This window comes from Bubalus bubalis, chromosome 2 (assembly GCF_019923935.1).
Source record: "Bubalus bubalis isolate 160015118507 breed Murrah chromosome 2, NDDB_SH_1, whole genome shotgun sequence".
Lineage (NCBI taxonomy): Eukaryota > Metazoa > Chordata > Mammalia > Artiodactyla > Bovidae > Bubalus > Bubalus bubalis.
This window is the reverse complement of record NC_059158.1, coordinates 137,575,247-137,712,512: the sequence shown is the minus strand read 5'-3', so window position 1 is coordinate 137,712,512 and position 137,266 is coordinate 137,575,247. Positions and strand designations below refer to the sequence as shown.

At 37.6% G+C, this 137,266-nt stretch overlaps 1 protein-coding gene and 1 non-coding gene across 7 annotated transcripts; both read left to right on the top strand.

Moving 5' to 3' along the window:
- The first annotated feature begins 45,524 nt into the window (after positions 1-45,524).
- On the top strand, positions 45,525-126,034 carry PGAP1 (post-GPI attachment to proteins inositol deacylase 1). Of its 6 annotated transcripts, XM_006078141.3 has the most exons (27): positions 45,526-45,815; positions 51,492-51,645; positions 54,497-54,672; positions 65,719-65,890; positions 71,940-72,097; positions 75,817-75,869; positions 76,985-77,051; positions 78,668-78,773; positions 79,423-79,478; positions 81,179-81,262; positions 84,612-84,658; positions 85,046-85,097; positions 91,764-91,841; positions 95,173-95,248; positions 101,979-102,052; positions 102,155-102,206; positions 102,941-103,007; positions 103,321-103,429; positions 104,476-104,514; positions 106,645-106,738; positions 111,434-111,524; positions 112,311-112,508; positions 113,436-113,571; positions 115,032-115,082; positions 115,538-115,725; positions 117,217-117,321; positions 118,379-126,034. In XM_006078141.3, exons 1-27 carry the CDS (start codon positions 45,669-45,671, stop codon positions 118,515-118,517), a joined length of 2,769 nt encoding a protein of 922 aa, XP_006078203.2. In that variant the 5' UTR covers positions 45,526-45,668; the 3' UTR covers positions 118,518-126,034. The 6 variants fall into 6 exon arrangements, with proteins under 6 accessions (XP_044792739.1, XP_044792741.1, XP_006078203.2 ...); XM_025277920.2 differs by lacking the exons at positions 45,526-45,815; positions 51,492-51,645; positions 54,497-54,672 and adding exons at positions 63,509-64,490; positions 64,727-64,880; XM_044936804.1 differs by lacking the exons at positions 78,668-78,773; positions 79,423-79,478 and having other exon boundaries at positions 45,525-45,815.
- On the top strand, positions 58,819-58,890 carry TRNAC-GCA. Its single transcript has one exon. It is a non-coding gene; the product is annotated as a tRNA-Cys (tRNA).
- Positions 126,035-137,266: the final 11,232 nt, after the last annotated feature.

Sequence of the window (137,266 nt, the reverse complement as noted above, 5' to 3'; positions counted from 1 at the left end):
ACTCCATTTCCATATGCAATCTTTTGTATTCTTCCTTAGTTACTTTCCCTTCTGGGATAAGTCTTTTAAATTACTATTACCTTAGTATCAGTTCAGTTCAGTCGCTCAGTTGTGTCCGACTCTTTGCGACCCCATGAATCGCAGCACGCCAGGCCTCCCTGTCCATCACCAACTCCTGGAGTTCACTCAGACTCACGTCCATCGAGTCAGTGATGCCATCCAGCCGTCTCATCCTCTGTCGTCCCCTTCTCCTCCTGCCCCCAATCCCTCCTAGCATCAGAGTCTTTTCCAATGAGTCAACTCTTCGCATGAGGTGGCCAAAGTACTGGAGCTTCAGCTTTAGCATCATTCCTTCCAAAGAAATCCCAGGGCTGATCTCCTTCAGAATGGACTGGTTGGATCTCCTTGCAGTCCAAGGGACTCGAAAGAGTCTTCTCCAACACCACAGTTCAAAAGCATCAATTCTTCGGTGCTCAGCCTTCTTCACAGTCCGACTCTCACATCCATACATGACGACAGGAAAAACCATAGCCTTGACTAGACAGACCTTTGTTGGCAAAGTAATGTCTCTGCTTTTGAATATGTTATCTAGGTTGGTCATAACTTTCCTTCCAAGGAGTGTCTTTTAATTTCATGGCTGCAGTCACCATCTGCAGTGATTTTGGAGGCCCCCCCCAAAAATAAAGTCTGACACTGTTACCACTGTTTCTCCATGTATTTCCTATGACTACATAAAACTGTGAGAATTGTTTTTCAGGTTCTTAATTTTAGCTCTTTCAATATATTGAATTTCTTCTTCAATAAGTGTAATTGTATTGCAGGCTCAGCTTTCATTACCATTGTACAAAATTGAGTTCTATATTGTTTATTGCATGCAATTATTTATGTAGTTAGTTTTTAAAGATCTAGTTTGCATCAATTTAAATTCAGGCACTGATGTCATGTTTCTGTACGTGTTTTCCACATTTGAGTATTTCTCATCTCCCATTTTGAGAAAATTAATATAATTGCACTTTTTCTTTTCTTTCTTTCATTTTTTTAAACAGTGACCCAGGCTGTTAACCATTCAGAACCCAAGAACATGGGTCAATTGTATAACGGGGGCCCTGAAGGAACAGTTATGAATCGGAGTGTGCTTTATCCCAGCCACAGAATGCAAAGGGTTACACTCTGCAGAAGCTGCAGTAACTGTGGTGGGGGAGGGCAGTGAGTTTCCTTACCCTTCCTGCCTGGGAACATTCACCCTTTATCTGGGAGCAGGCAATGACAACCCACTCCAGTACTCTTGCCTGGAAGATCCCATGGACAGAGGAGCCTGGTAGGCTGCAGTCCATGGTGTCACGAAGAGTCAGACACGACTGAACGACTTCACTTTCACTTTTCACTTTCATGCACTGGAGAAGGAAATGGCAACCCACTCCAGTGTTCTTGCCTGGAGAGTCACAGGGACAGGGGAGCCTGGTGGGCTGCCGTCTATGGGGTCGCACAGAGTTGGACACGACTGAAGCAACTTAGCAGCAACAATGTACTAATACTTCCCCTTCCACTTTTAAAATAGAAGACAAGGGTGCTTGCCTCAAAAACTAGAACTGGGTAAGATTTCTAGTTCTAAAAGCTTCTAAAAGGTCTTGTAGATCTTCATAGAACCATTCAACTTCAGCTTCTTCAGTGTTACTGGTTGGGGCATAGACTTGGATTACTGTAATATTGAATGGTTTGCCTTGGAAACGAACAGAGATCATTCTGTCATTTTTGAGATTGCATCCAAGTACTGCATTTCGGACTCTTTTGTTGACCATGATGGCTACTTCATTTATTCTAAGGGATTCCTGCCCACAGTAGTAGATATAATGGTCATCTGAGTTAAATTCACCCATTCCAGTCCATTTCAGTTCGCTGATTCCTAGAATGTCGACATTCACTCTTGCCATCTCCTTGAGAAACCTGTATGCAGGTCAGGAAGGAACAGTTAGAACTGGACACAGAACAACAAACTGGTTCCAAATAGGAAAAGGAGTACGTCAAGGCTGTATATTGTCACTCTGCTTATTTAACTTCTATGCAGAGTACATCATGAGAAACGCTGGGATGGAAGAAGCACAAGCTGGAATCAAGATTGCCGGGAGAAATATCAATAACCTCAGATATGCAGATGACACCACCCTTGTGGCAGAAAGTGAAGAGGCACTAAAGAGCCTCTTGATGAAAGTGAAAGTGGAGAGTGAAAAAGTTGACTTACAGCTCAACATTCAGAAAACGAAGATCATGGCATCTGGTCCCATCACTTTATGGGAAATAGATGGGAAAACAGTGGAAACAGTGTCAGACTTTATTTTTGGGGGCTCCAAAATCACTGCAGATGGTGACTGCAGCCATGAAGTTAAAAGACGCTTACTCCTTGGAAGAAAAGTTATGTCCAATCCAGATAGCATATTCAAAAGCAGAGACATTACTTTGCCAAACAAAGATCTGTCTAGTCAAGGCTATGGTTTTTCCTGTCGTCATGTATGGATGTGAGAGTTGGACTGTGAAGAAAGCTGAGTGCCAAAGAATTGATGCTTTTGAACTGTGGTGTTGGAGAAGACTCTTGAGAGTCCCTTAGACTGCAAGGAGATCCAACCAGTCCATTCTGAAGGAGATCAGCCCTGGGATTTCTTTGGAAGGAATGATGCTAAAGCTGAAACTCCAGTACTTGGGCCACCTCATGCAAAGAGTTGACTCATTGGAAAAGACCCTGATGCTGGGAGGGACTGGGGGCAGGAGGAGAAGGGGACAACAGAGGATGAGATGGCTGGATGGCATCACTGACTCGATGGACGTGAGTCTGAGTGAACTCCAGGAGTTGGTGATGGACAGGGAGGCCTGGAGTGCTGCGATTCATGGGGTCGCAAAGAGTCGGACACAACTGAGCGACTGAAGTGAACTGAAGATTTCTTGAGTACTTTGGAATTCTTTTAGGGTGCACTTTATAAGAACACAAGTTATTTCTTTTATTGTTAAATTATGTTCCTGTCATCAATAATTCTCCAAGCCTAGCCTTTTTTATGAAAAGGCTCAATGCTATAAATCACTGAGTAATAAAAGAACTTTATCATGAGGGTGGAGTCAAAGGCATGCAAAAAAAAAAAAATCAGTCTCTGATTAAATTACCTTTGTTCCCCATTTCCTGTGGTGTACTGCTTGTTGGACAGAAAGGGAGAGGCAGCAGGGAAGATGGAAAGTAGGAGAAACAGATCAAAATGGGAGCCCCAAAACACACATTGAAAGAGAGGGAAGAAACCAAGTGTGTGGAGACAAAATACAAAAACGTGCCTGATGGAAATTTAAGTCCACTCATATGGGAAGGAAAAATAAATCCTGTCCTGAATGATAAGACAGGAAAGAAATCAGACAGTGGAAACTCAGGAGTGAGCATGAGAGAGAATGTGGTCATAATTTGAAATGAGTTCTGGGCTATACAAAATTCAAGTGCCACACTTTGCAGACCAACACTAGGGAAAAGGAGGCTTTCTTTTTCCCTTGTTTCATTATCCAGTTTATATCATCCATAAAGAATTAACATGGGAGCCCCATGTTAGCTAATTTATACTATGAAAATATTCTTAAATGATCTTAAATGAATAACTAATAGTCACATTTGTGGGTGTATAATAGTTCAGTTCAGGTCAGTCACTCAGTCATGTCTGACTCTTTGTGACCCCATGAACTGCAGCATGCCAGGCCTCCCTGTCCATCACCGACTCCCGTAGCCTACCCAAACACATGTCCGTTGAGTCGGTGATGCCATCCAACCATCTCATCCTCTGTCATCCCCTTCTCCTCTTACCCTCAATCTTTCCCAGCATCAGGGTCTTTTCAAAGGGGTCAGCTCTTCGCATCAGGTAGCCAAAGTATTGGAGTTTCAGCTCCAACATCAGTCCTTCCAATGAACACCCAGGACTGATCTCCTTTAGGACGGACTGGTTGGATCTCCTTGCAGTCCAAGGGACTCTCAAGAGTCTTCTCCAACACCACAGTTCAAAAGCATCAATTCTTCGGCGCTCAGCTTCCTTTATAATCCAACTTTCACATCCATACATGACCACTGGAAAAACCATAGCCTTGGCTAGAATGGACCTTTGTTGGCAAAGTAATGTCTCTGCTTTTTATATGCTGTCTAGGTTGGCCATAACTTTCCTTCCAAGGAGTAAGTGTCTTTTAATTTCATGGCTGCAATCACCATCTGCAGTGGTTTTGGAGCCCAGAAAAATAAAGTCAATCACTGTTTCCATCATTTCCCCATCTATTTGCCATGAAGTGATGGGACCGGATGCCATGATCTTCGTTTTCTGAATGTTGAGTTTTAAGCCAACTTTTTCACTCTCTCTTTTACTTTCATCAAGAGGTTCTTTAGTTCTTCTTCATTTTCTGCCATAAGGGTGGTATCATCTGCATATCTGAGGTTATTGATATTTCTCCCGGCAATCTTGATTCCAGCTTGTGCTTCATCCAGCCCAGTGTTTCTCATGATGTACTCTGCATAGAAGTTAAATAAGTAGGGTGACAATATACAGCCTTGACGTACTCCTTTTCCTATTTGGTACCAGTCTGTTGTTCCATGTCCAGTTCTACCTGTTGCTTCCTGACCTGCATACATGTTTCTCAAGAGGCAGGTCAGGTAGTCTGATATTCCCATCTCTTTCAGAATTTTCCACAGTTTGTTGTGATCCACATGATCCACACAGTCAAAGGCTTTGGCATAGTCCATAAAGCAGAAATGGTTTTCTGGAACTCCCTTGCTTTTTTGATGATCCAGCGGATGTTGGCAATTTGATCTCTGGTTCCTCTGCCTTTTCTAAAACCAGCTTGAACATCTGGAAGTTCACGGTTCACATATTGCTGAAGCCTGGCTTGGAGATTTTTGAGCATTACTTTACTAGCGTGTGAGATGAGTGCAATTGTGCAGTAGTTTGAGCATTCTTTGGCATTGCCTTTCTTTGGGATTGGGATGAAAACTGACCGTTTCCAGCCCTGTGGCCACTGCTGAGTTTTCCCAATTTGCTGGCAGATTGACTGCAGCACTTTCACAGCATCATCTTTTCGGATTTGAAATAGCTCAATTGGAATTAGATCACCTCCACTAGCTTTGTTTGTAGTGATGCTTCCTAAGGCCCACTTGACTTCACATTCCAGGGTGTCTGGCTCTAGGTGAGTGATCATATCATCATGATTATCTGGTTTTGTACAGGTCTTCTGTGTATTCTTGCCACTTCTTCTTAATGTCTTCTGCTTCTGTCAGGTCCATACCATTTCTGTCCTTTATTGAGCTCATCTTTGCATGAAATGTTCCCTTGGTATCTCTAATTTTCTTGAAGAGATCTCTGCTGCTGCTGCTGCTGCTAAGTCGCTTCAGTTGTGTCCGACTTTGTGCGACCCCATAGACGGCAGCCCACCAGGCTCCCCTGTCCCTGGGATTCTCCAGGCAAGAACACTGGAGTGGGTTACCATTTCCTTCTCCAATGCATGAAAGTGAAAAGTGGAAGTGAAGTCACGCAGTCGTGTACGACTCTTCGCGACCCCATGGACTGCAGCCTACCAGGCTCCTCTGTCCATGGGATTTTCCAAGCAAGAGTACTGGAGTGGGGTGCCATGGCCTTCTCCGAAGATATCTCTAGTCTTTCTCATTCTATTGTTTTCCTCTATTTCTTTGCATTGATCACTGAGGAAGGCTTTCTTATTTCTCCTTGCTCTTCTTTGTAACTCTGCATTCAGATGGTTATATCTTTCCTTTTCTCCTTTGCTTTTTGCTTCTTTTATAATGGTTATTACCCCCTTTTTAATTTTCTCCATATACCCCCCTTCAAAATAAGGATTCTATTTAAACCTCTCCATGTCTCTCTAACTTAAATGTATATAATTAACAGTTTGGGCATTCTTACCAGTTTTCTGATCCATCTCAGTTAAAGGCCCAAGTTCCTGCATTTTATCTCCTTCTAGTCAAACTCCCCTCTCCTCTTCTTACTCTTTTTCTCTATCAGCTTTTCTCAAAGTGTGGTCTGCAAATATTTGGCATCCCATGGACCCTTCCTTTCAAGGGTTCATAAGATTAACAAAAAAAAAAAAAACTTTTTCATAATAATTCTAACTCCCTTTCTCACTGATGGAGCTGACAGCAAGTTTCATAGTAGACCCGTTGGTGCCTTAGCACCACTGGAACTGTGTTGGTTGTTACTGTATTCTCCACTGTCACATACTTGCAGTAAAAGAAGAGTGATACAATAAAAATGATCAATTTCACTAGCCCTCAGTACTTAAAGAAATGAAAGTAGGCATAAAGCACTTGAACTGCATACTGAAGTACGATGGTTTGAGCACTTGTGTGACTGTTACAGCTACTAACTGAATTAGCTGCTTTTTCATGGAAAACCATTTTTACTCGACAGGTCAACTGATGAGATGAACCATGGGTATTCACACTTGGCTATTTAGCAATAATTTTGTTGAAAATGAGTGAAGTGAGCCCATTACTTCAAGGAATACAACTTGACAGCATGTTTAATGAATTAATTGTGTACTTTAAAAACTTTTCAGTATTAATTTTCTAATGTAGTTAAAGGTTTTTTAAAGTATGCAGTTAATTCATTTAAACATACTGTCAAGTTGTATTCCTTGAAGTAATGTGCTCACTTCATTCATTTTCAAGAAAATTATTGCTAAATAGCCGAGTCTAAATAACCATGGTTCATCTCATCAGTTGACCTTTCGAGTAAAAATGGTTTTCCATGAAAAAGCATCTTAACCCCCATAGGGCTTCCCTGAGGGTTCAGATGGTAAAGAATCAGCCTGCAGCACAGGAGGACCACCGCCCACCTCCCACCCTGGGTTCAATTCCTGGGTCAGGAAGATCCCTTGAAGAAGGGATAGGCTACCTACTCTAGTATTCTTGGGCTTCCCTAATGGCTCAGATGGTAAAGAATCCACCTGTAATGAGGGAGGTCTGAGTTCTGGGATTTCATCCCTGGGTGGGGAAGATCCCCTGGAGGAGGGCATGGCAACCCACTCCATGGAGAATCCCCATGGTCAGAGGAGCCTGGTGGGCTATAGTCTGTGGGGTCACAAAGAGTCAGACATGACTGAATGACTAAGCACAGCACATAACCCCCATAAACAAGACTCTTTGGAGTGCAAACTGGTTTTTAAGATCCTGAGACCAAAGGTGTGAAAACAACTGCTTTATATAAACGCTTCCTAAAGTGTGTTCTTTGGCAGTCTGGCCTTTGGTATGCTCAAATTTTGCAGTATCCAATATGGTATACAGTAGCCACAGGTGGTTGTTTAAATTCACATGCAATAAAATTTGAAATTTTGTCCATCAGTCATGCTAGCTACATTTGAAGTGCTCAACAGACAAATGTGGGTAGTAGATGATAAAATATTTTCATCATTGCAGAAAGGAATCTGCAGTCTGGGAAGCTTGCCAACACCCTCCTCCCCTTCTCTCACTCATTCTCCATGTTCAGTAGCATCTAAAGGTTCTGCAAAGTTTTGAAAGGAGGGGACACTGTTTTGTTTTGTTGAAACGTTTCTCCAGCTTATTTAAACACAGAACTTTTTCACATGACACTTATTCCGATTCTATGAAACTTACTTTGAAAAACGCTATTCTGTCTGTTCCCATATTTTCATTTTAATCACTCAACTGAGTGAGGTTTTGTTATCAGCAATTTTTTTTTTTTTACCTCTTTGTAAAGGAACTGGACCTGAGTAATATATTGCATTGTAGAAACCTATCATCTGGATCTAGTTCACACATGAAATTTCTCCATCAGTGTATATTCCAGTCCAGATTACTTTTCTGATTATTTCTGAATGTTTAATTTAATGTTGGCATTCACATTATTAATTTGGGTTCCTACTGAGAGTTTCAGAGACCATATTCTTGATCAACATTCTCTGTGACTTAAGATTATCCGCCACCAGTCAATAATATTTTTTAAGCTTTAGGATTTTTTTTAAAAAATAAACTTTAAATTTTAGAATAGTTTTAAACCTACAGAAAACTTGCAGGAGTTACAGAGAGTTCCTGTCAATCTCACATCCAGCTTTCCCTGTTGTTCACACCACCGTGTTACTCTTGTTCATAATCCTTATTTTTAAAGTTTCTAATGTAAAAACAATGGGTTTATTTATTGTTTTCCAAATTAAAATCATAGTACTGAATATGCTTTTTCAAACCACTAAATTCCAACACCCCACGATGAGAGTCAATATTCCATTTCCTTGAGCATTTTTCAAATAGTTGGCAGTCTTATCAGTTAAGTTCAAAAACCTCCCTATATACTTCTCTCAGGTAGGTGAGCTGCTGGGCTGGTGACATTGAAACCAAGGCTCTGAGCAGGCAGTGCTGGCTGGAAACTGTAGGCCAACAAGAAAATAGGGGAGCTGAGATCATTGCCCCCAGTCAGGGTGAGGGAGCCAGGTAAGTAAAAATGTGGAATGCACAGAAGCTCCGGCGTGAAAAGTCAGCTGTGGAGGACAGGTGAGCAGTGAAGGACAGAGGGAGAAAGCTGAAAAAACTAGAAGGAAGTAGACAGTATGAATGGCCTTGCAGATAAGTTCACAAGTTGGGAGGGAGAGGTTAAGGACACTGAACTGATATGGATGAATTATGTATTTTCTATAGGAAAATAATATATCTAAACAGTAAGCATATTTAATTTATATGCTGTCTAATTTTTTTTAATTCATAAAAGCATTAATGTTTATGTTTGTGAATGTATATGTGAGGACAATCTTGGAGGATAGGCACAAAACTGTAAATAGTGATTACTTCTGACAGTGGGCTGGGAGGGTTAGGGGTTAGAGGGAGGTGATCTATAGTTGATACGCTTCTAGACTGTTTGAGTTATTTACAGAATACATTCATGTATTGCTTACCTAAATAAAATTTAAAAATAGATGTAATATGTTTGTTTATAAAATCAGAGAATATTGAAAATCACATTGAAAAAATCAAGTTCTTTATAGTCTCACCACCCTGTGTGAACCACTTCATTTGATGAATTTCCTTCCCAGCCCTTTGCCCTCCCTTACTATTTCGATGCACAGATGTGGTAGGCTATAATATGATTCACAAACACTTGGTGACTTTCCCTGTCTTACTGATGTCTGATGAAGCCATATTCCTTCAGCCAGTGAAATATGAGCAGAAATCATGTGTGTCACTTCTGGGCAGAAGGTTTAAGTGTTTATTCATGCCATTGCAATCATGGAAGCTTGTCTCAGGATGGAGCCTCTATCATCTTCTTGGGTTCCAGAGTGTCTGTGAAGAATATAGCAGTCTTGGTGACTTGGAACAGACAGGCAGCATGAGGAAGAACTAAACTTTGTTTTATTAACTGATGTGAGCAATGGAGATTTTCAGGTTGTTGCTGAAGCATAAATTAGCTTATCCTAACTGACAAAACGGAGAAGGCAATGGCACCCGACTCCAGTAACTCTTGATTGGAAAATCCCATGGATGGAGGCGCCTGTTAGGCTGCAATCCATGGGGTCGCTAAGAGTCAGACACGACTGAGCGACTTCACTTTGACTTTTCACTTTCATGCATTGGAGAAGAAAATGGCAACCCACTCCAGTGTTCTTGCCTGGAGAATCCCAGGGACAGGGGAGCCTGGTGAGCTACCGTCTATGGGGTTGCACAGAGTCGGACACGACTGAAGTGACTTAGCAACTGACAAAAGAGATAGATATCTGTGTGTATATGTATGAAAATGTAACTGTATGGGTGTGTGTGTATGCATGTGCAGAGAAAAAAATATACACAAATACATAAAATTCATAGTTACTATGAAGATGTGTTCATACTCTGTGTGTGTGTGTGTGTGTATATATATATATATATATATATATATATATATATATGGCCCATGGCAGTGAAAGCATGGGATCCCAAACACTGGGCTGCCAGAATATTTCCATATTTTGTGTATTCCTTCTTAGACTTAATATTTATTATAAAATTTCCCTCCTATCATATAGTTTTTGAAATTAAATTTTAGTATAAGAAGATACAATATAGACAGGTACAATAATGACTGTATATTATTCCATTTCATGGACTTACCACCAGGTATTATTTAATATATCTCCCATGGGCAGACATGTAGGTTGTTTCCGAGTTGGTTTGTGGTAAGTTACCAATTGACATATTTGCCCACTGCTCTGACCTAGGATAAATTTCATTCTTAGGATAAATACCATGAAATGGGATTACTGTTAATCCCGGAGCTGACTCTCTCACCTTCTCGCCTTCCTATACTCACCCATGGCATTCATGTAAGGTCGACAAGGTGAATGCTGACTACCCAAAAGGACAGAGGCACTGAGCCTCTTGCCAGTTTTAATAGATAGGATAATAATCCCTTTATCTTTTATATTCCTCCTTGATTCACCAAAGGCAAGGCTGAGGGGATTTTTTTGGCTCAAGAATTTTCACTAAAAAACTAAAAAAAAGATAAAACTATATTTACAAAATGTAATTTTCTGGTGTGCCGGGAGCCAGCGAGAGACATTCCACTTGTGACAAAGGTCATGAGGAAGGAGGCTCGGCATACGCAAAGGCGGGATCGAGCCTTGGGAGTCCCCCCGGATATTCTCGAGCATCTACCCCAAAAACCAGAGTCTGCCTACTTTATTGCTTTGTGCTCTCACCTCTGACTTTACTAGGGGCTGTCCCCCACCACCATCTCGCTCTGTCTGTCAAAGAGTTAACTTACAGCTCCAATTAATAAAGTTCCTGGGCAATTAGGAGTGTTTAAATCCAAACCACTCAGATGGCTCTCTAACTCGCCTGACAAGTTTACCTGGACACCTACAGCTATGCATACGATTGTTTACAGTCTCCCAGCCTCGAGAGGCACGGGAAGCTTAAGATATTCAAATAGCTTAGAGCCTCTCAGAGAGTTAGAAACTGTCAGAATAAAACTAGTAAAAGATTTCATTGATGAGCCAATGTTTGTTGCCAAGTTTCCACATCCCCTGAATTGTATCCTTGAATATGTATTAATTAATAGTTGGTATGTAGAAAAGATAAGTAGTGGCCTTGGTGCTAGTAACTTTAGACCCTTAAGGTAATAAATTCTTTCCTTTGTTGTAAACCCATTACACATCCGCCCTATAGGAATGTAATTTTATCTTCGGAAGATGGCGCCAAACCTTAAAATAATTACTCTTAGAGAAAATAAGTCTTATGGTTGATAAGTCTTTGTCAAGAGTCATAAAATGTTAATAGGCCTTCTGGCCAGAAGATGATGTAAATCACCTAAACCATTTGTATAAGATAAATTTGCAGGAAAGAAACCCTGGTTTTTGGTAAGGATCAAAGACTGCTGACTTTGCATCCCCTATTATCCTCTATGTGTAACTTAGGGTATATAAGCCCCTGTTGAAAATAAAGCTATGGGCCTTGCTCACCAACGCTTGGTCTCCCCATGTCATTCTTCCCCTCAATTTTCAGCTGAGTGTCCATCTGGAGCGCAGATATCCTCTGCAACCATTTATTTGCCTGGGCTTCTAAGACCCACTTGAGAAGGTGTCTAAGGTGGGGCACCTTCCGCTATTCGAGAGGGTGCCTGCGGCCTCCGTTGTCAAAGCTAACCTGGTGTCACGGGTTATATTGATTTTCCGCATAAACCAAGCCACTCAGCTTCTTTTCTCCACTGAATTTTCCTACTGAACTATCCTCTTTCTATTACTCTTTATATCTCTAATTAACATTTGAATAGGTCGCCTAAGCCGTCTCTCCTTCGAATACCCTGGATCAGCCGGGGCTGGACCCCGGCACTGGTGATATGAATTTCCTACCAAAGATTGTCCTGCAGAGTACCAAGTCCGTGGCCTTTTTCTCACTTCCTGCCCAAGTGAGATGTGATAGTTTTGCAGGTCCTCCCAGAACCATATCCCTGGTCTTCTCTGCAGCTCTCACCCTGGGATGTGCAGTCACCCCACTCCATTACCTGGGGTACCCTGTACTAACACACAAGCAACACTCTGCTTGTTAGCAGCACTAACACATTTTCCCACTGTGTTGTAACTGTTGGTTTTCTTTTCTGTCTTTTCCTATAGACTACACTGTGAGCTTCTTAGAAGGCAGAGAATGTATTTAATCCATATAGCCACAATGATTAGCATGGTACCCAGAATTCAGACTTAGAGTAAATGTTGGGTGAATGAATGAATATAAGCAGGAACTAATGCATAACTTGTTCAAGCATGAGTGCATGAATGATAGTCATAGGAGACATAGGAAAAGTATTTTTTCCATCTCTGGAATCAGTAAGGGAGCATGTTTCTGCCTCAGGGAGGTTATATTTTAATCTAGATGAGCAGTTTATCTGTAAGGTGTAAATGCTTATAAGATAGGTGTTCATAACTTGGAGAATGCCTATATCTCTGAGGAATAGCCTGAAAACTAAAGAAGCATATTCCTTTTTTTCCTTTCTTAGGACTAAAACTCAGTTATGAAAAGTAAAGAGAAAATAAAAGCATGAGATAAGGCTCTCATGACCATGTCTTTTTGAAGAGACACATTCCCTAATTTCACAAGTCAGGGCCTAAGTACACAGTGTGGGGAGCAGGTTGAGAAACAGGTACTCTTAGACATTATTGCTGGGAGTGTAAATTGGTGCAAACATTTTAGAGGTAATTTTAGGATTATCATCAAAATTCTAAATACATATACCATCTGACCAAGCAATTCCATTTCCAGGGGTTTATTTCCCAGATTACTTGCATAAGTGCATAGATATGAATGTATAAGAATGTTAATTGAAGCACTGTTTGTAATAATCAAATACTGGAAATAATCCAAATGTCCATCAGTAGGGAATAAGTAAATAATAAATAATTGGATAAATAAATAATGTTGCATCAATACAGCAAAATATGATACAGGACTTTTTAAAAAGGATATAGCCCTTTATTTACTGACATGCAAAGATATCCAGTTTAAATTATTTAGTGATGAAAGCCAAATTTTAGAACAGTTTGCACAGTATGACTCCATATTCTGAAAAGAAGATGTGTATGCATAGGAGAAAGACAAGAAGGGTATTCTGCAAGTTTAACAGTGGCTATTTCTGGGAATTGGGGATTAGAGTAGGGGTGGAAGATGTCTTTATAATATTGTGTATTTACTCCTCTATCTAAAAAATTATTTACAGCAAACATGTATTACCTTTTAAATAAACATTTTAAAAGGAAAAGCAATAGTTAATTGCTACATTTTCAAATCCTAGATTGAGAATTTACCTACTCTTGGGTCTTAGAAAGGTTTTATTTACAAAAATATTTCCTTTTGAGATAATTTGAATGATGGAAGGAACAACATTGAGCAGAATTCCACTTGTTTCAAAATTTGAGCTACCTGATCTGCACTCCATTAATAAATAGTTTCTGATGTCATGTTTTATAGACATCATAGCCCTGTGTTGGATTATTTTGACAACAGTTTAGAAACTTTTGAATTAGACAATGTTTAACATATGCATGGTGACAGTGGATATTCATGTGATAGGCAAGATTTGGTGATGGTTGGATTCATTTTAGTTTATACTCAATCTTCTCAGCAAACCTCTCAGTTACAGTTTCTTATTGGTCTGGTATCTGGCTTTTGTTTGTTCTGGTTTTTTGCCCTTAGAAATTGCCACATATTCTCCCTGACAATATGATTTCTCAGTAATTTAGGATTGAATCCTTTTCCTGATCACATTTTCCATTTTGCTTTGGATTTTCCAAAGGTAATCACGTCAAGTTCTTTTCAGTTCCCATAAAAGTTAGTTGCCACTTTCAACCCAACATACCGAGCTCTGATGACTTAAAGGACCCTACCATTCATATTTACCTCCAAATAATTAAAGCAATTGACACCAAACTCTGGTCCTGTCAGCTTCAATTTGGGTAGGCTGAAGAATGAACAAAGTTAGGACTTCCCTAGCAATCTAGTAGTTAAGACTTCCTGCTTCCAATGCAGGGGACATGGATTTGATCCATGGTTGGACTAAGATCCCTCATCCTGCATGCTGCATGGCATGGCCAAAAGTAAAGGGGAAAAAAGAATGGATAAAGTTCACTGCTGCTGCTAAGTCACTTTAGTCGTGTCCGACTCTGTGCGACCCCATAGACGACAGCCCACCAGGCTCCTCCATCCCTGGGATTCTCCAGGCAAGAACACTGGAGTGGGTTGCCATTTCCTTCTCCAATGCATGAAAGTGAAAAGTGAAAGTGAAGTCACTCAGTCGTGTCCAACCCTCAGCGACCCCATGGACTGCAGCCTACCAGGCTCCTCTGTCCATGGGATTTTCCAGGCAGGAGTAATGGAGTGGGGTGCCATTGCCTTTTCAGTGTGCTTTTTTTGTCATGGCTCTGGGCAAAATCCTCAAGTGGTTGCAGTTTATATGCTAGATTGCTAGCCAAGATTTTGAAGTATGCTGCATATGTAATAGACCATTGCAGCTGGGTCCAGAGATTCCTAATACAAACGCAATCGTCAACACCCAGTAAGTGTTTGCTCTTGTTGACATGTCTGGGTACTTTAGTTTGGTGACTGAGGTTGGGGCAGGAAAGAGGGATGATAGGATTATATAGATGAAACTATGACAGTGAGTGCTTTGGACTGGTTTTGAGCCTCTAGAGCTACAGTTTTCTTCATGAAGAAGCACCCTGCTTTGGAACCCAGATGTCAAAGAGTGACACCAAATTTAGAAGATCCGCTTTGTCCACCTCCTCATGGTATCCAGCATCATTCTGGCACATAAGATTGGAGGCATTGGAAATACTGGGAGACAGCATTCTTGGCGCATTCTTGGCCAAGTGTTTCAAAGTGAACTTCCTCAGCAGAGGCAGTGATAAATTTTTCTTTCAGCTGCTTGCCAGCAATGATGTTTAACAAAGGAGAACTGGAGCAGACCAGGAACAATACTATGGATGCCCCAAGAGCAGGACAGAGATGCCTATACAATTCTGCTACTGTCCCCTCACATACAGTAGGAGCCCAATATATAGTAATTGAATGAATGCAGTGATGAAAACTTAAAGATGGATTTTTGTATATGGAGAAGGCACTTGTTTGGGGACTCTCAGAAATCATGAGAATCATTTGGCGGGGGATGGGAGAAACAGCTCCTGTTTAAAGAGGATGGAATTTGGATCCATTATAATTTATGCATAGCTATAGTGTGACCACATTTTAATCTATAGGCTAGTAAAGACATATGAAAATTGGGCTAGGAATATTTTCTAAACCACAATTGCTAGAACAATTTGTATTAAATAGATGATATTCAGGCTTTTTTCCCCCAAGAATAACATCATTTATAAAATTGAGCAGTGTCTGTGTGGTAGTGGTCTTTGATTAGATTTTTCTATAGGCAGTAGTATCTGTAACTTCAGACTGAATTTATTCTGCTTTCAAGAATATGCCTAAGGGACAAAAGTTGCATGGAAAGAATACAGCTTGCTGAACGGAACAATATAGCTTGTCCTGTCTCTTGATTAGTCAAAACTGACGCCAATTGTGGGACTACTTAGGACTATGAGTGCTCAGATATAAAGACTGAATAGTCACCAGAGTCTGTTAAACTTGTTAAACAGGCTCCCTTCTAATAGTTCTCAGATCTGATTTATCACAGAACTTTGTGTTTGTATTTTAAAATTTGTATCTAGACCAAGTCCTTAGATAAGGAGAAGAAAGGAAGGGAAGGTGTATTCTGTTTAGCTTTTAAGGCTAGGCAATCAATTTGGCAGTTGGGCTTATATAACCTTTAACTTCTCCTAATTAGAAATTTTCAAAGTACCTGACTCTCCCCAGGATGCCAATTTGCTAGAGAATCTGCTTGTAGACTCCTTGTGAGAAGTCAATTTGAAGCCTTAACCAAAAAAAATGACAAATGCTATAGCTCCATGAGAAAAGTTATCCTCCATTGTTTGTCTCATTTATTGTGAGGCTGGGATTCTAACCTGACTTAATTTTACACTCATTCACCTTAACTAATGTATAGCCTATATTATCACAGCCATTCTCCTACAAATAAGTGATATTTTTATAAATCTTCAGAGGAAAGTCAGTCATAGAGGCGATGTCATTTCTTCTCATTATTGTCAGAGGTGACTCTTTTTTAACATTAATTTTCAGACAAAGGTTTATGAAAGTTAAACTTTGTTATTGTTTTAGCATCTGATAATGACCATGATACTGAGTTCAAATGAACATTCCACTGAATATTGGTGATGATAATCATATATCTTTTAGACAATAAAATTTCAAGGAAATTCCTGCTTGTTTTTAACAACTTGGAAGCTCAATTTATTTCCATATAGAATTTTAAGAAATATACTGGAGAGTGAATATGCCCTTGATTCTGCGACTTTATGTGCTTGTCTCCATCTTATGTAATTTTATCCCCTTCTGTAGCTTCAGATAGTTTTTATGGCCTGACTGAAGCTGAATTCAGTAACTTTTCTTCCAAACCTGTTTGTCTGTATTCACTCCCAATATTAGTAACTGACACCATTCATTCAGCCCTCTGAAATATCAAGAAATCATGCTATAGTGATCTTTCTTTTAAAAACAGCTTTATTGAGATAAAATTGATCATTTATAGTATATAAAATTTGGTGGTTTTTAGTATGTTCACAGAATAAATGAGATTGTTCTATAAATTTCTTTGTATGTGATTTTGTATTGTTTGGTATTAATATTATACCTGTTTCTTTAAAAAAAATATAGTGTCCTCTTTGGTGGTTCCAGAATGTGAATTCTATGGGTGAGTATCTCCGGGAGTAAGGGTAGGAGAGCAGTGCTTTCAGTTTTTTTTTTTTCCTGGACCCCACACTCTGTAGAACTAGCATAGAGGTAAGGAATTTTCATTAGAAACAAAAAAGGATAAATTCCCAGGGGAATTCTGTCAAATCATAGAAGATGAGGGGCTTCCCTTGTAGCTCAGCTGGTAAAGAATCCACCTGCAATGAGGGAGACCTGAGTTCAATCCCTGGGTTGGAAAGATCCCTTGGAGAAGGGAAGGGCTACCACCCCAGTATTCTGGCCTAGAGAATTCCCTGGACTGTATAGTCCATGGTTCACCGAGTCGGACATGACTGAGCGACTTTCATGATAAATAAATGACAGACGATGATATCATCTCAATGCTATTTTATCCAGTCCAGAGCACAGAAAAAGAAAGAAAACCAACCCCACTATGAGATCCAAAAAAAATCTTAAATATTAGCAAAGAGAACCAACAGTGTATTTTAAAATAATATATATTTATAAAGTGTATTCCAAGAATAAAAGAGTTTTTCCATAGTAGGACATCAATTAATATGATTAATCAACATAATAAAACTAATGAGAAAAGTCAGATCATTGCCTTCAGAAAAGCATTTGATAAAATTCAACATCCATTCAAGTTGAAAATACTCAATTAAAAGGAATTGAAGGATAGTTTAGCCCATAAGCCAGCTCCTTCTTTAAAGGAAAAACATTACTAAAAGTAGGAAAAGACAAAGACGACCACTATGTCCATTTACTATTTAACATTGGAAGCAGAAGTATTAGCCAATACAATTAGACAAGAGAAAGCATTTAATTACATAATAATTGAAAGGAAGATGAAAAACTCTCTTTGCAGATAACATGATTAACTAGAAAACAAAAACTACATGGAAAAATTAATAGAAATTATAGTAAGACAATTTAGTAAAGACATAGGATATAAAATTAATATAAAGTCAATAGCTTCATATAAACAATAAGCAGATAAAAGAAATAATGGAAGAATAGACTGTATTTATTTTTGTAATTATTTATTTTAATTAGAGGATAATTACTTTAAAATATTGTGATGGTTTTTGCCATACATCAACACGAATCAGCCACAGGTATACATGTGTGCCCCCATCCTGAAATCCCCTCCCACCTCTCTCCCCACCCTACCTCTCTGGGTTGTCCCAGAGCACTGGCTTTGGGTGTCCTGCTTCAGGCATCGAACTTGCATTGGTCATCTGTTTAACATATGGTAATATATATGTTTCAGTGCTATTCTGTCAAATCATCCCACCCTCATCTTCTCCCACAGAGTCCAAAAGACTGTTTTTACATCTGTGTTTATTTTCTGCCCTGTATATGTAGGATTGGAATAGACTGTATTTAGAAGAACAGAAGTATAATACTGAAACAAAATTAGTTTTAAAATGGGTAAACTCTATATAAGAAAAACTGTGAGATACTCCTGATAACAAAAATATAGATTAAAAAAAAATAAAAAGATACATTCTTGGACAGGAAGACATGTTGTAAAGATGTGAATTCTCTCTAAGTCATTATCATCAGTTTTTTTCTGAATCTACATGAATCTTCAGCTCAGTTCAGACACTCAGTCATGTCCGACTCTTTACGACCCCATGGACTGCAGCATGCCAGAATTCCCTGTCCATCACCAACTCCCAGAGCTTACCCAAACTCATGTTCATTGAGTCAGTGATGCCATCCAACCATCTCATCTTCTGTCATCCCCTTCTCCTCCCGCCTTCAATCTTTCCCAGCATCAGGGTCTTTTCAAATGAGTCAGTTCTTCGCATCAGGTGGCCAAAGTATTGGCATTTCAGCTTCAACATCAGTCCTTCCAATGAATAGTCAGGACTGATTTCCTTTAGGATGGACTGGTTGGATTTCCTTGCAGTCCAGGGGACTCTCAAGAGTCTTCTCCAACACGACAGTTCAAAAGCATCAATACTTCAGTGCTCAGCTTTCTTTATATTCTAACTCTCATATCCATACATGACCACTGAAAAACCATAGCTTTGACTAGATGGACCTTTGTTGGCAAAGTAATGTCTCTGCTTTTTATATGCTGTCTAGGTTGGTCATAACTTTCCTTCCAACGAGTAAGCGTCTTTTAATTTCATGGCTGCAGTCACCATTTGCAGTGATTTTGGAACACCAAAAAATAAAGTCTGTCACTGTTTCCATTATTTCCCCATCTATTTGCCATGAAGTGATGGGACCAAATGCCATGATCCTCATTTTCTGAATGCTGAGCTTTAAGCCAACTTTTTCACTCTCCTCTTTCACTTTCATCAAGATGTTCTTTAGTTCTTCATTTTCTGCCATAAGGGTGGTGTCATCTGCATATCTGAGGTTATTGATATTTCTCCCGGCAATCTTGATTCCAGCTTGTGCTTCATCCAGTCCAGCTTTCTCATGATGTACTCTGCATATAAGTTAAATAAGCAGGGTAACAATATACAGCCTTGATGTACTCCTTTTCCTATTTGGAGCCAGTCTGTTGTTCCATGTCCAGTTCTAACTGTTGCTTCTTGACCTGCATACAGATTTCTCAAGAGGCAGGTCAGGTGGTCTGGTATTCCCATCGCTTGAAGAATTTCCCACAGTTTGTTGTGATCCACACAGTCAAAGGCTTTGGCATAGTCAATAAAGCAGAAGTAGATGTTTTTCTAGAACTTTCTTGCTTTTTTGATGATCCAGTGGATGTTGGCAATTTGATCTCTAGTTCCTTTGCCTTTGCTAAATCCAGCTTGAACATCTGGAAGTTCACGGTTCACATATTGTTGAAGCCTGGCTTGGAGAATTTTGAGCATTTCTTTACTAGCGTGTGAAATGAGTGCAATGTGCAGTAGTTTGAGCATTCTTTGGCATTGCCTTTCTTTGGGATTGGAATGAAAACTGACTGTTTCCAGTCCTGTGGCCACTGCTGAGTTTTCCACATTTGCTGGCATATTGAGTGCAGCACTTTCACAGCATCATGTTTCAGGATTTTAAATAGCTCAACTGGAATTCCATCACCTTCACTAGCTTTGTTTGTAGTGATGCTTTCTAAGGCCCACTTGACTTCACATTCCAGGATGTCTGGCTGTAGGTCAGTGATCACACCATCGTGATTATCTGGGTCGTGAAGATCTTTTTTGTATAATTCTTCTGTGTTTTCTTGCCACCTTAATATCTTCTGCTTCTGTTAGGTCCATACCATTTCTGTCCTTTATTGAGCCCATCTTTGCATGAAATGTTCCCTTGGTATCTCTAATTTTCTTGAAGAGATCTCTAGTCTTTCCCATTCTATTGTTTTCCTCTATTTCTTTGCACTGATCACTGGGGAAGGCTTTCTTATCTCTCCTTGCTATTCTTTGGAACTCTGCAGTCAGATGTGTATATCTTTCCTTTTCTCCTTTGCCTTTAGCGTCTCTTCTTTTCTCAGCTATTTGTAAGGCCTCCTCAGACAACCATTTTGCCTTTTTGCATTTCTTTATCTTGGGGATGGTCTTGATCACTCCCTCCTGTACAATGTCATGAACTTCCGTTCATAGTTCTTTAGGCACTCTATCAGATCCAATCCTTGAATCTTTTTGTCTCTTCCACTGTATAATCATAAGGGATTTGATTTAGGTCATAACTGAATGGTCTAGTGGTTTTCCCTACTTTCGTCAATTAAGTCTGAAATTGGCAATAATGAGTTCATGATCTGAGCCACAGTCAGCTCCCGGTCTTGTTTTTGCTGACTGTATAGAGCTTCTCCATCTTTGGCTGCAAAGAATGTAAACAATCTGATTTTGGTGTTGACCATATGGTTATGTCCATGTGTAGAGTCTTCTCTTGTGTTGTTGGAAGAGGGTGTTTGCTATGACCATTGTGTTCTTTTGGCAAAACTCTTTTAGCCTTGCCTGCTTCATTCATTCTATAATCCAAGGATAAATTTGCCTGTTACTCCAGGTATTTCTTGACTTCCTACTTTTGCATTCCAGTCCCCTATAATGAAAAGGACATCTCTTTTGTGTGTTAGTTCTAGAAGGTCTTGTAGGTCTTCCTAGAACCATTCAACTTCAGCTTCTTCAGCATTACTGGTTGGGACATTGACTTGGATTACCATGATATTGAATGGTTTGCTTTGGGAATGAACAGAGATCATTCTGTCATTTTTGAGATTGCATACAAGTACTACATTTGGACTCTCTTGTTGACTTTGTTGGCTACTCCATTTCTCTGTGGGCAAGGGATTCTTGCCCACTGTAGCAGATACAATGGTTATCTGAGTTAAATTCACCTATTCCAGTCCATTTTAGTTCACTGGTTCCTAAAATATCAACGTTCACTCTTGCCATCTTCTCTTTGACCACTTCCAATTTGCCTTGATTCATGGACTTTACATTCCAGGTTCCTATGCAATATTGCTCTTCATGACATCAGAGTTTACTTCCATTACCAGTCACATCCACAACTGGGTATTGTTTTTGCTTTGGCGCCATCTCCTCATTCTTTCTGGAGTTATTTCTCCACTGATCTCCAGTAGCATATGGGCACCTATAGACCTGGGAAGTTCATCTTTCAGTGTCCTATCTTTTTGCCTTTTCATACTGTTCATGGCGTTCTCAAGGCAAGAATACTGAAGAGGTTTGCCATTCCCTTCTCCAGTGGACCACGTTTTGTTAGAACTCTCCACCAAGACCTGTCTGTTTTGGGTGGCCTTACAGGGCATGGCTCTATAGTTTCATTGAGTTAAACAAGGCTGTGGTTCATGTGATCAGATTGGTTAATTTTCTGTGATTGTGGTTTTCATTCTGTCTGCCCTCTGATGGAGAAGGATTAGAGGCTTATGGAAGCTTCCTGATGGGAGAGACTGAATGAGGAGGAAACTGGATCTTGTTCTGATGGGCGGGGCCTAGCTCAGTAAATCTTTAATCCAATTTTCTGTTGATGGGTGGGGCTGTGTTCCCTCCCTGTTATTTGACCTGAGGCCAAACTATGGTGGAGGTAATGAAGATAATGGCGACCTCCTTCAAAAGGTCCCATGCTGCACTCAGTGCCCCTAACCCTGCAGCAGGCCATGGCTGACCCACTTCTCCTAGATGAGTTGATTACAAAATATAACTGAAAGTACAAACACCAAGTAGAATCAGAAAGCTGTAAGAAAAGAATCAAGGAGGGATAAAGTACTACCAAATATTAAAATATATATATTAAGAATCTGCATAATTGAAACAGTGTTATATTGGTACATGATTAGAAATGCCATGGAAATTGTAAGGAAACCCAGAAATAGATGCAAGTGAAAACCGAAATTTAAGAAATGATACTAGTTTGGTCTCAAGTCAATGCAACATGTAGATCTTACTTGGATTCCAATCCAAACAAATCAAGGTAAAAGACATTTTTGAGATAATGGAGAAAAACTGCATGTGGAATAAATGCTATGTGATTATAAGTGTTAACTTTCCTTTGTGTGATAATGGTATTGTGAATATATCAAAATATTTACCTGTGAAAGGTATGAATAGAAGTATTTATTAGTGAAATAATATACAGTCAACATTTGTTTAAAACACCAGCAGAAAAGGGAAAGTGGAGTGTAAATTAAGAAAGGCAAATATTATGAATTGTTGTAGCAGGATGATTAGAGTATAGAAAATATAAAAGTTCACTATATTATTTTCTCTGCTTGTATATAGGTTTGAAAAAGTTACATAAAATTTTTTTAAAATGCAAGATTCCATTACTGATAAGTGACTTAGGTGTGTTATATGTATGTTTATTTATAAATATGTGCACACTAGGGGAAAAAAATACCAGGTTCCTGAGGATGTGACAGATCTGTTTCTGATTTTACAAATCTCAAATAAATTTTAAAGAAATAGTTGACACCTATATGTATTGCTGAAATATTCTTGTAATATAGTCTGTGACTGAAAAAATTCCAAGATGAAAAGGACTAAGTGAGTAGGTATGGAAGTAGAGAGAGCAACTTTGGCTTTTTACCATATATATATAACCTTCTGTTTGAATTATGAACAAGGTTTGTAAAGGTTTTTTTTTTTTTAATAGCAATAGGAGTAATAATAACTCATTTTTTGAAAAGGTTTCCAGAAGATTCTGTGAGTGATACTGAAAGTCGCTCAGTCGTGTCCAACTCTTTGCAACCCCATGGACTATATAGTCCATGGAATTCTCCAGGCCAGAATACTGGAGTGTGTAGCCTTTCCCTCCTCCAGGGTATCTTCCCAACCAGGGATTGAACCCAGGTCTCCCACATCGCAGGTGGATTCTTTACCAGCTGAGCCACAAGGGAAAACCAAGAATACTTGAATGGGTAGCCTGTCTCTTCTCCAGCGGATTTTCCCGACCCAGGAATTGAGCTGGGGTCTCCCACATTGCAGGTGGATTCTTTACCAACTGAGCATGAGGGAAGCCAAAGATTGTGAGGATGGGCTCAAATACAAGGCAGTAGCATCTACATCCTGAATAGTCTGGAGCCTTCAGACTTACTTCTTGTCACATCCCTTATACCAGCAAGTGAAGTCGAAAGTGGTGTCGAAAGCTCAGTCATGTCTGACTCTTTGCGACCCCATGGACTGTAGCCTACCAGGCTCCTCTGTACATGGGATTTTCCAGGCAATAGTACTGGAGTGGATTGCCATTTCCTTCTCCAGGGGATCTTCCCAACCCAGGAATCGAACCAGGGTCTCCCGCATTGTAGACAAACGCTTTACCGTCTGAGCCACCAGGGAAGTCCAGCAAAGCCCCCACATAATTGCAGTTCCCTGGTACCACAGGTTATTTAACCTTCATTCCTTTGCTATGTACATGATGGGCGAACATAGGAGATAGTCTCCTTTCAAGTATCACAATCACTGAAGCCTATCTTTTTAAAAAATTTATTTATTTTTTAATTGAAGGATAATTGCACCTATCTTAAGTGCCCTCTTCTCTCCAGCTCTGACCCCCAGCTTCAGATAAATTTACTACTTCCTTCTTTATATCACTCTGTGAACCTTCCTCAGTCCAACGTCTGCTTCATCCCATAAGATGGTCTGACTCCCCTCTAAGCATTGCCCTAACGTATCTGGTCAGTAGAGTGAGAGAGAAAAGATAATGTTTTGGCTTAATTACTTGACAGTTGCTATCTCAATTTCTGGACTTGCTGCTGCTGCTGCTAAGTCGCTTCAGTCGTGTCTGACTCTGTGCAACCCCATAGGCGACAGCCCACCAGGCTCCCCCGTCCCTGGGATTCTCCAGGCAAGAACACTGGAGTGGGTTGCCATTTCCTTCTCCAATGCATGAAAGTGAAAAGTGAAAGTGAAGTCGCTCAGTCGTGTCCAACTCCTAGCAATCCCATGGACTGCAGCCCACCAGGCTCCTCCGTCCATGGGATTTTCCAGGCAAGAGTACTGGAGTGGGGTGCCATTTGCCTTCTCTGAATTTCTGGAGTAGGAGACTGTAAATATCTCTACTCTGGTTTTCCTAGCCAAAATGTTTGTTATGTATCATGATGCTGAGTTGGTTTTGAATCATACTGTAAAAGAATATTCATATTTCTTTGAAATAAGATAGAAAAAAATGAAATGTATGTCATTTTCAAGTTTTATGGTACCACTTGTATGTGAGTAAACAGGTTGCCATTTTTTTCAGTTGTTTCTATAAGTTTAAGATACTTTTGTGCCCAATAGTTGTTGCCACCTCTGACCCTATGCTCCGGACAATGTGAGACCCCAGAGCTGTGCCCTCCAGTGACTAAGTTGCCATCAGTGCCACTGTGGTCCAGTTGCCCGGTCCCCAGTCAGCAGGTGAATTCCCATGGTGAATGCTCTTGCCCTCCCCAGTTCCATCACTACCCCATCTACCACCATAGACACGTTTTTGTTTCCACTTCCATGACAGTTTCAGCCTAGAGGTTGAGGGTGAAGAGGAATGCTCTCTCCTGGGATTTGGGACTAGGGCTAAATGGCAGGGAATTAGATATATTTCTGATAGTCCAGGTTAGAATTATGAGCACAATTTAGCATAGAAACTATGTGATTGAATACGTTAGATTTTATACTATTTTGTGTGCTGCATTTGAGTGGTAATTAAAAGCTAGTGAGCCTCCTTAAGAAACTAGAAATTTATCATGCAGTCTGAATTCAAAAGGGCTTGTGAGCAAATTTTGCTCCCAAAGTTCATTTATAAACTGAGGACTTTATTTTCATAACATCAGGAGGAAAGGGCAAGTGAAATGAAATACACATTTGATGATATATAATTAGAAAAATCATCTTCAAAAGTAATTGCCAGGGTAGGGCAAACACTTTCACCATACACACATTATAAACATGCATTATGGACCTCATGCATGTGATAATTATTCTCCGAATAAGATTTATTTTAGCTTAAAAATAGTAGAAATAACTGCCAAATTACATATTTAGAATGTTTCTCTAGAGTGCAAGTGAATAGATACTGTTTCTTTAAATTCTGGTGTCTTTCTCTGTTCTGCTGAACTTGAACCTGCTTGGTTATGGTGCCAGTAAACCTCAAGTAATCTACTGTTACTATAAAAATTACTCTACATGCTGGCTACCCTTCCCTGTAAAAATAATTATACCATTGTGGGGTTAACTGACTTTGCTTTAACTATAAAATGGTTATCTTTAGCAGGAAAATTTATTCCCCATCTTGGTGTTTTCTTCCAGTGAAGGGATATCAGTTAGTGCAATTCTCTCCATCCCTACACTCTGCCCTAGGAAAAGAAGTGATCTGCCCATGAATTGGGGAGCCAGAACTGGGCAATCAGAACACCACTGTTCCTCCTCCCCTCCTCTTGGAGGCTGGTGACCACAGGAAGCATCTGTGTGTCCAAGCCACATTGTTACAGGAGTAGCCCCTATGGAGTGGGGGTCCATACCTGGGTGGGGTGTATCTAATTCTGGGGTTCCATATAACTCACAGACATAAACCACATTCTCCAATATCTGCTTTATCAGTAATCAAAATGACTTGTCAATCTCCATCTATCTTATTCCATGCCTACCACATCAAAACTCATATAAGAAAAGCAAGGTTCTTGTATACCTGCCCCTGTGAACACCACCTACTATGCCTTTCCTCAGTGATACTCTGAAGAAAAACAATTAGAAAACAATATTCAAGGAAGAGGCATTGAAGATATATTGACATTGGACAGTGATTTGGAAAAGAATATTAAAATGAGGAAAATCTAATTTCAGACTGAATTTCCTGTGCTTTGGTTCTTCATTTCTCTCTACATTTGTCTCTTCCTCCTATTTCATGTCTCCAGGTACACTCATGTCTCCATATTCAGTTTTTCACTCAATACTCCATTCTGGTTCCAAATAGGAAAGGCTGTATATTGTCACCCTGCTTATTTAACTTATATGCGGAGTACATCATGAGAAACGCTGGGATGGAAGAAGCACAAGCTGGAATCAAGATTGCCGGGAGAAATATCAATAACCTCAGATATGCAGATGACACCGCCCTTATGGCAGAAAACAAGGAAGAACTAAAGAATCTCTTGATGAAAGTGAAAGAGGAGAGTGAAAAAGTTGGCTTAAAGCTCAACATTCAGAAAACGAAGATCATGGCATCTGGTCCCATCACTTCATGGGAAATACATGGGGAAACAGTGGAAACAGTGTCAGACTTTATTTTTGGGGGGCTCCAAAATCACTGCAGATGGTGACTGCAGCCATGAAATTAAAAGACGCTTGCTCCTTGGAAGGAAAGTTATGACCAACCTAGATAGCATATTCAAAAGCAGAGACATTACTTTGCCAACAAAGGTCCATCTAGTCAAGACTATGGTTTTTCCAGTAGTCATGTATGGATATGAGAGTTGGACTGGGAAGAAAGCTGAGCACCGAAGTATTGATGCTTTTGAACTGTGGTGTCGGAGAAGACTCTTGAGAGTCCCCCGGACTGCAAGGAGATTCAACCAGTCCATTCTAAAGAAGATCAGTCCTGGGTGTTCTTTGGAAGGACTGATGCTAAAGATGAAACTCCAATACTTTGGTCACCTCATGCAAAGAGTTGACTCATTGGAAAAGACCCTGATGCTGGGAGGGACTGGGGGCAGGAGGAGAAGGGGACGACAGAGGATGAGATGGCTGGATGGCATCACTGACTCGATGGATGTGAGTTTGAGGGAGCTCTGGGAGTTGATGATGGACAGGGAGGCCTGGCGTGCTGCAGTTCATGGGGTCACAAAGAGTCGGACTCAACTGAGCAACTGAACTGAACTGAACTGAGATGACTGTTAAGATAAAAATGGGTCAAGCAATAGAGAAATTTTACTATCTTACTTAACAAAGAGTCCTTAGAAAAGATGCCTCTAGGGCTACTGAACTCAGCCTCTCAGTGAAATCACCAAGCTCTTGGGATTTTCATCTTAAGGCTAGCTCCCTTCCTAATTACAAGATGGCTGCCCCTTATCTCTTGCCTGGAAAATTCCATAGACGGAGGAGCCTGGTAGGCTGTAGTCCATGGGGTCGCGAAGAGTCGGACACGACTGAGCGACTTCACTTTCACTTTTCACTTTCATGCATTGGAGAAGGAAATGGCAACCCACTCCAGTGTTCCTACCTGGAGAATCCCAGAGACAGGGGAGCCTGGTGGGCTGCCATCTATGGGGTCACACAGAGTTGGACGTCATGACTGAAACGACTTAGCAGCAGCAGCCCCTTATCTCAGTTCCGATGCAGACATAAACAAGCCCAGCAGAAGATCTCACCTCATTTTCATGTGCCCTTTTTTAAGAGTGAGGAAGTGTCCCCAGCAGACTTCCCCTCATCTCATCATAGCCAGAATTGTTTCATAAACCCTTGTCACATGCCAGTCTAAAATAAGAAGTACCACCCGTTCCCCTCCCCTCACAGAGCTGGATCTGGGACTGGCCTCCCTGAAGGACTGGGTTATGTGGAAGAGAAAGGATGGCTCCCAAGGGAAGAAGCAGAAGATTACAGGTAGCAACTAAAGCTATCTGCTACATGAAGTCATCCAAAACGCATAATGAAAAGAGGAGCCGTTTTTTAAAAAAGCAAAAATAATCCCCAACAATCTTCAGCCCTTAGAGCATATATCCTGCTTGTGTGTCCCTGGGAAGTGCTCTTACATAATAGAACCATATCAGTGTTTGTTTTCTCTTTTTAAAGTCTATTTGGTTGCTAATTCTTTTTAAAATATTTATTCATTTATTTATTGCTGTGCTGGGTCTTTGTTGCTGCATGCGGGCTTTCTCTAGTTGCAGTAAGGGGGGCCACTCCCTAGTTGGGGTGTGAGGGCTTCTGGTTGTGGTGGCTTCTCTTGTTGTGGAGCATGGGCTCTAGGTGCAGGCTTCAGTAGTTGTGGGGCATGGACTTAGTTGCCCTGCAGCATGTGGGATCTTCCTAGACCAGGAATTGAACCCATGTATGCTGCATTGGCAGGTGAATTTTTAAGCACCGAACCACAAGGGAAGTCCAGTTCTTGTTTTCTTACGGTGTAGGGGGTAAAGGTATGCATTCCTCTAAGAGGTTATAGCATATAAACTTGCCTTGAAGCCACAGCCCAGAATGCTCCCTCGTGATACATCAATCCTCCTTATCTGTGGGTTCCACATCCTTGGATTCAACCAGTCTTGCTGATTGTAAGCAACTTGAGCATCACAGATATTGATATCTGCAGAGCATCCTGGAGCCAGTTCCTGTGTATACTGAGAGATGGCCGTATATCCAAGAGAAATGATTAACCTGGTCATTTCTGTTCACATCCTCGAACAGAAGAGAACTAAAATTAGTCATTTGTTTTATTGCAATTAAAACTATTCTCTTCCCAAATTAAAAATCTCTACTGAGTTTGCAGATAATTTTTTAAGTTGCATTTCATAGTATCAGCTAGTTTCAGCTTTTCATCACAAATTAATTAATAGACACTCCTTGCTTCCCTTGAACACTTCTGGCACACTACTATGAATACAAGATAATAAAAAATATTGTAAATGAAAATAATTAATTGACTCCGGAAACTTCTGGAGTTATTGTTCTCCTTCTCTAGTAAACACTAGAGGGAATACTCAAAGATTAAACATTTCCATAAAGACAATATATAGCCTTATATGTTTACCTATAAATTACCTGCCACAGAGTGAAATGGTTTTCATGGTAAACTGAGAAGATCAGTGTGGCAGGTTATTATTTTGGCTTTGTTCCTAAGATTCAGATTTTAAAAAGCTATACATAATGGGAGAGGTGATTGGGACTGGTGCAAAAGTAGCACAGATAGATGCAGGATTGCCTCAAACAGATGCCTGCTAATTTTACCACGTGCCATGGTACCGTGCTAAGTCCTTGTACATGCATCAACAATTTTTTCTTTGCACAACCTCATTAATTTGGTGCTATATTATTCTAATTTTAAAGATGAGAAAAATAGGGGGTTGTAAAGGTTAACAAATTTGCCCAAAGCCACACTGATAGAAAGTGACACAGTCCAATCTGTCTGACTGAGCATTCACATTCTTAACCACTGCATGAAGAGACCAAATGGTGGACAAGGTTTTAGTTCAGTTCAGAAGCTCAGTCATGTCCGACTCCTTGTGACCCCATGGACTGCAGCAAGCCAGGCCTCCCTGTCCATCACCAACTCCAGGAGTCTACTCAAACTCATGTCCATTGAGTCAGTGATGCCATCCAACCATCTCATTCTCTGTTGCCCCTTCTCCTGCCTTCAATCTTTCCCAACAACACGGTCTTTTCAAATGGGTCGGTTCTTCGCATCAGGAAGCCCAAGTATTGGAGTTTCACCTTCAACATCAGTCCTTCCAATGAATAGTCAGGACTTATCTCCTTTAGGATGGACTGGTTGGATCTCCTTGCAGTCCAAGGGACTCTCAAGAGTCTTCTCCAACACCACAGTTCAAAAGCATCGATTCTTTGGCACTCAGCTTTCTTTATAGACCAACTCTCACATCCATACATGACTACTGGGAAAACCATAGCCTTAACTAGACAGACCTTTGTTGGCAGAGTAATGTCTCTGCTTTTTAATATGCTATCTAGGTTGGCCATAACTTTCCTTCCAAGGAGTAGGTATCTTTTAATTTCATGGCTGCAATCACCATGTGCAGTGATTTTGGAGACCAAAAAAATAAAGTCAGCCACTGTTTCCACTGTTTCCCCATCTGTTTGCCATGAAGTGATGGGACCAGATACCATGATCTGCATTTTCTGAATTTTGAGCTTTAAGCCAACTTTTTCACTCTCCTCTTTCACTTTCATCAAGAGGCTCTTTATTTCTTCGCTTTCTGCCATAAGGGTGGTGTCATCTGCATATCTGAGGTTATTGATGTTTCTTGCAGCAAACTTGATTCCAGCTTGTGCTTCAATCAGCCCAGCATTTCTCATGATGTACTCTGCATGTAAGTTAAATAAGCAGGGTGACAATATACAGCCTTGACATACTCCTTTTCCTATTTGGAACCAGTCTGTTGTTCCATGTCCAGTTCTAACTGTTGCTTCCTGACCTGCATACAGATTTCTCAAGAGGCAGGTCAAGTGGTCTCATATTCCCATTTCTTTCAGAATTTTCCACCGTTTCTTGTGATCCACACAGTCAAAGGCTTTGGCATAAAGAAGAAATAGATGTTTTTCTGGAACTCTTTTGCTTTTTCCATGATCCAGTGGATGTTGGCAATTTGATCTCTGGTTCCTCTGCCTTTTCTAAAACCAGCTTGAACATCTGGAAGTTCATGGTTCACATATTGTTGAAGCCTGGCTTGGAGAATTTTGAGCATTACTTTACTAGCATGTGAGATGAGTGCAATTGTGCGGTAGTTTGAACATTCTTTGGTGTTGCCTTTCTTTGGGATTGGAATGAAAACTGACCTTTTCCAGGCCTGTGGCCACTGCTGAGTTTTCCAAATTTGCTGGCATATTGAGTGCAACACTTTCACAGCATCATCTTTCAGGATTTGAAATAGCTCAACTGGAATTCCATCACCTCCAGTAGCTTTGCTCATAGTTATGCTTCCTATGGCTCACTTGACTTCACATTCCAGGATGTCTGGCCCTAGGTGAGTGATCACACCATTGTGATTATCTGGGTTGTGAAGATCTTTTTTGTACAGTTCTTCTGCATATTCTTGCCACCTCTTCTTAATATCTTCTGCTTCTGTCAGGTCCATAGCACTCCTGTCCTTTATTGAGCCCATCTTTGCATGAAACATTCCCTTAGTATCTCTAATTTTCTTGAAGAGATCTCTAGTCTTTCCCATTCTATAGTTTTCCTATATTTCTTTGCATTGATCACTGAGGAAGGCTTTCTTATCTCTCCTTGCTATTCTTTGGAACCCTGCATTCAAGTGGGTATATCTTTCCTTTTCTCCTTTGCTTTTTGCTTCTCCTCTTTTCACAGCTATTTGTAAGGCCTCCCCAGACAGCCATTTTGCTTTTCTGCATTTCTTTTTCTTGGGGATGGTCTTGATCCCTGTCTCCTGTACAATGTCACTAACCTCCGCCCATAGTTCATCAGGCACTCTGTCTATCAGATCTAGTCCCTTGAATCTACTTGTCACTTCCACTGTATAATCATAAGGGATTTGATTTAGGTCTTACCTGAATGGCCTAGGGGTTTTCCCTATTTTTTTCAATTTAAGTCTTGATTTGGCAATAAGGAGTTCATGATCTGAGCCACAGTCAGCTCCCGGTCTTATTTTTGCTGACTGTACAGAGCTTCTCCATCTTTGGCTCAAAGAATGTAAACAGTTTGTTTTCAGTGTTGAACATCTGGTGATGTCCATGTATAGAGTCTCCTCTTGTGTTGTTGGAAGAGGGTGTTTGCTATGACCAGTGCATTCTCTTGGCAAAACTCTATTAGCCTTTGGCCTGCTTCATTCTGTACTCCAAGGCCAAATTTGCCTGTTACTGCAGTTGTTTCTTGACTTCCTACTTTTGCATTCCAGTCCCCTATAATGAAAAGGACATCTTTTTTGGGTATTAGTTCTAGAAGGTCTTGTAGGTCTTCATAGACCCGTTCGACTTCAGTTTCTTCATCATTACTGGTCAGGGCATAGACTTGGATTACTGTGATATTGAATGGACTAGGTTTACCTGGATTTAAACGTTTTTAGTACAGTCTCTTACTACAATTATTGCTTTGGGCCTTCCTTTTTAAGCAATAAAAAAAAACAAAAACTGATGCAATATTCTATACCTCTTTAATTCTAGAGTTGTGGTTCTTACAGTGTGGTCCCCAAATGAATAGCATCCTGCATCACCTGGGAAGTTGTTAGAAATGCAAATTTTCAGTTCCCAACCAAGATCTACTAAAGAAGAATCTCTGGGTGTCAGCATAGCGATCTCTGTTTTAATAAGCCTTCAAAAGGATTCTGTTGCTACAAAAGTTGTAGGAGCACTGTTCTAGAGAAAGCCTATAGATGTTGTTTAGGCTTCCCTTCTCCTACAGAGGGTTACAACAGCTCACAGGTTGAGCGGAGCTGAGGTCCATACTCAGTTTCTCTCTCCCTACTTTCTTCAATTTAAGTCTGAATTTGGCAATAAGGAGTTCATGATCTGAGGCACAGTCAGCTCCGGGTCTTATTTTTGCTGACTGTATAGAGCTTCTCCATCTTTGGCTGCAAAGAATATAATCAGTCTGATTTCGGTTTTGATCATCTGGTGATGTCCATGTGTAGAGTCTTCTCTTGTTCTCCCATGTGTTCCACAATGTCTTTACTGTTGAGCTCTTCTGCTGACAGATTATTGTGCCTTAAAGTTCCAAGGCACTTGTTGTCATGCTCACTGCTAGGGGTTCACAGACTTTAGTAGAGGGCTTCTCTGGTGGCTCAGTTGGTAAAGAATCCACCTGCAATGTGGGAAACCTGTGTTCGATCCCTGAGATGGGAAGATCCCCTGGAGGAGGGCATGGCAGCCCACTCCAGTATTCTGGCCTGGAGAATCCCATGGACAGAGGAACATGGTGGGCTATAGTCCATGTGGTTGCAAACAGTCGGACGTGACTGAGTGACTAAGCAGAGCACCGCTACATTTTTTTCTTTTTCTTCAGATTTTATGTTTCTTTCTACTTTTCACTTCTGTTATCTTCATTTCCCATCCTTTCCTCTTTTTTTCTGATTTTTCTTGAGCACATTGCATTCCACATAACACTTTATCCTAATCTGCCTCCTTTTCCTCCCCTGCTTTCTCTCATAGTAGGATGGGCTATTAATTACTCCCCAGGAAACTTAACATCTTGGCAGCAAAATATTTGCTTCTTGGTGGTGCCAAAAGGAAGACACTTCTATTTGTGAGTGAGACTAAAAATTCCTAAAAATATCTTTTGATATTTTCTCTTTCCTAAGAACAAGAATCATTGGATTTCTCGCTAAACTGAAAATGCATTGAGGACAGTATTCATGTATGATTCACACCAGTCACCACTGCTATGAAAAGTGATAATCCTCCAAGGCAATCACCCCTTGAAAAAATTGTGGTAAAATACATAAAACATAAGGTTTACTATCTTAACCATTTTTTAGTGTACAATTCAGTAGTCTTACGTGCATTTACATTGTTATACAACCATCACCACCTTTCATCTCCAGGCTTCTTGCAAAACTGAAATTCTGTACTCTTGCCCCTCCCAGCCCCTGATAACCATGTTCTACTTTCTATTTCTATGAATTTGACTGCTCTTGGAACCTCATATAGGTGGAATCATATGGTATTTATCTTTTTTGTGACTGGCTTGTTTCATTTTGCATAATGTCCTCAAGATTCATCTATGTTGTAGCAGGTGTCAGAATTCCCTTACTCTTTAAGGCTGAATAATATTCTGTTGTATAAACACATATATTGTGTACACACACACCATATTTTGTTTATCTATTCATTTATATATGGACTCTTGGGTAGCTTCTACATTTTGTCATGAACACATAATGCTTCTATGAACATGGGTGTCCAAATATCTGATGAGGAAGGACCATTACCAGTTTCACACAATATTAGTACCATTAATCCATGATGCTTATGTTTAGCATGGAGAGGTAGATATGGATGATAGGAAACAGGGAGGTCCATAGAAGCATATCTGGGGCCTCCAGGGCATGTTGGCATCTGACCATAGAAGTATGCTCTATTTAACTATGATACATTAACTATGATATTTTTTGAGTTCCCTTGCTCTTGTCTAACTCTGATGGCACCCCCCCAGCAATCATCTTCATTTTGCTCCTTAGACTCTGGTTCTTGCCTTTTCTTGTATTCAGACTTGAAGCCACTGGTTGTTGTCTTGAAACCTTGACTTTGTTCTGCTTTTCACTCTGCTTTAAAGATTGAGGGCAGGAGGGGAAGGGGACGACAGAGGATGAGATGGTTGGATGGCATCACTGACTCAATGCACATGAGTTTGAGCAAACTCTGGGAGATAGGGACAGCGAGGTCTGGCGTGCTGCAGTCCATCAGGTTGCAGAGTCAGACATGACTGATGACTCAATAGCACCAACAACGGCTTCTTTACACTTTGGCAACTTGTCACCTCCTCAGTTTCTGACCTCAGTCTTACCCTTACTTTTTTGGATTCTTTTAACAGACTGCTTGGAGGGACCCATCTTGGCACCAGTTAGGAGAAAGGAGGACTCGTTATCTTCCATCCACATAGCCATCAGGGTAAGTCAGGAGCACTGGAGTAGGAATTGTTAGGCTAGACTGAGCAGACATGGGTGCCAGTACATACCTGTCTGCTTAAAACTCACGGCATGTGACTCACCCACAAGACACAGGAAAAGATATAACAAGTTGAAAATCAGGCTAACCCCTCCCAGACAGACTCTGCCTACTGGCTCTGTCTCTGCCCAAAGAACCAAATGGGTATTAGTCATGCAGAACCTATTGGAGGGGAGTTCTAGAGCTTTATAATGTGACTCACTGAATTGAGGGTTTTCAGAACAGTGGAGCCAGGGACCCTTATTGTGCTTATCTTGGCATTGGCCTCCACAACATCCAGCAAGTGAGCCTGGAATCTTCCCATATGTTTCATTTCTTGGGGTCTTTGAAGCAGGGTTTTAGCAGCTGGCAACTGCCCAGCAGAAAGGGCTTAAGAAGCATAATAGCAGCTGTGTGTTTGCAGTAAGCCTTGCAATACAGAGGGGAAAAGTGTCACACAGCTTTAAGAAGAGCCACTAAAACAGAGAAACAGACACATGCTGGACGCTGCCCTGGACCATAGGTGTGACAGGGGTCCGAAATCAACTGTCCACAGAAGCTCTGTGCTTTCACTGAAATGTGCTTCCCTTGGGGAAACTACCCAGCTTCTAAAAATACTAAAAGATCGTGCATCTTTCTGCTGCCTGTTAATAATGTGTATTCATCTCTCCTTTAAAGGACTTTGCACCTTTTTTAATTTAATCGGTATTTCTGAATTGGTGCCATATATCTTGTTAGCCTCTTTGACAGATTAAAAAGATGGTGGTCCTTATGTTCTGTTACTTGTGAACCACTAGTCTTTCTTTTTTATTTTTCATTCTGGTACCAGGAAAGTATTTTTGAGTTTACTGAGTCTACTACTAGCTCTTCTAAGTAGCCAAGTGCTATGAAGCTCACAGTAATACTAGTTACATTTTTTGTGTTTCTAATACATATCACAGTTATTTTACCGTATCACACTTTACACAGGTATTTGTAATCTTCCCAGCAATCCCCAGAGTAGAATTATTCTTCCTGTTTTTCAGATGAGGAAACTGAGGCTCAAGATAATTAATTTCCCAAATCATTAAAAATTGTGGGTCAAAGATAAAACCTGAACCAGGCCTCCTTACATTAAACTCTTAGCTGACAAAAGTTCATTTTGAAGTTTGGACTCCTTGGAAACTCCCTCTGCTTCTTACCAGGTCATAAGTAATTTAGCGTTAAAAGGCTAACTAATCAAGGAAAATGAGATACCCATAACAATTTTGTTTTAAAATTTTTACTTACTTATTTTTGGCTGTGCTGGGTCTTTGTTGCTCTGTGCAGGCTTTGTCTAGTTGCAGCGAGCCGGGGCTACTCTTCATTGTGATGTGCAGGGCTTCTCATTGCTGGGCCTTTCTTCTTATGGAGCATGGGCTTTAGGCATGGGCTCTAGGCATGCGCATGCAGCGCGTGAGCTTAGTTGCTCCATGGCATGTGGACTCTTTCCAGAGTCTCCTGCATTGGCAGGTGGATTTTTAACCACTGGGCCACCAGGGAAATCCACCCATAGCAATTCTTCCTAGAAATGTCAGTTTGCTTCCACCATCATCTCATTTTTACCGAGATTATCTTAAACAGGAGTTTGTCCCTCAAGTTCCATAGAAACCTTCTACTTACCCTGCTTTTGAAGTGAAATGAAGTCACTCAGTCATGTCTGACTCTTTGTGACCCCATGGACTGTATGTAGCCTACCAGGCTCCTCCATCCATGGAATTTTCCAGGCAATAGTACTGGAGCGGGTTGCCATTTCCTTCCGTAGGGGATCTTCCCCACCCAGGGATCGAACCCGGATCTCCCACATTGTAGACAGACGCTTTACTGTCTGAGCCACCAGGGAAGTATAAAATGCTTTTAGCATAAAAAAATATTTACACGTGATTTTTTTTCTCTGTGGTCTATCACCAGGATCAGGGGAGGCATGCATTAAGAATTTTGTAGATGAGACACTCATATGATAAGAAAGGCAACTGTAGAACTTTGTGTAGGCTTAGCTTTCTGACCTAACATATGAGTGATTATTACTTTGGCCCCTAGCCCCCTAAAAGGAAACTTAAGATTCATAAAAAATAATGGTGCAAATACAACAAAAAAATTAGTGGTGATTATTTTGCCTTAAAGTTTCTTAGAGAGATTTCTTATATCTATATATATATGAATATGCTTCATAAAATATATTAGGTAGTTAATTTAAATAGATCTATTAATAAAATTAGTCATAATACTATATCAAGCAATGTCACAATATTTTATGCATATGCACAGTGATATTAAATAGAACTCTGGTTAAATTGATGTACATTTAGCTAAAGTTTGAAAAACACTTAAAAGCTAAGTTTTATGCTCTTTCATCGTTAGTTGCACTTCTTGACCAATGTCTAATGAGTTGGAAAATCAGAAAAGTGGCATTGGCTAACGTTAATATTCACAGGTATAGAATATTGAATCTGGAATATTGGGAGAATTTTCTAGCCCAGGGATCAACAAACTATGGCCAAGAGGCCAAATTTGGCCCACTGCCTGTTTTTGTAAATAAAGTTTTATTAGAACACAATCATATTTATTTACCTATTATCTGCAGGTCCATTCATGTTACAACAGGAGTTGAGTAATTGTGACAGAGACTTTACGGCCCACAAGGCTGAAAATATTATCTGGCCCTTTATAGAAAGTTTGGTGACTTCTGATTTAGTGCAACTTCCTCAGTATACAAATGAGGATACATTTCCAGATCCCTTGCTAATATTTCCATAGGTCTTATCATGTTCCATACTTTGCTTAAATATATGAACATGTCCTTTAGCCAGAACTCACCATTTTTTTCCTATATGTCTTACTGTTCTCAAGGTAAGTGCGTGTGTGTTTCACATGTTGGTACTATATATTCTCTCTTAACATTAAGGTTTTTATGTTAGCTAAATTTCAAGATTAATATTTTATTCTCCAAGTCTTTTTTAAGTGTTTATAATTAAAATGTGTTTGAATACCACAAATTTTGCCTTTCATAGTAAAAGGCCAGATATAGCTAAACCTTCATGTAAAGTATAGGGTATTATTAAAGAAATATATATTCAAAATTGAATATATATATTCAAAAACATGGAAGAATACCTCCAATTACTAAATACTGAGTGTATGTATTAAAAATGACCAACACCCTCGTGTAGGCCAGGCCTTTAAAAAGCTGGAATCCTTTGGGGGGAGTAGGTATATAAGTGGAAAACTGATGTAAGGAAGTCCCCAAACAATGGTGATATGAATCATTCTTTCCCATTAGCACTATTATCTGAATTTCAGTATTCATTATCTAAAAAATATTAATATGCCACCTAGACCCTCCTGAACTGCACTTTCATTAAAGCAAATTTCTATTGTGCACTTTACCCCAAAGAGAATCTTCTGGTTTTAACTACATTTTTTAAATAGAGGAATACTGCTTTTTACTCCCCCAGCTTTACTGAGATATAACTAACACATAACATTTTGTAAATTTAAGATGTAAAATGTGTTGATTTGAAAGGAACACTGCCTTTATAAAACACATAGCACCACTAGGTAATATGACAATGATAAATCAAAGTTTTGTTATCTATAGCTACCTATATTGTTCCAGATCATGATTTTTATCACAGTAGATACAAATCTGCAGAAAAAAGAACAATGTTATAATGGTATTTTGCTCTGTGAAATGAAAATGCAATTATTTCCCGCTTGATTCCTATCAGTTTTTCATCCTCTCCTCTTTATTTCTTTAAATAAAACATTTCATCCTAGAACTCTTTATCCTTTTCTTAGAAATTCTCATTACTTATATTATTCCCAAGAAATGTTAAATCTGAGATTCAATAATTTAAACATTTGACAGTTTTGATGTTAAAACATATTAACTTATTCAGCAAATGTACATGGTATTTTATATTCAAAAGGTATTCTTCATCCTTGTGAATGAGTTTAACTCTAGGAGAAAACCAACATATAACCCAAGAGATTAAATTTTTCTCCTGGTTTTAATAGTGAGAGACAGCACAAATAGAATTGAAAATCTGGATTGCAGGGCTGAGGTTATGTTGCCTTTCATTTTGCAGCAATGGAGACTGAACTGGTGAGAAAAGGGTAATCAGGTTGAAAATCCTTATTTTGTTTTTGATGATTTATTCTCTGTTTCCTTGGAAACAGAGCTAGCAGCCACAGAGTTGCTGGCATTATGTTTTCTTTTCAAGCTTTGAAACATCAGAGAAAAAGGTGAGGCTTTACGACTGTAATTTGTAGAATCTGATTTATTTTCAAGTAAATTAAAAACAAATGTTATTGAATGCCTGTTACATAAAAGGTGCTCAGCTGCACAGTTACGTCTGACTTGTTGCGACCACATGGACTGCAGCTCGCCAGGCTCCTCTGTCTGTGGGATTTTCCAGGCAAGAATATTACAGTGGGTTGCCATCTCCTCCTCCAGGGGGACTTCCCCACCCAGGGATCAAACCCATGTCTCCTGCTTTGCAGGTGGATTCTTTATTGCTGAGCCACTGGGGAAGCTGTGCATATAAGGTACTAGGAGGTAAATACTAACAAGTTTGAGAAAAAGCTTTAAACAAATTGAGTAGAATAAATTTTAGTTTCTAAGAGCCAATCTAGTACATATATATATATATATATGTATGTGTGTGTATGTATGTGTATGTATAAAGAAACAAAGGAAATAAAGCTTATTTAAAAACCTGTCACATGAGTGTAGTACTTTGATATCAGTATAATTTATTGAATTATATTAGGAAGCAAATAGATTCCCACACCAAACAGCACCATTCTTTTTTCCTATATTCCAAATCAGGTAATATGAGGGTGATTACCATGCGTTGACAGGATAGTTTTTGCATCCAGTAAATAAAATAGACAAAAACTAAGGGGAGCTTGCTGCTGCTGCTGCTGCTGCTAAGTCTCTTCAGTCATGTCTGACTCTGTGCGACCCCATAGACGGAAGCCCACTAGGCTCCTCTGTCCCTGGGATTCTCCAGGCAAGAACACTGGAGTGGGTTGCCATTTCCTTCTCCAATGCATGAAAGTGAGAAGTGAAAGTGAAGCCGCTCAGTCATGTCTGACTCTTAGCGACCCCATGGACTGTAGCCTCCGAGGCTCCTCCGTCCATGGGATTTCCCAGGCAAGAGTACTGGAGTGGGGTGCCATTGCCCTTAAGCAAGCCTAAAAGGTTTCCTAAGAAAGTTTAGTTCATTTGCTCAGTCTTGTCCGACTCTTTGCGACTCCATGAACTGTAGCTTGCAATCCTTCCCTGTCCATCACCAACTCCCAGAGCTTGCTCAAGCTCATGTCCATCAAGTCAGTGATGCCATCCAACCATCTCATCCTCTATTGTCGCCTTCTCTTCCTGCCTTCAGTCTTTCCCAGCATCAGGGTCTTTTCAAATGAGTCAGTTCTTTGCATTACGTGGCCAAACTATTGGAACTTGAGCTTCACCATCAGTTCTTCCAATGAATATTCAGGACTGATTTCCTTTAGGATTGATTGCTTGGATCTCCTTGCAGCCCAAGGGACTCTCAAGAATCTTCTCCAACACCACAGTTCAAAAGCATCAATTCTTCGGCGCTCAGCTTTCTTTATGGTCCAACTATCACATCCATAATGGTTACTGGAAAAACCATAGCTTTGACTAGACACACCTTTGTCGGCAAAGTAATGTCTCTGCTTTTTAATATGCTGTCTTGGTTGGACATAGGTTTTCTTTCAAGGAGCAAGCATCTTTTAATTTCATGGCTGCAATCACCATCTGCAGTGATTTTGGAGCCCCAAAAAATAAAGTCTGACACTGTTTCCACTGTTTCCCCATCTATTTCCCATGAAGTGATGGGACCGGATGCCATGATCTTCATTTTCTGAATGTTGAGTTTTAAGCCAGCGTTTTCACTCTCCTCTTTCACTTTCGTCAAGAGGCTCTTTAGTTCTTCTTCACTTTCCACCATAATGGTGGTGTCATTTGCGTATCTGAGGTTATTGATATTTCTCACAGCAATTTTGATTCCAGCTTGTGCTTCATCCAGCCCAGCATTTCACATGAAAATGAAAGGAAAGTGAAGTAACTCAGTCATGTCTGACTCTTTGCGAGTCCATGAACTATATATAGCCTGCCAGGCTCCTCCATCCATGGAATTTTCCAGGCAAGGATACTGGAGTGGGTTGTCATTTCCTTCTCTAGGCAAGTTAAATAAGCAGCGTAACAATACACAGCCTTGATGTACTCCTATTCCTATTTGGAACCAGTTTGTTTTCCCGTGTCCAGGTCTAACTGTTATTTCTTGATCTGCATACAGATTTCTCAGGAGGCAGGTAAGGTGGTGTGGTATTTCCATCTCTTTAAGAATTTTCCACAGTTTGTTGTGATCCACACAGTCAAAGGCTTTGGCATAGTTAGTAAAGCAGAAATAGATTTTTTTTTCTGGAACTCTCTTGCTTTTTCTATGATCCAGTGGATGTTGGCAATTTGATCTCTGGTTCCTAAGAAAACTGACATATTAATGAATTTAGTAAATATTTCAGTTGAGCGGTGATTGTCAAATGATTATAATCTGGTCATTTCCTTTATGAAATTTGCATTAATTTAAGTGCAACCCATTCCAGTATTCTTGCCTGGAGAATCCCATGGACAGAGAAGCCTGGCGGGCTACAGTCCATAGGATCACAAAGAGTCAGATGGACTGAAGCAACTTAGCACGCACACACAAATTTAAAAAGTCATACCTTTAAAAATCCTAACTGAGATGAAAAGATGAGAGTTACAGGCAATAGTTGCAGGGAAGATTTGTCTTTTTATTTTAATAAGAGCTAATGCAAGTCAAAACCACAATGAAAAATCACCTCTCACCTCTTAGAATGGCTGTTATAAAAAAGACAACAAATAACAAATGTTAGTGAGGTAGAGGTGTTGGTAGAAATTTGAATTGGTGTAACCACTATGAAAAACAGTAGGTTCCTCAAAAAATTTTAAATTGAACTACCCTATGACCTGGCCCAGGTGGCACTAGTGGTAAAGAACCTGCCTGCCAATGCAGGAGACATAAATTGCAGGTTTGATCCCTGGGTTGGGAAGATCCCCTGGAGAAGGAAATGGCAACCCACTCCAGTATGCTTGCCTGGAGAATCCCCATGGACAGAGGAGCCTGGTGGGCTATGGTTCATAAGGTGGCAAAGAGTTGGACATGACTGAAATGATTTAGCATGCATGCGTGACCTGGCAATTCTACTTCTGTGTACTTATCTGAAGAAAACAAAAATACTAATTCAGAAAGATATATGTACCTCTGTGATCATTGCAGCATTATTCATAATAGCCAAAATATGGACACAACCCAAGTTCCCATCAATAGATGAGTGGATAAAGAAGTTGTGATACACACACGCACACACATGTGTATGTGTATATATGATGGAATATTATTCAACCATAAAAAATGAAACCTTGCCATTTGCAACAACATAGGTGGACCCAGAAGGTATGAGCTTATGTGAAATAAATCAGAGAAAGACAACTACTGTATGATTTCACTTATATGGAATCTAAAAAAACAGAACAAATGAACAAACACAACAAAACACAGAACCACAAATACAGAGAACAAACAAGTAGTTGCCAGAAGGCAGGTGGGGTACAAGGATGAGAGAAGTAGGTGAATGAGATTATGAGGTACAAACTTCCAGTCACAAAATGAATGAGTCACAGGTATTAAATGTACAGTGTGGGGAATATAATCAAAAATACCATAATGTCTTTATATGGTGATGGATTGGTAATTAGACTTCTTGTAGTGATCAATTTCGAAATGCATAGAAATATTGAATTACTATGTTGTACATCAGGAACTAACATAGTATTGTAGGTCAATTATACTTCAGAAACAAATAAACTCACAGAAAAAGAGACCAGATTTGTGGTTACCAGAGGCTGGGGTAGAGGGAAGGGGAATTGGATAAAGGTAGTCAAAGGACAAAACTTCCAGTTATAAATAAGTACTAGGGATATAATGTACAACATGATAGATATAACTAACACTGCTGTATGTTATCTATGAAAGCTGTTAAGAGAGTAAATCCTAAGAGTTCTCCTAACAGGAAAATTTTTTTCTATTTCTTTAATTTTGTCTCTATATGAGATTATCAATGTTTACTAAACTTCTTATGGAAATCATTTCATGATGTAAGTTAAATAATTATGCTCTATGCCTTAGAATTCTCAATTATATCTCAATAAAACTGGAAGAATAAAATTAATATGATCTGAGCATATTTATATGCTTCAAGGGAGAGAGAAGAGTTGAAGAGACCGACAGAGACTAACTTGATAGAACTAATTTCCAAAAGAGAAAGAAGGCAATGGGAACTACAACACAACTAGAGGGATTTGCTTTTGATGTCCTCTAATGACATCATAATAATGATAATAATGCTTGCTATTTGCTAGGCATTGTTCCAATCACTTCAGATGTATTAACTGAATTAGGACTGGATAGAGATAATGATCTTGGAAACAAAGAGTTGAAAGAATGTATATGTGAAAATCAAAATCATCTCTATAAATATGAATATGAAGATAAAATTATGTATTGATAATCTGCTGAAACAGAAAGATGGTGTAGGCAGCCTAAAAAGGGATAGTTTGAGGACTAGGAGAGGGAGTTGACCAGAAACATATAAAAATACTTCTGAACAGTAATTCCACTGATTGTGTAATTTTCTCCAGCAGTGCTCAGATACACTGGTGTCAGAGCTCAGAGATTATATCAATTTAGGGTTGGATGCCTATAAGCAGAATAAGATTGAAAGGCAGGAGTTCAGGAAGTTGACGGCACTGGCAGAGGGTGGTTAAGTGATGGTCTGGGTTAGGTTAGACATGAAATGAATTGAAGCCAGGATGGGGATAATTTTGTAATAGGAAAAAAGAAAGTTCAAAGATATAGTGCTAGAAGGATTACTTGAGTCTCTGCCTTTCTTCAAAGATAATCAAGATAGCAGGTTGCCACAACTCATGTAAGCCATCAGAACAGTAAGCTCTGTCATCTTCAGGTTCATTGTTTTCTCTGCAGAGCCGAGCTCTCAGGAAGGATAAATCCTGGCTACTCAAAGTGTAGTCTACTGACCAGCATCACTGGCATCACCCAGAAGATTGCTAGAAATGCAGAATCTTGGGTTTCATTCCAGAACTGAATCAGAATCTGCTTTTTAATTATTTATTTTTGGCTGTGTTGGTTCTTGGTTGCTGCGGGGGCTTTTCTCTAGTTATCGTGTGTGCAGGCTTCTCATTGTGGTGGCTTGTCTTGTTGCAGAGCATGGGCTCTAGGGCACACAGGCATCAGTGTGTATGGGCTCAGTAGTTGTGGTTCCCAGGCTGTAGAGCACAGGTTCAATTATAATTGTGGCTTAGTTGCTCCACAGCACGTCAGAACTTCCTGGACCAGGGCTAGAATCTGTGTCTCCTATATTGGTAGGCAGATTCTTTACCACTGAGCCATAAAGGAAACCCAGAATCTGCTTTATAATCTCCAAGTAACTCAAATGTACATTAAGTTTGAGGCACTGAGATAAACAGATGTGAGTGCAGCTTCACCCTTGGTTTATTTGTGCTGATGATGATATGCTAGGGGAAACAAGGAGCAGATATCCTGCCTGTGATGTTCTCAAGATCCCAGGCTATTGAGCACTCCATTTTTAATGTATAATTTAAATCCTTTCCCAAATGACTCCTTATACCCCACACAAATTCCTAATTCCACGCCAGACACCAGGTGCTCTGAACATATGAATATCATGGTATCATATGAGATAAACTATAAGCTTCCTTTTAGTTTTAAAATTATTTTACATATCATAGCCACACTTCATCTGCACAAAAAATCAGCCCAAGTGGAATGAAATTCAGTCAGTACCAAAAATAATGATAAGAATAATTTTGTAGTTAGCCACACACACACACACACACAGTTATTTGCTCTTGGGTCAGCTTTAGAGGGTGCTACTCTGTCTTTCGAACTACTAACAATTTCAGTGTTTTGAAGCTGCTATACGTGATTATGAATGGTTTATGAGCTACTTTTTTACCCTTTTGTGCAAAACCAAACTGAAATTCATTTAAATGAATTAAGTCACTTGAAGGAATCTGAGTGGAAGCTTGAGGGAATTTGTCTCCATATGTTAATGTGTAACCAATTTCCGAAGAGGTGGAGGTTCTGAGGAGTAAGGCAAGTTAGCGACAAATTGATCACACAGATACCTATCGGTTGCATCAGTTTTAATGGAAAAATTTGATAACATTATTTAAAGACCAACGATGCTTTTTGATTCAGTCTGTTATCTTATACCAAGACTAGAATCTCGTCGACCTGCTGGTGGCTTTTTATGAGCCCGTGCTTTTTAAGCACTGTTGCCTACTGGGCCGACTTCGGCGGTCAAGGATGGGGAGAAAACGCCGTTTGATCTCTGTTTAAACTAACCGGTCCTGTGGGTGTACTCCACCACCGCTGGGAGAACCGAAATTGCGGAGGCCTGAGGCGTCTCAAAATTGAACGGTTAGGGTTTTTAAGCTGCACAGGGAGAAATGTTCGCGACGTTACAGCTGATGGTCCCTGGGGTCTGATGTCTCCCCTCCCCATGCCTGGTCGGCTCACCATCGTTAATCGCCTCTCTCTCTCTTCAGGTTAGCCCACCAGACGCCCACTCTCAGTCCTTCCCTCTCCTCGGCTCCAGGACTTCCGCGCTCTCCCATGCCTCTCTCGTCCCCCCTTTACCGCTCTTCTTTCTTTCCAGCCGGCCTCTTCCCTTTCCTCCTTTTCCTTTTCCTTGCGCCCTCTCCTTCCTCACCTCACCCTCCAGCCCAGCCCACTCCGCGCTCTCTTTTCTCAGTCCTCAGATTCGCGCTCCCGCGGCAAACGCCGCCTCCGCTCTCGCAGGGAGACGCTGGGCTGGAAGGTTTTGAGAGGCTGCGCGCAGGCGCAACGCGCGGCGCGCGCGCGCGGGCAGGCCGGGCGTCCGGGCAGGCCGGGCGTCCACGCAGGCGCGCGCGGCTCGGGTTTCGCTCCCGCGCGGGCAGGGGGACGTTCTTCTGCTCCCTCGGTCAGGGCTGAGGGCCCCACGGCTATAGTGGGGGAGGCATCATGTTACTCCACTCTGTCAATCTCTGGAACCTGGCGTTTTATGCCCTCATGGTCTTCATGGCCACCCTGGGGCTATGGGACGTCTTCTTCGGCTTTGAGGAAAATAAGTGCAGTATGAGCTACATGTTTGAGTACCCGGAGTATCAGGTGAGGTTCTGCCCTCCCTTCGTGGCCGCTCCAAGGCTCGGGCCCCTCCAGCCTTACCCTTCGGTGCGTTTCCCCTGCCTCGGCTCCCCGCGCCTCTCCCTTCCCCTTACCCCTACTGCGTCTCTGCTTTCTTGGCCCCATAATACTTCCCAGCCCCCCGCGATCCCCTTCTCTTGCCCTTTGTGTCCTGTCTTCTCGGTGGGGTCCTTGATAGATGGTTCCCGGAGCATCCCCCCCCGCCCCCCTCGAGGTTGCTCCCAGTTCCCCCGCCCCGTTCGCGGTCCCGAATCCCGAGCAGAGAAGGGCCGGGCCCGACGCCCCTCATCCCCGGAGACTCAGCTCCAGTCCCTTTCCCCAAATCCTTCCTCCCAGCCTTCCTGTCTTAACAGGTGCTCCGAGCCCTCCTTTGCTTCCCACACGCCGAAATTCTTCCCCTCCCGCCCAGTAGTTTGAGTGTCAGCTCTTGCTTTTCTAGAAGGGAACCAAGCTTCTACAGAGCGTATATTGCCTAGATAGTTCCCAGGTCTGCTTTAGAGACTTCAGGGATTTACCTGTATGTGAAAGGCTAACCTGATGAGTAAGTAAATGAGGAACTAACTCATTTCTCTCCTGGGAAGGTTTTGCGGAGCCCCCTAGTCTTGCAGGTCCTGGGTCGGTGCCTGTGCTTGCTTCCTGTATAGAGGCGTGTCGCCCCTTACCGGTTGAATGTAAAATCTATTTCCTGGTGGTGGTTTTGTTTTCTCCCTGTATTTGGAATTTTAAAAAGACCCGGCCCTTCTTTCTATCTCTCCGCCCCCACCTTTCTTTATGTTTTCGATATTTTCAGTCACAGTTGCTTTATCGGTTCAGCATAGTAGACTCTAGAATTTCATTCATGACCAGCTGTAAAAAGAGTGACAAATTACACAGGCATCCAAAGAAATTTCACCGGAATGATTCTTTCCTTTCTAAATGCATCTCCTAATTATGGAATATATATTTTAATGATAACTCCCTACCGTAAAAAGTATGTGTACTATAATACATACTGATAAGATGCATTTAAAACCATAGAAAATTTATTTGAGGTGAGGGATGCAGATCCTGGTTGTTTCCGTGTACAGGTCATTATGGAGGAATATTATTTGATTATCCTGCTATTTTTTAGATCTTAAAACTACTTAAGATTTAAATTGCTGAAGAACATTCTTTCCCATGGGCAAAATTCAAATTTAGATTTCATTTGTTTTGATATCTACCTTGCGTGGGATTGAGATTTGATTTGTTTTGAGATCTTTACCTTGGATCAGTGCTTATATGGAAGCTTTTGATATCAGATACTATTGAGCGAACAGATTTTAGCATATTACAGTGGTCTTTTAATTTCTAAATGAATATGCTGGTTTATGTTTATCAGAGGCTGCATATAGTTAAATATATGGGCTTTTAGTTTAAATTTTTTAAAAACTGAAAATAGAGCCTTTATAATCTTTTATTTTTCTTTGGTTTAATTAGAAAACTCCCAGTAGATTGAAATAGGTCGTTTTAGTTTTGTACTGCATTGAAGAATTTAGTTAAAATGGAAACAATACAGTACTAATTCCCATTTATTTTTGGATTATCCACAATTATTGAAGCTATCTTAACATTTCAAGTAGTAGAAATCACTTAGTGTTGGGAACAAAGCAGCATAATATTGACTGGAAAGACACAGAAAATTAGTGTAGCTAATGCAAAAAAGCTGTTTGGGTTTTTTGTTGTTGTTGAATAGTCTTATTTATTTTTGCTGTTTGGGGGTTTATTTATTTTTGAGGTTTTATACTTACGTTAATAATACGTTAGTACTGTAATATTTGAGTGGCAGGAGTTTTGATACACATTTTCAATAAATGTTTATCTTTATGGTGTAAAAAGTGTTTATTCATTACAGTATTTGTGTTTGACTCTTCATTTTATTGTGCACACTAGGTTGCAGAAGCTGCCTACAGAAATGAGTCATTTTGAGTATAATTGAGATTTCTGGATAACTGGGGGCTTTCTATTAAGAACCAATTATTTGTTTAAAGTATTCTAAACATATTTTTATATTGCTTTTAGTTATATTTTATATTAAGCTCTAATTGTTCACACATTGGTATCCAGCGTATGGAATATCCTAGTTACTGTTTTTTTTTTTTCTCTTTCTTGATGCTTTTCTTCTTTTTTTACTTCTTGTTTACATATTCTTTAGCAGAATTTTAGAGGCATTTAAAAGGTTGGTTGAAACATGCTCAGTTTTATTTTCCACTCTAAAAATAAAATGTGGCACAGGAATTTGAAACCCTAAAAATTGTTTTGAATTAAAATTTTTTTTTATTATTTCTTGATCCTCTACCTTTGGTTTTCCTATATTCACTTATTCAGAGTTAGTTGAACATCTCACAAACCTACCAGGCAAAATATACATTACCCATGAAAGCTTTTGCCTTACATTTTAGCCAAATTGTAGAATTTGAGACAAAAACATCTGTGTTGTTTTTTTTCATACAATAATTTATTTGACTGTAGATATGTCACTTCCTCTATGAAAGGAAATGCTGATATTGGGAAATGAAAATCACTTATTTTGTTACTAAGTGTGATGTTTATTTAGTATATCATTTAATGACTTCTCTGTGTAAGTAAATTTTAGATATGGGATTTGGGTGAGGAGGAATTAGAGATAAATCAGATGTTGTGCCTTTAAATTTGTCTTTAAAGTATAATGAGGGAGACAGGAATGAAATGAATAGGCAAAATATGTGTTGAACATTATAATTTCACTGTAAGAGTGTGTACAAGGCTCTTCACAGAAGAGAACAGCCATGTTCATCTTGGGTAGTCAACGGTTATAGAGAAGAGGTTGTGTACTGGGCAATGTAGGATATGTATGTAGTTCACACAGTGCCGAAACAAGAAAATTGCAGGAATAAAGAACATTTGTGAAGGTAGGAAGGCACCAGGATACTATTCCATAAGTAGTATTTATATTATGTTATCATTTTTATGAAAAGGAGAAAATAACCTAAGACACATTTGCTTATATTTGTGTATATTGTACATGTAAACTACTTCTGGAAGCACAAACTGCTAACATTGATTGCCTTCTGAGTAGGTAATTGGATAACTAATGAACCCAAGGGTAGTAGAGCTTTTTCAGTATATACCGTGTTGAATCTTGAATTTTGGAACATATTAAAACATTTAAAATATGGCATATATAAGTTATAAGGAAGTAGGTAAGAATAATTAGAACCAGGTTTTAAAGGACCTCTCAAGTGTTTATCATCTGTGTGTGTAGTGAAGAAACACATAAGCTATATATTTTAACAAGGTTATTTCTTGACAGCAGTATGGACTATGGATTGTTAGTCTTTGGTAGGGGAGAGTTCTCATTTAAAATAATCAATTTAAAATATATTGGAGTCCTGTTGCTATAAATGTTTTCTTTTTTTAAACTCCTTGACCATCTTCTGTTTTTTAAACATCATCCTTTTTGTGTACCTATATCTTTTCTGTCCTCAATCGAGGCAATACCCTTCCTGTCTTTTCCTGCCACTTACTCCCAACTTGAATTTTGTTGGAAACACAGTTTTGCCATTGCCTATGATTCCCACTTTATGTTTTTGTTCTATGTCTTTTTTTCCATCTTTATGCTTTTTTCTACTCCATATTATATGCAGTCATATTTTTAAATGTACATTGTCTCACTATAAAATTGCTTTTATAATAGTGGATTATGAAATTTATCAAATAATATTCTTTTGCTTATTTTTCTGACTCCAGGGAATTAAATACTTTTTTGGATATATTTGATTGTTTATCCTTCTTAGTTAGTTTTCAACTCGTTCAAAACTTTGTTTAGTCACCGTCCTAAAAAGAACCTACTGCGTGTGTGCTACTATCTCAAATAGTGTGCTAAATTATAAGAAGTTAAGATAACTGTTCCCTTGTTCTCTCATTTTTTTCCTTGCATAATTTATACCTAAAGAACAAAATATTGCATCCTTTTTATTTTTGATTATGTACTGTGCATAATTAATATTGGGACTAATTTGAGTTGAGTTAAATAAACACATCTTAAAGCAAATAGTTGATATCTCTGTATTTTGAATATTTGAGGAGATAAAGTTGCTAGTAACTTAAACAACAAGCTCACAGTCTCTCAAGTTGTTTTCATGGTGTTATTGGCACAGATTGTTTATGGTGCCATCCTCAAATATTCAGGAATTTGCATAAATGATCAGAATTATTCTTTTTAGAACAGTGATTTTTTTCAGTAGTCATTACCCATTTACAATTTTCAAAATTCACTCAGTAGTTAAAATTTTTACCAAGCACGTGTACATGACTAGTTTAGTTTAGTCACTCAGTCATGTCTGACTCTTTGTGACCCCATGGACTATAGCCTACCAGGCTCCTCTGTCCATGGGATTTTCCAGGCAAGAGTACTGGAGTGGGTTACCATTTCCTTCTCCAAAGGATCTATAACTGCTAGATCATTAAATCTCTTGATGTCTCTTTAAATAAAATCTACTTTCAGTATAACTGGCTTTATTTTTTAATGGTCTCTCAGTTAGTCTCAATGTTAGCTGCTCAGTCGTGTCCAACTCTTTGTGACCTCATGGACTGTAGCCCACCAGGCTCCTCTGTCCATGGAGTTCTCCAGACAAGAATACTGAAGTGGGTTGCCATTCTCTTCTCCAGGGGATATTCCCAACTCAGGGATCTAAGCCGGGTCTCCTGCATTGCAGGCAGATTCTTTACTGTCTGAGCCACCAGGGAAGCCCTTAATTGTGTCTATCCCTTAGGGGTAAAAGAGAAAAAGAAAAAAAAAGGAGCAGAAGAAGATCTTATGCTTTACTACTAATTTTATAGATGCCTACCTTTTGGGGGTGACATTAAGACTTCATTTATATTTTGTTGAAAGAAATGTCAATTACTGCTCATTTGGTAAATAATAATATGAATTGCAGAGTAGTTTTAGGCTCGCTGACAAACCATGCACCAGGTCCATGAAAACTGAAACAGATGCTAATTCATTGGAATGTTTGTGGTGAGAAGACTGTCCATGTCTTGACCAAGTCATGGCTGTAGGATTCAGATTAATTTGTTAAGTACATTGTAGGTCAAGCGTATTAAGTTGAGAGGTAGGAAAGTTGCATTATAAAACAAACTTACTTTCCTTTGAATGATACAACAGCTTGGAGTATATGTTAGGACCTGAGTAAAAGGAGAGAGACATTACAAAACAGTTTAAAATAGCAAAAAAGAATTCATTTAATAATGGAAAGCTTTTATCATTTCTAAGTATAATTGATAAGTGATACTAAATTTAATGCATTTTCAATTATGTTAACATGGAGCATGTTGACATAAACCAGTACTTTTCTCTTGTCAGCAGCTATTTTGAGTAATTTCTATTTATTAGAATTTTAAGTAGTCTCATTTTATGTTTTCTTGAAGACTACATGGTTTAAAACTCATACAATTCAAGACGGATGCTTCATATGTGTAAACTAAAAGTAGAACTTTGTTGTTCATTAAGTGTAGTTTTTATCATCAGTAATGTTTTTATATTGTATTGTTTCAAATTTGTATAATTCAGAATTGGATATAGTGAGACTGAATTGTATTACTAAAACAGATTAAAGTGAAATTGCTTTCTCTTTCCTATAGAAAATTGAACTTCCAAAGAAACTGGCAAAACGCTATCCTGCTTATGAATTGTATCTTTATGGAGAAGGGTCCTATGCTGAAGAACACAAAGTTCTCCCTTTAACGGGTATTCCTGTTCTCTTTCTTCCTGGTAATGCTGGAAGTTATAAGCAAGGTAAGTCTCAAAAATAAATTTTGAAAGCTGTGAAATTCAGTTGAAGAATTAATTCAGATACATACTCTGCATTAACTACTTCACTACACATACTGGGAGACACAAATATATGACATTTTATCTGAGAGAAGTATGTGACAAGTATATAAAAAAAAAAAGTTGAAAGCCACTTTGCAGAGAATAAGTAGGAGAAGATAAGATGATGATAAATAGATGATACAGGGATTTGGGAATCAGCAGAGGTAAGAGGTTTATGTTAGAAATTGAGGGTACACAAAAGAGAACCTAAAGTATTGACTAGAGAAGTAAATCGGTGGTTTAAGTTTTGCTGAGCAAGAGAGGAGATTGATTTCTTTCTTTTGGAGCTATTTAAATTAGATCTAGAAATACAGAGGCAAACACAGAAAGGTGGGGTTGGGGAAGATTTGTGTACATATTCCAAATTGAAATATAGCAGTTATTCCTAGTGTAACAGTCAAGCAATGTAGAAGTAATTTCAGCTAAAATCCCTTTTTTATTGTTAAAAAAAATGATGTGTTCTTTTATATAATGAGAATAGAATTATTTCAACATTTAGTATTACTCCGGGAGATAGTAAAGGACAGGGAAGCCTGGTGTGCTGTAGTCCATGAGGTTGCAAAGAGTTGGACACAACTTAGCGACCGAACAGCAACAAAGTATAATTACTTACATGTTTATCTATTTAGCTAGCAAATATTTATGAGGTACCTACCATGAGCCAAGCAGTGTTTTAGATATTAGGTAGTATTCTAGATATTCGTATGCCAGTAATGTTAAAAGTTAGAAAAATAAACGAGTAAGGGATAAAGGATAAACAAGGTCAAGAGGTGACTAGATGAAGTGGCCAGTATGAGGAGATGACATTTTGAGCAGAGGCCTGAGTATGGCAAGGGACTAAGGTATGGTACTGTTTCAGGGAAGACGTGGAAGCAGGAACATGTTTGGTGCATTCAAGGCTACTGAGACTAGAGAAAGTGAAAAGTGATGAGGATGGAAAAGTAGCCACAGGCTGTATCATAAAAGCTGTGGAAGAGACTTAGAATTTTGATTTAAATGTGATGGATAACTATTGGAGAGGTTGGGTAGGAAATTATAAACTCTGATTTTTAAAATTTAATCATTGTATTTGAAGTATAACACATAAACAGAAAAATGTGTAGACTATCACTATTTGGTTAAAAATGATTATAGAGTGAGTACCCAGGGGCCATACTCAAGTCAAGAAGTAGAAGGTCGTCAGCGCCCTGGAAGGGCCCCTATGTGCCCTTGCCTGACTAAAACTCCCTCCCTCCCTTCTAGATGAAGCCACAATCCTAAGTTTAAGGTAGTCATTTTCTTTACTTTCTTTATAGTTTTAGCATCTTAGTGTGCATCTCTAATTCATTCTACTTATTTGGGGCTATTAAGGAAATTTTTTTTTTAAAGATGAGCTGATATTTTTTATTTTATTATTATTTTTATTTTTGGCCTTGCCACTCAGCGTGTGGACTCTTAGTTTCCCAACCAGGGATTGAACCTGTGTCCCCTGCAGTGGATGCATCAAGTTTTAACTACTGGACCACCAAGGAAGTCCCAATTTGGGGCTGTTTTAAACTTTTCACTGTAATCACTCAGTGTATATTATTCTGTGACTGGCTTCTTCCGCTTAACATTTTTTTTTAATCTAGTAAAAGTAACTTTTACTGATTTTTTATCTTAGATCTTTTAAAAAATTGAAGAACAGTTGATTTACAGTGTTGTGTTAGTTACAGGTATACAGCAAAGTGATTCAGTTTTATACACACACACACACACACACACACACACATATATATTAGTGCTTTCTAGGAATTAGGAGGAAGAGAATAATGAAGAGTAACTGCTAGTGAGTAAAGGGTTTTCTTTTGGGAGTGATTAAAAAATGTCTGAAGTTAGATTGCAGAAAACGATGTATACCTCTGACTATGCAAAATATAATTAAATTGTATGCTTTGCACAATGAGTTACATAGTTTGTGAATTATATATGTTTAAAAAAATGGAGTGGCAAACAAATGTTTTGTTTACTAAACCTAAAACCTAGAGAGTATAATTGTGGGAAATGGGAATTACATTTGAAATTAAGAGACCAGCAACTTAAAAAATTGTTTCTATACATATATATATACACACACTTTATCACTATATATGTATAGTATATGTGACATATTTATCACAATATATGTATATTACTTATATACATGTATATGCTTTATCACAACGTTCAACGGTAGAAGCAGAGAGCCTGTTTAGGAAATTATTAGAGTAGTTCAGGCAAGAGATGATGATGCTTGGATTAGGAAGGTAGTGGTGGAAGTGGTGAAGAAGGCTTAATTGGGGAAATATTTAGAAGGTAGAGCATGACAAGATTTACTTACAGTGATGTCATGTGTAAGAAAAAAGGACAAATCTTCCATGAGTATTTAAAACCACTGTGATGAGCTGTAATGAGCAGACATTTCTTGTAGGATTTTCTCACTCTTAAAATCCTCAAATTTGACAAAGTTCCTACTTCTTATTGCGCAAGGATTCCTTTCTTCCCTTTTAGCTGTTGTTGCCCCTGCTGAAGGGGAAACAGGTAGAGAATGAATGAACCATTCACTTTATATTTAATTTTTAAAAATTTATAGAACAAGACACACAATTGGCTAGATGGGTTTGTTCTTCTAAAGTGATATTATTAAGGATGTCACCCTGAAATAGGTTTTTTTCAGAGTGTGAGATAGTTATTTGTTAAGAGACTTTGAAGCTTTAGAATAGAAGAAACTTTAAAAATTTTTATTTCATATGCACTTAATCCTTTTCCTCTGCAGTTCGTTCTATTGGCTCTATTGCGCTTAGAAAAGCCGAAGACATTGACTTCAAATACCACTTTGACTTCTTTAGCGTGAATTTCAATGAAGAACTGGTGGCACTGTATGGTGGAAGTCTTCAGAAACAGACCAAGTTTGTGCATGAATGCATTAAAACAATTCTCAAGCTCTATAAGGTATGAGATAATCATGCAAATCAATGGTGATCAGCCTACTGGTATCTTTGTTTGTTGAAGAGACTCAGCATATTTTAAATTATTTGTTTACATGAGCTTCCCAGATGGCTCAGCAGTAAAGAATCCACCTGCCAGTACAGGAGATACAGGTTTGAGCCCTAGGTCAGGAAGATCTGCTGGAGTAGGAAATGGCTGCTATACCAGTATTCTTGCCTTGTAAATTCCATGGACAGAGGAGCCTGGCAGGCTACAGTCCATGAGGTTCAAAGAGTTGTGTGTGTACACACACACATACACACACAGAGAAGTTGAAGCAAAGGTGGCACAAAGGTTTTTTTGTGTGAAATTCTATTGCATTGAATTCAGTCGTGGGTTTTGAAGTTCAAATTCAGTTTACAGGAACTCTTTCTTGTGAATTTTTGGAAAACAAATTTTTTTTTCCTTTATATACAAATTAGAAGTGCAGTGCATTTCCTAAATCCATTAGTATGGATTTGTTTAAATTATCAACTCTAATTGTGAAATTACCTATTTTTTTCCTCTAGTTTGTTAATTCTAATTGTCTAAATAACTGGTACTAGCAGCAGCAGCAGCCGCAGAGTAGACCACTTCCATATATAAACAATTATAAAACTAGTGAAACTATCTGAAGCACATGTTTTCAGATGTTGGACAACCAAATGGTAAAGGACCATGATCACTGAAAGAGGGAAAACATGTGATGGGAGCTCCATGAGGGCCCAGCTTTCTGCCTGGAAGCATTTTCCAGACCATGGGGTAAATTCTTAGAGATGAAACAGAGCAAATTGACATCACTAAGCTGAAGAAGGCAGAGGTTGGCATTTGGGACTACAGAAATGGCTAGATTTGTGGTCAGAGTAGGAGAAGAGAACCAAGAACTAGGCATAGATAGGAGCTCTAGAAATTTGATTCTTTCAGTCTTTGAGTGCTACATTTTGTATGCACAGGGCAATACAAGGCAATAGCATACCAAGGAGGAAGGGTTAGGATTAGAGAGCCAGTGTCTAACTGGTTCAGAATTAAAAGGTTAAAAAATTTATTTCCAGTAATGAATTCATTATGAGGTTTATAATTTATTTAGAAGGAAAATATATACTAATGGTGAAAAGATAGGAAGAGGAATAAATAGAATTATTCCACTACAGTAAGAAGTGTAATGTTAATTCATGATAGACTGATAAGGTTGTATATTGTAATTTCTAGAGTAACAACAAAAAAGGAGATGCAGCTAAAGAGCAAATGGAAGAGAAATACAGATCTACTTCAGAGATACTGCAGGTTCGGTTCCAGAGTGCTGCAATAAAGCAGATACTGCAGTTAAGCAAGTCTCATGAATTTTGGGGGGTCTAGTTCATATAAAGTTATGTTTGCAGTATACCGTGGACTATCAAGTGTGTGTGATAGCGTCATGTTTTTAAAAATGTGCATACCTTAATTTTAAAATATTGCTAAGAAATGCTGACCATCATTTGAACCTTCATAGTAGTAATATCAAAGGTCAGTGATCACACAGCTCACTGTAACAAATAAAATGGAAAAGTTTGAAACATTGCAATAATTATAAAAAATGTGACACAAAGTGAATAAATATTATTGGAAAATGGCACCAATAGACTTGTTCAGTGCAAAGTTGCCATAGACCTTTGATTTGTAAAAAATGCAGTATCAGTGAAGTACAATAAAATGTATTCAGTCTGAAAGGAAAGAACCGAAAGACAAATGGGACAAACAGAAAACAAATGGCAAGATGATAGAGTTCAGTGCAGCTATCAATAATTATATTAATTGTAGATGGATTAAACACTCCAATAAAAGAAAGATCTTGTCAGACTGGATTAAAAAACAAGACCCACCAAACTATATGCTAATCTGAGTACTGGAAAGCAAAAGCCATTTTAGATGTAAAAATCCTGATTAAGAAATGTAAAGGAATGGAAAAAATACACATACAAATACAGATAGTATGAAAGTTAGCATGGCAGTCTTAATATCAATTAAATAGATTCTAGGACAAAGGATATTACATTGAAAAAGAGGGACATTTCTTGGTGATAAGAGTCAGCTCATCAAGAAGGCCAAGAATCTCAAGGGAGTATGCACCTAGTAACAGAGCTTCCAAGTTGATGAAGCAGAATTAACAAACTAGAGGAAAAATATGTAAATTCACAATTAGAGTTGATAATTTCAACAATCCTCTCTCAATAATTGATGAAATAAATAGAAAACCAGTAAACTATAGAAGATTTTAACACTGTTAATCAGCTTGACCTGTTGACATTTATAGAACATGCCCAACAACTGTAGAAACAAGCTGGGCTTACTGATATTTATAGGCCACACCCAACAACTGAACAAACTATGATCTCTTTCAGTGCACATGGAACATTTACTAAGATATGCCATATATTAAGCCATAAAACAAGTCTCAGTGTCAGGATTGAAGTCATACAGGGTTTATTTTCTGAACATAACAGAATTAAATTAGAAATCTCAACAAAAGATATCTGGAAAATCATCCAATGTTTGGAAATGACCTCTAGATAACCCAGAGGTTAAAAAGAAGATCACAGGTGAAATTTGAAAATGTTTTGAATTGAATTAAAATGAAAACATGTCATCAGAATTTTTAAGATTAAAGTAGTAGTTAGAAGTATAGTTTTAGGATTCATAAGTGAATTTAGCAGAATCACAGGTAAATGGTCAGTATTTAGAAATCAGTGATCAAATGGAAGGTGAAGTTTTGAAATGCATTTACAGTAGTATAAAAAATCTTATGGATAAATTTAGTGAAGGATGTGCAAGATCTATTCACTGAAAACTGCAAACCCTGCTGAACTGCAAACCCTGATGGTAGAAATTAAAGAAATCCAAAATAAATGAACAGACCAACTTTATGGTTTAAAATCTCAAGATTAAGATGTAAATTTTCCCCAAGTGTTAGTCGCTCAGTCGTGCCCGACTCTTTGCAACCCCATGGACTGCAGTCCACCAGGCTCCTCTGTCCATGAGATTTTCCAGGCAAGGATACTGGAGTGGGTTGCCATTTCCTTCTCTAGGGGATCGTCCCAACTCAGGGATCCAACCTGGGTTTCCTGCACTGCAGGCAGATTCTTTACCGACTGAGCTACAAGGTAATCCCAAATTTTCCCCAAATAGACCAGTAGATTTAATGCTCTACAAATCAAATACCAGTAGTTCTTTTTTTTAAATTGATATGCTTATGTGGAAAGAATCAAAGCAACAAATAATTTTAAAAAAGACCCATCTTGGCAAAGAACAAAGTTGGAGGTCCTGCATTGCCTGATTCAAGACTTAACTGTAAAGCTACAGTCATCCAGTCACTGGTATTCCTGTGTATCTTGAAAATGAAATTTAGGTGTCTTGATTTGTTGCCTAAGTCAGCATTTTAAAATTACTTCAAAAAAAAAAAAATAAAATTACTTCAAATATTTTTTAGCTTAAATCTACACTTATTGTAGGATGAAACGAGCCGTAAGATGAAACAGAACCTTTTACATATCTGATAGTTATTAGATAAGATAAATTAGATGTGATTTCAAAATGAGATTTAATTCCATAAATGTCTTTCCCAAAAAACAATTGTGTCTCTAATGTTATGTATTAGGTGCTTTGTTTTCGTTCTTTTTTTTGTTGTTGTTGTCTTGTTTTCTCTAACAAATACATGTTACATTTTTAATAGAACTAATAGACTTTCTTTTAAATTGAGGCTTTTAGAAAGTATTATTTCTGTTACAAGCAAGTACAATTAAGAGACAACTCAGTCTTGTTGAATGGATATGACTTGGGTATGGGAAAGTGAGAAGACATTTTAGATGGAAGAAACCACATTCGTTCATCATGTGAGTCTGCATGCAAATATAGGAATGAATAAAACAGAAATCTAAGCTCTCATGGAACTATGTTCCAATAGGGAGAGGCAGGCAGAAAACATCATAAACAAGAAAAATACATACTTTCTTGTGATAAATACCAGGAGTTAAAAACAGAAAAGGGAGATAGGTAGTTGAAGGTAGACTACAATTATAAATAAAAAAGGGCACCCAGTGAAGACCTCTGTTGAGACACAGACAATTTGATACAAACTAAGGACATGAGGGAGTGGCTTCCCTGGTGGCTCAGAGGTTAAAGCATCTGCCTGCAATGCAGGAGACCCAGGTTCGATCCCTGGGTTGGGAAGATCCCCTGGAGAAGGAAATGCAACCCACTCCAGTATTCTTGCCTGGAGAATCCCATGGACAGAGAATCCTGGTGGGCTACAGTCCATGGGGTCGCAAAGAGTCAGACACGACTGAGCGACTTCACTTACTTACTTACTTAGCCTATTTAGATACCTAGCGAAAGTACTGTAGGAAGAGGAAACAAATATATGAGGCAAACACATGGGTCCTGTATTTCAGGAAAAACGAGTCTGGTATGGCTGGAACAGTAAGTTAGTAGAAGGAAAGTTTGGGAGGAAGGTAGTTTATAGAGTCTTGCAGGCAATTTTAAGAATTTTGCCTTTTATTAAATGATACAGAAAGCCACTAAAGAGGTTTTTGAATGAAGGAATAACGTGTTCTGTTTTAGGTTTTTTTCTTTTTAATTTTTATTTATATTTGGCTCTGCTGGGTCTTTGTTGCTGCTTGGGCTTTTTCTCTAGTAGTTGAGAGCAGGGACTACCCTCCATTGCAGTGCATGGACTTCTCATTGCAGTGCTTCTCTTGTTGCAGAGCATGGGTTCTAGGCATTCCGGCTTCAGTAGCGCAGGCTCAATAGTTGTGACCCACGGTCTTAGTTGCTTTGCAACATGTGGAATCTTCCTGGTCTAGGGATCTAACCTGTGTCTCCTTTGTTCACAGACAAATTCTTTACCATTTAACCCTGTTTTAGGTTATAACAGTATCATTCTGGTGTCAGTGTGCTTTTGAGGATAAACTGAAGGGATGTAAAGGTAGAAGCAGAGACACCAGTTAGGAAGCTATTGAAGTAACTTTGGCAAGGTAATTTTGGTTTGGATCAAGTTAATAGCAGTGGAAATGATAGGAAATGGTCAGACTGGTATAAATCTCAAAGGCAAAAGGAGTTGCTGGCAGTTCAGGTATGGAGGGGAAATGTGAGAGAAAAAAAAGAGTTAAGGGTGACCCAAACTAGAAAAAGGGGTTCCTTGGTGGCTCAGATGGTAAAGAATCTGCCTGCAATGCAGGAGACCCAGATTCGACCCAGGGGTCAGGAAGATCGCCTGGAGAAGGGCATGGCAAGCCACTGCAGTATTCTTGCCTGGAGAACTCTGTGGACAGAGGAGCCTGGTGGGCTATAGTCCATGGGGTCGCAAAGAGTCAGACATGACTGAGAGACTAACACTTTACTTCAGTTCAAACTAGAAAAACGAAAATAATTTAATTATGATTAGCCAGGGTGGGGAGAAATGTAGGAGGAACAGATCTAAAGGATATTAAGAGTTCAGTTCTAGACAGATTGTATTTAAGGTACATTTTAGACATCCCAAGTGTAGCTAGCATGCAGTTGTAGTCGCGGGTGCAGGAGGGCCGAGAGGAGCTACTCCACATTCAAGGTCAGGCGGGGCGGCCAGTGAAGAGATACCCCTCATCCAAGGTAAGGAGCAGCGGCTGCAGTTTGCTGGAGCAGCCATGAAGAGATATCCCACGTCCAAGGTAAGAGAAACCCAAGTAAGACGGTAGGTGTTGCAAGAGGCGTCAGAGGGCAGATGCACTGAAACCATAATCACAGAAAACTAGTCAATCTAATCAAACCTACCACAGCCTTGTCTAACTCAATGAAACTAAGCCATGCCCTGTGGGGCCACCCGAGATGGGTGGGTCATGGCGGAGAGGTCTGACAGAATGTGGTCCACTGGAGAAGGGAATGGCAAACCGCTTCAGTATTCTTGCCTTGAGAGCCCCATGAACAGTATAAAAAGGCAAAATGATAGGATACTGAAAGAGGAACTCCCTAGGTCGGTAGGTGCCCAATATGCTACTGGAGATCAGTGGAGAAATAACTCCAGAAAGAATGAAGGGATAGAGCGAAGCAAAAACAATACTCAGTTGTGGATGTGAAAAGCAAGGTCTGATGCTGTAAAGAGCAATATTGCATAGGAACCTGGAATGTCAGGTCCATGAATCAAGGCAAATTGGAAGTGGTCAAACAGGAGATGGCAAGAGTAAACGTCGACATTCTAGGATTCAGCGAACTAAAATGGACCAGAATGGGTGAATTTAACTCAGATGACCATTATATCTACTACTGTGGGCAGGAATCCCTTAGAAGAAATGGAGTAGCCATCATGGTCCACAAAAGAGTCTGAAATGCAGTACTTGGATGCAATCTCAAAAATGACAGAATGATCTCTGTTTGTTTCCAAGGCAAACCATTCAGTATCACAGAAATCCAAGTCCATGCCCCAACCAGTAATGCTGAAGAAGCTGAAGCTGAACGGTTCTATGAAGACCTACAAGACCTTTTAGAACTAACACCCAAAAAAGATGTCCTTTTCATTATAGGGGACTGGAATGCAAAAGTAGGAAGGCAAGAAACACCTGGGGTAACAGGCAAATTTGGCCTTGGAGTACGGAATGAAGCAGGGCAAAGGCTAATAGAGTTTGCCAAGAAAATGCACTGGTCATAACAAACACCCTCTTTTAACAACACAAGAGAAGACTCTATACATGGACATCACCAGATGATCAACACCGAAATCAGATTGATTATATTCTTTGCAGTCAAAGATGGAGAAGCTCTATACAGTCAGCAAAAACAAGACTGGGAGCTGACTGTGACTCAGATCATGAACTCCTTATTGCCAAATTCAGAATTATATTGAAGAAAGTAGGGAAAACCACTAGACCATTCACGTATGACCTAAATCAAATTCCTTATGATTATACAGTGTAAGTGAGAAATAGATTTAAGGGACTAGATCTGATAGATAGAGTGCCTGATGAACTTTGGACGGAGGTTCATGACACTGTACAGGAGACAGGTATCAAGACCATCCCCATGGAAAAGAAGTGCAAAAAAGCAAAATGGCTGTCTGGGGAGGCCTTACAAATAGCTGTGAAAAGAAAAGAAGCGAGAAGCAAAGGAGAAAAGGAAAGATATAAGCATCTGAATGCAGAGTTCCAAAGAATAGCAAGGAGAGATAAGAAAGCCTTCCTCAGTGATCAATGCAAAGAAATAGATGAAAACAACAATGGGAAAGACTAGAGATCTCTTCAAGAAAATTAGAGATACCAAGGGAACATTTCATGCAAAGATGGGCTCAATAAAGGACAGAAATGGTATGGACCTAACAGAAGCATTAATTATTAAGAAGAGGTGGCAAGAATACACAGAAAACTGTACAAAAAAGATATTCATGACCCAGATAATCATGATGGTGTGATCACTTACCTAGAGCCGGACATCCTGGAATGTGAAGTCAAGTGGGCCTTAGAAAGCATCCCTACGAACAAAGCTAGTGGAGGTGATGGAATTCCAGTTAAGCTATTTCAAATTCTGAAATGATGCTGTGAAAGTGCTGCACTCAATATGCCAGCAAATGTGGAAAACTCAGCAGTGGCCACAGGACTGGAAAAGGTCAGTTTTCATTCCAGTCCCAAAGAAAGGCAATGCCAAAGAATGCTCAGACTACCGCACAATTGCACTCATCTCACATGCTAGTAAAGTAATGCTCAAAATTCTCCAAGCCAGGCTTCAGCAATACATGAACCATGAACTTCCAGATGTTCAAGCTGGTTTTAGAAAAGGCAGAGGAACCAGAGATCAAATTGCCAACATCCTCTGGATCATGGAAAAAGCAAGAGAGTTCCAGAAAAACATCTATTTCTGCTTTCTTGCCTATGCCAAAGCCTTTGACTGTGTGGATCACAATAAACTGTGGAAAATTCTGAAGGAGATGGCAATACCAGAGCACCTGACCTGCCTCTTGAGAAACCTATATGCAGGTCAGGAAGCAACAGTTAGAACTGGACATGGAACAACAGACTGGTTCCCAATAGGAAAAGGAGTACGTCAAGGCTGTATATTGTCACCCTGCTTATTTAACTTATATGCAGAGTACATCATGAGAAACTCTAGGCTGAAAGAAGCACAAGCTGGAATCAAGATTACCGGGAGATATATCAATAATCTCAGATATACAGATGACACCACCCTAATGGCAGAAAGTGAAGAGGAACTAAAGAGCCTCTTGATGAAAGTGAAAGAAGAGAGTGAAAAACTTGGCTTAAAGGTCAGCATTCAGAAAATGAAGATCATGGCATCCGGTCTCATCACTTCATGGGAAATAGATGGGGAAACAGTGGAAACAGTGTCAGACTTTATTTTTTTGGGCTCCAAAATCACTGCAGATGGTGATTGCAGCCATGAAATTAAAAAACGCTTGCTCCTTGGAAGGAAAGTTATGACCAACCTAGGTAGCATATTGAAAAGCAGAGACATTACTTTGCCAACAAAGGTCCGTCTAGTCAAGGCTATGGTTTTTCCAGTGGTCATGTATGGATGTCAGAGTTGGACTGTGAAGAAAGCTGAGCGCCAAAGAATTGATGCTTTTGAACTGTGGTGTTGGAGAAGACTCTTTAGAGTTCCGTGGACAGCAAGGAGATCCAACCAGTCCATTGTAAAGGAAATCAGTCCTGAATATTCATTGGAAGGACTGGTGTTGAAACTGTAACTCCAATACTTTGGCCACCTGATGCGAAGAACTGACTCACTGGAAAAGACCCTGATGCTAAGAAAGATTGAAGGCGGGAGGAGAAGGGAACAACAGAGGATGAGATGGTTGGATGGCATCACCAACTCAATGGACATGAGTTTGAGTAAACTCTGGGTGTTGGCGATGGACAGGGAGGCCTGGTGTGCTGCAGTCCATGGAGTCGCAGAGCTGGACATGACTGAGCAGTCGACTGAACTGAACATAACTGAGATGTAGTTAGAGCCATGAGACTGGATGAGATCACTAATGGGTTCAAGATGTGAAAGAAGATATTTAAGGAGTGAGGTCTGAGTCACACCAGTATTAAGAGGTGAGGGGAGATAAGAAGGAACCAGCAAGAGACTAAAATGGAGCAGTCAGTGAGGTAAGAGGAGAACCATAAGAGTATCTCATCAAGGAAGTCAAGCAAAGCATTTTCAAAGAGGAAGAAGTGATCAACTATGTAAATTGCCATTGATAGGTCAAGTAAGGTGAGGATTGAGAATTGATCTTTAGATTCCTTGGTGACCAGGTAAGTGCAGTTTTAAAAGAGTGTTGTAGGGGAAAACCTGATCAGAATGGGTTTAAGGGTGTTTGAAAAATTGGATACAGCAAGTACTGTGCAGACAACTGTTTTTGAAGAGTTTTGCTCTCAAGGGGTATATAAAGAAAGATATGGTTGCTAAAGTAGAAGTAAAAATAAAGTTTCTACTTTTTAAGAGAGAATAACAGTATATTTATATACTAGTAGGAATGATCTAGTAGTTGTTTTTGCTTAGTTCTCAACTGTGTCTGACTTTGTGACCCTTTGGACTATAGCCCACCAGGCTCCTCTGTCCATGGGATTTTTCAGATGAGACTACTGGAGTAGGTTGCCATTTCCTCCACCAGGGCATCTTCCTGACGAGGGATCGAATCCACATCTCCTGTGTCTCCTGCATTTCAGCCAGATTCTTTACTCTCTGAGCCAGTGGGGGAGACCATATTTATATACTAGTGAGAATGATCTAGTGGACAGAAACAATAATGCAAGAAGAAAGTGAGAAGAATTGCCAGAGTGATGTCCTTGAAAAGGCCAAAGCGGGTAGGTTTCAAAGCACAAATGTAGGATTTGGCTTTTGCTAAGATCAAGTATGTTTCAGAAGATCACCAGAACCATCCTCAGGCTGATGATTTTCCAGGTGGCCTTAAGCATATAGTTGTTCTTATGGTTATGATTTATTATAGTGAAAGGATACAAAGCAAAATTGGTGAAGAGAAAAGGTGCATGGAGTGAAGTCCAGAGAAACCAGGTGAAAGCTTCCCAATGTCCCCTTACAGGAAAGTCACTCTGGATACGTTTAATTCCTGCAGCAACGATTGTGACATGCATTAGAGACTCAGTAGCCAAGGTTTCTTCTAGAGGACCAGTCACCTGGACACCTTGTGCCTGTGCCTCCCATGTGCCAAAATCCCAACAAAAATAAGGCAGAAGGTACTCAACATAAACCATGTTTACAAAGCAGTTTTGGTATAATGAGCCATTTTTATAATTTAGGAAATGATGGGAACCCTTCCAAAGTCTTTGGTCGCAGACAGCAAACCAGAGCCAGCCTTGAATACAGTCAGTTATAAAGATAGCAGTCTCAGGTCTATTCTGTTAACTCTGGTTCTTCATGAAGCCCAGATTATAGTAACAGGAGAGAAGGCATGGATGAAGGATCAGTGTTGGAAGGTGATGAACAGAAGTTTGGGCCTATATGCAGATAGAAAATATTTTTTTAAAAGAAATACTTACTTTAAAAATTAAAATATGTAATTATCAGTGAATAAATGTTGTGGATTGCTGACTCCTTTTTAAGCCCAGGCCCACAATAGAGAAGTAATTTGATGAGATAAGATACATTGATATGATTCAATAGTACATTGCTATGGCAACTGGAATAGTTGTGGCTTTTTTGTGATACCTCCATTTTCAAATAAGTGATCTCACTTTATATATCCTATAAATTCTAATCTGATATACACCAAATGTAATCACACCTCTTACATACAATATAACAAATGGGAAAAACATGATTTGCTAGACCAAGGGTTGTGATTTTGGTTCAGAAAACCAAAGCTTAACTTTTAAAAATGCTTACAGAACACAAAGCAGTATGTATATACTAATTACAAGTGTATGAAAATGTATTCCTGTCTTATTAAGGGAGATTATATAAATAGTTTATTCTTTTTTCAATAAAATTGCTTATATGTAGAGAGAAGTATTTATTTTGTTTACTGTGATTCTAATCCTTAATCATGCCTTGATGATTTTTTTTTTTTAATAGGGTCAAGAATTTGCTCCAAAAAGTGTGGCAATCATCGGTCATTCTATGGGTGGCCTTGTTGCAAGAGCATTGCTTACACTGAAAAATTTTAAACACGATCTGATCAATCTTCTTGTTACACAAGCCACACCTCATGTTGCTCCTGTGATGCCATTAGATCGTTTCATTACAGGTGAGTACTATTACATAAACTCTAACTGACCTCCCCATTGTTGTTTAGGATTAAACAAATCCTTTGTAGCTACTCCCTTTAGAGTATGCTACAGGTTTATCCATGTGTGAAGCAGCTTAGGTTTAAATCAGCACTTCCAATTCTGAGCATCTCTTTTTGTGACTTTCAGCTTAAGATTCATAACTGAAACTGCTGTTCGTTTTCTCTGCCTGTTGCATCTTAACCTGGACGGCATGTGTCCTATAACCTCTAGGCATTTGAGCTTCAGCTTAGTTGTTCTTGATGTTGACGCCCAGTCTCTGAAGTGTATTTATATTTCTGTGTTTTGTTAACTCTTCTGGCTACTCTATTCAAAATAAACTTATATTTAGGTAAAATAGTAGAAGTGCCTTTTTTTTAAATAAATAGGTCTGCTAACACTTTATAGCAAGAAGAGATAAGAAAGCCTTCCTCAGTGATCAATGCAAAGAAATAGAGGAAAACAACAGAATAGGAAAGACTAGAGATCTCTTCAAGAAAGAGATACCAAGGGAACATTTCATGCAAAGGTAGACTCGATAAAGGACAGAAATGGTATGGACCTAACAGAAGCAGAAAATATTAAGAAGAGGTGGCAAGAATACACAGAAAAACTGTACAAAAAAGATCTTCACCACCTAGATAATCACGATGGTGTGATCACTGACCTAGAGCCAGACATCCTGGAATGTGAAGTCAAGTGGGCCTTAGAAAGCATCACTACGACAAAGCTAGTGGAGGTGATGGAATTGCAGTTGAGCTGTTTCAAATTCTGAATGATGATGCTGTGAAAGTGCTGCACTCATGCCAGCAAATGTGGAAAACTCAGCAGTGGCCACAGGACTGGAAAAGTTCAGTTTTCATTCCGATCCCAAAGAAAGGCAATGCCAGAGAATGCTCAAACTACCACACAATTGCACTCATCTCACACCCTAGTAAAGTAATGCTCAAAATTCTCCAAGCCAGGCTTCAACAATACGTGAACCGTGAACTTCCAGATGTTCAAGCTGGTTTTAGAAAAGGCAGAGAAACCAGAGATCAAATTGCCAACATCCGCTGGATCATAGAAAAAGCAAGAGAGTTCCAGAAAACCATCTATTTCTGCTTTATTGACTATGCCAAAGCCTTTGACTGTGTGGATCACAATACACTGTGGAAAATTCTGAAGGAGATGGGAATACCAGAGCACCTGACCTGCCTCTTGAGAAACCTATATACAGGTCAGGAGGCAACAGTTAGAACTGGACATGGAACAACAGACTGGTTCCAAATAGGAAAAAGAGTACGTCAAGGCTATATATTGTCACCCTGCTTATTTAACTTATATGCAGAGTACATCATGAGAAACACTGGGCTGGAAGAAGCACAAGCTGGAATCAAGATTGCCGGGAGAAATATCAATAACCTCAGATATGCAGATGACATTGCCCTTATGGCAGAAAGTGAAGAGGAACTAAAAGGCCTCTTGATGAAGGTGAAAGAGGAGAGTGAAAAAGTTGGCTTAAAGCTCAACATTCAGAAAACGAAGATCATGGCATCTGGTCCCATCGCTTCATGGGAAATAGATGGGGAAACAGTGTCAGACTTTATTTTTTTGGGCTCCAAAATCACTGCAGATGGTGACTGCAGCGATGAAATTAAAAACGCTTACTCCTTGGAAGGAAAGTTATGACCAGCCTAGATAGCATATTGAAAAGCAGGGACATTACCTTGCCAACAGAAGTCCATCTAGTCAAGGCTATGGTTTTTTCCAGTGGTCATGTATGGATGTGAGAGTTGGACTGTGAAGAAAGCTGAGTGCCGAAGAATTGATGCTTTTGAACTGTGGTGTTGGAGAAAACTCTTGAGAGTCCCTTGGACTGCAAGGAGATCCAACCAGTCCATTCTGAAGGAGATCAGCCCTGGGTGTTCTTTGGAAGGAATGATGCTAAAGCTGAAACTCCAGTACTTGGGCCACCTCATGCGAAAAGCTGAGTCATTGGAAAAGACTCTGATGCTGGGAGGGATTGGGGGCAGGAGGAGAAGGGGACGACAGAGGATGAGATGGCTGGATGGCATCACTGACTCAGTGGATGTGAGTCTGGGTGAACTCCAGGAGTTGGTGATGGACAGGGAGGCCTGGTGTGCTGCGATTCATGGGGTCGCAAAGAGTCGGACACAACTGAGTGACTGAACTGAACTGAACACTTTATATGATGAGATGAGTTACGATTGCTAACATTTATAGAGCTCTTATATTTTGGATATTGTGGCAAGAACTTTACATGACTGTTAGGTCATTTGATATTTAGGGCAGTCCCTTGAGGTAGGTACAATTATTATAGCCATGTTCACAGATAGAAAAAGGGGCCAGGATAAATTCTTGCCCAAAATCACATAGCTAGAAAACAATGGAGCCAGTAGTTGACACTGGCAAGTTTGTTTCTGGGCCTGTGCTTTTATTTACCCTTTTCATATTCTGCCTCTGAATTGAGTTATATTATGATAACAGAGGAAATAAAACTATGGTAATACTGTAATTTTGCAGAGAATTTTGAGTGAAGAACAGGAGTTTATGATTGCTATCATCTAATTAAATAGTGATAATGTTGGAGAATAAGAATTAAATACTGACTCTCTCAACTTTTTATTAATGTCAAGTATTGTCTTCATGACCTATTGGAATATTGTATGTGTACAAGAAAATCTTCAGAAAGAAATAATTATTTTTCCTGATCAGTAAATTTGCACAAGTTCTTATTCTATAAAAATTTGCATCACCTTAATTGTGCTGAAAAATTTTTTTATAGATTAGTGAGACATATACCCTAAGGACTCCAAACCAAAGTAGCTTTCCAAACACCCATCTCAGCATAATATTGGCAGGGAGTAACTTATTTGCTGAGATATCTGGTGCAGTAGTACTTAAAGAGAAGGTTGATTTTTCTCCTTATTATATTTAAAACTTTGCCTGTAAAACTCTTTGAATAAAAATATTTAATTTTATATTGAAGTTAAATATGCCTTCCTGATTCTAATAATTATTGTTATTTATGATAGGTTTAGAAAAAATTAAAGACATAGTCATAATACTTGTCATCATAATCAAGATTTTTTTCTCTTATTGCATTTTATGTGGTATATGTAGATGAGCCCTGCAAGTTATATTAGAATTACTTAAAATCCTTTTTAAAAATCTTTTTGTGGAAAAAACTGTCAAGAGAGTCAGGTTTTCGTGTTTTTGAAGGATACTTATGGTCTGTCTCTAAATGGCTTAGACCAGGTTTCTGCACCCTCTGGGATCTGATGCCTGATTATCTTAGGTGGATCTGATGTAATAATACTAGAAATAAAGGGCAAAATAAATGTAATGCCCTTGACTCATTCTGAAACCACCCCCCCTCCCCAATCCTGGTCCATGGAATAATTGTCTTCCACAAAATCTGTCCCTGGTGCCCAAAAGGTTGGGGACCACTGGCTTAGGCTAAAAGTGCTTCTTAGGATCAAGGTGCCTTTCCCAATAATTAGCAAGCTTATTGGGCTTCCCTTGTTGCTCACTGGTAAAGAATCCGCCTGCAATGTGGGAGACTTGGGTTTGATCCCTGGGTTGGGAAGATCTCCTGGAGAAGGGAAAGGCTAACCACTCCAGTATTCTGGCCTGGAGAATTCCATGGACTATACGGTCCATGGGGTCACAAAGAGTTGGACACGACTGAGTGACTTTCACTTTGCCATTTATTTTGTATTTATTTTTTATTGCATCAAGCCATAATTAGTATGAAAAGCAAAAGTTCAAAGGATAATAGATTTTAAGTTTTTAGGAGACCCATATTATGTGCAGAAGTAGATTCCCTGTTTGTACCTGTTGGAAATACTGTCCTTAAATAGGGAGAAAGGAAGCCTTGCACTGGGCTCTGCACTTTACAGGGCCCTGCACTGGTGTTGCCATACACACACAGGGTGTGGAGTGTACAGGGCAAATAGCCTCCCCACTGAGAGGTTGTACCTTTACTTCTGGACCATGATCCAGGTAACCAGTCTTTCAGAATTTTGTCCGTATGCCTCAAGCTCACTTCCTTAGCCTCTCTCTTGGATCTGTCTTGAGGACAGGTATGTGCAATCCTGAGCTTGAACTGTAGCCAGGGGTGGCTCTGCTTGAGGTACAGACAGAAGTTGGATGTGCACAGGAGGTCCTTGTGATGCAGGATGGAAAGTGTATGAGAAGTAAAGGAGGAGAGCTCAGTGATCTGCTCTCCTTATGCTGCAGATGTCCACAGAGATATGTTCTCCCTACGCTGCCATCAGCCAGTGTCCAACTCTGAGGTGTCCTTGTTGCTGTTGCTCAGTTGCTTAGTCCTGTCCAACTCTTTGCAACCCTATGAACTGCAGCACATCAGGCTCCTCTGTCCTTCACTATCTCCCAGAGGTTGCCCAAACTCATGTCCATTGAGTCGGTGATACCATCCAGCCATCTCATGCTCTGTCGCCCCCTTCTCCTCTTGCCTGGAATTCTTAATTTGAACCTGGCCTTCCATGTTATTTCAGTGATACATATATGATCTATATGTAGGCAGAGAAAATACGTTTGATTTAAGTTTGTTAGCTGAAATTTTGACTTTGGTATTTAGACATATGGCATGTATACCCTGATTGGTAACTCTTATCCCAGGCCCTGGAGATGTTAGGAATGGGTCTGCTTGGTTGCAGTCTTAAGTAAATATGATTGAAATCTTTAATGAGATGAGTTTGCTGTTCCAAAATGTTAAAAATGATCAAATGACAAGATAAAAAATGCATTCAGTCAGTCAGTTCAGTCGCTCAGTCATGTCCGACTCTTTGCAACCCCATGAATTGCAGCACACCAGGCCTCCCTGTCCATCACCAACTCCCGGAGTTCACTCAGACTCACGTCCATCAAGTCGGTGATGCCATCCAGCCATCTCATCCTCTTTCATCCCCTTTTCCTCCTGCCCCCAATCCCTCCCAGCATCAGAGTCTTTTCCAATCAGTCAACTCTTCACATGAGGTGGCCAAAGTACTGGAGTTTCAGCTTTAGCATCATTCCTTCCAAAGAAATCCCAGGGCTGATCTCCTTTAGAATGGACTGGTTGGATCTCCTTGCAGTCCAAGGGACTCTCAAGAGTTTTCTCCAACACCACAGTTCAAAAACATCAATTCTTCAGCACTCAGCTTTCTTCACAGTCCAACTCTCACATCCATACATGACCACTGGAAGAACCATAGCCTTGACTAAATGGACCTTTGTTGGCAAAGTAATGTCTCTGCTTTTCAATATGCTATCTAGGTTGGTCATAACTTTCCTTCCAAGGAGTAAGTGTTAAGTTTTGATAATCAGAACAGGAAATGCGAACTCCCTGCCTTGGCCTCAGATTTTTGACACTAAATTTTTCTCATCTTCCATAGATAAAGTGCAAAAATTATTCCCAAGTAGTTCCCTTTGAAACTGCTTGTTAAACTAAATGAATAGAATCTTTTAAACATCAGATTTTCTACAGTAGAGAGTCCCAAGAATAATGTGACTGTCATTGCCCTGATGGATGGTATTTTAAGAACTTAAATGCGCTTTGTGTGGTCACCAGTACTATAGTGGCTGCAGTAAAAAGCTGCTGAGCCCTTATAAACAAGGATACAGCCGTGATTAGGAAGATCTACAGCTCCTTAGCATAGTAAACTTGTATCCTTGGAAGAATTTGGGGTGTTTCTTTCTATATTATGTGGCTTATGAACAAAATGCGCCCTTGTGGAATGTAGAGACCTGTTTGCTATAGACTTGTCAAAGCTAGTAAAATTGGGTTACCTTTTTTCTTTATTGATATGTTTACTAACTCAGTATTTGTACTCTGATGAGGAAAGTAGAATATGTGTAAAGATAACTGATTTTACTCAAAGTAGAGAAATGTGGATGGCATTGTTTATAGACAATTCAGGTGGCTTAAACAGAAATTCAGTTTAATGTTAGTATCATAGATAGGTTATTGTTTCAGGGAATGGTTACTAACTTTTAATGTATGTCTTTTTTATTTCCCACCAGATTTTTATATGACTGTAAACAACTATTGGATTTTAAATGCTAGACAGATAAATTTAACCACACTTTCTGTAGCTGGAGGATTCCGGGATTACCAAGTTCGTTCAGGACTGACTTTTCTACCACAATTAAGCCATCATACCAGTGCCTTATCTGTTGTGGTAATTTTTTTAAAAGATTCTACTGACATAGTAACATAATGGTCACAATGGGGCATGAAAGGAGAAGTGATATGTGGTTGGTTGGAAATGATTGCTGAGTCGGTGTAGTATACTGTGTGTACATGTGTGCATGTGTGTGTGTGAGAGAGAGGAGAGAGATATGAAAAAATGAATATTATTATTTTGGGAAGGCAGAGGCATGGGTACTTAAATCCATGGAAAGTGAAAAGAATATTAGAAACTTCGTGCATATCACTCTTATATATGAAGACGATTGTTTCTTGTTCAAAGTGACTATCCATTGATTAGAGTTTTAAATATAAGAAAGTGTGGGCTGATGTCCAAGGGCCCTTTGTGTATCTCAGTGGTATGCTATATACAACAGTAGTAGAAGATCAAACATTTCACATACTCTTGAATTTTATACTTGAATGAAGGTTTACTGGTTTTAAAATTTAAAAATTAGCTTTGATACTTGGTAGTAGCTTCCCTGGTGGCACAGACAGTAAAGAATCTGCCTGCCATGTGGGAGACAAGGGTTTGATCCCTGGGTCAGGAAGATTCCCCTGGAGAAGGAAATGGCAACCCACTCCAGTATTCTTGCCCGGAGAACCCCATGGACAGAGGAGCCTGGTGGGCTACAGTCCATGGGGTTGCAAAGAGTTGGACAGGACTGAGTGATTGATACTTGATAGAGTATCAAAGTATAGATAGAGACCTGATTAATTAACTTGCTGCTTATTCTTCCCTGCTAGCACATCAGGTATTTGATCTTTAACTGGGATACATAGTTTCTGTAAAATAAGTTCAGGTTTCTTTTTAGGACTTACATTATTCTTGTATTTTTAACTTTGAGGTCTTCAGATAAGAGCTTAACTTTTAAACTCAGTATACACATTGTCTCTAAATGTAACTGAGTTTAATTTCTACAAAGAAAATTCATAGAATTCCTTTTGCATTTTAGATGATAGTTCTTTGTTTAATAGTTGTTCTCTTCATAGATATGCCTTTGCTCAGCTTAGCTACCATCGCTCTTCCTTAGATTGCTATTCATTAAGTAAATACTGAATGCTAGATAGAACAAAGATTATTAGACTGTTCTGCCCTTATCCACCATTTTCTTACTACTGGAGGAGCTATGATATAGTCATAGTAGCTTTGGAACTAATTAGTAGTCATTTACTAATTGGTAAATCTCTCTAACCTCATTGTTGGTATGAATCTCGTTTTTTGCTGCTGAAGTATTTTGGGCAGATATATTCTAGTTCTCAAAAGTCTAAATATGAAATTCCTAGTAAAATAGATGCTTTAGTCATATAAAAATAGATGCTTTAGTCATATAAAATAAGTCATATAACTTATTTCCTAGACTTGATCTGGAGCATTATGCTGCATTGATACCCCCTTCTGCAGCTTTTAAAGAATTTTGTTTTTTTTAATGGTGTGTGTGTGTGCATGCTTTTCTAATCGATTTGTTGGTGTATTGTGTTTAAGGCAACTAGTGTATCTGTGTCTCTGATGAAAATATATTTTACTTATGGAACTTAAAGCTGGTTATTGTATAATCTGAGTTTTATTTCATTATTTAGTTTTTAGCTCCCAAATAATCTTTAGTCTTTTATGTATCTACATGTATGTTCTCCTTAAAAAAACAATTATTAAGAAGTAATTTTTTAATGATTATCTCAAGACCAGTTAAATGACATTGAACTCATTGGGACTAAAAAACCATTCAAGTTAGAGACCTTAGTTATTTTAGTATGGTAGACCAAACTTCTGTAATATTCACTTATGTAGATAATGGCACTTAAACAGTAGAATTTTACATTTTACTCATTTAACTGCCCTAGGTGTGCATTTAAGTGGTGGGTGGTTTACAAAGGAGGCTTAGTAAAGGGCTCAGGCTCCCCCTTTTTGAATGCCTCACCCAAAAGGTTGCTTTAATCATCACTGTTTCAACCCATAGGAAGGGAGGAGAAAGAGCGTGGAGGGAGAGCAGTCAGGCCTGGTAGTGGCACATATCACTCTTTTTTACATACTGTTAGAGTACTTAGTCTGGAGAAGGCAATGGCACCCCACTCCAGTACTCTTGCCTGGAAAATCCCATGGACGGAGGAACCTGGAAGGCTGCAGTCCATGGGGTCGCTGAGGATTGGACACGACTGAGCGACTTCACTTTCACTTTTCACTTTCATGCATTGGAGAAGGAAATGGCAACCCACTCCAGTGTTCTTGCCTGGAGAATCCCAGGGACGGTGGAGCCTGGTGGGCTGCTGCCTATGGGGTTGCACAGAGTCGGACACGACTGAAGCGACTGAGCAGCAGCAGCAGAGTAAAACTTAGTCACGCCTTAGCGTTAAGAGACTGAAATATACATTCTAGCTAACTGTGCAAAAATGAAAGAAGATTTTGGTGGACATTCAGCAGTTTTTACCACAAAGATTATGAGCAGCTACCTTTATCATTTGTGTTGACTTTCCTTTTTTTTAGCTCTAACACAGATATTAGACTGAAAGTAAATTAGCTTTGTGTCCTAGTTAATAGTAAAAGATGTCTACTCTGAGTTCTTATTTTACTGAGAATCGAATGAAACCTTAGAACCACAGTGAACTCTGGTTGTCTCAGTTTTTAAAGTAAGTTGCCAGCAGTAATTCCTAAATAAGATAAGCAGTAATTCCTAAATAAGATATCTAACATTTATAAGTTCATTTAGTAAGCTGTAGATTTTCCTTCAACTGTAGAGCCTGGAACCCAAATACACATTATTTGCAAAGTACCAGGATTACAATGACTCAATGACTCCTTAGAAGTTATAAATATCTTTTTTTTTTTTAATTAAAGAGGCATGTTAGGCCTTTAAATTTTCTCACACATAGCATTGTTAGTTTCCTGTTTTCATTTTATTTTGACGTTTCTAGGGAGAGCATCTCGTTGTGTCTTTGACAGTGCAGAGAGAGAGATGATATGAAAAATAATATTAGATTTACTTAATATTCCCCCATTGTATGTAAGATGCTGTTCATTCACGAGGAGGTCATTACCTTGTATAAAAAAATTCTCTAGTTCTTAGGAGGTTGCTGGTCATTGTTAGGAAACCTTCTGAAAATAGTTATATTTTTTTACTAGGCTTTTGCCCTTCTGTCTCTAACCAGTAGTATATATTGCTAATCATCTAGAGATTTTTTTTTCTTAAATGAAAGTCTGTACCCCACTTATTAAAGTTTGATTTGGTAGTTTTGTGATTAGGCATATTTATTTTGAATAAAGTCTCACCAGGCCCAGGTATCTCTCAGATATATCCTGATTAGAATTAACATCTTAGAATTTATTAAGTGTTAGTCTAGTCAGAACTAAAATGACTGAAATATCTGTTATAATTTACACATACACTATGATTTATTAAAAATTCATAAACTTAACCTCTATTAGAGTAATGAGGAGTTAGACATTAAACTTCAATAAGTAAAATGTAGGTGTTTTAATAATTTTTAAAGAATAATTTAAGCTTGACTAAGTAGTAATGACAAAGAGAGTTATTTTATGCAGGAAATATTGTAATATTTTGGGGTCACCTTTTTATAAGACATTTTAAAATGTGCATCACAAAATAGTGAAACTAATGTTACATGTTTCTAAATATTAGTCTATAAGAATTTCAAGCCTGTTGAAGAATAACAAATGTGCTTTTCTTTACTATGATTTTGTTTCTTTCCTTTTAGAGTTCAGCAGTGCCTAAGACATGGGTCTCAACAGACCACCTCTCCATTGTATGGTAAGTTAATATAACTTATTTTGGCAGTTTATGGTGGTCATCTTTTCTCATGAGTGAATTGATTGGTTTGTTATCTTTCTTAGAGCTTTATCTATAAATAAATAAGGGTTTGGGAGAAAGATTAATTTAGGGGATTAGAACTTCAACCTTTGTTCTTGTCTTGGTTTGACCAAGATGTCCTTGACAACCTATAAAACCATGCCTTGAAGAACCAGTAGCTTTAGTCTCAAATGAAGCTAATGTCAAATGTCATAATTTTGGGATTTGTCATGGTTGGGGAGAATCAAAGACCCTTGTCCAATCACCAAACTCAGGGACTTGATTACTGCAGCATTGATTAGTCTGGAGCAGCACATGGAAAACCAAGTAGGAATTAGATTTATGCTTAATATAAATAAATAGATTAAATAAGGGTCAGGAAATACATAAACCCTTGTATCTTATCTCTGTGTCCATTGGCTTAAAGATTCTCTTTTCACCTTCCTCTGGCTGAGCAATCAGTGGTGTTAGGAACACAACCATTCAGACATGTGAAGATGGGATAGACAATATGCCTGTGTCTGGGGTAGACATGGATATTTAGGGAAGACAGAGCAGCCGGATACTTTTCTACTCTGAAAATCTGAGAAGATTAAATTTACTTTATTTAGATAGGTTTCAGCTTTAAGATGGAGAAGGCAATGGCACCCCACTGCAGTACTCTTGCCTGGAAAATCCCATGGACAGCAGAGCCTGGTAGGCTGCAGCCATGGGGTCACTAAGAGTCGGATACAACTGAGCGACTTCCCTTTCACTTTTCACTTTCATGCATTGGAGAAGGAAATGGCAACCCACTCCAGTGTTCTTGCCTTGAGAATCCCAGGGACAGGGGAGCCTGGTGGGCTTCCGTCTATGGGGTCGCACAGAGTTGGACACGACTGAAGCAACTTAGCAGCAGCAGCAGCTTTAAGATGTATGCTTAATACTAATGATTTGTTAAATAATTTTAGAGTTCACAGAATTAAAGAAAATTCCTATATTCCATTAATTTTTATGCTTTTTATCAAAGTATATTTATGTTTGTATCAAAAGTATATTTTTAAAGAAAGTTTCATTTGTAACATTTTATTCTTCAGGTGTAAACAATTGCAATTGACTACAGTTCGAGCATTCTTTGATCTTATTGATGCTGATACTAAACAAGTATGTATTTTTAAACTAAAAGTTACTTCAGTGAAGTAAAACTTTTTGTTAGAGCAGTGAAAAATTTAATACATTTTTTTACTTGGATGATAGTAGAAGCCTACACCTTATATTGACTGTGATTAGTTTCAAATGGAAATATCTTTATCTGTAATCTTTGATCACTAGTAATAATTAAGAATGCAGTAAAATTGAAAGAATGAAAGATACCATAAATCTTCCTCAGTTCTTCCCTTTTACTGTTTAACATTTGATATATGTCCTTCTTTTTCGGGGGAGTGGAGGGAGAAGGAAATGGCAACCCACTCCAGTATTCTTGCCTGGGAAAAATCCCATAGACACAGGATCTAGCTTCCCTGGTGGCTCAGATGGTAAAGCTTCTGCCTGCAATGCGGGAGACCTGGGTTGGATCCCTGGGTTGGGAAGATCGCCTGGAAAAGTAAATGGCAACCCATTCGAGTACTCTTGCCTGGAAAATCCCATGGATGGAGGAGCCTGGTAGCCTACAGTCCATGTGATCACGAAGAGTCGGAAATGACTGAGCGACTTCACTTTCACTTTCTTTGGAGAAAAAAGTTACTTTTGTTTTTCATATTATTTGTCATTATGGCAGGTTTGGGGAGTTCTTTTCCCTGAAGGCTTCAGTTCTTTGAGAAACTATTTTGTGTGGTTTCTTTCTCAGTAGTTCTCTAGGTAATGCTTTCCTTTCTTTGTGTCTTAACCTTGCTCCTGTAGCCTTTTCTCTCAGGAATAAGGTAGTGTATTCTTTTCTTTACTCCTTCAGAAAGCTGCATAACTATCATCAGAGAGAATGATTGATAAAAGAAAGACACAAATTGATCTGTTTTACCACATTTTAAATCACAAGATGCCATATTTAAGTTAGTGTATTAAAGTAAATCAGCTTTATAGGTTTAACACTGTTAATACTGCAATTGTATAATCATGGAATGCAAACATTTTTTAGCTTTTCAACATTGTTTTAATTGTGACTCTTTAGCTATGACCAGTATGTTTAGGAAAAATCCAATTTCAGCTGATAACAGATGAGTTTCAGACAGGTATATACTTTAAAAATGATAAATCAAACTAATTTTAACAAATCATATCTTGTTTTCCATTAAATTCTAAGATGAGAAAACCCTAATACTGGCATGTAATAAATTATAATTTTGGATGGGTGTTTTACAGACACATTTTAAGGGACAAATGAGAAGTTTTTGACTAATACTGTTAAGAATCAAAATACTATGAAACTGAGCTTTTTTTTTTTCCCACTATATATGATAGACTAGACTAAATATTCGACAATAAAATGTTAGGATATTTTACTAAACATTAGACACTAAAATGTTAGGATGTTTCCCTGCTTCTCAAGAAGCATTCAGTTTAGGAAGAAAAACATATGTACATACAAGGGAACTATAACTCAAAGCATAATTAGTCTCAGGTTAAGCACTTAAAACAGTGCCTGGACCAGAGTTAACCGTTGACTTTATTATTATTGGAACTTCCCTGGGGGCTCAGCTGGTAAAGAATCCACACTTGAAACAAAGTTTCATGAGGTCATCACAGTGGATATAAAAGGATATAGAATGTATCAATGTTCTTTCTAGATAACTCAAAATCCCAAGAAGAAATTGTCGGTTTTGAATCACCATTTTATAAGACACCCAGCAAAACACTTTGAGGAAAATCCATCAATAATTTCTGACTTAACAGGTTGGTAGTAATAACATTTTAATTTTAAGTATAGTTTTGGATATTATTTTAGGTAAATTTGTCATTAGCAGACAAACTCTTTGTAATGATTCTGGTGTTATAATCCCATTATATTTTATTAATTTCCCTGTGCTGATTTCTTATGAGGTTCTTGACTAAGGGAAAAAATTAAAAAGTGATTTGTAACATATTGCTGATAAAATTTTTGTACTGAAGATAATATGACAATAGCTAAGTTTAAAAGAGTTAATTGCCTCTGTTCTCCTGACAGCCACATAAAATCAATGCTACATTATTCTTGACTTAGTTTCTTAGTATCATTCTTTACTCTTCTGGTTTAACAGCATATCTTTTGCTGGTAAATTTTGTTTTTAATATGTATGTCATACTCTACTTAGGTTGGAAAATATTTGTTTACTTCTGTTGATACTTCTTAGAGTTACACACCAAATAGTTTTTAAATGCTTCACTTGATCTGAGTGCTGGTGATGAGTATATGGAGAACATCTCCTTGGATTTTATATTTTGAAATAGCCAGTATTCAGGGAGATGCTTTTTTCAAATCCTGTTATGATTTGAGAAGTATTCAGTAAAAGAAATCACTTAATATTTTTTAAAAAGCCAAATAAATTAATTTATTTTACCTTAGGAACATCTATGTGGGTTCCAGTAAAAGTGTCCAAATGGACATATGTGGCTTACAATGTAAGTACACCACCAATGGACTTAACAACTTTTTTCCAAAATATTTTAGTATTTCTCTTTCAAAGTTAGACTTTTTAAAGAAGATAACCACTTGTCTTTTCCCATATTAAATCAGTTTAGTAATAATTCCCTAATATCTAGTCAGTGTTCAATTTTCTAGTTTTATCATAACCGTCAACTTTTTTTTTATTGTTTCCTTGTTTTCCAGTTTGCTTAAATCAGGGTACAAACAAAATCTACATATTATTTGTTGATATATCTCTTACTTCTCTTTAAATTTCTAATATCTCCTTTACCCTTTTTTTCCTTGCAGTTTATTTGTTGAAAAAAAAAGTCATTTGTCCCAGAGTTTCACAGTCTTGATTTTGCTGATTGCATTCCTGTAGTGTCATTCCGTATATTCCTTTGCCTACTCCTTCCTGTGACTTGGTAGTTGAGTCTAGATGCTTCATCAGATTCACATTTTTGTTTTGCTTTTCTTTTTACTAGACTCTCTTTTTGTGATGTTAGCAGCTATTATTGATCAAGAAGGCGTAGAGTCATTAATTCATTTATTGCAAAAGTAATAAGACTATGGTTTGATTATTCCTTCTTTATTAACTGAAATTCTATATAAAAAACTTCTCATCTACTAAATTTATCTAGAGTGAAGCAAATAGATTATGAAGAAAAAAATGATAATTCTTTGTATCTTTGGAGATTATATTTACTGGTTTTCAGAATAGTGAGTTGGCTCACCAACACCCTCCATCAGTGATCATAAGATTTTGGGCAGCAGGGCGGTTTCCTCTAGTGTTATTATGAGCTCAGACATTTCTGTGTTTCTGTCTAAACTAAAATACTAAAATTGTCCTATCTTTGATACTAAAATTGCTATTAAAACTATTCTGTCTTTGACCAGTGGAAGCCATTTCAATGTAGGCTCCTGGATCTTTTTGATATAGCTGCTAATGGCACCCCACGCCAGTACTCTTGCCTGGAGGATCCCATGCACGGAGGAGCCTGGTGGGCGGCAGTCCACGGGGTCGCACGGAGTCGGACACAACTGGGCGACTTGGCTTTCACTTTTCACTTTCATGCATTGGAGAAGGAAATGGCAACCCACTCCGGTGTTCTTGCCTGGAGAATCCCGGGGACGGGGAAGCCTGGTGGGCTGCCGTCTATGGGGTCACACAGAGTCGGATACGACTGAAGTGACTTAGCAATAGCAGTTGTCTTTGATGTTTTCCTCACTCTAGTATGAGACAGTATTTTAGCTCATTGTGTAACATTTCCCATCCCAGACCTTGAATCTGCTTTTTCTCAAAGTAGCTCTCCCTAGTTTTTGGTAAACGATGTCTAAAAACCGTAACTTGGGCACTTACAGGTGTTATGAGTAGTGAGTTATCATTTCTAAGGCCTTTCCAGTGAACAGAGCTAAGAAATGTCTGGTCATAGGCCAAAAACCAAACCCAAACAAAAAAAACACATGCATCCATACTGATGCTTCCAAGACAAGTTCAGGTGTACAGAGTTTGTACTGTTTTGCATCTATATCTTCTTTTCATTCCTAGAGTAATGGTTCTCAACACCAAGAATGATAGAATTAAAATAATTCATTAGAATTCATTAGAATAATTATTTTTTACTTTGTCTGAATTTTTGAATTATGAAATTATCTACTCTCACAATAGTTTTATTGTTTTCCCTCTTGTTTTTAGGAATCTGATAAGATATATTTTACCTTTCCCCTTGCAAATCATAGAAAAATCTACACTCATGTCTATTGTCAGAGCACCATGCTGGTAAGATAATTGGTACACTTTTATGTAAGTTTTAAAGACTGACTATTGTTTATTTTTAAAATTTAGCTTAATGGATCTCACCTTTAGCTATGAACTATTATTAAACCCATTTAATTGAAAAACATTTATCTGGGACAGAGAGTATTGATTGAAAAGTACCGATCAAAATGTTTCTATAACTGGTATACTGTTAGCTTGTACTTTGCCTCTAGCTTAGGTTTTTCACCCTTTCCACCTTAGTTTCATTGTGTTTAGGATGAAGGAATTCAGTTCAGAGTTTCTTTAGTTCTAAAATTATGTTAGTACTTTATAGAATAGATACATTTAAGCAAAACTGTTCTCTGTTTTATAAAGTAAATCCTGTTTTTCCATTGACTTCCATACTGAAATTTGGAGTACGTTTTATACCAAGTTTTCTCTAAAGTAGTAACTTTTTGTTACAGTGTTACCCAGATTTACAGTGTCAGTATGATGATTTTGTTTGTGTATTTCTTTTTAATGAGTACCTACTATGCTACAAATATGTTAGATGCTTTAGCATCTTTTCTTATATTAGGTCTTTAATAATTTATCAACACTTCTTGCTTTCAGGAATTTGTCTCCCAATTTGGGTGCTTTGCTCTCTATTCTGATTTTTTTCCCTCATATCCTAGGATTCTTCACTTTATATTTACATCTTTCAGAATTTAAGTTCCTTCATTTCCCTTTTGTTGGGTTATTTGTATTTTTTAGGACTAGGATCTAATATGTCACTTAGTTGGTTGATACTGCCATTTGATATATAGTAAAGTCTTTAGAAGAGTTGGTAGGCAGGCATTGTGGGCTAGATAATAATGAATACTAATTTTAGTAGATTTGCCACAGTTATGCATCTCTCAGCCTAAAATTTGGATGAACAGTTTATCCCAAGAGAATCTGGCCCTGAGGGTGATGGCTTAAAACATCTGCACTATTCCAAATAAAAATGGCAGTATTATATTGAGAAAAATCTTTGCCAAAGTGCAAATTTATCTGTTTGGTTCATTAGAGGATCCCTTTTCTGTAATAAGATCCATGGATATGTGGAGAATTTAAAAAAATCTTTTCAATTTTTGTCATAGAAGTTTTCAAACATATAAAAGTAGAATATAACTGTTACACAGCTTTAACAGTTATCAACACTCTGCCATTCTAATTTGATTTAATCCTTCCTCACTTTTTTTGACTGAAGCATTTTTAAAGCAAAATTCAGGTATTTTATCATTTTATCCATACGTGTTTCAATCTTTCTAACAGATAAGAATTTTACACATTATTATATCATTATTTTATCCACCAAAATTAATTACATATTCCTTAATATCATATGGTATCTAGCCCATGTTCAATTTTCCTTTGTTCATCTAAGTTTTAAGTTGGCTTATTTGAATCAGAATCTAAAAAGTACATACATGGCATTTGATTCATAGATCATATGTCTCTTTTATAACAGTCCCCTCTTCTTTCCTCCCATGCCATGCATTTGTTTTGGGTTTAGTTGATTGTATTCTTGTGGTATCTTTTAACATGTATTTCTATCCATTATGTTTTCTGTAAACTGGTAGGTAGGTAGATCTAGAATCTTGAATAAATTTTTTTTGGGGGTGGGAGTGTTTTATAAGTAGAGCTGCATACTTACCACATCAGTAGGTAAGTGGTTGTCCACTTTGAGTGACCAAAGAATCAGTGCACTGATTTGTCAGTGAACTCAGGTCCTACTGGCATGATCCATTATAAAGTTCCTAGTCAGTCCTTCATCTAATGATTTTAGCAGCTGTTGAAGACGTCATTTTTTTTTTTTTTACCATAGATAGATATTTTTTTAGATCTATAAATTTTATGATCAAGTAGCGTTTTCTGTGTACTTTAGGAGTTAGCAAATCCTGAGTGACTTTTTCTCTGATTTTTAATACAAGCTTTATAATTAGCTGAGGTAAGAGTGTTTACTAGATAACCTGAAGTTGTTCTTTTGATACCTTCTAGGTTTTAACAACACTGTCTTAGGGTTGGTTTGAATAACACTGTATTCAATCTGTTAGTGACTGAATCAGAATTCCCTAGACACCAAAGTAAGTAGTTTGGAATACTGGCAGTTTTCATAATAAAGGCTATCTTTGATATAGGCTCCTTTAGTAGCTGCGAAAACCAGTCGTACAAATGGGTTGGATCGAGGGTTGCTAGGTTTTCTTTGTCTAGGCCCATTCAGTTCTCTTCTGTTGCCTTGTTTTGTAATGTCATGTTTTTGTACTGGGAAGCACAGATAACTGATAAAGAAGTCAGACAACTATTTTGTCAGCAGTGGGGAGTAGAGAAGTACCACATTGTTTTTGTTTTCTTTCAACTTGCTTTTCTATATTCTTGAAAAATATCTTAAAAATTTATTTAAACTCCATGAGAGCAGGGACTCAATCTGCTTGATTCATCATTTTTGTTGAGGGTTTAGCATAATTCCTTGGCTCCGGATTAGGTTTTATAAATACTAGTTGAATGAAAGGGTTGATACTTTTATCACCCTGTCTAAATACTAAGGGATACTGAGGGAAAAAGTTGTGCTGTCTCAGCAGTGTTTCTTATTCTCTTATGCCCTGGTAGGAGTTCAGTATTGTTAGATCTTGGAGCACTGCTCTTACTACTTCATTAAAAGTTGAAGTGACAATCTTTGGTCATAGTGCTTTTAAATAACTGAAGCTGAATATGTAATATTGTTAAAATACCACAACCATCTCTGCAGTATTCCCAGTCTGCACTAATAAAGTAACAACTAAGCTTTAGTCTTAAACCCTTGGAATTGTGTTTCAATCCAAGCACAGTCTCAGTTGCATAAAAGTTATCTGTCTCATAATCAAATGAGAACTCAAATGATAAACTAAAAAGCTCTATTAGATTATTTTTAATTACTTGGCTTGACTCTGGCTTTTTTCCCCCTCTTTGTATGAAAGTCCACTTGTAGTTCATTCTTGTTTTTTGTTAAAATGTAGGTTACTTTTTTTGTAATTTATATCTAATTAAAATGTGGACATTGCTGAACTCTAAATGTTTGTTCAGAAATTAGACTTGCTTAGCAGTATGCTATGGAAAGATTACCCATCATCTCATCTCTCGTACTGCTGCTCCAGGTTACTTGCTTACCTGTCGGTGTTAACTTTAGACTTCTTTGCCTACCATTGACCTGTTTGACTTTTGAGACCATTTTGAATACATTTCTGAATAGCAAGTTATTATTTTATGTTTCATTATGCCTACTGACCCTATATATCATAAACAGTGAAATGCTTATTTTATATAATTATTTTCTATAATATTGTGTTTTGTTTGTGTTATTAATCAATAGGATACAAATAGTTGGATTTTTGGCTGCATAAACAGCACTTCTATGTGGTAAGTGTTTTAAACAAAAGGCCTTTTGTTGTTCATTTTCTTAACATAAGATATACTCAAATTACACTTTGAGAATTGCTTCAAATATACTTATTGTCATTTTGCTACCATACTAAATTATAATACTGATTTTAAAATTAAAAATAAATAAAATTAACATACTAGTAATTTTTGCAAACATTGGTAATTGGTTGCTAGGAAAAAGTGCTTTCTGTGCCCTAAAGGACTATGTGGATAAAGCGTATCATGTTAGACTTATCAGCCTTGACTTCATTAGAAGTGTCTGATAGGTCCATAGATGTTTTCTTGTTGTTCTGATGCTTATTTATAATTTATAATACTTTAATATATTTGTCCTTTAATTACATTTTCATATGTATTTCCAAGCCGGCAAGGGGTTGATTTATCATGGAAAGCTGAACTGCTGCCAACAATTAAGGTAAATTATGGCTTTAGAATGTTCATATCCAGATGAAAAATATATTTGAACATATAGGCATATACAGTATGTTATTTGATTAAATTCATCTAGGTAATAAATTTTGAGATTAGCTAACCCGACTCCAGTACTTTTGCCTGGAAAATCCCATGGATGGAGGAGCCTGGAAGCCTGCAGTCCATAGGGTCGCTGAGAATCGGACACGACTGAGCGACTTCACTTTCACTTTTCACTTTCATGCATTGGAGAAGGAAATGGCAACCCACTCTGGTGTTCTTGCCTGGAGAATCCCAGGGACGGGGAAGCCTGGTGGGCTGCCGTCTATGGGATCGCACAGAGTCGGACACAACTGAAGTGACTTAGCAATAGCAATAGCAATGTATATTTTAGAAATATTTTCTCTAGAAATACACTTAATAGAGAATAGCATGTGTTTTGTTTTTGTTTTTTTTTAGCTTTCATAGATGAAAACAGGTCATCATTCCTAAATAAATCATCATAACAAGAGATAGATAAATTTTAAGATTTAATTTGAGAGTTTGTTTAGAATGATCTGTCTTAGAATACTAAGTTGAGTATACTCAGAATTTGTTTTGGGAAGTAAGCATCACAAAAAGATACAAAACAGATTTCAATTTCAATATTATCTGTGGCTAAGCCCTTCAGTAACTATCTACTTTTATCTGAGGTTCCATAAAATTTATTTAATAATTGCTAGTGATTTCCTTAAGCAGTTGTGGCAGGTCAGCAGTTGTTACAAAAGGTTAATTTGCATACTAACCAAAATCTGTTGAAAAATAGAACAATTCTGAAATTTGATATTAGAAAATGTCTGTTCTGATTTCCACATTGTATTTGTTACACTGATAATCATGTGCCAGAATTGGTAGTTTTAGTCTTCAAATAAATCTATACTTTAAAATATATTGTCAAAAAAATATTGTCATAATGAATACTATATTCATACAGTTGAATGTGAAGTCCTCTGGTTGGTCCTGGTCATCTCCCAACTCGTTATTTGTCCTCATGAATGTTTGTTTATCTGTATGTATAGTCAGGTCTGTACTATACCAAGGAGAGGAATGATGACAGAATGAATAAAGCAAGTCACTTACACTTGACTTTGGAATGATTGCAGGGATGTATTTTCTGTCACTTTTGTCAATCTTACTTTGTGCATATTTATTCGTGTGGCTTTGTTTTCATATGACAAATAATGATTTCACTCACAAGAACATTTTTAAGGTCTCTCACTAGTTCTATCGTAACTGTCTACACAGGAGCAAAACAAAAACATAATGACAAATAACTGATTTCACTCACAAGAACAGTTTTAAGGTCTCTCACTAGTTCTATCGTAACTGTCTACACAGGAGCAAAACAAAAACATAATGACAAATAACTGATTTCACTCACAAGAACAGTTTTAAGGTCTCTCACTAGTTCTATCGTAACTGTCTACACAGGAGCAAAACAAAAACAAAAGTAATAAGATGTACTTACTAACAAGTCATTCATAAGGTATATTAAATATTTCCTTCAACTTTCAGTTTGGATATCCTCTTTAGTCTGTAATTTAAGAGTTGTGCATGCTAAGTCACTTTAGTCTTGTCCAACTCCTTGCAACCCTATGGACTGTAGCCCACCAGTCTCCTCTGTCCATGGGATTTTCCAGGCAAGGATACTGGAGTGGGTTGCCATTCCCTTGAGGGATCTTCCCAACTCAGGGATCGAACCCATGTCTCCTTTGGCTCCTGCAAAACAGACGGATTCTTTACCACTGAGCTATTGTGGAAGCCCAATTTAAGAGTTAGAAAGAAATAAATGATGACCCAGAGGGATGGTATGGGGAGGGATGTAGGAGGGGGGTTGAGGATGGGGAACACGTGTACACCCGTGGTGGATTCATGTTGATGTATGGCAAAACCAAAACAGTATTGTAAAGTAATTACCCTCCAATTAAAATAAATAAATTTATATTAAAAAAAGAAATGATTAAAAACCTGATAAAATGTTATTTTATTACTATTTTTAAAAAGTTAACTCTTAAATAATAATTTTATATTTTTTTTAGTCTCAAAGATTAAACAGTGTATTTATATAGTTTTAGTTCCCTGTGTTATTTTTTTCTAAATGTAAGAAACAGCTGGCTGAGCAGTAGGAGAACAAGTTCTTCCCGCTGCTTACTTTTTATAGCGGATGCTATAAGAAAGTGCTGGATGGCATTTAAAGCCTGCTGGATTTGAGGAGAAAAGTGGAAGAGAGAAGTTAGAAAGGAAGGATTATAATCTTCTGCTATCTTAGTTATTCTCAGTTGAAGATGATTGTAATTATTAAATGCAAGTAAACTTTTCCATTATAATGAAAATCAAAATTATGTATATACGTTTGTGTTTGTTCAGTTCAGTTGCTCAGTCATGTCCGACTCTTTGCAACCCCATGAATTGCAGCACTCCAGGCCTCTCGGTCCATTACCAATTCCCAGAGTTCACTCAAACTCAAGTCCATTGAGTCGGTGATGCCATCCAACCATCTCATCCTCTGTCGTCCCCTTCTCCTCCTGCCCTCAATCTTTCCCAGCATCAGAGTCTTTTCCAATGAGTCAACTCTTCGCATGAGGTGGCCAAAGTACTGGAGTTTCAGCTTTAGCATCATTCCTTCCAAAGAAATCCCAGGGCTGATCTCCTTCAGGATGGACTGGTTGGATCTCCTTGCAGTCCAAGGGACTGTCAAGAGTCTTCTCCAACGCCACAGTTCAAAAGCATCAATTCTTCCGCGCTCAGCTTTCTTCACAGTCCAACTCTCACATCCATACATGACTACTGGAAAAAACCATAGCCTTGACTAGACGGACCTTTGTTGGCAAAGTAACATCTCTGCTTTTGAATATGCTATCTAGGTTGGTCATAACTTTCCTTCCAAGGAGTAAGCGTCTTTTAATTTCATGGCTGCAGTCACCATCTGCAGTGATTTTGGAGCCCAAAAAAATAAAGTCTGACACTGTTTCCACTGTTTTCCCATCTATTTGCCATGAAGTGATGGGACTGGATGCCATGATCTTCGTTTTCTGAATGTTGAGCTTTAAGCCAACTTTTTAACTCTCCTCTTTCACTTTCATCAAGAAACTTCTTAGTTCCTCTTCACTTTCTGCCATAAGGGCAGTGTCATCTGCATATCTGAGGTTATTGATATTTCTCCCGGCAATCTTGATTCCAGCTTGTGCTTCTTCCAGTCCAGTGTTTCTCATGACGTACTCTGCATAGAAGTTAAATAAGCAGAGTGACAATATGCAGCCTTGACGTACTCCTTTTCCTATTTGGAACCAGTCTGTTGTTCCATGTCCAGTTCTACCTGTTGCTTCCTGACCTGCATATAGGTTTCTCAAGAGGCAGGTCAGGTGGTCTGGTATTCCCATCTCCTTCAGAATTTTCTACAGTTTATTGTGATCCACACAGTCAAAGGCTTTGGCATAGTCAATAAAGCAGAAATTGATGTGTTTCTGGAACTCTTGCTTTTTTGATCATCCAGCAGATGTTGGCAATTTGATCTCTGGTTAGTCATTTATAAAAAGCACACAAAGTTACTTTGACATGAAGTTGAAAGATTGAAGTAAAATAATTTTGTGAGTTCTCTTATTTATATCTTCTCAATAAGGGTAAAGGAAAGTTATGACCAACCTAGATAGCATATTGAAAAGCAGAGACATTACTTTGCCAACAAAGGTTCGTCTAGTCAAGGCTATGGTTTTTCCTGTGGTCATGTATGGATGTGAGAATAGGACTGTGAAGAAGGCTGAGCGTGGAAGAATTGATGCTTTTGAACTGTGGTGTTGGAGAAAACTCTTGAGAGTCCCTTGAACTGCAAGGAGATCCAACCAGTCCATTCTGAAGGAGATCAGCCCTGGGATTTCTTTGGAAGAAATAATGCTAAAGCTGAAACTCCAGTACTTTGGCCACCTTATGCGAAGAGTTGACTCATTGGAAAAGACTCATGCTGGGAGGGATTGGGGGCAGGAGGAGAAGGGGACGACAGAGGATGAGATGGCTGGGTGGCATCACTGACTCGATGGATGTGAGTCTGGGTGAACTCCGGGAGTTGGTGATGGACAGGGAGGTCTGGCGTGCTGCGATTCATGGAGTCGCAAAGAATCGGACATGACTGAGCGACTGAACTGAACTGAATAAGGGTAATGTCACATGAGAACATACCATTTTAAGCACCTCTGATGACTGAATTGTTAATAAATAGATTGAATCCTCTAGCAAAGCAGTTTAGGGCCTTCAGAGAACCAAACATATGGAGCTTTTCTGTCATAGTACAGTGAAGAAGTTTATACAAACACACAAACCACTGCATGCCAACAATTTCACAAGCCCAAATGGACTTATTGCTAAAAACAAAACAATTGCCTTTGGAAAGAAATCTAAGTTATATGAGAAAAGTTACCTTGTCACTCTTTTGCCTAAATTAAATGTAGCACCATGGCTTTGCCCCACACACAGCAGCGGAACTTGAAGGGTTTCTGACATCCAAATACTGGTATTTGATTTTTTATGTGTGTTGCCTTAGCATTAAGGTAATTTTTATTTTTAAAACACTGAAAAATTTTCAAACTTTGTATTAACCTTACCTGTTAATGTAGCAATTTCATAAATAGTATCTTGCCAAATTCCTACTGATTTTATAACTATATGGGAGCTTAAGTTTATAAGTAAATGTACTTTGACACTCTGATATCTTTTTAAAGTATTCTGATCTGAAAAATTGAAAGATTGAAGGCAGAAGGAGAAGGGGATGACAGGATGAGATAGTTGGATGCATCATGGACTCAGTGGACATGAGTTTGAGTGAACTCCGGGAGTTGGTGATGGACAGGGAGGCCTAGCGTGCTGCAGTCCATGGGGTCACAAAGAGTCAGACACGACTGAGTGACTGAACTGACTGACTGACCTGAAAAAAAAATTCTTGAGAAAAAAAATTTTTTCTTGAGAGTAACAAAAGCTCTCAGAGTGGATAGCTACACAGATAACCATGGTTCTTTCTAATTAATTTATCTTTCATATTATCTACCATTTATCTGGTTGGTTTCAGTTGCCTGGAACTTTGGGTTGTGTGGTCCTTTTGTGTGTGTGTCTGTGTGTGTGCACATGCTCTGGCTTCCCAGGTGGCACAGTGGTAAAGAATCTGCCTGCCAATGCAAGAGACTGGGTTTGATCCCTGGGTCAGAAGATCCGCTGAAGTAGGAAATGGCAGCCCACTCTAGTATTCTTGACTGGAAAATTCCATGCACAGAGGAGTCTGGCGGGCTATAGTCCATGGGGTTGCAAAGAGTTGGACATGACTGAGCACACAAGCACGCATGTGTATGTTCAGTTGCTAAGTGGTGTCTGACTCTTGCGATCATAGCTTGCCTGGCTCCTCTGTCCATGGAATTTTCCAGGCAAGAATACTGGAGTGGGTTGCCATTTCCTACTCCCAAGAATCTTCCTGACCCAGGGATTTAACTGCATCTCCTGCATCTGACAGACAAATTCTTTACCACTGCGCCACCTGGGAAGCCCCTGTCACCTTTTAATGTGCATTAGAATATGTAAGTTGGCTATAGAGACTTTCCTTAATAAGTTGAGATGCAGCCCAGGAGATTAATAAGCACTCCCAGATGAATCTGGTCAGATTGTTTGAGGACCACTTGTGATAGTGTGCTTCAGGTTCTCAGTCCAGATTGCCCACAAGGGTGCTTCTGAAGAACAGTGGAGAATGTTAAGTGCAGAATTTTCTTAATGCATAAGATTGTTGCAACATATAACTTACTCCCATTTCCCATATCTATTGTCAGGAAAAAAAAAAACTTGAAAACTACATTTGGTGGCCTAGCTTTTCATTAAATAAACCAGTCTCTTATCTAGTCATTCCTCAAAATATAGACTGTAAGATATGGCCTTAGCTTTGAGAACAGAAGAGATGCTCATTTGGTGAGGTGTGTTGTTGGACTTGCATAGTTCATTCATGTCACTTACTGAATAAGTTCCAAGGGATGATGTTCATACATCATTAGCCAGCAACTGTTTATTACGTGGGCTAGATCAGAATCATTTCAGATTAAGTTGCAGTTGTTCTGTCATATTGAGCATCCATTCAACTATTGAGTGCTCTTTGTCATAAACCACCAAAATCAATGTAGAAACCATACTGTAATATTATACAAAACAAGTAGACAAATTATAAGAAACCATATCTGGAAATAATTTTGTAAAATAATTAAATTTAGTGTTACATTTTATTTGTTTTACTTGAAGCGATATAGTTCAGGGAGTATTTTTGGCAGTCCATATTAAGGCAACCCACTCCAGTGTTCTTGCCTGGAGAATCCCAGGGACGGGGGAGCCTGGTGGGCTGCTGTCTATGGCGTCGCACAGAGTCGGACACGACTGAAGCGACTTAGCAGCAGTAGCAGCATTAACATAATTATTAGAAATTTGACATTCAGCAGGTTCATTGACCTGAAAATGTAAACATGGGCATTTTATGAAGTACTGAACATAAAATTTGAAGTCAGTTTTTTTTTAACATACTAAGTAAGAAATGGGTTTGTAATTTATCTTTTAGCATACTTTAAGTTCTGTATATCCTAAATAAAATCAGCTTTTTTTTTTCATCTTTTTTTAGTCTCTGACGTTAAGACTTCAAGACTATCCATCTTTGTCTCATCTTGTTGTTTATGTACCATCTATTCATGGAAGTAAGGTAACAAGCAAGAGTCTGTTATCAGAATGTTTCTGGGATACTTATGCTAAATATTTAAGTCATTTTTTGATACATTCTTCAGCATAGCACTTATCTAAAACATCTAAAATAGTGGCTGGGTTGGTGATCCACCTAAGACTGTTTAAATCATTGAGATCATCTACTCTGACTTGAACTAAGCAGAATAAATCCAAGTCTCTTTGTTTCAAGTGGGAATTATTTCCACTTTATCAGTCTTTCAAAATATGTTAATTATTGAGTACCCTTTTATGTGCAAAAACTCTGTGCCAGGAATCATAGGAGGCACACAAAAGAGGAGGACATGAACCATGTTCTCAGAAAGCTTAAATACTGTTGGTAGAGGGATAGAAATATATTTCATAGACAGGGGAAGGGTGAAAATGAAAGAGGTGCCCAAAAGTGTATAATACAAATCAGAATATTGCAAATCCTTGAAAAGCGTTAAAAGGGGAGATATCGCTGACTGATGAAATCAGAAAAGACATTACTTTCAGGTGATATTTAAAATTACCTTAAAGGATAGTTAGTGTTTTTATAGATAGATTGAGTATTCAAGACCTGGGCTATCTACTTTGGGATCCATTAGCACATGTGACTATTTAAATTTAAATTAATTAAACTTAAATAAAAGTAAAAAATCAGATCCTTAGTTGTATTAACCATATTCCAGATGCTCAATAGTAACACTATTGCAGAAAGTTATAATGAACAACACCTTTGAGACATAAATAATAAAATCAGAACATGGAAGGTGTAGGGTATGTTTGGAAAATAGTGAATAAGTAAATAGTTTTAAAAGGATAGCTACCATGGATAGAAGAAAAGTAGTGGAAGAAAAGTCTGGAAAACTAGTTCATGGCTATATTGTGGAAGTCTTTCATTGGAAGATTCAGAAGCCAGAAGGGAACCAAAAGATTTTTCACCATGGTAGTAATGGGATCAGAGCTATTTGTTTTGGACAATGAATCTATTTTTGGTATAGAATGGATTAGAAACAAGACAGACCAGGCACCTGTCAAGGGGTTTTGCAGGCTTGTAGTCGTGCAGTGGGAGTAGAAATAAAAGGATGGTAATTTTTGAGAGAAGTAGGCAGGAAAAGAAGGTGGAGGTAAAAGACCATTGCCACATTTTACCCAATAAACGTATCCTTCAGCATCTAACCTAAGTGTGCCCCGTTTTCCTTTTCTAGACTACTCCAATAACCTCTTGCTACTGCTGAGTCCCATATTTTGTTCATGAGTTCTTTGAGGAATATTTTACACTGAATTATAATTTATGTCTTTATTGCCATCCCATAGTATGAACTTATTGAGAGTAAGGACTAAATGGGTTTTACTCTGCATCCTAAACCTTTAGTGAAGTGAAATCTTTAGTGACCACCACATATACATTCAAAATGTTTCTTGAATAAAAAAGTTAATGAGATTTGGGGCCAAAATCACTAGAAATATTCAAAGGAGAAAAGAAAAGGGGATGTAGTTAGGAGTCATCTCAAAGATTGAGTTTCACGAGTACCTTGTAATGGATTCATTGTTTTGTTTTGCTTAGCTCAAGTGAGAGGTAATTCAACATCTTCAGTACTAAAAGCTCTCTTTAAGGGTTTTTCTTTCAGGTAAGTTGGTTTTGAATGAATTTAACATCTTCCCAAACAAGGCCTTCTCTGGTTATTTCAAGAAATTAATGAGCCTTTCTCAAATAGCCAGTCTTAGCAGCCTAATAAATACTTGGTGGACACTCTGGAAAGTAACACTGCTGACTGCAGTTGTTGCACACCCAGGCTCACAAGCACAGTAACTTAGGTCAGTCATGATTTCTATGTGTCTCTTACAACCCATCACCAGAAGGATACATGTATTTAAATAGGCAGTTTAAAAACTTTTTGAGTCAACTGATTGTCTTAATATAGTTTTCCAAATGTAAATATGGAATTACCTGCATTTTTTAATGACAGAGAACAAAATTAAGCCCATTAGAAATTTACTTATCTGTATATTTCAGAGACAGACTCATGAATTCTTTCTTGGATAAAGGTTTATTCCGTAAAGAAATGGCCAAATTTTTAAAGTAATAATAAAATTTGTATTATTTTAATTACCTGTTAAAGTGATTAAAAATTTCTTCCTCTCTCAGGCAGTGTCTCAGCTAAAGACACCTATAAAAATATAATGAATAACTGTGTTCAATAAATGATTTCTCTAAGCTTATAACAGCTGTTTTCTATAATGGAAATATCTGACAGTATTCTTTGCCTTCTAAATAAAGAGGGAAAAATAAAAGCACAGCCCCTTTGTAAATTTTTTTTCTTTTGTGTCCCTATGTGTGTGCATTCTGATAGCATCTTCCCTCATCTGTTTTTCATTTTCAAAAACAATCAAAATTCCACCCAAACAAAATAACACAGCTTAAAATACAGTCCAAGGTGTAGTACTGGAAAAGCCTGAGATGGACCCCACTGGCTTTTTACTTAACTGTGCATTGCAAACTACTTGCTAGCTACAGTTAGGCATCAGATTAATTTCTTCCTCAGCTCATATAGATTAGAGTCATTTAGTTGGATTGTGGAAACAATTTTAATGAAACTGTTCTATTATAGACAGCTGAGAATGAAGATCCTTATGCCACTGTGGACATGTTATTAGACGAGAAATGTCATTATGGAAATTGCAGTGATGGAGATGTCACATTTTAGGTTTACTTTTTTTTGAGATAACATTTCTTTTTCTTTGTACACAGTGAACCTGTTTTCTATTTACTATAATCACTGTTTAGCCATAGACATAATCTTACATGAATAGCATTAAGCATCTGTAAATAAATGACAGTATGTCTCCAAAAGCCTTTTGTAGTCTAATTAGACTGTAGAAACATAATAAATATGGAAATTTTTAAAAGATAGAACAAAATCACATTTTACTTTGACTGAAAGTATTCGGGGATATATTATCTAAATTGCTAATTAATCTTGAATTAACTTTTGCTCTTAATGTTTTTACCCATCATTTATGGTCCCTCTTCTACAAACACCTAAAACAAACTACAAGAAAACTGTGTTGTACATCTGCTCTTATAGATAATGACCCTCTAATAATTTATTAAGATTTTTCACCAAATTTTTTTAGCTTAGCGTCTCTCCTTGAGGAATTCAGGCCCTCTAAATATAGCTTGAGAGTTGGACTGTAATAGACAATAGAATACCTTCTTCAAAAATGAAATTTATAGATTTTTGCTTTCTACTCAAATATCAAGTGAAGATATTTTACTATAAATTTAATTCTGTTTTTCCCTAATAAATCAATGTTTTATATTCCAGTTTGTTGTAGATTGTGAATTCTTTAAAAAAGAAACAAGATCCATACAGCTTCCTGTAACTCATCTTTTTTCCTTTGGTAAGTACTTTGATTTTGGAAATTTTTTTTTCCAATTTTTGGCTTCACTGGCTCTTCATTGCTGTATGGGATTTTCTCTAGTTGCAACGCATGGGCTTCCCATTGTGCTGGCTTCTTTGTTGTGGAGTATGTGCTCTAGGTGTGCGGTCTTCAGTAGTTGTGGCTTATGGGCTCTAGAGCATAGACCCAATAGTTGTAGTACATGGGCTTAGTTGCTCTGAAGCACGTAGGATCTTCCTGGATCAGGATCAGACTTGTGTCTCCTGAATTGGCAGGGAGATTCTTTATCACTGAGCCAACAGGGAAGCTGGATTTTGGAAACCTTAAGAATTGTTTTTCTTTTTGATAGAGTGTTGATTTGTTTTGTCAGTTAGTTGTAATAATACAGAGCCTTGTAACATTTTTTGTGTGTATTTCTAGTATAGTTCTTAGAATAACCATGTGATGTGACTCAGTGGTTTGATTCTTGTTTAGATCTGCTGCCCATCTTTTGATTTTTTTTTTTTATTAAGCTGCAGAGCTTTTGCATATTTTGGAGATTAATCCTTTGTTAGTTGCTTTGTTGGCAGACATTTTTATCCCATTCTGAGGGTTATCTTTTCATTTTGTTTATGGCTTCCTTTGCTGTGCAAAAGCTTTTAAGTTTAATTAGGTCCCATTTGTTTATTTTTGTTTTTATTTTCATTACTCTAGGAGGTAGATTAAAAATCTTGCTGCAGTTTATGTCAAAGAGTGTTCTGCCTATGGTTTTCTCTATGGGTTTTATAGTGTCCAGCCTTACTTTTAGGTCTTTAATCCAGTTTGAGATTTTTTTGCATATGATGTTAGGGAGTGTTCTGATTTCATTCTTTTACATGTATTGATATCTGGCCAATTTTTCCAGAATAAATTATTGAAGAGATTGTCTTTTCTCCATTGAATAATCTTGCCTCCTTTTTCATAGATGAAGTGACTATCAGTGTGTGAGTTTATCTCTGGACTTTCTGTCATGTTCCATTGATCTATTTTTCTGTTTTTGTGCCAGAACCATACTGTTTTGATTACTGTAGCTGTGTAGTATAGTCTGAGGTCAGTAAGCCTGATTCCTCCAGCTCCCCTTTTCTTTCTCAAGATTGCTTTGGCTATTTGTGGTCGTCTGTGTTTCTACACATATTGTAAAATTTTTTGTTCTATTTCTGAGTAAAATATCATTTGTAATTGATAGGGATTGCATTGAATCTGTAGCTTTCTTTGAGTAGTATAGTTATTTTCACAGTATTGATTCTTTTGATCCAAGTACATGCTGTTATTTCTCCATCTGTTTGTGTTGTCTTTGATTTCTGTCATTGGTATCTTGTAGTGTTCTGAGTACAGGTCTTTAAGTTCTGTAGATAGGTTTATTCCTAAGTATTATATTCTTTTTGTTGTGATGGTAAATGGGATCTTAGAAGAAATGCTTTCAGTTCTTCATATTTGCTGTGGGTTTGTCATACATGGCCTTTATTAGATTGAGGTATGTTCCCTCTGTGTCCACTTTCTGGAGAGTTTTTACCATAAATGGATTTTGAATTTTGTCAAAAGCTTTTTCTGTATCTGTTGAGATTATCATATGGTTTTTATTCTTCAGTTTGTTAGTATGGTATACCACATTGATTAATTAGTATATATTGAAATGATCCATTGGTTGTTATTTAGTAGCATACTATTTAGCCTCCATGTGTTTGTATTTCTTTTTTATAGTTGTTTTTTTCCTGTATTCTAATCTCATAGCATTGTGGTCAGAAAAGATACTTGATATGATTTCAGTTTTCTTAAATTTACTGAGGCTTGATTTGTGACCAAGACGTGATCCATCCTGGAGAATGTCCCATGTGCACTTGAGAAGAAAGGGTATTCTGTTACTTTTGAATGAAACTTTTTTACACATCAACTAAATCTATCTGGTCTAATGTGTCATTTAATGCTTGTGTTTCCTTGTAATTCCCTTTCTGTCCATTGGTGATGTTGTTCATCAGTTGCTCATTCATGTCCAGCTCTTTGCAGTCCCAGGGACTGCAGCACGCCAGGCTTCCCTTGTCCTTCACCAACTCCTGGAGCTTGCTCAAACTCATGTCCATTGAATTGGTGACGCTATTCAACCATCTCATTCTCTGTCATCCCATTCTCCTGCCTCCAATCTTTCCCAGCATCAGAGTCTTTTCTAAGGAGTCAGTTCTTTGCATCAGGTGGCCAGAGTATTAGAGTTTCAGCCTCAGCATCAGTCCTTCCAATGAATATTCAGGATTGAGTTCCTTTAGAATGGACTGGTTGGATCTCCTTGCAGTCCAAGGGACTCTCAAGAGTCTTCTCCAACACCACAGTTCAAGTCCATTGGTATAAGTGGCTGTTAAAGATCCCCCACTATTATTGTATTACTGTCGATTTCCTCTTTTATGGCTGTTAGCATTTGCCTTATGTAGTGAGATGCTCCTATGTTGAGTGGATAAATATTTACAATTGTTATGTCTTCTTCTTGGATTGATCCTTTGATCATTACAAAGTATCCTTCCTTATCTCTTGTAACAGTCTTCGTCTGTGTTGGGCCTATCAACATTTTAATAATAAAGATGTTCTTTCTAAAATCTTTAGGATGTGAGTCAGACTAAAAAAGTTTTTAAGTTAAGTACAATGTTTAGCTTCTGATTTCCTTTATTGCCATAATGAAAAGCAAACTTTTAAATTATTTCTTACCTCTTGTTAGATTGTAAAACATGCAAAAGATAGTCCATCTTTCTTGTGAAGAAGGTTAGCACAATGAATGGTATTTCAAATTAGAGTAAGTGAAGTGTGAAGGACACTTCATATCTAATAGTTTTTCTCCTATTGTTCATTTTGAGTTGCCTTAAATTCAGTGCTGTATTTTAAAATACTGGTTACAGCAGGTACTCATTAAAATGGTTTGTAGTTGAATGTCTAAGCAGTGTGTCTTAAAAGTGATTTATTAATCAAAAATTGATGCTACACCTTCTATTTAAGAAATTTACATGTTGATCAAATTTCTTACATCTGTTTTCTTAAATTCAATTAATGATCCTGTAAAATAGTTATGAGAATGCAACATTATGAAAAAACTGGTTATGTGTTTTAACTGGTGCTAAATGTGCCTGACAGAATCTTAACATCCTATAGTATTTATTTTTTAATTATTACAATTTTAGTGATATACTTGGTAATTATTTCAAGCCTTTCTGTCTTCTGCACAGTGGTGGTTTGTCCTATTGTTTTCTGTTTTCAAAGAAGCATCTGAACACTTGTATTTGCATATTCTTATCCAAAGGCATTCACATCTAAGTGGGTGTAATTTTTTAAATTGATTAAGATGTTTTTTAAAAAAAGAGAAAATAGCTACCAAGAAAGCATACCTTTTTGAAATTGGAAATATGTAGTGATTTTTTAAAAACACAAAAATGGTGTTGAAAATCCTTAAAAAAAAACCTTAAAAGAACCCAGCAATCTCACTCCTGAGCACATACCTTGTGTTTCAGTCACACAGTCATGCCTGACTCTTTGCAACCCCAGGGACTGCAGCACGCCAGGCCTTGCTGTCCCTCACCATCCCCCGGAGTTTGCCCAAGTTCATGTCCATTGCGTTGGTGATAACACCCAGACAGCTTATCTTCTGACACCCTCTTCTGCCCTCAATCTTTCCCAGCATCAGGGACTTTGCCAGTGAGTTGGCTGTTCATATCAGGTGACCAAAATACTGGAGCTTCAGCTTCAGCATCAGTCCTTCCAGTGAGTATTCAGGGTTTATTTTCTCTAAGATTGACTGGTTTGATCTCCTTGCTGTCCAGGGGATTCTCAGGAGTCTTCTCCAGCACCACAGTTTGAAGGCATCAGTTCTTTGTCACACTGCCTTCTTCATGGTCCAGCTCTTGTAACTGTATGTAACCACTGGGAAGACTATATGGACCTTGACTATATGGACCTTTATCGGCAGAGTGATGTCTCTGCTTTTCAACACAACTGTCTAGGTTTGTAATAGCTTTCCTGTCAAGAAGCAATCATCTTCTGATTTCATGGCTGCAGTCACCATCTGCAGTGATTTTAGAGCCCAAGAAGAGGAAATCTGTCACTGCTTCAACCTTTTCTACTTCTATTTGCCATGAAGCAATGGGGCCCAATACCATGATCTTAGTTTTTTTAATATTTAGTTTTAAGTTGACTTTTTTCACTCTCCTTCACACTCATCAAGAGGCTCTTTAGCTCCTCTTTGCTTTCTGCCATTTGAGTGGTATTATCTTTATATCTGAGGTTGTTGATGTTTCTCCCACATATCTTGATTCTAGTTTGTAACTTATTCAGCCTGGCATTTCTCATGTTGTGCTCAGCATATAGATTAAATAAACAAGATGACAACAGACAGCCCTGTTGTATTCCTTTCTCGATCTTGAACCAATCAGTTGTTCCATACAGGGTTCTAACTGTTGCATCTTGACCCATATACAGGTTTCTCAGGAGACAGGTAAGGTGGTCTGAAGAGCTCCTGATGAGAGATGGTATTCCCATCTCTTTAAGAGCTTTCCTCAATTTGTTATGATCCACACAGTCAAAGGCTTTGGCATAGTTGATGAAATGTAGGTAGATGTTTTTCTGGAATTCACTTGTTTTCTCTATGATCCAGTGAATGTTGGCAATTTGATTTCTGGTTCCTCTACCTTTTCTAAACCCAGTTTGGACATCTGAAAGTTCTTAGTTCATATAATGCTGAAGCATAGCGTGCACGATTTTAAGCATGACCTTGTTCCCATGGGAGATATACCCTGAAAAAACCATGATTCAGAGAGGCACATGTACCGCAGTGTTCATTGCAGCACTGTTTACAATAGCCAGGACATGGGAGCAGCCTAAATGCCCATCAACAGATAACTGGATAAAAAGTCTACAAATGGTAAATGCTGGAGAGGGTGTGGAGAAAAGGAAACCCTCTTGCCCTATTGGTGGGAATGTAAATTGATACCACCACTATGGAAGACAGTATGGAGGTTTTTTTCCGTAAAAAACTAGGAATAAAACCACCATATGACCCAGTAGTCCCACTCGTAGGCATATATCCTGAGAAAACCAAAATTGAAAAAGACATTTGTACCCCAGCATTCATTGTAGCAGTGTTACCAATAGCTAGAATATGGAAGCAAGCTAGATTGTCCATTGACGAATGAATGGATGAAGAGACTGTGGTACCTATATACAATGGAATATTACTCAGCCATAAAAAGGAACGCATTTGAGTCAGTTCTAGTGAGGTGGATGAACCTAGAGTCTATTATACAGAGTAAAGTAAGTCAGAAAGAGAAAAAAGATAAATATTGTATACTAACGCATATATATGGAATCTAGAAGGCAATGGCACCCCACTCCAGTACTCTTGCTGGGAAAATCCCATGGACGGAGGAGCCTGGTAGGCTGCAGTCCATGGGGTTGCAAAGAGTCGGACATGACTGAGCAACTTCACTTTCACTTTTCACCTTTATGCATTGGAGAAGGAAATGGCAACCCACTCCAGTGTTCTTGCCTGGAGAATCCCAGGGACGGCGGAGTTTGGTGGGCTGCCGCCTATGGGGTTGCACAGAGTCGGACACGACTGAAGCGACTTAGCAGCAGCAGCAGCAGAAAGATGGTAGTGATGAATTTATTTGCAGGGCAGCAATGGAGAAACAGACATAGAGAACAGACTTTGGACACAGGAGGAGGGGGGAAGAGAGGGTGAGATATATGGAGAGAGTAACATGGAAACATATTACCATATGTAAAATAGATAGCCAGTGGGAATTTGCTGTATGACTCGGGGAACTCAAACAGGGGCTCTGTATCTACCTAGAGTTGTGGGATGCAGAGATGGGACGGAGGGTTAAAAGGGAGGGGACATGTATATACCTATGGCTGATTCATGTTGATATTTGACAGAAAACAACAAAAGTCTGTAAAGCAATTATCCTTCAATTAAAAAATAAATAAAAGAAAGATGTGGTACATACACACAATGGAATCCCAAATAATACACAATGGAATAACTCAGCCATAAAAAGGGATGAAATTGGGACATTTGTAGTGGTGTGGATGGACCTAGAGTCTGTTGTATAGAGTGAAGTAAAGCAGAAAGAGAAAAATATTAAATAATATCACATATATATGGAATCCAGAAAAATAGTACAGATAAACCTATTTGCAGGGCAGAAATAGAGACACAGACATAGAGAACAGACATGTAGACACAGTGGGGAAGGGTAGGACAAATTGAGAGAGTATCATTGAAACATATATGTTACCATATGTAACATAGATAGCTAGTAGGAAGTTGCTGTATAACACAGGAAACTCAATCTGGTACTCAACCTAGAGGGGTAGGTTTGAGAAGGGGAGTGGAAGGGAGGTTCAAGAGGAGGGGACATATGTATACATGTAGCTGATAAACTTTGGTTGTTTAACAACAGCAAAATTAATACAATACTATAAAGCAATTATACTCCAATAATAAAATTTTAAAAATGAATAAAGTCATTATAAATGTTCTGTTTTTGTCCAGAATTTGTTGAATGAGGATTGAATTTTTAGGAGTCCATTCTTCCATACCAAAAGCAAGAACCTATAAACTCTTTTAATATCAAAAATCTGTTGGCATTATTTAGACATTGTTTAAAGTCATTACTTTTTTACTTAAAAAAAATTTTTTTTTTGGTATTCTAAGTAATACAGTCTTTTAATTCAACAGGATTGTCTTCAAGGAAAGTGATATTAAATACAAGTGGTCTGTTCTATAATATAGAGCTTCTGAACTTTGGACAGGTAATTAATTATCTTGACAATAACAAGGACTTGATTTCACTTTACTGCTTAAACTTATAAACCTGTTTTTTTGTTTTTTCCTTTGTGGTCAAACTCTATTAGATATACCAAGCTTTTAAAATCAACGTGGTAAGCAAGTGCTCAGGAGTCAAAGGTAAGTATATTTTCTGAAAAAATAGTTTTGTCATTTGAAGAATCTTTAGGTCTTCTTCACTGGCATTTAATACTTATTTTTCCATATATGTAAGTTAATATTTAATATATGATAATAGAAAAGCTGTTTATATTTCCAATTAATTTAACATAGCCCCTTTTTAACAGTAAAAATATTGATCGGTTTTAAATATTTACATTTAAAAAATACTGTATATCTTGCTGTCCTATTGTAATAGTAATTGACATTTAGCTGTGTAATTTTTTCCAATTTCTTAGTACTTCCCATATGTTCTAATATTTTTTGTAGGCCTAATTAAACATTATTATTAAAGAATTCTCCCTGATTTCTTATCATGTGATATAACTCTTACTGATTATTTCTTAATGAAATGAGTAATTGTATAAATGCAGATATCAGCATACCTATGTGCATGCTAAGTAGTTTCAGTCATGGCTGACTCTTTTGCAACCCTATGGACTGTAGGCCACCAGGCTCCTCTGTCCATGGGATTCTCCAGGCAAGAATACTGGAGTGGCTTGCCATGCCCTCTTCCAGGGGATCTTCCCAACCCAGAGATCGAACTCACATCTCTTATGTCTCCTGCAGTGGCAGCCAGATTCTTTACCACTAGCACCACCCGGAAAGCCCATCTATAGTTATGTATCACAGTAGCTTATATAACATTTAGTAATATAAAGTTAGTAATACATATTTCCTTTATGTTTTCACAGAAGAAATTACTAGTATCTATAAGCTTCATATTCCCTGGTCTTATGAAGATTCACTAACCATTGCACAGTAAGTAAATCAAAGAATTTACCTTAAACTTTGGTGTTTTTGAATAATACATATTTTACTTTATTTAAATCATAGTAAAATTTTAGTGAAATTATTATAGTACCTTTATTATAACATATAGTATTCTTATTTAAGCAGTGTAGAATTTAACCTTACTTGCATTAAACAGGAACCCCTTTCCACCCTCTCCATCAACTCCTGTGTGTATCATCTAGCTTCCTTACAGTATTTCATTGTGTGGTACTGAGTATTGACTTAGCCATGGTTATTTCACAGCATTTTGTATTTGAAAATTCATTGTTTATATTTTCAGGGTTCCATCTTCCACTGAAATTTCTGTGAAACTCCATATTGCTCAACCCGATAATGACAGCCATGTAGCATTACTAAAAATGTACACATCATCAGACTGTCAATATGAGGTAAGTTATATGTTTGCTTAGTTTTTAAGATTTAGTTATAGAATAAACTGGAAATACTTGGATTCCTTTTTAGAACTTTCTTAGGGTAAACCAGAATTAGTAGGTCAAGTGAATAGAATCTGTCCTACAACCAAGCTTCAGTTTGACCTATACTGTGAGTTATTTTAGATTTTTGGAAGTTATTGGTGCTTTGATACCTTGCTTTGTGTTTCTAGCATTGAAGGATTCTGCAGGGATGTAATGGTTTTCAACTTGTGCCTTTGTGTTTCTAATACTATAGAAATAGGAAGAGCTGCATTAGTAATTTGGCTCCAAATACTGCATGCTGTCAGAATGTCCATGTTTTAACAAATATTTTATTTTCAAAAAAGTCCATGTATTGACCAAATTTAGATATTTTACAATTTCTCTATTAAAGATATATTCCTTTTCCCCAGACTTTCTAATATCTAAGGAGGTATATTTATGGTACAGATAATTAATGAACAATGAATTTCTTTTTAAAATATTGTTTTTGCTCAAATTTTACTACATGTGCTCTGTTTGTTCCTGGTATTATATCATGTGAAACCTATTTTTATTAAATTTACTCAGAAGTGGTTTTGCTTAGCCTTTTTTAGTACCATACAATTGTAGGTTTGAGATTTTAAAGTACAAGTTACATAGAAAATTGATTAATTTGTGCTTAATTTTTCAGCAAATAAATGTATAAATTCTGGATTCAGTCATTCAGTGAATTCCTTTAGCTTGTATGATCTGGTCATAAGATATTCCGATTAATTAACTATATTAGTTAGTAAAAGTTTACTCATGTATCATAGCATTCATCCAATTGAAAAGAATTTGATTAAGGGCAAAGTTCTGAACAGTAAACTGCAGTTTATAGAAATTAAATGTTGATGGTTTGGAGAATTCTTTTCAGATCTTGAGTACCTTTAGGTTCATCATTATAACAAAGTAGTGACTGTGATTGTTGTAGAGTGCTCATTTAATAAAATGTGAGTATAGGAAAAATAACCTTTATATATAATTGTTTTTTAAACTAGGTGACAGTTAAGACTTCCTTTTCACAAATACTTGGACAGGTAAGAGAGCCTTCTTGTCAGTTATTTATTGCCTTGTGAATAGATAGTCTAAGACAGAAGTTGTAAGCATTTCTGTAAAGGACCAGATAATAAATATTTAGGCAAATTATATAGTCTCTTGTTGCTGCTGCTGCTGCCACTACTTCAGCTACTTTTTTCTTCTTTTCTCTCACATTAATAAAATCTGAAAGCCATTCTTGGCACACAGTCGATAGTTGGCCACCCCTGTCTTTAAGGTGATACTTTCATGTTTGATACTTCCTAAAAATGAAAATTGCTTCCTGATTTTTAAATGAATGTTATATTAAAATTTCTTGTTTATCATACTATGCTGTATTCATATCCCAATAAAATCTGTAAGTTCTATCGTATAAATGAACATTTTCAAGAACTTTTTATGTCGTGCATGCTCAGATTGTAAAAGTAATTTATATTAAAAATAAACATATTGAAAAATTCATTTGGGGAGTTTCTTTTTATGATTTGTGGCTTCCCTGGTGGCTCAGGTGGTAAGGAGGCCACCTGTAATGCGGGAAACCTGGGTTTAGTCCCTGGGTGGAAATATCCCATGGAGAAGGGAATGGCAACCCACTCCAATATTCTTGCCTGACAAATCCCATGGACAGAGGAGCCTGGTGGGCTACAGTCCCTGAGGTCATAAAGAGTTGGGCACAACTGAGCAACTAACACTTTCTATGATTCATAGGCAAATAGTTTTACAAAAATAACATGTCAAGTCATAGAACTACTATAGTATATTCAACATCATTTTAATTTGCCAAATTTTACAGCCTGGACATAAATAAGTAATAGTGATTTGTCAGAGAAATTATAGTTTTAAAATTCACTAAAATTTTTATTGTATCATTACTTTCACTTTACTTTTTGGTTTATAATGTTTTCCAGTATAGGCATAGCAGAATTTTTAAGTTATTTAATTCTATAATTATCCGTTAAGTCATTCAGTTTTGTCCAACTCTTTGCAACCCCATGGACTACAGCATGCCAGGCTTCCTTGTCCTTCACCAACCCCCAGAGCTTGCTCAAACTCATGTCCATAGAATCTGTGATCCCATCCAACCATCTCATCCTCTGTCGCCCCCTTCTCTTCCCACCTTCAATCTTTCCCAGCATCAGGGACTTTTCAAATGAGTCAGTTCTTTGCATCAGGTGGCCAAAGTATTGGAACTTCAGCTTCAGCATCAGTCCTTCCAGTGAATATTCAGGACTGATTTGCTTTAGGATTGACTGGTTTAATTTCCTTGCTTTCAAGACAAGAGTCTTCCAGCACCACAGTTCGAAGGCATCAATTCTTCAGTGCTCAGCCTTTTTTATTGTCCAGCTGTCAATCCATACATGACTACTGAAAAAACCATACCTTCGACTAGACAGACCTTGTTGGCAAAGTAACATCTCTGCTTTTTAATAACGCTGTCTAGGTTTGTCATAGCTTTTCTTCCAAGGAGCAAGCATCTTTTAATTTCATGACTGCAGTCACCGCCCACAATTATTTTTTTGCCCAAGAAAATAAAGTCTGTCACTATTGCCATATTTTCCCCATCTATTTGCCATGAAGCGATGGGACTGGATGCCATGATCTTAGTTTTTTTAATGTTGAGTTTTAAGCCAGTTTTTCACGTTCCTCTTTCACTTTCATCAAGAGGCTCTTTAGTTCCTCTTAGCTTTCTGCCATAAGGGTGGTATCATCTGTGTATCTGAGGTTATTGATATTTCTCCCAGCAATCTTGATTCTAGCTTGTGCTTCCTCCAGCCCACCATTTCACATGATATACACTGCATATAAGTTAAATAAGCAAGGTGACAATATATAGCCTTAATGTACTCCTTTCCTGATTTGCTTAATAAACATATCTTATAAAAAAGTTTGCAAAAAATTGCTACACAATTGTATATTTTCTATTTTATGCATTTGATAAAAATTTAGATAAACATTTCTAATATACCATATATTCTTAGCATTTATTTTACATAGAATTTTTATGCCCATTACTGGAGATACTTTGTGGTTGTGTCAGAAAATGCATAAAGTGAAGAACAACAGGTTCATTTCATGTAAAAGTATGCTTTTAACATTAACATTCAGAAATTGCCCATTTGTCTGTTTTCTAGGTAGTTAGATTTCATGGTGGAGCGCTTCCTGCTTACGTCATATCTAGTATCCTTCTTGCTTATGGAGGACAGTTATACTCTCTTTTCTCAACAGGTAAGAATGTTTCTATCCCTCTCTCCCTCTTTTCCTTCCCTAGTGCTTCATTACTAATTTTTTTATCCTACATGTAGCTAATGAGGACACATCAATTTCCTTGTTTTTATCAGGGTAAAGTTGATTAACAATGTTGTGTTAGTTCAGGTATACATCAAAGTGGTTCAGTTTTACATATACATGTAGCTATTGTTTTGCAAATTCTTTTCCCATTAAGTTGTTGCATAATATTGACCAGAGTTCCCTGTGCTATACAGTAGGTCCTTGTTGGTTATCTATTTTAAATAAAGCAGTGTGTACATGTCAACATCAGTTTCCTGAAGATTGCACAACCCTTCTCTCTCAAGTTTATAGGCGTTTGAGATCCTCTTTAAGTTTTAAGAGGTGCCCAAGATAATTACTTACTTGTTTTCTCCATTTTATACCCTTTTGTCTAAAGTTTATTCTCTCTGTTCTGAGGATCTCTTAAGAGATAAACTCATTGACGGGGCTTTTGTTCTCCATTCTATTCCCATTGCCTGACTGGGGCCAGGCACATAGTTGGCAATCAGCATAATATTTGGACTGTATCAACTGTATCAGTTAGTTCCTGGTACATTGAATGGAATAACTGAGATTTTAGTTGAAGGGATTGTTTCAAAGGTATGTGTAAGGAAAGGGAAACCAACAACAAATGATAAAGTACCAAATTAGCAACAAAGCCATCTGATAACTCCTAGGTACCAGGACAAATGAGGGAGCAAACCTCAAGAGCTGTAGGAAAAAGTAACAGTACTGCACCTGAGCCTTAGGTACAGAAATGCTGCAGCTGTTGTCAGTGTGTGGTCAGCAGGGAGAAGGCAGGGAAATAAATGCACTAACTTTATTTCCTTCTCCTCTCCTAACTGCTAGTGCTTGTCATTCACTGAACCCAGCTAGAAGCCAATTCATAAAAGTCAGCCTCTCAGAATTCAGAGCAAAGTAAAGGGTAGAAAATGGATCTGGAGAAGAAAACATAGATTGTACAGTATATTGGACAAAGTCCTTTCTAGAGTACAGTAAAAAGGGCTTCCGTGGTGGTTCAGACGGTAAAGAATCTACCTGCAATCTGGGAGACCTGGGTTCAATCCCTGGGTTGGGAAGATCCTCTGGAGAGGGAAATGGCAACCCTCTCCAGTATTCTTGCCTGGGAAATCCCATGGATGGAGGAGCCTGGCGGGCTACAGAGGTCACAAAGGGGTCACATGAGTCAGATACTACTGAGTGACTTTCACATACAAAATACAGCAATTAGAACAGTTTCCCAGGAGCCTTGTGCACTCGCTGGGCTTGGGCAGTAATGATCCAAGAAGGCAAAAGAGAAGAAAACAGAGTGGAGCCGAAACATACAAAAGCAGTCCCCAAATCCCCTCCACTATTTCCATATTGCCAAATCCTTTCACAGCTACTCATTTCCTTTTAGTGGCTTTTTGCCATTTTAAAATCTGCCTTTAGTGTTCATTTTAACCTGATTTAACTTATCTTCCAGGACAAAGGAAGCAACATTTAGTGTGATCTAGTCAGATCCAACCTTTTAATTAAAAGATTATTCTGGCAATATTACATCTCCTATACTTGAGTATAATTTTTTTTCAAGAGACACCTCATTCTTCTTAGTTTCAAGTGACTTGAAAATTTATTCTCAACCATTTAGGATTTATATCTAGGTAGTCCACAGAGACCCCAAGGATATATGATATTGATTAGAGGATTTGAGTATAGGATTGTGTCTCAAACCAGTTAAAGAAGTAGTTCTGAACCACAAATACGTATCAGAAATCACCTGTAGATCATGCTCACTAGAATGGCTATAATAAAAAAGACAGATGATAACAAATTTTGGTGAGGATTTGGAGAAATCAGAATCTTTTTGCACAGTTGGTAGAAATGTAAAATGATACAGCTATTTTGGAAAGTGATCCGGCAGTTCCTCAAAAGATTAAAGAGAGTTGCCATATGACTCAACAACTCTACTCCTGTGTGTAGACCTAAGAGAAATGAAAACATGCATCCATACTAAACCTGTACATGGATGTTCAGAGGAGCACTGTTTATAATAGTCAAAGAATGGAAACAACCAAAATGTCCATCAATGATGAATAGATAAATGTGCTGATGCTTGCTGCAACATTGATGGATCTTGGAAATATGCTAAGTTGAAGGAGCCAGTCACAAATGACCACATAATGTATGATTCCATTTTTATGACATCCTTAGAGTAAGCCAATCTTTAGAGATAGAAAGTAGGGTTAGTGGTTGCCTAAAAATGGGGATGCATTGGAGGTTGCAGTTAAGGGGAACTGTTTCTTTGGGAGAAATGAAAATGTTTTTAAGACTGACTGGAGTGGTGAATGCACACTCTTTGAATGTACTAAAAACCACTGAATTGTATATATTTCAAATGAGTGAATTTTGAGTTGGGAGAATTATATCTCACTAAAATTGTTTTTAAAAACAGCTCACCTGTGGGGCTTTATAAAAATACGCCTGATGAAACCATAGCCTCAGCTTCCTGAATTTGTTTCACAAATAATGATTGAATATGTACTCTTGTCTGAGAACCACTAAATTAATATTTGTATGGTATATTTATGTTTTTTAATTTTTTAATTGAAGTATAGTTGATTTATAATATGCTAATTTCTGCTATACAGCAAAGTAATTCAGTTATTATACATATATACATTATTTTTTATATTCTTTTCCATTTTGTTTAGGATATTGAATATAGTTCTGTCTGCTATACAATAGGACCTTGTTGTTTATCCATTCTATATATAAAAATTTACATCTGCTAACCCCAGACTCCCACTCCATCCTTCCCCCAGCCCCTTCCTCCTTGGCAACCACAAGTCTGTTCTCTGTGTCCATGAGTCTGTTTCGTAGATAGGTTCAGTTGTATCATATTTTAGGTTCCACAAATAAGTGCTATCATGTGGTATTTGTTTTTCTTTTTCTGTCTTACTTCACTTAGTATGATAATCTCTAGCTGCATCCATGTTGCTGCAAGTGGCATTTTTGTTCTTTTTTATGGCTGAGTAATATTCCATTGTATATATGTACCACATCTTTATTCATCTGTCAACAGACATTTAGGTTATTTCTATGTCTTGGCTGTTGTGAATAGTGATGCTATGAACATAGGGTTGCATGTAACTTTTTGAATTAGAGTTTTGTCTAGCTATATACCCAGGAGTAGGATTTCTGGATCGTCAATTCAGTTACTCAGTCATGTCTGACTCTTTGTGATGACATGGACTGCAGCACACCAGTCTTCTCTAGCCATCACCAAGTCCTGGAGCTTGCTCAAACTCATGTCCATTGAGGCAATGATGCCATCCAACCGTCTCATCCTCTGTCATCCCCTTCTCCTCCCACTTTCAGTCTTTCCCAGCATCAGGGTCTTTTCCAGCGAGTCAGTTCTTTGCATCAGGTGCCAAGAGTATTGGAGCTTCAGCTTCAACAGCAGTCCTTGCAGTGAATGTTCAGGACTGATTTCCTTTAGAATTGACTTGTTTGATCTCCTTATTGTCCAAGAGACTCTCAAGAGTCTTCTCCAACACCACAGTTCAAAAACATCAATTCTTCAGTGCTCAGCTTTCTTTATGGTCCAGCTCTCACATCTGTATGACAACTAGAAAAACCATAGCTTCGATTAGATAGACCTTTGTCAGCAAAATAATATCTCTGCTTTTTAATATGCTGTCTAGGGTGGTCATAGCTTTTCTTCCAGGGAGCAAGCATCTTTTAATTTCACGGCTACAGTCACCACCTGAAGTGATTTTGGAGCCCAAGGAAATAAAGTGTGTCACTGTTTCCATTGTTTCCCATCTATTTGCCATGAAGTGATGGGACCAGATGCCATGATCTTCATTTTCTGAATGTTAAATTTTAAGCCAGCTTTTTCACTCTCCTCTTTCACTTTCATCAAGAGGCTCTTTAGTTCTTCTTCACTTTCTGCCATAAGGGTGATGTCATCTGCATATCTGAAGTGATTGATATTTCTCCCAGCAGTCTTGATTCCAGCTTGTGCTTCATCCAACCCAGCATTTTGCATGATGTACTCTGCATAGAAGTTAAGTAAGCAAGCTGACAATGTACAGCCTTGACGTACTCCTTTCCCAATTTGGAACCAGTCTGTTGTTCCATGTCCTGTTAGAACTGTTGCTTCTTGACCTGCGTACATTCTGCATATGATTCTGGATCAGAGAGTAGTTCTGTTTTTAGTTTTTAAAGAACCTCATACTGTTTCCCCTAGTGGCTGCACCAGCTTCCATTTCCACCGACAGTGTAGAAGGTACATTGTTTTCTCCACAGCCTCTCTAAAGTGCAAGTTCCCTCAGTCATGTCCAACTCTTTTTGTGACCCCATGGACTGTAGCCTGCAGAGCTCCTCTGTCCGTGGGATTTCCCAGGCAGGGATCTGGGAGTGGGTTGCCATTTCCTTCTCCATTTCATCCTCTCTAACAATTATTATTTGTGGAGTTTTTAGTGATCGACATTTTGACCAGAATGGGGTGGTACTTCATTGTAGTTTTGATTGCATTTCAAATTAGAATAATAAAGACTCTTGCTTTCTCACATGTAATATGGTATTCTTGTAAACAATGCAGGATGTAATATGTCTCATTTAATTACTGTGAATTCTCTACTACGTATATATATTTTTAATCACTAGGTCATTGCTTAGAATATGCTACTATGTTGGATAAAGAAGCCAAACCATACAAAGTTGATCCTTTTGTAATTATGGTTAAGTTTCTGTTGGGGTAAGTTTTATTATCTGTGATAATGATTTTTAATTTTATGTATACAATATTATGCTTGGCTCAAATATGGAACATAAATTTTCATACAGATGAGACAATTGACTTGTTTTATTAAATGGAATTTTTCTCTTAGGCAAAGGCCTAATAAGCATATCAACATTTACTTCAGTAGTTTAACTATTTCAAAAGTATTTATTGAAAAGTAATTATTACAGTATAAATCTGTAAATATACCAGGACTTTAATAACATTTCCAAAAGAATGTATACAGTCTATGCTCTTTGGGTATCCCAGATTTATGAGCACACAGTGCTGTAAGATACTGATGAAACAGTGCCTCAGAACACTATTTTTATTGCTTCCCATACAAAGTACATTTTAGATCTCTTTACCCTACTTAATACTGCATTCTTAATTTATTCTGATTTTTTTGGGGGGGGGATTAAGAAGCATTACTTAAATGTCTTTTCTTCTGTTGTTATAACTAGCTATTGTCTTTATAACTTAAAAAAAAAAATTTATGACTCAATACAAGGATTACTAGAGAACAGTTAAACTGCTTTGAGACTTAAGACTCAGATCTTTGAAGATCAGTAGACTCACTAGTTCCTTACAAGGAACTGAAGTTAGTTTTTTCAGGATAATTACAAATTAAATACCATGGAACTTTGGGGACTCTAGTGAATGGTCGAATGCTTCAAATGTTAAATCCTTGAATGAGAGTTGCTTTTTTGCTTTTATTGTATCATTTGCTTTTTGTTTTGTTTTGTTTTCTTTTATCCACAGATATAAATGGTTTAAAGAATTATGGGATATGTTACTGTTACCAGAATTAGATGCCATCGTTTTAACTAGTCAGAGTATGTGTTTCCCCCTTGTATCTTTGATTCTTTTTCTGTTTGGAACATGTACTGCCTACTGCGGTGGCCTACTCTCTTCTACATCTGTGAGACTTCTTTCTTCATTGTGGCTAGCTTTGAAAAGGTAAAGAATGAGTGACTAAAATCTTTCTTATTGCTCTTAACGTAAGAAAAAAATCGTATTCTGATAGAGAACCTTAAGATTACTTTGCTTTCACTAAAATATAATGTCTAAGGAAAAATGTGTAAGTAGCAAAAGATGGGGTTAGTGTTCAAACTTAGGTTTCTGTCATAGATAATGATTTATTTCAAGTTAAATGCTACATTTGATTTTGACCATAGTGTTTAAGATGGTCAAAAAAGTTTAACAGAGTGCACAAGTGTTTTTAAATTTCACTGTTTAAATCTTTTCAAGGGGAAGGTGTTTGTTTTCTGGCAATGATTTTACGTGGTGGTTTTTTAGTCAAGCCTGAGAGCAAGAGACTCCAATCTTGATATGTAGGATCAGATTAGATGAAATGTGTAAGAGTTCCGAAAGCATTGCCTAGAGTTTTACTATGATCCAAAGACATGGTTTGAAGTTGCTGGTAGGTTTTTCAGGTAAACCAGTGATGTAGTTTCTGTTAATTAACTCTCCTCATGATACTTCTTCCTCCACTTCTTCTAAAGTGCTTCTGACATTAACATCATGAGATGTCTGAGTGACCTTGAGACTTTAAAAACAGAAAATGATTTCTTTTCATGTCAAGATCGGAATTGTATGGTACAGAGCCTATAAGTAATAATTATCTTTAACAATATTTTTTCTCTTTTAGTACTGATACTATCCGTAGTATATCTAAATGCAAGAGAAACTATCACAGTATATAACAGAATTTTAAAATATGTGACACCATCATCTTTGTTTTAAAAAGCTTTACTATTTACCTTATAGTAATGCTTGCAGATTAATAAGGAGAAGCTGACAGAGCACTATACTGTTTTCTCCTTAATTGTGACTGTTTAAATAACTGTTAATATGCTTTTAAAATCTTTATTCTTGTTATTCCAGGCCCTCTGAACTTCCTAAAGATATCAAGATAATATCACCAGACTTGCCCATTTTGACAATTATTTTTATCCTCATTAGCTGGACAACTTGTGGAGCCTTTGCCATACTTCTTACTTATCTTTACTATGTGTTTAAGGTATGTCAAACCAATAAAGCGAGAAGGCCTGAGTTGTGTATCAGGCAGGCATAGAATTACCCATAGTTGTTAAAAATTTTTTTTCAATCACTGCTGCAGTAATATTCTGTTATATAACAGGCTTATGGGTAAAGCTGTTTTTTTTTTTAACATCTTAACTATTTCAGATATATGAAGTTAACTGTAGAACTGAAATTACTAATCTGAATTGAGTTTCTTTGTTAAAAAACAAAGGGAGGGGAGGAGATATAATCTGTTTCACATTACTTGATGGTTTGGCAAATAATGTTAACTTTTTGAAAAACATTCTTCTAGAACAGTTTGTTATAACTTTCCTTTGAACATGGATAATAGACAAAATAAATGGTTATGTCAATGGGATAAAGTTGTTGGTCATGCTGAAACATGTAAAATGTTACAAATGTTGCTGAAGAAGTATATGACAATGATAAAAATAATTAAGCTAGTAATTTTACTGAGGAAATGAAAAACACTTCTAAAAAGATTGACAGTTTTGCAGGAAAATTCAGGTTTATATAACTGCATGAGCTCCACATTAACCTTATATAGAGTTAGTTGATATCAGAAAGGATAATAATTTTTTTCCTTTTCTTTTTCTAGCAAAGACTTATTTGCATCTGCATTTAATACAAATGGGCTTCCCTGGTGGCTCAGACTATAAAGAATTTGCCCGCAATGCAAGCGACCCAGGTTCCATCCCTGGGTCAGGAAGATCACATGGACAGAGGAGCCTGATGGGCCGCAGTCCGTGGGGTCACAAAGACACAGACACAACTGAGCAACTAACACTTTATCACTAAATACATGCCATTATAGATTACTTTCAGTTTTCAAAGGAAAAGTATGACCATCAGAAAAAACTATTCAGAATTATTTTTATTTATAAATATAAATTAATTTGATTTATAAATACAATATTTTTAGTTTTTTAGGTGAATATTTCAAACAACTGACACAGTAAGAAAAACTTTCTCAAATACTTAAGCACACCTAATAAATTTGTAGACTTTCCCGGGTTCTTGTAAACATTTTACCATCCTATATAATTGAGTTTTGATTTTCAAAGATTTAGATTATATATCACTTGTTAAGATGTTTATACTGTGCTGAATATAATCAAATTTTTGACTTACATGACATTTTAAGTTGCATTAGCAAGGCAGTATTCAAGCATATGGTCACACAGTGTAAAGACTAACATTATATCCTAGCCCCAACATACTCTGTGATGTTTTATTTGTTTCTGATTTTTAATCCATGATAGCAAGCACATGTAGCTATTATTTATCTTTTCTAAAAGAATGTTTTTAAATGTTGAAATGGATTTTTATTTATTTAGATTTTTAAAACTTCAAATTATAATGCTTCTCAATTTCAATAAAAATGGTTGTTTTTTGTTTCAAAATAAAAGTAAAATTAATGTCTTTTCTTTTTCATAGATTGTTCATCTGCAAGCCAGCCTAACAATGTTTAAAAACAGTCAGACTGTGGTAAGTTTTATTTTCATAACTCTATAGAACATGGAAAAACATAAAAGTTTATTTTAAAAAAAGTTAGAAATTTACAATATTTAGAAGTTTACAATATTTGAATTTAAATAGCTTTAAGAAAATTGAACCTAATGAATATTAAAATAAGACTTAGAGATTGTCATTTAGTTTGATGTTAGTGCTTAAGTTGCTTTTGTTATTACAATTATCTCTTAAATTTTATTTTAAGTAATTACTTAGAGGATATATTCTTAGCAGTGGAAATAAGTCAATGGAATAAGTTTTATAACTGACAACTGCTTTAAAATACTTTCAAATAAGATAATTTCAGTATTTTATATCAGTTTGGTAATGAAAAACTGTATTGAGCTGTTCGATAATTGAGTATGATTCTAAATAAATTAATACATAATTTTACTTAATATCTCAATATTTTTTGTTTTATTGCTTTATAGAATCCCAAACACTCTAGAAGAAGTGAAAAAAAATCCAATCACCATAAAGACTCTGCAGTACACCATCTCCGCTTATCTGCCAGTGATGCTGAAGATAGTCTTCGCATGCACAGTACTTTGATTAACTTATTAACATGGATTGTATTACTCAGCATGCCATCTTTAATTTATTGGCTTAAGAATCTTAGGTAAGTTTTATTTATATAGTTATAATTTATGTGGTTTAAATGATAAATATCTGTAAGTAGAGACTTGCAAGATTACTAATGATTCATAAAACTTTCACAAGAACAAGAAGCTTTCACCTGAAATTTATTTTTAGCATATTCACATTTTCTCTTTTTCCATGAGAATATAAATTTCCCTAAAATCTGCCCAATAGGGGGGAATTCTATTTTATTTACTTTTCCTTTCACCTTTTTTGAGTCTAGAAATATGTGAAAATGTGCTTTATTTTGCTGACTTAAGGTATTCATAATGTTAGTGCTTTAATTTTTCAACTTATGATCAATTTTATATTAAATTGAGGGGAAGATAAATGCTACATTTAAAATAATAGAAATAATGAAGGAAGTGTGTACTTTTCTGATGTGTCCTACACATTGAACAAAGTAAGTGATCAGGTATTTACTACTGAAAACTGTCATTTGTGTGCTAGGTTAAATGAAGCCTAAAAATGCCCTCTAAGGTTATTTCTAGAATATTTAGTTTTTAGTAAATTGTCTTTTTTAAAAAGCTCCCTTATTCAGTTAATAGTGAACTCCTGATTAATATAGATTTTAGAAATGATGTAAAATTTTCAGATTATCTACATATTGGAGGTGGTTTTTTTTGAAAAGTCAGATGAATCAAAACAAGTTCAATAAGTTAAATCACTGGTTACCAGATGTTAATATCCTTCCTCTGTCCCTTATTTTGGGCTTCCCAGGTAGTGTTAGTAAAATACCTGTCTGCTAATGCAGGAGACTTAAAAGATGCGGGTTCGATCCCTGGGTTGGGAAGATCCCCTGGAAGAGGGTATGGCAACCCAATCCAGTATTCTTGCCTACAAAATCCCTTGGACAGAGGAGCCTGGCAAGTTATGGTCCATAGGGATGCAAAGAGTCAGACACGACTGAAGTGACTTAGTAAGTCCGTAACTTTAATCAAGGTCCAGATTTTTGGTCACAGATGTGGGGAGAAAACCACTTCAGGAGCACAAATTTATGATTCTGAAAGGTGTAGGTATCTTACTCAATGCAAGAGATGAGAATTTGGATTTTAAAAAATAAGGGACAATAAATTTAAAGAAAAAATAAGGGACAGTTACTTTGTGTAAACTTTTATTTTTTTTATCTTATTTAAATAAAACAATTTAAATATATTTTAAATAATTTGTTTTATGAAATATTATCTGTATATGACATTTCAGGCATATACTTACAGAAAGGAAGTGCTTCCATATTGGATATTTTCATTTCCTTTAGTAGCTTCTGAACATAATTCTCCATCTAAAACCTTGAGTATAAAGATGATGTAGAGCAAAATTTATTTATTAATGATTTCGTGAACACTTTAGAGCTTTCTTATATCCACATTGTAATTGTAAGGTTTTGAAATTTATTTATTGATTCTGATAATTTAAAATGATGGGCTATGCTTTGTTGATTTATGTTTTTTTTTTTTTCTTTCTGATCTAGGTATTACTTTAAACTTAATCCTGATCCATGTAAACCTTTGGCATTTATCCTTATTCCAACTATGGCAATTCTTGGAAATACTTACACTACTTCAATAAAGTCAAGGTATAGTCTTTTAATCTTTCTTTTTCTCTCATCTATTCCTGGTATTCTTTTATGTCTGGAACATACCTTTTGTTCCTAATTTCCTGGACAATACTAAAGGTGATACCTTAATAGTAATTAGGTTTATATGTAAATATTATAGCTTATGTGCAAATGTATTATGTTTTCTTAATTATGGGTTTTATTTGTTAGTATATAATAATTTTTTTCTTTAAAAAGTTAATCCTTAAAATATTTGATATTTAAGTTTGCTTCCAACAAAATACAGGAGTTGAAAGTAGGTAGAAATATAATAGATGAAGTAGGATTGGCCATGACTTGATAATTTCTGAAACCGGGGATGGATCCATGAGGTTCATTGTACTGTTAATCTACTTATATATATGTTTAAGATTTTCAATAATAAAATTTTACCTTTTATTGACTGCTTATTTGCTCTGAGAGTGTTTTCAGTTGATTCTGGCAGATAGTTGCAGATATTCTAAAATCAGGCAGATCTAGGGTTTAAATCTAAGGCTTTGTGTCCTTCAGTAAATTTCTTAATCCCTCAGTTTATCTGTTTTCAGAGTAAAAAGGTGACAGTCTTTCTTGATAGTATTTTTAAATAGTTAGTGTCTTGTTTTATATGTTCCTGTTAGGAATTAAGGATTTGTTGTTGTTGTTGTTGAAGCTTTTTGCTGATATTAAATAGGTTGAAAATAAATATTTCTGTAGCTATATCTTAGTAAACATTATTGATTTTTTCTTATTAAAATAAATCTCTTAAGTAAAGTCAAATTGCTGAATATAAGTCCAACTAGTATTTTTTTGTGTTTAAAATTGAAAAGAATAAGCAAAACTGGTTATTTACTTAATAGAATATGTTTCTCTTTTCCAGCCAAAATGTATTCGTACTGATATTTTTTTTTAAATATGGACCGTTAAATTCTTTATGTGAAAAATTACTTTATCTAAAATCACATAGAATACTTTACAAAACTGTATAAAAGACTGACATATTCAGTTTTTGTTCACTGAGTATGTTAACATTATAATGTATATTTCTGTCTCTTTACAGTAAATTATTGAAGACTACTTCACAGTTTCCACTTCCTCTGGCTGTTGGTGTGATTGCTTTTGGGTCATCACATTTATACAGGGTTCCATGCTTTGTCTTCATTCCTCTTTTACTCCATGCATTATGCAACTTTATGTAAGATTGAATTTAAGGAATGATAAAGATGATTTATGCCTTTAGGGACAGTATTAAGTGGGAACAACACAGATCCATCAGTGTCGACAGCAAGATCCTTTGGAGAAGACAAGTCTATTTTTACAATGTTGAAGATAGGAAATTCGTTTTGTAATGCTTGAGGAAAGTAGCTGAAGCATGGTTTTGTTTTGTGGTATGGCATCTGTGTACTAGTCATTTTTTAAAAATTAGTAAAAGGATATGGTGGCCACTGTCTTTGAGGACTTCTCTGCAGAGCTAGTCTGCTTGATTGGCCATGCCAGGATCTTCTCCTAAATACTCAGTAAATGTAGCATTGTTTTTTGTCTCATCACCTCAAACATTCTGCTCATTTCATCAAGCTTTCTTCTGAAAAGTGGGTTACTTTGTATTTGCTATACTATATATATTGAAAAATAAGTCTTAAAAGATTAATGAAATTTAAACTGCTTTATCAGAAATAAAATAGCCACAATCTTTAGTTTTTGGCAGTCAGAGTGAACAAAATAGATCTTTTGTTTTCTTACATCTATGAAAATATGCTTTAAGTTCAAAAGAGACATGTTTTCTTGATAACCAAGCAAGATTGGTGAATCGAAGCATAATTCAAATATAAAACTTAATGAAAATTTCTTCTTGCTTTTCAAATAAGAATCTTATTTTGTGTTCTTAGTGATTATCAGGAGACTATTGAAGAGATGTATTGCTAAATTTGAAGCAAATTCTCACAGATATTTACCTATAGGCATTGGAGCAGTTCAGTCATTCAGTCTGTACCATTTTATTTAATTCAGTGACCCCATGGTTGCCAAGTGTCTCTGGTCATGATGGATCATTAAAATAACTAAATTCCAGTAGTCAGAAAAAAAACTCTGCATTTGCACAGTTTTTGTCTCCTATAGGGAGAAAAATCAGCATGATCAAGTGCAGTACTACATTTAATGTATAGAATTAAACTATTAATGGAATAACAGTTTTCCACTGTTATTCCATTAATAGCATAAGTATACACAATATACCTGAATAAGTTGGAGTATTTAGTCACTAGGTTTAATAGTAGAATCTTAATTTGCCAAGGTAATTACTATTTGACAGATAAGAGTAATATTACATTTCATTTCAGATTTCAGCTCGTTTTTAAAAAGTAGATATAATTCAGGCTGGGGTATACCGGGTGATAGAGTCCTTCCTTCCGATGTGTATGCTGTAAATACCCAAAACCTTTCAAGTATAGTCCTTAACGTTCCAGTAACTTCACAGTTGCACTTGTGAACTTGTGTCCTTGTTAGTGCCAAGGAATGTCCAAGAGTACCAGGTTCATTTTACCTGCCATTGCAACTGAATTCCATTACAGCCTCTCAGCTGTTACTGCGTATTAGAGAGTCACCCCCATTTTACTGCGTGTAGAGGATTACCTCACTTCTTTTCTAAGTTGTCCGTCAGGTCGTTACTGTTTTATCATCATTTGAAGAGGATCTTGCTGTCATCTCTGAGAGTTATGAGTTTTTTTATTCTATTGTTCTCTTTCTCAGCTTTATGTTCAGTATTCATATTTTCATTTACTGGGATCATTAAAGGGAAGTGATAACCTTATAATAGACATGGCAGGCATACCAGGCTCTTGTTTGTTTGCTAAAAGTAGCAAAAGGGATTAAAATAAAATAATGCTTGTGTGTTCAAACCTGAAAAGAAAGAGTACACTTTCCCATGACATGTCACATACATATTTAAACAAGGATACATATGCCTAGGTTTAGCTATACACATGCTCATAACAGCTTTTGCACATAGGATGTCTTTTGTTTTTTCACTCAGGTGTAGTTGTATTTCAAGTTACAGGTTAAATATGTCATTTAAATATTTCTAAATTTGAACTTAGTTCCATATACAGAACTAAGCAAATTCATTAATTAGAATCTTCTAATTTGGCCTGTACTTTCATCACAATTGACAGCTATAATTGTGTTTATGTGATCTAAAGTCTCCTTGTTTAGTCATTTCTGCTCATCGGTAAAATGTAACAAGCTTAAATTTCTCATTTGTGGGTAGTGTGTTAGCTTTTTAAAGCAGCATATTAGGCACACTAATTTTCATGAAAATATTTTCACGTGAGTGTAGTTACCATGTAGTCCTAAAGTCTTATTCAAACAAAATATTTCGTTTTAGGACCACAGAAAGGATTCTAATTAAGCATGTATAAACAACAGTCGTTTGGGTTCTTATACATAATTCACACACACACACACACACACACACAGATTCATTTTCACAGGGTCTTCATCAAGTCCTAATGTAATTTAAACCCAAATAACTATCAGAGATGAGAAGGTAGGCTCTTTCTGAAGATTAGTAAAACTAATGTTTCTATCACTTGAGAAAATGAAAGTCCCTTGTCTTTAAATTACACATTCTTTCAAGCATACCTAAGACCTATATTATTAGCTGGCAAAACAGCACAGGTTTATCAGAAATGTTACTAAAAATAAAACTTTGTTGGCAGTTAGGGATTGTCTCATTTAGAAAATTTCTGAGCTTTGTTGGCATAACATATTTATTTAGATTTTTTTGAGTTTTTAACTTATAAAAATTACTCCTAGACCCTATTGTTGATACCTAGATCAAATAAAGCCTGGACTGGACAAACACTGAGTACTTTCAGTGTTTCTAAAGACTCCTCTGGAGTTACTACTGTTACAATTTGGAGCAGATAATATGATAGAAATTATTAACACTTTTTTCTTTATCTTTTTCATGTTAGAAAGTACACAATTTCTGCTAGCTTTTTTCTTGATTCTCACCAGAATGAAAGTATTTAAAACACTAGTCCTAAAAAAAAACCATTTGTGCCTGATTAACACTGACTTTGTGTCTCTTCAGTATATATTGATCATGTATTGATTAATCTTTAATTTTTTTTATATTTCAGTCAGATAAGTTCCTATGTATATAATGGAGTACTTCTCGTTTGAACTACATTATAATATCTGCATGATTATACAGTAGGGAAAAGAAATAAAGAACTATACTAGGCCTAGTAAATGTTTTTTGTTGATTATCCTGCCACTCACGCAGATGCTACACATTGACACCACACATACATACTTTCATGTGACAGATTATCTGATTTGTTCATTATCTATCTAGTTCCCATTCTTAACTCTTCAGGTTTTTCACTTACAGCATAGTGTATTCTTTTTACCTCACTGTTGATTAGCATCTCTTACAGAAGGTGGTCAAGGGAAATAAAACAATTAAAGGTAAAACTCAGTTTTCAGTTTATTCTTGAAAGCTCTGGAGAAATAGGAAAACAGAAATGATGAGGTAAGCTAGAACTGTTGATTCCTGAATCCCAGACCATTCAGTTGGCCTGTATTATATGTCTTGCTTTGTTGTGAGGTTTAGAGCAAAACCTTACAGTGCCACATTTGCAATATTTTAGTAACTTGTTATTAAAACTAGTTGGGAAGAATTTTTTTTAATGTATAGGGACTTCCGTGACTAAGGTATTTGTTGATTATTTTTTATCATCAGTTTGTGTTTTCTCTGTGTTTTAGATTTATGAAATTATAGGAAACAAGATAACCTTGTGAAGTTTTTTTTTTTTTTTTGGGGGGGGGTCAATTTGAAGAGTATAGTACTCCCCAGGAATAAAAGAAGCAATAAAAGTCTTTGTGTTATGAAATTAGACCCAGACAGAAAGCTTCTTGCCATGTAAGGTAAATGTAGAAGATACTTTTACAAAATGCTAAGATAATTAGGAGCTGAAATTTTATCCCAGTATTTTGGAACAAAGGACATTTCAAGTTCTGTAATGAACTTTTGCTTATACATTATTACTCATGCATTCTTTCACAGTATATTTTAACAGCCTGAGGAAATAGAAAGCTTGTAAGGCTACTTATGTTCTTTACTTTTAATAAGAATAATAGGAAAGAAAAGTCAAATCAGTAATCCAAATCTGAATATGTGTACTCTAAATGCTCAAGAATTCACATTTTTTATAAATTATATTATGATTACAGATGACTGAATTTTATATATTAGTAACTTAGTCTGAAGAATGGAACAAAATTTGGAAATAAACTGTTATTTCATTTATAGTAGAAATGTAGCAATATACCTGAATTGGTAACATCACTTTAAAAAGTTAGATGATATTCTAAGCTATTGATACATCTTGATTACGTTGTGTCTAGCTGAAATTTTTTAAATCAAGTGCAGTACTTTCTAAAAGTGTTTCGCATGTTATGCTGCCAAAAATGACTATGTTTTGAAATACCAAGTAACCAGTTAATTTCTAATGAACTTTGTATGGGACTTGATATATATGAGTCAGATTTATTCTGTGCTCATTCTGTACATTGTAACTTGGAACACTTGTGAAAAACTGTATCTGTTGATGTAGTTTGATTAGTTAGTGCAGATTTGTTTGCATATGTGAACCCTAATCCTAGTTTAAGAACTCTAGAAGTAGCCATTTTTGTAAAGTTCATATGCTAATTTTTTTGGTGTTATTTTGGTTTTTAGTATTTATATAGTAGAAATGTTACTACTAAAAGATTTACAGACAAAGCATAGAACTATTGTTCAAAAGCCTAAATGATAGGCATGTTTTGTATTTAATGTTGTACTTGTTTTGTTTCATATTGGACTTTTTACATCCCTTTTTTTAGGGGAAAAAACCACATTTGAATTTTTTTTTAGCATAAAGCTCTGCATTGAAAATAGAACTGTATTCATATGGTTAGCAAAACACACTTTGCCACCAAAGCTAAATGAAATTTTAAAATACCTCCAGATATCTGTGCCAATGAACTTTTCTTACCATATTGGGATTAAAGCAAAAATAATCTTTTCAGTATTTTTCTTCTAGGACTTATATTAAATATGCAAATCATCAAAATTTATATTCTGTATCCTGATTTTTCTTTGAAAATATATAAAGCTTATAGCATAGTGTATTCTATTTTGTCTGATTTCTGAAATAGTGTTTTCTGGTTTTATTGGATGAAAATTAGTTTACCTGATAATGATCTTTCAGTAATTGGTTGAAGAAATCATTTTAGGTAATCTTGTTTCAGATTCATTCTGTAAAACTTTAAATTCTATTGCCCTGATCATTTTTAGTACAGGTATCTCTCATTTATGTAATAGAAAGTTTTTTGTGGAATTTCTTTTATTTTCTATGTTTTTCCATTCATTCCCTTTCTACAGTCACACAGGGGAAATTTATCCACTGGAATGCAACATAGTACAATGAAGTAAGCACTGTAAAATGCATCTTAAAAGAAAATGTAAAGACAATCAAGATGTTAATGCTGAAGTGTTAACATTGATGTGGTAGTGTACTCATGAGAGAAAAGCTGGAATATGATAGATTCAGAAACTGTTGTGTTTATATGGTTGAAATTCTTTAATTTCTCTACTATAGAAATTTTCACAGGGAATTTCAGTCCCTCATATTACGGTTTTCCCCATAATTTAATGTCATTTAACTGTTTCTCTGCCCAATCATGTTGATGCAGTTTGCATAAGTAGCCTTGGAAGTAAAGAAGCAACAGATAAAGCCAAATATTAAAGTGTTTGGCCTTGATTATCCAATTATCTGGTGAGGGTAGATGATAATAAAAAGATGATGTATAAGATCTAAAAATTCAGTGAACATTATTTTTGGAATGAGTTTGTCCTTTGTGTTGAATAGTTTTGTCCTAAATAGGAGATGCCTGTATTTAACATAACCATGTTTTCTTTATAATCAGATATGTATTTGTTGGAATATTGGTACAAATAATCTTCTCTGCCTCTACTGTAGAAGGAGAAAAATCCAGTTTTTAGTGTACATAAATTAAGAAATTGTGTATTTACATTTTAAAAAATATAAAAATGATTTAGATATATTGTTTTGAAGTGATTGTATTACCATTTCTTAAGCTTATGGCTAACTATAAATGTAGCAACATACCCATGAAAAACCAGACCAAAATTGAATGCATATTAACACTGTGACCTTGAACTTATAGTTGTTTGGGATAAAATAGACCGTGCCTTAAAATGCTGAAAGAATGCCCTGAAGTTTTATAATTATATATTTTAGTATTGGTGGTCTTCTCAAATTGGCCCCAAATCCTTTTGTTTGAGGCTGGTGAAGTAAAAAATTTTAAATAACATTTAATCAGTATTTCCCTTAGTATAAGCTGAACTATTGCTCCACAGGCCTCTCTTAATTTCCATAGTTCCCATTTCAAATGAAAATTAACTTCATAGATGTAAAAACTAAGTTTGGCTACAGTTTTTGAAAATAAATTTATTTTAGGAAAAGGTGGCATTTCTGAGATTAATACATGAAAACATAACCTACAAGTGTATTTTTTTGTCTTTTTAATGAATAATTATCAAAGACATGAATTCTTCTTTAAGACATGTACTTATTTTTTTTCCTCAGATTATTGAGCCTTGTATATCAAAGATAGTTTAGCCAATAATGATTTTTCATTAAATATAAACTCAGATTCATGTATATATTTAAACATTATTTTCCCTTTTACTTTTTTCTTCCTAGTTATTTTTAAGATACCAAGAGAAAACTGGCCCCAGTTTTTTATGGATTTTCTTTTAATGTAAAGACTTACATTTTTATTATGCTTATTTAGAATAATGGATATAATTTCAGTCAAAACAAATCGTTCCATTCATAGGACGTTCATGGTCTCTGCTAAAAGATGCCCATATCTCTGTGTACTCAGAATTTTTTGTATATTTTTTATTTATAATTTTGAACATAAACTCAGCATTTTTCTTTCTTCTCATTTAACCTCCACTACCTCCCATCAAAGACAAAAATATAGGTTTCTCTGAAAGTGTGTAGAAAGAAAATGTCTTTCCTTAAAGCGTGGTCAAATTGAGATGGAAATAGTTTGGGCAAGGGTATGTAATACAGTAAGATACATGGCTGTCATGTCAACCTGCATCAGTTTCTATATTATAGTTAAAAGTTTATAGAGGACAAACTATGTGTTAGACTGAGATAGACTCAGTAATCATTAATTTGCAAATCAGTAATTTTATTCTCATTCAGAAAATGTAGCACATAATAATACTTAGCAGTGCAAAACAATTCATCCTATAATATATACTGAAAAGTGATTGTCATCTTGCAGATTTTTCCTTTGAAACATGCATGACCTTCGCCAGTACTTTGTACAAAATGTATGGTATACTAAATATATTTATGTGTAATTTTGTGTGTACTTTTTGTATGATTATAATTAACATTATTACATTTAACTAGTTGTAATTCACAAAAAGTGCTATTTATTGTACTCTGTAGAGTGTTGTGAGTGTTTTTATCTGTGTTTCAATGTTATGGTGTAGGGTTTAATAGATGAATATTTGCCTTCAGTCTCCGCTCAGGTATTAATGTGTAGCATTATTTGGTGCTTTCTTTTTAATCTGTCATAATTTGATGTTCTGAATGTTCAACAATAAATTTGGTGACCAAAAACACATGGTACACAATTGCTTACCAGTTCACATACTCCACAATACCATCTCAGGAAGAACCCTTAAAAATGATTTTTTTATTGCATGTCTAACATTTCAGAAGTTTAAATGCCTAAGCATGTAACATGATAAACATGATACATCACAGTAAATATAGGATATATGAAAATTTCTAGTATTTCCCAATTTGGTATTTTGTAGCTTCCCATATAGGCTTCCTTGGTGGCTTAGTGGTAAAGAATCTACCTGCCAGTGCAGGAGATATGTGTTTGATCCCTTGGTTGGGAAGATCCCCTGGAGAAGGAAATGGCAACCCACTCCAGTATCCTTGACTAGGAAATCCCATGGACAGAAGAGCCTGGCAATGGGATCACAGAAGTGTTGGGCATAACTTAGTGACTAAATAAGAAACTTTATTATAGAATGGATGGCAGGAGTCAGATGGGGTAGGACATCTTTTGAGGGATACATGTCTTCTTACATAGTGATTAGAATGGTGTTTTCTAAATTATTTTAACCAGCATATCTAAATATATGAACATTTATAAATTATCTGTTTGTGTTAACATTGTATATATTATTAAATATACCCCCAAAGGGTAATTTTTAAAGATGAGAAATACACATCTAGAAGCTTTAATATTTTCCTTGGATACTTTGAGAATTATCTTGAAATACCCCATGTGGAAGCCACTGGAGTGTACAACATGAAAGCCTCAAAGGCCTTTCCCATCCGTTTTTTTTTTTTTTTTTTAATTCTCACTTCATTTTCACTTTCTTTCCATAAGAGATATATTTTATATAGTTTTTATTGCTTCATAGCAAATTACAAAATTTACAGCTTAAAACAACACCTATTTATTTACTCACAATTCTGTAGGTCAGAAGTCTGGGCACAAGACCAGCTGGGTTCTCTGCTCAGAATTACATTTCTAAAATCAAGGTATCAGTGAGGTCTGTGGTCCCATCTGAGACTCATTCAGATTGTTACAGGTGGAGGTTCCTGTTTTCTTGTTGGCTGTCAACGTCCTCCTTTAGAAGGCATTGCCTTTCTTTGGGATTGGAATGAAAACGGACCTTTTCCAGTCCTGTGGCCACTGCTGAGTTTTCTAAATGTGCTGGCATGTTGAGTGCAGCACTTTCACAGCCTCACCTTTCAGGATTTGAAATAGCTCAACTGGAATTCCATCACCTCCATTTGCTTTGTTCATAGCGATGCTTTCTAAGGCCCACTTGACTTCATATTCCAGGATGTCTGGCTCTAAGTGAGTGATCACACCATCGTGATTATCTTGGTCATGAATATCTTTTTTGTACAGCTCTGTGTATTCTTGCCACCTCTTCTTAATATCTTCTGCTTCTGTTAGGTCCATCCCATTTCTGTCTTTTATCGAGCCCATCTTTGCATGAAATGTTCCCTTGGTATCTCTAATTTTCTTGAAGAGAGCACTAGTCTTTCCTATTCTGTTGTTTCCCTCTATTTCTTTGCATTGATCACTGAGGAAGGCTTTCTTATCTCTTCTTGCTATTCTTTGGAACTCTGCATTCAGATGCTTTAATCTTTCCTTTTCTCCTTTGCTTTTCTTTTCACAGCTATTTGGAAGGCCTCCTCAGACAGCCATTTTGCTTTTTTGCATTTCTTTTCCATGGGGATGGTCTTAATCCCTGTCTCCTGTACAACGTCACGAACCTCCGTCTGTAGTTCATCAGGCACTCTATCAGATCTAGTCCCTTAACTATTACTCACTTCCACTGTATAATCATAAGAGATTTGATTTAGGTCATACCTGAATGGTCTAGTGGTTTGCCCTACTTTCTTCAATTTAAGTCTGAATTTGGCAATAAGGAGTTCATGATCTGAGCCACAGTCAGCTCCTGGTCTTGTTTTTGTTCACTGTATAGAGCTTCTCCATCTTTGGCTGCAAAGAATATAATCAATGCAGGTCAGGAAGCAACAGTTAGAACTGGACATGGAACAACAGACTGGTTCCAAATAGGAAAAGGAGTATGTCAAGGCTGTATATTGTCACCCTGCTTATTTAGCTTATATGCAGAGTACATCATGAGAAACGCTGGGCTGGAAGAAGCACAAGCTGGAGTCAAGATTGCTGTGAGAAATATCAATAACCTCAGATATGCAGATGACACCACCCTTATGGCAGAAAGTGAAGAGGAACTAAAAAGCCTCTTGATGAAAGTGAAAGAGGAGAGTGAAAAAGTTGGCGTAAAGCTCAACATGCAGAAAACAAAAATCATGGCATCTGGTCCCATCACTTCATGGGAAATACACGGGGAAACAGTGGAAACAGTGTCAGACTTTATTTTGGGGGGCTCCAAAATCACTGCAGATGATGACTGCAGCCATGAAATTAAAGACGCTTACTCCTTGGAAGAAAAGTTACGACCAACCTAGATAGCATATTCAAAACAGAGACATTACTTTGTCAACAAAGGTCCGTCTAGTCAAGGCTATGGTTTTTCCAGTGGTCATGTATGGATGTGAGAGTTGGACTATGAATAAAGCTGAGCGCCGAAGAATTGATGCTTTTTTTTAATATAAATTTATTTTAATTCGAGGTTAATTACTTTACAATATTGTATTGGTTTTGCCATACATCAACATGAATTGATGCTTTTGAACTGTGGTGTTGGAGAAGACTCTTAAGAGTCCCTTGGACTGCAAGTAGATCCAACCAATCCATTCTGAAGGAGATCAGCCCTGGGATTTCTTTGGAGGGAATGATGCTGAAGCTGAAACTCCAGTACTTTGGCCACCTCATGCGAAGAGTTGACTCATTGGAAAAGTCTCTGATGCTGGGAGGGATTGGGGGCAGGAGGAGAAGGGGATGACAGAGAATTAGATGGCTGGATGGTATCACCGGCTCGTTGCACATGAGTTTGGGTGAACTCCCGGAGTTGGTGATGGACAGGGAGGCCTGGCATGCTGCGATTCATGGGTCGCAAAGAGTCGGACATGACTGAGTGACTGAACTGATGGGACCGGATGCCATGATCTTAGTTTTCTGAATGTTGAGCATTAAGCCAACTTTTTCACTCTCCTCTTTCACTTTCATCAAGAGGCTCTTTAGTTCTTCACTTTCTGCCATAAGGGTGGTGTCATCTGCATATCTGAGGTTACTGATATTTCTCCCGGCAATCTTGATTCCAGCTTGTGCTTCATCCAGCCCAGTGTTTCTCATGATGTACTCTGCATATAAGTTAAATAAGCAGTGTGACTATATACAGCCTTGACGTACTCCTGTTCCTATTTGGAACCAGTCAGTTGTTCTATATCCAGTTCTTACTATTGCTTGCTGACCTGCATACAGGTTTCTCAAGAGGCAGGTCAGGTGGTCTGGTATTCCCATAAAAACATGAAAATGAATTATGTTTTCCTCCCACACCCCAATATGTTGCCTTATACACCACTTAGAATGTCCATAACCCCTTTTTGGAGAAACTTAGTTTAGAATATATTTTGTAAGTTTTTGAAGTTGCCTTTGATAGGTTTTAATTTATGTTATCCTGAAAGCAAAGAAATTAGGTTTCTAGATCAGGAACTAACTATCATTTAAAGCAGTAACCACTGCCGTTCCCCCTGTCCCGTTCTTCCTCCTTGAGAGTAATGTGAGAAGAGCCAGGTGTATGTTCACCCTGAATGTTCAGATGGGGTTTACAGGACAGGAACCCTGAAGTTATAAATGTGGAAGTTTATATAAACTACATGCTGCCCTCTTCCCCTCCTGAGAGAGGAAGTAAAGCCTTTGTTTGCAAATATTGTACAGTCTTTTAGAATATAAACCAATGGTTCCAGGTTTCAAATCCCTATAAAATATAAGCTTGTGTGACTCTACTGAACAGGAGATAAGGGGAAGAAGAGCATTGGAGAGTTAAATGTTTCTGGGAAAAGGAGACATCATTATAGCATGTCAATTTCCTTTACTCAGGAAACCAAACCACACAGAAACATGGAAATATACATGAGGCATTGTTTCCCTGATAGACTTCTTGGAGTACAGAAATGAATAATGCCTCACTCTATGCTGACATTACTGTTAGAAACATTTTAATGATCAAATGAATTGAGTCAGGCACCTTAAATGTCATGACTTAAAATCCTTCAGCTGTGATCTGTTGGGTAGGGTAGGCAGGAATGAAACTGGTAGAACCAGCATTGGGGAGTTATTTTCTAATATTAAAGTTTGTCAAATATGTGTGTGTAAAAAAAAAAATGGGATTATAATATGAAGGATAGAAGGGAAGTAGGTGAGACAAGGAGATTTGTATATAAAGCTGCTGCAAAATTTGAAATACTAGTAATGATGATTTAAACTAGGTTGGAAGCCAGACAAGAGTGAACCAATTTAAAGGTGGCCCTAAAGTGTGGACTCTAGGTTTTACCAACTAATGGGATGTGGTAGACAGTCCTCTTTCTATGTTAAATTTAACTGGGACCTAGCTTGATTCCCTGATGTGTAGTATATCATGAACACAGTTAAAATGTCTTAGGTTGCTGCTAGCCAATAGCCTATCTAATTTTCATTATCCCTAAGATTCTATTTACCTTAACTACAGGTGGAGGGATTGAAGAATGGATTTTCTAAGTCTGCATTTTGTTCTTTCTTCATCTTATTGCAATACCTTATGTGAAAGTCACTCAGTCGTCTCCGACTCTTTGCGACTCCATGGACTATACAGTCCATGAAATTCTCCAGGCCAGAATACTGGAGTGGGTAGCCACTTACTTCTCCAGGAGATTTCCCCAACCCAGGGATCGAACCCAGGTCTCCCACTTTGCAGGCAGATTCTTTACCAGCTGAGCCACAAGGGTGGTTCACCCTAGTTTTAAATTAACCTTTTTTTTCTTTACTGTTCCAGTGAGACTAAAATGCAGTAAGATCTCTAGGTGCCACAATGTGCCTGACAGGAATCTTCAATCAGAAATATATGCTGTAATTCAACTTTGAAGGAAAAGAAACAAAACATAGAAAACCTAAACAGTATAAGCAGTTTCTATTAATAAAAACATTCCAGACCATATTATAGGGTTTGTACAGACTGCCTTGTCATCTATAATTTCTTCTAGCAGACATTCACCTCTTGTACCAGAGTCCATGCCAGACACATTAATGTTCACTTCTCATTTCATTCTCCATAAAAACCTTTAGAGGGAAGTTTATTATCCCCACATTACAGGAAAGAGTCTCAGAGAAATTAAGCAATATTAATTCTATCAATATTCTATTTTCCCATAATGAATTCAAACCAAACTGTCTAATAGAGTTCTTCCACAGAAAACCTTCAATGTATAACAATCAATACTGATTCTCTTCCTACTCTCTGAAAATCCTTTCTGACCATACTAGCTATTCTTTTTGCTTTGGAGAAAATGTTTCCAATGATACACCCACAGCCTTCCTTATTACTTTCTATACTTCCCTTAGAGACTTCATCTATGACTTCAATGTTATATTCTTGGTGGATGATTCATCAAGTCTGACAGTCTTTCTCCCACAGTTCCATATCTAAGTGTCTCTGAATCAGTGGCAATATATTTAGCCTCCCTGAGACTGTATCCTCATCCATAAATTATGGCAATAATATTATCTTAAATATTACTATTAAGTGAGATAATGGACCAAATGCAGCTGACACCTTTATGTTCAAGAAATGATAGCTGCTTTCTTCCTAGTTCTCCAATCTCTAGTTTTCTCCAGATTAAGCAAATTCAGTTGCAACTCACTGTTGAAATTTACAGTTTATTTCCCTCCCTAATTAGCAGCTCTCTTTAGTTTCAAATTTCTATGAAATCCTCCAACTATAAGTTGAACCTCCATTCATTTTGATCATGTCTCCTTTGCCTACCACCCAGATCCTCTTTTGCATACCGTGAGTCCTAAAGAGTCCAGTATTTTAGGGCCACCCTTACATTGGTTCATTCTTTCTGCCTCCGACCCTGGTTCAGTCCATCATTACTAGTATTCCTCATTTTGCAGCAGTTGCACAAATGATCTCCCTCCCTGTCTCACCCACTTCCCATTTATCTTGCATATTCCCATTATCCTTTTTAAAACAGCAATTTAGCATTATTATTCTCTTTTTCAAAACCTTTTAATCTTCCCTCATGTTTTATGGGCTTCCCTGGTAGCTCAGCTGGTAAAGAATCCACCTGCAATTCAGGAGACCCCGGTTCAATTTTTGGGTCAGGAAGATTCCCTGGAGAAGGGATAGGCTACCCACTCCCGTATTCTTGGGTTCCTTTGGTGGCTCAGATGGTAAAGAATCTGCCTGCAGTGTGGGAGACCTGGATTTGATCCCTGGGTTGGGAAGATCCACAGGAGACATGGGTTTGATCCCTGGACTGAAGATCCCTTGGAGGAGGGCATGGCAACCCACTCCAGTATGGTTGCCTGGAGACTCCTCATGGACAGAGGAGCCTGGTGGGCTGCAGTCCATTGCGTCGCAAAGAGTCAGACACAACTGAGTGACTTAGTACATGTTCTATAGGAAACAGTCCAAGTTCCTTGACAGTTTGATCCATTGCCAGTCTTCTTTCCTGGTATTTATCAAAGACACCCATCTCCCCACACAGGCTGTTTCATTTAGGATTTGTTTGCAAGAAACAGAAAGCCTGAGAAATAGTTGCTTAAACAATCAAATTTTCAGGTTAGAAAGTCCAGGATAAGACTCCGTTAAGTCATCAAGAACCAGAGTTCCCTCTATCTCATTTGTTGTCCGTCCTTCATGTGTGGCTTTCATAACAAGACCATGGCTACATGATACTTCCATTCCAGGAAGAAGGAGGGGAAAGGAGCAAAAGGAATTCTACCTTTTATTTGGAAAGATGCCCTCTTTCCTCTCCCTTTCCCACTCAGAGACTTCCATTTACAGTACACAGGCCAGAATAATATCACATCTGCAAGGAAGATGGCAGAGCAAGATTTTAAGCTGGGTATGTGGGCTTCCCTGGTGGCTCAGATGGCAAAGAATCTTCCTGCAATGCCAGAGACCTGGGTTCAATTCCTGAGTTGGGAAGACCCCTTGGAGGAGGGAAAGGCAACCCACTCCAGTATTCTTTCATGGAGAATTCCCTGTACGGGGGAATTCCTGGCAGGCTACAGTCCGTAGGGTCGCAAAGAGTCGGTCACAACTGAATGACTAACACTTTCACTTTATGTGCAATCCCAAACAGCGTCTAAGAAGAACGGTGTATTTCTTGGGCTGCCATGATAGAATTCCACAGACTTCATGGCTTAAACAACAGTTCTGGAGGCTGGGAAGTCCAAGATCAATGTGCCTGATTGGGAGTTAGGACTTCAACCTACGAAATGTGGGGAGAAGGGGAACACTATCAGCCCATAACAAAAGGATATAAGGAAGCAGAGAGCCAAGTCTTCCATAGAAGCAAGCCTGCATCCCCTTTGACTTGTGTTCTCCCTTTTGCTACTTCTCTGCCATTGCTCAAAAACTTCTTTCTCCCACATCTTGGCTATCAAAATTTTCTCCATAAAAATCTACCAATGGCCAGTCAGGACTGATCTTCTTATCCCTAATTCTAGCTCTTGAACTAAAACTATGAAACTGTGAAACTATGAAACTGTCATAGTTTCATACCCTATGGGAGCCATCATGTTAGGTTACATTATGTGCAGTTCTTAATAATGTTTATTTAGCATCTACATATTTGGAACCCTTTATATGCATCATTTCTAAATCTCACAACACTGAAAAGTAGGATTACTTCACAGATAAGGAAATTGAGGTGCAGAGAGATTAAATAATATTTTCCCAGGGAAATGGCAGAGTCCAATGTTGAACATAGTTAAATTTAGTTCTGAAACTTTACCACACCATGCTGTTTCTCCAAATAGTGTCTGTTCCTGTCCCTCTCCATATACCTCTTTGTAGTCCCACACTTAGCAATGCATATTTTACACAGTGGAAATTTGTTTTCAAGATTTTGAATCATCTTTAACTATCACTCTGAATTCTTTTTCAGGTACACTCCCTATGTCCTTCTCTTGTTTGGTTTGGAGGGTTTTTATCATGTTCCTTCACCTGCTGGATATTTCTCTGCCTTTTGTTTAGTTTGCAGTGTTTGGGGTCTCCTTTCTGCAGGCTGGAGGGTCATCAGTTCAGTTCAGTTGCTCAATTGTGTCCGACTCTTTGCGACCCCATGAATCGCAGCACGCCAGGCCTCCCTGTCCATCACCAACTCCCAGAGTTCACCCAGACTCACATCCATCGAGTCCGTGATGCCATCCAGCCATCTCATCCTCTGTCGTCCCCTTCTCCTCCTGCCCCCAATCCCTCCCAGCATCAGAGTCTTTTCCAATGAGTCAATTCTTCACATGAGGTGGCTAAAGTACTGGAGTTTCAGCTTTAGCATCATTCCTTCTAAGGAAATCCCAGGGCTGATCTCCTTCAGAATGGACTGGAGGGCCATAGTCCCTCTTAATTGTGGAGTCTGCTCCTGTGGGTGGGGTTGGACCAGTGGTTTGTGAAAGTTTCCTGGTGCTGGGAACTTGTGTCTGTGTCCTGGTGGATGGAGCTGGATCTCTTCTCTCTGGAGTGCAGTGCAGTGTCCAGTAGTGAGTTTGGGGGTGTCTAGTGGTTTGGCATGACTTTGGGAAGCCTGTCTGTTAATGTTCTTGTGTTCATGTTTTGCTGGAGGATTAGCATGGGGTGACTTGCACTGGAGCTTGTTCGCTCTTGGATGGAGCTTGGTCTCCGGGTAGGTATGGAGACTTTTGGGTGGGCTCTCATCTATTAATATTCCCTGGGGTCAGGAGTTCTGTGATGGTCCAAAGTTCTGGAGTTGAGCCTCCTGCCTCTGGGTTTTGGTCCCCCTTTTACAGTAGCTTCAAGACTTCTCTGTCCACACAGCACAGAAGACAAAAGCCCTAGGTTAATGGTAAAACAACTCTCTACAGCCAGGAACACCCAAAGAGATTCACAGTTTTACAAAGAGAAGAGAAGAGAGAGGAGGGAGGGAGAAGTGATAAGGAGGAGAAAAGGGCGAGTCAAAAGAGAAAACAGCAATCAAGCCATTTATCAAATCCTTAAGAGAAAATGGATACTAAAAATTAGACACTTAATGGTATAAAATTGATTACAAATATCAAAAAGCAAAAATTAAAAACCTAGCTTAGAGATTAGACTCTTAAAAGTACAATATAAAAAAAAAACATCAAACACACAAAAAAATTTTTTAACGGGGAATTTATTTTAAAAATGAAGTTTTCTTTTTAGAGAGGTAATCAGTTCAGTTCAGTTCAGTCGCTCAGTTGTGTCTGACTCTTTGCGACCCCATGAATCACAGCATCCCAGGCCTCCTTGCCCATCACCGACTGCCGGAATTCACTCAAACTCCTGTCCATCAAGTTGGTGATGCCATCCAGCCATCTCATCCTCTGTCGTCCCCTTCTCCTCCCGCCCCCAATCCCTCCCAGCATCAGGGTCTTTTAAAATGAGTCAACTCTTCACATGAGGCGGCCAAAGTATTGGAGTTTCAGCTTCAACATCAGTCTCTCCATTAACACCCAGGACTGATCTCCTTTAGGATGGACTGGTTGGATCTCCTAGCAGGGCAAGGGACTCTCAAGAGTCTTCTCCAACACTACAGTTCAAAAGCATCAATTCTTCTGCACTCAGCGTTCTTTATAGTCCAACTCTCACATCCATATATGACTACTAGAAAAACCATAGCCTTGACTAGATGGACCTTTGTTGGCAAACTAATGTCTGCTTTTTAATATGCTATCTAGGTTGGTCATAACTTTCCTTCCAAGGAGTAAACGTCTTTTAACTTAATGGTTGCAATCACCATGTGCAGTGATTTTGGAGCCCCCAAAATAAAGTCAGCCACTGTTTCCACTGTTTCCCCATCTATTTGCCATGGAGTGATGGGACCAGATGCCATGATCTTCGTTTTCTGAACGTTGAGCTTTAAGCCAACTTTTTCACTCTCCTCTTTCACTTTCATCAAGAGGCTCTTTTGTTCACTTTCTGCCATAAGGGTGGTGTCATCTGCATATCTGAGGTTATTGATATTTCTCCCAGCAGTCTTGATTCCAGCTTGTGCTTCCTCCAGCCCAGCGTTTCTCATAATGTACTCTGCATATAAGTTAAACAAGCAGGGTGACAATATACAGCCTTGACGTACTCCTTTTCCTATTTTGAACCAGTCTGTTGTTCTATGTCCAGTTCTAACTGTTGCTCCCTGACCTGTATACAGGTTTCCCAAGAGGCAGGTCAGGTGATCTGGTATTCCCATCTCTTTCAGAATTTTCCACAGTTTCTTGTGATCCACACAGTCAAAGGCTGTGGCATAGTCAATAAAGCAGAAATAGATGATTTTCTGGAACTCTCTTGCTTTTTTGATGATCCAGTGGATGTTGGCAACTTGATCTCTGGTTCCTCTGCCTTTTCTAAAACCAGCTTGAACATCTGGAAGTTCACGGTTCACGTATTGCTGAAGCCTGGCTTGGAGAATTTTGAGCATTACTTTACTAGCGTGTGAGATGAGTGCAATTGTGCGGTAGTTTGAGCATTCTTTGGCATTGCCTTTCTTTGGGATTGGAATGAAAACTGACCTTTTCCAGTCCTGTGGCCACTGCTGAGTTTTCCAAATGTGCTGGCATATTGAGTGCAGCACTTTCACAGCCTCATCTTTCAGGATTTGAAATAGCTCAGCTGGAATTCCATCACGTCCAGTAGCTTTGCTCATAGTGATGCTTCCTATGGCCCACTTGACTTCACATTCCAGGATGTCTGGCTCTAGGTGAGTGATCACACTATCATGATTATCTTGGTCGTGAAGATCTTTTTTGTACAGTTCTTCTGTGTTCTTGCCACCTCTTCTTAATATCTTCTGCTTCTGTTAGGTCCATACCATTTCTGTCCTTTATCGAGCTCATCTTTGCATGAAATGTTCCCTTGGTATCTCTAATTTTCTTGAAGAGATCTCTAGTCTTTCCCATTCTTAATAGTATGCTATAAAAAATAAAAGTTAAAGGAGTAATAAAGAACCGTATTAGGACAGTATAAAGGAAAAAAGAAAAAGGATGGGGAAGAAAGGGGAAAAAAAGAATAAGAATACAAAATTAAATTAAAAAACAATAAGCTCTAAGATAAAGAGAGACAAAATATTCATTGACTGCAAGTTTCACTGTTTTTAGAATGTCATTTCTCTCCAAAACAATATGTATATTAAATGCAATCTCAGTGAAAATT

What these genes read in the sequence shown, in the direction of transcription:
- PGAP1 (XM_006078141.3), top strand. Translation starts at nt 45,669, where the DNA reads ATGTTACTCCACTCTGTCAATCTCTGGAACCTGGCGTTTTATGCCCTC. An exon ending in AATAATTTCTGACTTAACAG is followed by an intron (nt 78,774 to 79,422) that starts GTTGGTAGTAAT and finishes ATTTTACCTTAG; the next exon opens with GAACATCTATGTGGGTTCCA. An exon ending in ATACTCTCTTTTCTCAACAG is followed by an intron (nt 106,739 to 111,433) that starts GTAAGAATGTTT and finishes TTTAATCACTAG; the next exon opens with GTCATTGCTTAGAATATGCT.